Consider the following 144,179-nt stretch of genomic DNA (forward strand, 5'->3'; position numbering starts at 1 on the left):
CACATGGTCGTTTTAATTTTCCTCCATCCGTGCCAAAAGCCACAACAAAAACCTGTGTAGAGAAATCGGACCTCTTTCTAGCAGCATTTTTATTAACTAGGCTTTAGTTAAGATCTCAGCAACAGCTCAAACAAGCCCAAGTTTCCAGCCAGTTTTTGAATGAATAATGATGCCATTTTATGTACAATCTTGTATTATTACCATTTTGATGAACTCAAGTTATTCTCATAGCGACAAAAAGATTATACCCAGTAAGTACTACCATTAACATCATGATGAATTGATAATTGTCTTACCAAAATAAAACTATGAATTTTATTATATGTGTTTGCTTTCCTTTGAAATGTAGAGATAATACACATTTCTTTGAACAATAAGCAATATATTTCTTTATAAAGTTGTTTAGATTCTGCTGATTTTTATTTGCCTGCCCTCGGGAAGAACTACAGTATCAGTATTCTACCTATCTTGGTGAATAACTAGTTATTCAACAGTTAATATAAGTAAAAATCAAGGGGATGTGACATCTTACTGGGAGGAAGAGTAAATTTTTTCAAAATATTAAATGCCATTGGGATTTTTCTTTCGCTCCTATAAATTTAAATTTACAACTCAGTGAACAATGAACTATTGCATTCCTATTTGGCATGTCAGTTAAAAACTGCAGTCCTAGACTTGTGTAATCCTTTCCATATGGGAGGAATAATAGGCATAAAGCAAAAAGTATTGCACAATGAAGTTCTATAATTTTTGAAGAGAAATTTTTGATTTTATGCTGGTGCAAAACATTTTAAAACACTCAATGTTACTTCACTCGAAATCTTACGGCAGAGTGGTTAATTGCTTGTCTGTTAAACTATAGTCAGAAGTTCACACCCACAGCCAACTTCTAGATCTAAAGATCGAGAAACCACAAGGAGAGTTCTACTCTGTCCTATAGGGTTACTGTGAGTCGGGATTGACTCATAATTAATGATCATAATGCTCTGATAATAAACCAAGAGTCATGAAAAGAATAACATTTCACATTATTAGAATAAAAGTTAGGACCTCCATAAAAGTAAGTAGGTTTCTACTGCAGATCCTTGTTTTGCTTGCTTTTATCATAGATATTTAACTCTTTGACAAGAATTTTTAGATTTTTAGTTATTTAAAATATTCAGGCTTCTAGACCATTTCAATATCAATTGTGATATTTTCTTTTTCACATAAAGAGAAATAAACCCCTTATACAATATGTCATCACTTTGTGTTGCGTCTAGGCACATTTTGATTTTTGATATTTCTATTCAGTGCCATTGCCAGCACCAAACCATGGCAGACCTTAAAACTATATGAAATACTTAATTTTCCCCCCTTTGTACCAATTTACTCAAATTAGTGGAAGAGTAAATAAATAGAAACTTTTGGAAATCATCTGGAAAGTCATGAATCTTTATTGAGTTCACTATTAAAATCCATCTATATCTCCATTTCTTCACAAATTTAGTTTGCCTACTATAAACACATATCACTCTCTTGTAAGTCTTCAATATATGGTGTAGTTTTGGGAGTTCTGGTTTACAAAATTTCTCTTGACCACTGATACTCTCATTAACTTAAGTTTAAGTATCAGTCTATTTTATGTATTTTATTCTGAAAATGTAAATTGAGCCAATGCTTGAGCACACTGCACACTAGAAAAGACAGTCCTTGGATTTCTAATGCATAATACAAAAAGCAGAGTTATTATAAGGGTATGTATTTCATTTTTAAATTATTGATAACAGAAAATAAGAGAGTAAAAGAAATTTTCAGTCTAGTGAGTTAATTTAATATGATATTATGCCACAATTTATTGTATGCAAGGTCAAGCTAAAATCATTGTACATGAGAAACATATTGATACAGAAGTATAATTACCTTTATTGCTAACCTACAAAAATAGGAAAATATAATAATTACCATGAACGTAACTTATCAAAAAATTCTCTCATGCAAGATGGACATTGACTTTGTAATACCTAAGATGAATCAATGCATTAAAATGAAGGTGCTGGCAAAAAATATTGAAAGTACCGTGGACTGCCAAAAGGGTCCCCAAATCTGTGTTGGAAGAACAGTCAGAATTCTCCTTAAAGGCAAGGGTGGAGGAACTTCCTCATGGACTTTGGATACGTTATCAGAAGAAGTCAGTCTCTGGAGAAGGCCATCATGCAGGGAAAGTGGAGGGCAGCCTAGGGAGGAAAACTCTGAACAAGCTGAATTGACACAGTGGTTATAACAATGGGCTCACAGGGCCAGGCTGTTTCATTGCGTTGTACAAGGATTGCCATGAGAAACCGACTCCCAGCTCCTAACAACAACACATAAATAATTTAGGAAATATATGCAATTAGGTGTGCTTGACTGATTTTTATTTGTTCAATTGGAATAGTACTTTTGTCATATATGGGTTTGGTGGCAGAATGGATAAATTCTTCATTCCTAACTCAAAATGCAACAATTTGAACCTGCCAGCTGCTCAGTGAGAGGCAGATGCAGCAATCTGCTTTCGCTTTTCTGGAGATTGTGGGCTTGGAAAGCCTGTGGATCAGCTCCATGCTGCTGTGGAGGTTAGCTCTCTCCCAAACAAACTTCTACCATCAAATGATTCAGACTCATAGTGACCTTGTAGGACACGGTAGAACTGCCTCTGTGAATTTCCAAGACTAACTTATTTTTTTTGATAGCAGCTTATTTTATTGGTTACAAAACCTAAACCCATATGCAAAATTAGGAACACATTAAATGACTCTTGAAAGAACATTTTAGTCTTTTAAACTGTTTTTAATGTTATTTTAAACACTGTTTTGAAAACTTAAAATTGCAACAATATACTTAAGTTTCCTTTATCTATGAAATGGTAAATTTTCAGTTCAAAACCCAATACGGTCACAACAAATTGAATTAAGAAACTTTTTATGGTGGTACAGAGCCCTGCCTTTGATGAAGGAACTGGTAGTTTTCAACCGTTGACCTTGTGCTTAGCAGCTTAAGGAAACAGCTATCCCAGCAGCAGGACTCCTTACAGGGCAGCTAGGAGTTAGAATTGACTCTGTAGAAATGGATGTTTCTCCTGCCTTGGGCTGCATTTTCTAGTTTTCTTCATTAAACATGCACTAATTTAGCAAATAAAATAAAACAATTAACATTGGAATGGAACTGATTACTATAATTGAATCTACTGCTTATTCTCTAATATCTTTATTTGATTAAATATTTCTAAATACAACATAAGCTAAGAACATGTAAACTCAAAGATAATAAGAAGATTCACTTTTGACAAAACGTTTACTGGGTTGAAGACTTTTATGCTTTCTGGTGGAGAGGATAAGACCTATAACATTTTGGCAAATGTATCTGCTAATCCGATGAAGAGGAGTATGATGGCTGAGCTGATGTTGTAATTCAGCTCCTTGTATGATGAGACTCTGGATTTGGTTTTCAGCAATGTTAGCTCTATTACTAGAGGAGAGAAGACTCTCCTTTGTAGCACATGCAGAAGCTTGTAGGTCTGTTATTCAGCACTTGAGACGTGCTTCTTGACGTTCTGAGATTATCCCTTTCCTTGATCACATTTTCTATTGTAAGGAGGACCAGCCAACCAGCTTCCCTAACCTTCTCATCTGGAACAAAACTGTTGGAAAATATCAAACACATGATCACCCAGAGCCTCTCCTCTCCTCCCACTAGCACTTCATCTGTTGGTGGTGATATTGTGGATATTAACTTTGCCTTTTCACACCATGGATTGACACCGACCTTTAGTAACAATGGCAGCTTTATCAATGTTTTAGGGGTTTATCAATGTTTTAGGGGTTTATCAATGTTTTTAGCATTCCCATTACTCTTAGACCTAATAAGGCTGGAGAACCAATTCAGGAAACCCATATTTATGATCTTGTTTCTCTAGAACAACTCCTGGTACCAATTGTATTAGGCAGGATTCTCTATGGAAACAAAACTAGGGCACACACATATATATAGATGATAGATAGATCTATATAGTGAGAAGGAATGTAACAGCTAATTAGTCCACATAGTAGGGGTCAGTCCACATAGTAGGGGTCAGTCCACATAGTAGGGTCAGTCCACATAGTAGGGGTCGGTCCACATAGTAGGGGTCAGTCCACATAGTAGGGGTCAGTCCACATAGTAGGGGTCAGTCCACATAGTAGGGGTCAGTTCAAGTCACTTTTGTGGAACAGTTGAGTCTTCCCTCAGGCAAAACAGGCAGAGTCTAATTGAAGGCATCAGACAGCTTGATAGTTCAAAAACAATCAGGAGCTAGGGAGTTAGCAAAGAAAGACCAATGTGATCTTGAACTCAAGCACTCCATGGTGACAGGATTCACTAGCCTCAAGATCAAGCAATGTACACACCAGCTGCATGGTGAAGCAGGTCCCCAAGAGCCTCAAGCTCTAGTGACACACTATCCATGGGTTGGCTTGGCCCACAGGTAATTAAGCACACAGGTTAAGGCAGAGAACTAGCTAAAGCACCAGCATGCTGATCCAATCACCAGAGAGCAAAAGAGATATGGGATTCAGGCCATTTTCATTTATCTCAGTCACCCTCCAATCAAGCTGTGACCTGATCAAACCTGCCCACATGTGCCTATTGGCCTAGATGGCACAATAATCCTAAATATCACAGTACCATATAGTTGGAATATGTCATCCTATCAGAGTTTGCCTCACCTCCAGTTGCCTTGGCAAACTTTCCCAAGGCATTCTCCATCTAAATAGTCTTTAAGCATGATAAAGACAAATTCTAGAAAACTCGGAATAGCCTCTCTATCCAGAGTCCCCATGAGTTGGCTAAAGCAATTTTTATATTCTGAACAGCTCTGTTTCTCTTATTGTTCAAAGCAGTTTTACTTCTCCACCTTCTCAAACCCTTGATCTCAAGGATAATTCCAATTAACAAGCCTGCATGTAAAAGCACTACCATGGTGTCTGTGTTTAGGGTGAGCCACACTGGGTAAAATAAAACAATATCAAATACATAAAAAGATTCTGATCCTGGGAAAACATCAATCTATTTTATTTTAATATAATAGTATGTTTGTTCCTGTACTTTTTGGAAATATTGTTCTCAAAATAAAATTAACAATTGCCAACCTCTATTTAAAGACTCCTACTCAATTTGATAATTGTTTTAAAAATAAAAAGTTAATAAGAGAGACTTATAATACTTAATCATTTGAATAAATAGCATAATTTCTTCATCTCCTTAAGATATTTATTGTTTTAAGCTTTATTTAATTCTGCCAATGGGGCTGCACATTTTTAAGGATACTATACACAATTTTAGTGTTTTCATTGATATTGTGAACAAAATGTTCTATTATATAAGTGAGTTTCTTATATAAGATGAATTTTAGAAAATTACTGGAAAATATAATTAAAATATCATGGAATTCCTTCAAGACTTTTCGAAGTTCCCCCATTTTCAGTTTCCACTTGTCTATTTTAGTTAAATTTTCAGTTGATGTATTTTTAAGTTGTACGGCCAGCCTATCTCCAAATACTGACAGCTTTCATGTGTGTGTGCATATACATAAAATGTGAGGGATATGGATCCTTGAAAGCAAAGGGGATCGAACTTATGGAATATAACTGGGCCTGCTCAATGTTTAACAGAGAGATACTCATCCACTCATGGTTAGGACAACAGCTAGACTTGCAACTATTTGTGTGGGTTCTCGTTTTTATTATCTCTTTCTTGGTGTCTCTTTATATAAGATAGGCAGGAAAAGTAATCCCAAGGATACAGCAACAGGATTGACAGTTCTGGGGTGGTATGGGCATGGAGCAGGCTGGAGGAGGGGCGCTATAAGCAAATAGTGACAGAGACAAGGGAATAGTAAAGAATCTGAAATTGGTTGTGAGGAGGGTATAGTGTTTATAGTCATGTTTGTGCAATTGTATCACAGAGGAATTACTGAGAGATAATTGATGGGTAAACATGACAATGGAACAGAAGGGAAGAATAAAAAAAGAGAAGAAAGAAGCAAGTAAAATTATATATAGGTATAAATATAGATATGTACATATGTAAAGATATAAAGATAGGTGTGTTTGTATATATTTGTGTATATTTGTATGTGTGTACACACACTAACACACATAAATACAATAAGGAAGCAGATGGACTTTGGGCCTCTACTTAACTCTTAACTCAGTACAAGAATGGTTGTTCTAATAATGTGCTAAGGTGTGATACTCACCTTTTCTACATGATTGCTGAAGACAAAATGGGTGCTTAAACAAATGTGGTGAAAAAGCTGATGATGCCTGGCTATTAAAAAATATAGTGTCTTGGGTCTTAAAGGATTGAAGTTAAACAACCAGCCATGTAGAAGGGAAACAATAAAGCCCACATGGAAGAGCACACCAGCCTGTGTGATCATGAGATGTCGACGAGAATAAGTATCAGAAATTCAAAAGACGAGAATGAAAATGATGAGAAGAAGTATAGACAAAGTAGAGACCCAAAATCCACCTGTAAGATTACGGGACAGTCCCTCATAGAAGGACCAAATGGGAGAGATGATAGATCCAGGGCACAGTATAGCACTCATGAGGCACATAACTACCTTCTAGTTGTTATTTTTAAATATTTCCTCTTCTTACTATTAAGGTCTTAACTTTTCCTCATTGATCTTGTGAGAAATGTGTATGCTCATTGGTATAATTAAGATCATTTAATGCATGAAATTCAAGATAAATAAACCCTTCAGAAAGAGTAATGGGAGTAATGATTCTCAAAGGAACAAATAACAGAATTGTAGGTGAATAGACACATAGATGGTGTATGATATGGCAAAATAATAATAATGATCATAATATTTTTATTATTATTTTAAGGGTTCCAGAAGGTAGGGTGTGGGAGGGAGGAAAGGGATAAAAGGGAACTGATATCAAATAGTTAAAGAAGAAAGAAAATATTTGAAACTCATGGTGGCAGCAATTGCACAATTATACTTGATCTAATTGAATTATGAATTGTTATAATATCTCCCAATAAAATTATTTAGGAAAAAAGAGAATCTTTACTTGAAGGTTTAGTAGAATTTGTGCCAGGAACAAAACTCTAGGACTGTTTGTCATTGTTTTAGCCAAAGAAAGGGAATAAGTTGATTCAAGAAACTAAGTTTATTTCTGAAACAACCAAATAAAAGGAAACTGGGTTGTTGTTTTTTAATGATCACAGGACAAAATTAGCAGATTTTGCAATGATTACAGGACCCCAAACTGAGAGAAGAACTAGGTTTCATGGGAAATAATTGTAATCTACATTTGTCCAGGGAGTTTTCGGACTGAAATTGATATCTACATTTCTCCAGCGGTTACCAGACTAACATCCCCTGAGGCTTCATATACTATAGTTTACCTAAATCGCCTTGTTTGCCTTCTTCCCGAGATAGAGGATCTCTACTTATTAAATGTAAAAGGATATATTTTGGCCTTTTAATAAACTAAATATTGAATGATGAAAAATTTCTAGTATTTGTTTTAACTACTGGCCAACACTTTCATAACTCTCTACCATAATTAATAATATTCTAAAGATGTTTGACCATTTTTGTTATTGTTTTTATTGTTAGGTGATATCTAGACAGCTCCAACCAGTAGTGACCCTATAGAGAACAGAAAGAAGCACTGCACAGTCCTGGGACATTCTCACAATTATTATGATATCTGAGACCATTGACATTGTCACGGTGTCAATCAATCTCACCAAGCGCCTTCCTCTTTTCCACTGCCCCTCCACTCTACCAAACATGATGCTATTCTCCAGGGACTTGTCTCTCCTTAGAACATATCTAAAGCATGTAAGAAAAAATCTTGCCATCCTTGCCTCTAAAGAGCACTCTGGCCTTACTTCTGCCACACAGATGTTTTCCTTTTAGCAGCCCATGGTATTTTCAGTGTTCTTTTACAGACCCACAATTCAAATGCATCTAGTCTTCATTGGTCTTACATATAAATATTCAATTTTCACATGCATTGGAGAGCTATGACTTGGGTTAAGCACACCTATGCCCTCAAACATCCTTGTTCTTCAACCGTCTACAGTGGTCTTGTGCAGTGGATTGACCTAATGCAATACATCTTTGGATATCTTGACTGCTGCTTCCGTGAGCATTGTCCTAATAAGACAAAATCTTTGACAATTTCAACCTTTTCTCCATTTATTGTGATTGTACCTGTTGTCCAGTTGTGAGGACTTGGGTCTTTTTTACATTGAGTTATCTGCACTGACGGTTATGATCCTTGATCTTCATCAGCAAGTGCTTCAATTCCTCCTTGCTTTCCCCAAGCAAGTCTGTCATCTCCCACCACAGGTCGTTCGTAAGCCTTCCCTCAATGCTGATGGTGCGTTCTCCTTCACATAATACAGCGCCTTGATGATTTCCTTGGCATCCAGATTGCAGAAAGATGGTGAGGATACGACTCTGACACACACCTTTCCTGATTCAAACCATGCCACCTTCCTTTGTTCTATTAGCACAACTGCCTTTGACCCACGTGCACATTCTGAAGGAGCACAAGCAAGGTTCTGGAATTCCATTCCGCTTAATGTTATTCACAGTTTATTATCGTCCACATAGGGAACTGCCTTTGGACACTCGATGAAACACAAGTAATCATGCTTCTGGTATTCTCTGCTTTCATCCAGGTTCCATCTGACTACAGCAATGGTATCCCTTGTTCCATGTCCTCTTCTGATTCCAACACAAACTTCTGGCAGTTCACTAACAATGTCCTGCAGCAACCATTGTTGGATGATCTTATGCAAAATTTTACTGGCATGTGATATCACTGATACCATTCTATAGTTTACACATTCTGTTGTGTCACCTTTCTTTGGAATGGGTACAAAGGTGCATCTCTTCTCGTCAGTGGGCCTGGTAGGTGTCTCCCAAATTTCCTGGCACAGATGAATGAGTGCTTCCAGGGTTTCTTCGGCCTGCTGCCACATTTCAATGGGTATTCCATCAGTTCCTGCAGCCTCATTTTTGGCGAATGCATTCAGTGATGTTTGGATTTATTCCTTCAGCACCACTGGTTCTCACTCATGTGCTACCTCCTGAAATGGTGAGATGATGTTGACTAGTCCTTTTGGGAAGAGTGTCTGTGCATTCTCTCCATCATCTCTCGATGCTTGTGGCATCACTCAATAATGCTGCTATTGGTTGCTGTCAAATAGTTCCTCCACATGGTGGACCCTCAAGAACATAGTGTGCCCTTCAAGAAACTCTGCCTAGCCGTGCACCATCCTCCCTCCTGCTCCTATGCTTGAGTGCACTGTAGCAGCCTCTGTATCAATCCAGCTTGTCACAGGCCCACCATTTTGTCTTGCCCTCTGCCTTACAAAGTGTGTCGTCTTTCTCCTGGACTGCTCTCCTAGTAACCTGTCCAAAGTATATGAGGTGGCATCGTGCTGTCCTTTATTCCAAGAAGCATCCTGGCTGTATGTCTTCCAGGATAGATTTGTTTGTTCTTTTGGCAGTCCCTGGTCCTTTCAATGTTTTTTGTTTGTGAATTTATTTATACACTAACCATTTATAATGTATTTCATCAACATTTCCTCTGGCTTTCCATAAGAATTTCATACACTATCTTAATCACGTTTTTATGCTGTATTTTCCCTCTCAATTCTAAAGCTTGTTTGCATAGTCTCTAATTTGGGGGCCTGATTTGCCCCATGACTATTTTAAAGAGTAATGTAATTTTGAGTTGCAGTGGCTGAGTGAATCACACTTTTGGATTCTAACCACAGGATCAGAAGTTTGAAATCATCAGCTTCACAAGCAGGAAAAAAATGATTCTTTCTCTTCCCTTAAAGATTTACAGCTTTACATGTTTTATTAGGTTATGTGAGTATAAGTTGACTAGATGACAGTGGATGGTGGTTCTAGTACTATTTCAATATATTTTGTGTTAATTTTATTACTTTTCTAAAATATGGTATTATAGATTACTTCATTCTGCTTCTATTCATATTTCCTGATTCAAAATTATATACTTTCCTCTTAGTATAACTTTAGACGAATTATATAAACATTGTCACATGTCATATATTACATGCTTTAATTCTCATTCTAAAAACAGTTTACACATGAAATTAAACATATTACTTCACTAAAGACATGTTTAGAAAATTGGCTTAAAGTTTCTATGTGGAATGATTTATTAGGGGAGCGTGAGAAATACTTTCTTTTGCTGTGAAATCCAGGATTTATTTCTGTATAATCAGAGGTTGTTACAATGTGAGAGTATTGGCATTTGTGGACTTAAAAAATTATTCTGGGTAATGTATTTTATTACTTTTCTATGACTATCTGATAATTTATATTTTCACTGCTGATTTATTACCTCTATTTATCTACTATAGAGTATGCCTAACAATAGTGTTAGCAAATTTTCCATATCCTTACTAAATTTGTGAACTTAAGGGAGAGTGGATAAACTGGATTTTAAATTTCTCATTCTTTTAAAAATATATTTTTCTGTTTTATATATGTAAAGGTTCCCTGGTGATATAGTGGTTAAGAGCTTAGTTGGTAACCGATATATCAGGGGTTTCATTTACTCAATGGCTCCACATGAGAAAGATATGACAGTGCCATTTCAGAAATATTTATAGCCTTGAAAACCCCACTCAGGATGCTCAGTTCCATTTGGAAGCATTAAGCAACAGTCAATGACATTTGAATTGTTTTTTGCTATATCAATCAAAGCCTGATTTTTTGAAACAAACATGTGTATTAACTAGTTTTATTGGCATATACTTCACATACATACAAGTTGTTCTATCATATTAAGAAGGTTCTACAATCACCACCACAATTAATTTCAGAATATTTTCTGTTCATACTCATTGTTGTTCGCTCTATTTTCTCCCATCCTTTACTGACATTACCCTATTGAGTTACCATCTCTATAAATCTACCTTTATAAATATACCTATCCTAAATTTTATATACAGAAAATTATTCATCTCATTTTACCCTAACTACATCTGCCATAATCTACTTTGAAAAGCAAGATATTACTTTGGGAACTAAAGTTTACCTGACCCCAGCCATGATATTTTTAATATCCTCATTAGCATGTGAAAATTGGACCCTAAATAAGACAGAATGAAGAAGAGTTAATGCATTGTGGTGCTGTTGTAGAATATGGAAAGCACCAGGGAGTAATAAAAAGACACATTATTAACGTTTTATGAAAGAAAACATTGTAAATCATCCCCCTCCGCTAATATCATTTATTTAGCTAATGACAGAATTTAAAATACTGCTGTTGTAGTTACATAATAACATGTCAACTTGAAGATATATAAAAGTGTAGGGGTGGAGTCTAGCCTGTCAAACAGGTCAAAGCCTGATGGTACATCCTTGGAGGGGTGACCTAATAAAGAAGGCCCTGGGGACTTCTCCCTCTCTCTCAGTCTCACCTTCCTTCTGGCTGACTCTGGCGGTGGCCAGAACCCTGGAGATGCATCCATTGCATCCACAAGACTGTGCAGCCACCAGCCTTTTCCATCATTTCTGGTGACTTCATGAGTCTAAAGAGTGACTTATGGGCTAGTATCGACATACGGACTTGAGTTGGACTAGCCTGAATAGTTCCCTGATATATAAAACTTCTTGATATGAAGTTCTTTGATACACATGTATAAGTGCCACTGGATTTGTTTCTCTAGTTAACCTGGCCAAACACAACTGCTAAGAATAGGAAATTATTCTAGTATAGGCTGGCTTCTAACTGAATTACAAGAATTGTTGATGTACAGATTATACTCTTAAAGGACTGGAAACTATTTACATAAACAGGGAGTATTGGTTATTTGACAAAGCTTGCAATAGCACCCATTCACAAAGGCAGAACAATCCCTCTTAAATTAATGTATGTCATAAAAAGCAATGAAGAAGCACACAAAATGATGGTCCAATGAGGAGATTGTAATAAATGAGATGAAAAAACATACATGCGTGTACCCCCCCAAGCCTCCCCAAACGGATTCTTTTCCCAAAAATTTGTATTTTTTTTTCCAAAACAACCTGTCACCTCAAAGTATGCTCCATTACACTCAATACATTTGTCAAATCTGCAACTCCATTCTTGGAAACATTTTTCAAACTCATCTGGATGACTGACAGCATCTCCCATGTTTTTTCCTTTTTGTTTGTTTGTTTTTGCCTCTTCTTTGTCATCAATGTGCTGTCCATTCATGTCCCTCATCATTTTTGGAAACAAAAAGAAGTCACACAGAGAAAGGTCAGGTGAGTAAGGTGCATGGGGGAAGAAAGGCATGCTGGATTTTTTTGTCCATAACTGGCACATTGAGATGGCTACATGAGCAGGTGCATTGTTATGGTGGCAAACCCAGTTCCCAGGTGCCACAAATCAGGCCTGTTTTCTGTTGCACACAGTTACACAATCTTTTCAGAACTGAATAGAAAGTGTGATTAACAGTCTGGCCTGGTGGAATGAATTCCTCATGCACTATGCCCTTCATATCAAAAAGATCGATCAAATGCATTGTTTTGATTTTTCATTTCACTTGGTGAGCTCTAATTTTTGGTGATGTGACTATGGCATCATTCACTAGATTGACTGATGTATGGTTTTTGGGGTCAGAAGAATAGCGCCATGTCTTCTAAACTATAATGACTTTGGGGGGGGAAAGTTGGGGTCACTTCACAGCTGTTCCTTCAGGAGATGGCAGGTTCCCACTCAACGCTCTTTTCCCTGGTCAGTCAGAACCTGAGGCACCAGTTTTGCAGGGACCCCTATGATTTCCATTAAAATGTGCTGAGCCAAGGCCAAAGATAGTTGAGATGACTTCCCTACCATTTTAATGATCTCTTGTCAGTCTGTAAGCACAAGTGCACAGATTTTGTCAACATTTTTTCTGTTGAGGAAGTTGACGGATGTACAGAATGAGGTTTGTCATTAATCGACATTTCACCTTTTTTGAAATGAGAAAACCACTCCTACATTTGAGTTTTCCCCATCATGCGGTCCTTTGAAGATGTGTCCAACATCACAACAATATCAGCAGCATTTTTCCCAAAGTAGGAAACAAAATTTCATAGGCATACTCTGTTCTCTTAAGTCAGCCATCACACACACAAAAACTAGGTTTTATTGAAATTGCATTCACAAAAAACTTAACTGTGACCCTTTCCAGGTGATGTCACCATCTCAGTTGTTCAATGCTCACTGAGGGGTGGGGTGCGGGGTAGTGCGTACTTTGAAAGCTCCCATTGGGACTGAACCCACTTTTGTGTTTTGTCTCATTTTATTACAAATGGACATCTGATTCTCCCAACATTATTAGTTAAGAGATAGTATCTTCCCCATTTAAAATGCAGTGGACCTTTATCAAAGATCAACTTCATGTGTGGAGGGGTTTATTTCTGGGTTCCCAATTATATTTCAGTGATGTACATGTCTCTCATTATTCCAATGCCAGATATTTAGACTACCATTTGCGTGTAGCATGTATTGAGAATAAGAAATGAAAAACTCTATTTTGCTAGTCTTTAATAACATTTGTCATTTTGCAATTTCCCTTTTATTTATATTTTGATTATTTTTAAAGGGGAATAGAGGTTGCATTTTATCAAATGCTTTTTCTGAGTGGATCAATGTAGCCATGTTGTTGTCCTTTCTTACTTTATATGATGGGTTATATCAATTGGAATATCCTTGTATACCTGGCATGAACCCCATTTGGGTCATTGCTGAAAATGTATTATTGTTTTGATATATTGTTGGATTCAATTGGTGATAGTTTTATTGAGAAATTTTGCATCTATATTCATGGGGGGTATTGTTCTATAAGTTTATTTCTTAATAATGTCTGTGCCTGTTTGGCTATCAGAATTATGCTCACTTCATAAAATGATTTGGGAGTTTTCCATCATTTTCTGTACACTAGCAAAGTTAGGCTAAAGCTGCTATCAGTCCATCTCTAAACTTGGCAGAAATCACAAAGGAAGCTGTATGGGACAGACCATTTTGGTACGAGGTTATAAATGATCTGATGAACTTTTCCTATGGTCTGTTAAATTTGGTATGATTCTAGAAATTTGACCATTTTTCCTAGGTTTTCTAGTTGGTTGTAATATAGTTCTTCATAAAATTCTGTTACTATTGATCTTAGGTTTGGCTCTCTAGGAAGCAAAAGCAGTGAATATTTTATGTATATAGTGGAAAAATATATATAGAGAGAGGAGGCCATTCCAAATCTATGCATCAGATATCAGGCCAGAGGCATCTCCTGACTCATGTAGCTACTGGGATTGATAAACCCAAATTGGGTAGGTTGCACAATAGGCTTATAGCACAGAGGTGAATGAATTTGAGGTGAGCAGTAAGATGGCAGGCGGCTGGAAACTCCCACAATATGGAACTGTGATAACATGCTAGGGGCTCAAGCCCAAGAATAGGAAGCTGACTGATCATATGCAGGATGCAGGTCCACAAAGAAAAGTAAAGTAGCTTTTCCACCGTGTCCAATTATACTTAAAGAAGGCTACATCCTCAAGGAAATCTCCTCATTGGAATTACTCTTAATTGCCAAACAGGGGCAACTATACTCTGTCTTATAGGATCTCAATGAGACAATCAGTCAGAATTGACTCAATAGCAGCAAGTTATGTTTGTTTGTTTTGAGTTTGGCAATTCCCAAACATTTTGATCTTTACTTTCTTTCTTGTCTGTTTAACGGATGTAAGAGGAGACTCTGAAACTTGCTCTCAATAGTAGAGAAACCAAATGCAAGAAATTATAAAGTCAAAGGGCAGGTCCACAAGACAAAGCCAAATATTATAATGAAATGCGAAAAGACTAGAGTTAGAAAACAATAAAGTGTATGCTCAGCATATCGTACACTGAAAGAATTTAGGAAAACAGTTCAACCTTCAAGTTGCAATGGTGAAAGATTCTATGGGTGAAATACTGAATGTTGCAGGAAATATTAAGAAAAGACAGAAAGAAAACACATTCACACTCTAACAACAACAACAAAACCCATTTGACATTCAACCATTTCAGGAGGTAGTCAATAGCAAGAACAATGATACTGAAAGAAAACGTTCAAACTGCCCCTAAGCATTAGCCAAGAATGAGGCTCCGGGAATTGATGGAATGCCAATTGAAATGTTTCAACAACCTGATGAAGTATGTACCCATTTGTGGCAGGAAATTTGGAAGACAGTTAATTGACCAATTGTCTTAAAGAGATACATATTTGTACCCAGTCCAAAGAAAGGCTAACCAACAGAATGCTCAAAAAACAAAATATTGATTTCACAAACAAGTAAAAGTTTGTTAAAGATCATCCAACAATGGTTTCAGCAGTACTTTGACAGTGAACTACCAGAAATTCAGGCCAGATTCAGAAATGTGGAAAAAATGCTACCATTGGCGATGTCAGATGGACTTTGGCAGAAAGCAGAGAAGATCAGGGAGGTGTTTACTTGTGTTTCATCGACTGTGCAAAGGCATTTGTCTGTGCGGATAGATGATAACAGACCTATGGACAGCCTTGAGCACACGGGAATTCAGAACACTTCACAGTGTTCATGTGAAGCTTGTACATGGATCAAGAGGCAGTTATGAGACCACAACATGGGGATACTGCATGCTTTAAATTCAAGTAAAATGTGTGTCAGTGTTTGGTCATCGCATCATACGTATTCAATCTGTATCATGAGATAATAATCAGATAATCAGAAAAGCTGGATTATATGAAGAAGAGCATGGTATCAACGTTGGAGGAAGTCATATTAACAACCTGGAATATGCAGGTGACACACCCTGCTGACTGAGAGGGAGGAAGACTTGGGCAACTTGCTGATAAAGGTCAAGGGTTGCAGTCTTCAGTATGAACTATAATTCAACATAAAGAAGTAAAAATTCTTACAACTGGGTCAATAGGTAATGTTATGATAAATGGAGAAAAGATTGAAGTTGTCCAGGGTTTTGTCTTGCTTGCATCCAAAATCATTACTCATGAAAGTAGCAGTCTAGAAATTACAAGATGTATTGTATTGGATAAATTACTCCAGGAGACCTGTTTAGATTATTGAAAAGCAAGCATGTTACTTTGAAGACTACGGTGTGCCTGAACCACCATGCCATTTTCATTTGCCTCATATTGATTTTCAAGGTGGACATTGAATAAAGAAGAAAGAAGAATAATAGACACATCAGATTTGTGGTACTGTTGAGGAACATTGAAAGTGTCATTGAATTCTTTCTTAAAGGACAAACAAATCTGTCTTGGAAGAAGTTTTGGGAACTTAGGGGAAAGGATGACAAGACTTTGTCTTAAATACTTTGCCATGCTTTCAAGAGCTATCAGTCCCTGGAGAAGGACGTCATGCTTGATAGAATAGAGGAGTAAATAGGAAGGTCCCCAAGGAGATGGATTGATGCAGTGTTTAACTATTGGGCTCCACCACTGTTAGGAAGGGGCTGGCCAGTCAATGTTTTATTCTGTTGTAAAAGATTTCTGTGGCTCAGAATCAACTTGATGGGACCTAACCACAACAATATGCCTTAAAGTGGGAGTCCTGATTCCCTTTTGACTCTTCACATGGATTCAGTCTCTATTGAGTTCTTTTTGACCACTGACTGATAATGTAAGAAGCTTTGTCCTCAGGCACAGGGTCTTTGCTGAGATTCTCTTGGCTGATCCAGGAAGGACAGTCTCACCCTGAAGAACTTGTCTAGAATACCTCTGAAGGAAATTAGGGTTCTACATCCCCATGATGATGAGTCATACCCCAATCTAATCTTATACTTTTCTGATCAGCAATAGTGAATGTATCCAATGTCCCTTTCTAAATTCGGAGTCCCCACTGATGACTGTGGTGAATTGATGTGACACTACTCATGGTTTAGGGAAAAGGTCATGCTTTTACATATCCTACTTAAGTAGTTATGTGGTTGTCAACTCTTGTACACAATCAGGCCCTCATTCTACTGGTCTTCCTCATGGAATGATTTCCGTTTGTTTGTGTAAGACAATAGAGGGCTCTCTGTAATAGATTTTTATTGGGGATCTCTATCGTTTACAACACTAGAGATCCACTTATTTTTTCTCTTGATTTCAACTTTCACATTCTAATAGCCAATAGTTATCAATGCATTTTGATAGCATCTTTGATCAACTTCAGACTGAAGAAATTGGTCTTAAAAATTTGTTGCCATGAAGTTGATTCTGACCCTTAGTGACCTCATGAGACAGATTCAGACTGCCCCTGTGGATTTCTCACGTCATAATTAGTTCCGGCAACCAGAAATCCCTTTCTCCCGTGCAGCCGATTGTGGTCTTGAACTGCTGACGTAATCAGTCGGTCACAATCTTGGAGGTATCACAATGTCTGAGCACAGGGTGCTTGGATTAAGAGAATGTGAGCTAATTGGAGTCTTCCCCTGATCTGGCACTGTGTGGTCACGGTTAGCAGGCACTTACTGCAATCCTCCCCTGTTCTGCACTGTGCGACTGTGGGCAACTAGAGTATATGTCATTTTTGAGGTCTTGGTAGACCAGGTGTGTCCTCCCTCTGACAAGGCTTCCCATTGTCCTTGCTCCTAGAAGTTGACTCTGGGCATTCCTGGTGCTCTCCCACTCTGGCATGAAGTCAGCACCTGGGAGCCCCTCTTGCTAGGAGCTACTCTGCCCTGTGTGTCTCCATCACCACTGGCTGCAGACAGAATAGAAGCCCTTTGACCATGCTCACATTACATGTGCTTTCTGTGCACAGCACGGTGAATGCTTCCTGTCTCTGCCTGTACCTGCCCCCTGGCCCAGCCTAACGATTGGTTGGGTTAGAAGTCCTGCTGGAGCCAGAACCCTGGTGCTCCTGTAGGAGCCTGTCACAGAGCCACTCTGCTGTCTCCAGTGCCATTGATTCTAGGATACTCTGGTATCCATGTGGACCTGCAGAGAAAGTGGTTTTCATTCCTTAGGCTGACTCCTGACTTCTGGGATTCCAGAATGTTGACCTTGACCAAGATCCTGCTGGTGGAAGAGCACGGTGCAGTAATCGTGCAGCCGGTCTGTCTCCTACTGCGTCTGCACCATGGGCTCTGCACATGCAGGCCAGCAGGGCAGAGCTTTCACGTGGTCTGCAGAAGCTTTGACCGCAGGACATCTGCTTTAGGGTAATGAGGTCATTTTGTGAAGCTTCTTGGTGTTGTAAGAAGTGAACTGAAGGACAGATGTGGTGTCAAGTTCCACGCACCACAATTGATGACTTCAGTGACCACGGGCAAGTGACTCAAGCTCTTCCTGAAGCAACTGCTAAAGTATAACTAAGGCGTGAAGCTAATGGAACATTGCACTGGATCATTAGCCGGGGACACAAAGTCACTGTGAGCAGCAGCAATATTGCTGAACTTTTACTGTGACTCAACGATGGTCCAGCTCTCCTTAATGCCGGCTCATCTTACACTCCTGGGCAGGGTGGGGGTGGGGGCTCCATTGTGCACTCTGTAGAAAAAGTATTGTGGTAACTGACCTGGGGGTCATGTGTCCTTCTCACCCTGAGGATCTCAAAGGGGTGTCACAGCACTTTGGCCTGAGGGCTAGCTGGACACCACGTATGGAGGCACCTTTCTAAGCAGTCTTCTATGCTGTCTAAGAGTGGTCTGGGGTTCGCCTCCAGGCAGTCTGACTCCAAAACCTGTGTTTCTCAGTATTATCCAGACCATGTGACAGGGACTTGAGCAATATTAGAAATGGTAACATGTGGACAAATACCAAGAGACAAGCCTGGCACCTTATTGGGCCAGAGCTAGTCATCAAGGCTAGACATTGAAGCCACCCCTTCATACTTCTTCTGGGTAGATTGGTGAAGAAAGTGGATTTTCATTTGAAAACATGAGGATTCTGTCTGAATGCAGGAGGATATAAAGCATAGTAGATTCACCTTTACACCAAAAGTCAGAAAGTCCCACATGGATGGTTTTACCTTTGCATGGATTTCAGAACCATGATCTCTGGCTCAATGATGATGAATCTAACTTAAAAAAAAACAAACAGTGTTTGCATTTTATAGTTGAGCCTGGGATTGGGGTTTCAGTGGTGCCTGCAGTGAGCTAGGCACTATGGAAGATAGTGTCCAACAGAATTAAGATGTAGTGGACAGCGTTGGATGTGTAGTTAGGAGACAAGACTGAGATTTCTTCCCGTGATATTTCACTCAGGTCCTTACACTGCTGCTGAGTAGGATATACTGGGAGGAGATGCCCAGAGGCAGATAGCCCAGGTCTGTGGTTTCTGGTCACCTATCCTCCCTGCCTACAAGAAAACAGATTGCTTGCTAAGTTGATCAACCCCTTAGACTAATTGCACAAGTTAGTCTTAAGAAAATTCTATGACCTTGTTTGCTAGCTGTACAGGTAAAGATTACTTGTGAATGTGAAGCACATGAATATACATTCATCAATGCCTAGTTTATTGCAGTCAATCAAGTTTCTTCTGCCATTGCAAACCTTTATACTGTTTTGTTTTTTCTGAAAAGCACCAATGGGATAGAGAAATTGCCTGCAAAATGGAAACATGATGTACTTTTCTATCTTTCTTTTACTAGGAAATTTAAAAACCACAATGGTGTATTTTTCTTTTCTAGTTTGTCTTCAGTTTCCAAGCATCAGACCTCAGCTTCTGGATCTAAGTATTCCCTGGTGCTCAAATGCCCAGCAACAGCTTTTGGGAGGTAATGGCATATGCTGCTTTCCCGGGAGAACAGACCCTGGGCTCAGGTAAGGAGCAGTTCTTTGCTTTTGCTGTCAGGGAGGCAGATATGAGAGGCCTTTGTGTCAGACCTTGTTTGCAGCAGGGAGGCTGAAGACATGTGTTTTCAGTCTCATCCAGAGTTGCTGGTGAACTTCAGTGCCAGAGAATTTTGATCCTTACAGAAGCTGGGTGTGTTAATTAAAAGTCTAGTCCAGCAAACCATGTAGTCTCTTCCTTTTTATGTCTAGACATTGTGTGACTGAAAGTAATTGAAACAAGGGGTGATGGCCATGACCTAAGAGGCAGCTTTGTTGGGGGCTTAGAAAAGAAAGACATAACATGTGGCATGTGGGCAGAGCAGAAGAGGAGTCAGGGGCTTCTGCGTGCTGGAGCATCTTCATGCCAGTCTATGTCCAGGAGGATATGCCTTCCCCTTGATGGGTGTTGGATGATGCTCTGCCCAAGTCCCATACTCCCTTCTCCTCTGGATGGTCAGAAGAAAATCCCCTCCTGAACTAGTGACTGTTCTGCTACGGACTAGCTTCTCCAGGCACTGGCTTCGGGGAAACTCAGGGGCTTGAAGAGGAGCAATTGACTTTTCCCCCAGCTGTGACTTTCCCAGCCCTGATGTTGGGCTGTTTGTAAGGGGGATAACTTGAAGTGGATATGAATGTAGCCCCTTGTGAGGCTGAAATGGTGTGGGTGGGTGGGTGGCGTGGTCAGTAGCGGACAGTCAAGGTGGTTTGTAAATTTCATCTACTTTACTGCTTAATTTTGTTCTAAATCCAATAACTGCTGGTATTGCAACCCCTTAGACAGCAGTGAGGACACACCCACCCTATCACCAATGACAAGTGCACAGGGGTCAGAAAAAGTCCCACCAGCTACCTGTGTGGATACAAATTAACCTTGGGGAACCTCACACTTATAGCCCTGCCAGCAGTCACCCACACACACCAGCAACACGTACACACATACTTACCAGGAGTACTCTACCACCACACACACAAAACACATGCACACAACCCACCAGAAAGACTGCTACCAGGAAGACCCACAGACACATGCACACACACATGCATTCATACACATAGGTGCATGCTCACACTTGTACCCATGAGGAAGAATCCCACGAGTGCCCCACACACATACGTACCCACTCAGACTGCTACAAGGCACATATGCTCATTCATCAGATTGACTGTCACCAGACACACATGAACACACCTGAACATACACAAATGCATCCACCAGGACTGCCAACACATATGTGTTCACACACATATGCCACAGACAATATTGTCTATTAGCAACACACACACACACACATACCCAACATAAGGTCTCTCATCAAATACACACACACCAGGAAGACTACCAGCACACATACACACGGACACTTGTACCCACTGAAAGGCAGACGATGATGCACACATACACACACACACAAAAGAAAGCACGGAAAGGACTGCCACCAGGTCCTAACACACCTATCCACCAGGAATTAGGCAATCACACACTCATAACACATGTATGCACACTCATGCACACATAGAACCCACCAGGAGAACCTCCATTAGTGCACACACACACAGACTGCCAACAGCCACACACACTTACATGAACATACATGCACATATACACGCGTACCCACCAGGACAGCCAATCACACACACTCACCTACCCACCAAGAAGAAGGCCATCACGAGCATTCACACCAGCCACAAACAAGAAACCACCAGGAGGACTGCCACAAATCGCCAAAACAAACCCAGCAGCGAGCCGGCACCAGTCACACAAACACACAAGGACACCAGGAGAACTCCTGTGTGCCCTTTCTTCCCCATGCACACACCAAAAGGACTGCAACCAGCCACACACACAAAGGAGGATTGTCACCAGCCACACATGTTCACTCATCGGGAAGCATGCTTGCGCGCGCGCGCACACACACACACACACACACACACCAAAGGGTGGTGTCAGTTTTCCTAGTGGGCATGTTTGCTATGTGTATGGATGCTGACTTGTTTCCTGGTGGGTAAGTATGTGTGCCATGGTAGTCTTCGTGTGTGTGTGTGTGTGTGTGTGTGTGTGTGTGTTTGTGTCTGTGTGTTGTTAGCATCAATCCTCCTGGATGGGAATGTGTGTACATGGTGGAGTGTGGGGCTGAGGGCAGTGCTCCTAGTGTCATCTGTGTGCATATGTGTGTGATGAGGGAGTGGTGCCAAGACTGCTTGTGGGTATGTGTATGTGTAGTGTCAGTCTTCATGGTGGGCATATATGTGTCTGTGGCTGCTAATATTCCTCTTGGTGGGAACATGTGTGTGCATGCATGTGATGAGTGGATTGGTGGCAGTGTTGGAGTGTACATGTGGTACATGCATGTCCATATGTTCTTGTGTGTGTGCTGTGCCTGTGGTACTGATGGAAGTCCTTTGGCTGTGTGTGTGCATGTGTGTGTACATGTGTGCATATGTGTGTGTGTGGTTGGTAGTAATCTTCCTAGTGAATACATATGTACATATATTTGTGTGTGTACCTGGAGGAGTCCCTCTGGTCGGTATGTATGTGTGCGTGTGCATGTGTGTGTCTAGTGGCAGAGCTGTAACTAAGAAGTCCCTCAAGAGTCATACTACATCCATGTCTTACAGCTAGGGGAAGGTCCTGAGATCTCGGGTGCAATGACCATATCACCTTGTCTGGGTGCACTTGACGTAGCTTAGTTTTGAAGCTGATGGGAGGTTCTGTGGCTCCTTGATGAACTTGGTTGGATTATCTTTGCCTCACAGCTGGTGGGAGGCATGCGGCTGCTGCATCTGGTTCTTCCTCATTGTTTTAACAAATTGGTAGAGTTCTGGAGCTTCTTGATGTATTTGATGTATGGTTGTCTTTACATAAGGTACAATTTTTATTGTGTGTTGACAGGTCTTTTCTTTATGGCTCGTGGAAGATTCTGTGGCTTCTTTTTTGTTGTTCTATAGCTTCTTCATATAGATGACATATACGGCCTGTCTTTACATCTGGTGGAAAAATCTGTGGCGTCTGTGTGCATTTGACTTATCCTAGTCTGGACTGCTGGTGAAAGATTCTAGCATGTTGTTTATTTCTTTGTTATACCATTGACACATCATCACCTTTGTTTATGGCTGCTTTAAGGTTCTGTGGCTTCTTTACAATTGGTGGAGAATTAGGTTTCGTCATTGTATCCTATGCAACTGGAAAAAGATCTGGTGGTTTCTTGATAGAGTGGACATATCCTTGTCTCCATCTTTTGGAAAGTTCTGTGGCCTCAGGGTGCCTTTTCTTTTTTTTACTGCTGGTGGACAGTTTTTTGCGTCTTGATTTCCTTGACTGTACAACTGGTGGAAAGTTCTGCAGAATATAGGTGTACTGGGTGTGTATTTTTCTGTAAAGCTGGTGGAAGGTTCTGTGGTGTTTGGGGGCATTTAACAAGTTGCTATGTTTGCAGCTGGTGGAAGATTCTGTAACTTCTTTGGTTCTGTAGTTTCTTGATGTCTTTGACTTATCCTTATCTTTATAGCTAGTGGAACTTCCGGTGGCCTCTGGGTGCACTTGATATATCTTGGTTTTCATAATTAGTGGAAGGTTCTATGCCCTCTTTTTCTCATTCTAGCGCAAGGTTCTGTGGCTTTTTGTTGTAGTTTCTCTGTGGCTTCTTGATGTTCTTGATGTAACTGTGTCTTTATAGTCCGTAGATGATTCTAGGGTGTGGTAGTGACATAATCTTTTGTCAGTTTGGACTATTAAGAAAGAAGGGGTGGAATTTAGCCTGTCAATTAGGTCGCAGCATGATGACCTCATTTGGAGGCACTGAGAAAGGCTAGGCACATGGAGCTATGCTAGAGCCCTGACGCTGAAGGAGCCATGTGGAGACCTCTGCCAGTGCTGAGATGCTCCCACTGCCTGTGGAGCCACAAGATTTTCCACCCCTGGCCTGTGGTCTTCCTGCATTTGGCAATCATTGCATTTGTTGTGTGAGTCTGAAGAGGCATTTATAGATTGGTATCGGACACATGGGCTAATATCGAACTTATGAACTTGATCCAGACTGGGCTAGGGTATTTTTTAATGTACAATTACTCTTTTATATAAAACTTTCTCTTATACACATATGAGTCTCCCTGGATTTGCTTCTCTAGTCTACGCTGGACTAACACGTATGATTCCCCCCAACTCCCATTTTTGCTTTTTTCTTCTGGAAGGTCCTGTAACTTTTTTATTTTGCCTCAGTGCCTTCTTGATGGTTTTTTCCTAGTTTTTACAGTTGCTGGAAGTTCTGCTGTATCTTAGTGTTCTTGTTTTACACCTGACTTTACGGTTCCTGGAAGGTTTTGTGGCATGTAGGTGGACTGGATGTAGCTTTAGCTTCACAGCTTTGGGGACGTGTTGTGATTTTCTTCATTTATTTATTTTTGTGTCTGTGGCTTGTTTTTGTCCTTTATTTGTCTTGCAGTTTGGAAGGTACTAGGACCTCTGAGTGCGTTTCATTCGGTGCATAGTTTAACGTGTGAGAAGACGTTAAAAACCAGAAGTAATCTTACAAAAGAAGACATTCCAGGCCCATCCAACTTAAGTCCATAGATCGCTGCAAACCAGAGAACTCTTCAGACTCAGGAGCTGCAGGTCTCTGGTGCAGAAAGGTGGAGTGAGATAGAAAATGCTCACAGGCAATCTCCCAGGTCGCAGGATTCCAATGGTCCCCCTGCTTAGGTGGCCCACAGGGGCTGCCCTACAGGTAGACACAGAGTGCCAGTGAAGTTCCAGTGGGGAGAGGAAGGTGAAGGGTCAGAAAGAGGAAGGAAGCATCCCAGCATCTCTTTTATAAAAAGGCCACACCTTTCAGGAGGTATCATCAGGCTGTGACTGAAGGACAGTGTGGGCCCCACCCCTGCACAAGTGCAACCATCTCACTTCACACCAGGAGCGGGAAAGGAAGACAGAAAGGAACGCAGAGAGAGTCGCTATGCAGCTGCACTTGAAATAATTACAAACACTCTCTTTGTAACTTGCTTTCGGACCTGCCCACCCTTGACGCCCACGGGCCTGTGTCATTACTTCTCGAGTTGATGTGGTTTTGCTGTTACAGCTAGTGGATTATTCTATGACTTCCTTTTTATTTATTTTTTTTGAGCGGGGGTAGGGTGAGGGATTGGCAGGTTCTGGTGGAAGTTTCTGTGGCTTTGTTTTTCTCTTCTATGATGTCTTGATGTAGTTGATAGAGCCTTATCTGTACAGCTGGCAGAAGGTTCTGTAGCTTTTTGGGGTACTTTTTGCTGTTGTTGTGTGGCATTGTTGATGTACTTGGACTACCCTGGCCTTACAGCTCTTGTAAGATCCAGTGACCTGGGACGTACGTGACATATCCTCATCTTACTGCAGACGGACAACTTTGCCGTGTCTTGGTGTGCTTACTTTACCCTTGGTTTTACAGTTGGTGAAGGTTCTGTGGCCTCTGAATGCTCTTCACATATCTTTATATTCTTACTGGTGGACAGTTCTGTGGTGTCTTGGTACACTTGAAGGATCTTTTTTGGGGGGAGGTATTCGGGAAGATTCTGTGGCCTCTATTTTATTTTTGGTTGTCGTTTCTCCATGACTTCTTGATGTACTTGGCAGGCCCTTGTCATATCTGGTGGAAGGTTCTTCCATGTCTTGGTGTCCTGGTTGTCCCCTGCTTTTATAGCCCGTGGCTTTGTGGCATTTAGCTATTTGATGTATCTTTGTCTTTGCAGCTCTTGGAAGATGCTTTGGCATCTTTGTTTCTTTAAATTTTTGATTCTGTGGCTTCTTCTTCTCTTTTCATGTGTAATACAATAGTTTTTATTCCTTTCCACTACAAATGGGGTCAGTTTTTGGTCTCAAACCTGAATAAAATACAGGTTAATAATCTAAATCCAATCAAGACAATAAACTACTTTCCATTTTTCCCGTTTGATAGTAATATATATTTATGTTAAAAAATTCTTTATCTTCATTTTTTATTTTCTAAAAAAACACTGTACGAAAAGGGTACATAGAACATGAGACATGGAAACAACAGTTGGTCCAATAGATCACTTGGTAGTATACAATGCTCTGACATGTCAATCCAGTTCAAAAATTGCTTACACATTTTCAACCATGTTCCATCAAAATGATATTCAAATGTTATTTTAAATACTATGCCTATATATATACACAGATATATATGTAAGTAATATGTATATCTATAATTACTTAAATATAGTTATATTTGTTTATAAATGTATTAAATGCAAATGCAACAAGGAAGCAGATGGACTTTGGGCCTCTACTTAAATCTAACTCAGTGCAAAAATGGTTTGTTCCAATAATGTGGCCTTGCATGAGACTCACCTACTTTACACAATCACTGAAGACAACATGGGTGCATAAGCTAATGTGGTGAAGAAAGTTGTTGTGCCCAGCAATTAAAGGATATATTGTCTGGGATCTTATAGGCTTGTAGTTAAATAAGTGGTCACCTAGCAGGAAAGCTACAATACCCACATAAAACAACAAAGCCCACCAGCCTATGTGATCATGAGGTGTTAACTGGAAAAGGTATCAAAATTTAAAAATCAAGCAACCACATCAATGTGAAGGGATGGAGACCCAAAAGCCACTTGCAAGTTAATTAAGCAACCCCTCTCAAAAGGGCCGCATGGAAGGGAGGATAAATCCAAGGTGTGACATAGCACTGACGAAGCACATAACTATCCTCTAGTTCTGTAATATTTCCTCCTCTTACTAGTATGACTTTTATTTGTTTGACCTCATAAATCATGTTAAACTGGAGTATGCTCATTTGTATAATTAAGATCATTCAATACATGAAAGACAAGTAAGATAAGCCTTCAGAAACAATAACAGGAGTAATGGTTCCCTGAGGGAACAGGAAGCGAAGGGCAGGGAGAAGGGAGCAGCTAATAACATTGATGACTGTTTAACCCAGGCAAGAGGATTAAAGAACAGAATTGTACATGGATATTGGGATGGTGGAATATGTGTAAAAAAATAAAAATAAGGGTTCCTGAAGGGTGGGGGGAGGAAGTACATAAAGGAGAGCTGATATCAAGGAGTTCAAGAAGACAGAAAATGTTTTGAAACTGACCGTGGTATCAATTGTGCAATATTACTTGATGCAATTGAACTATTGAATGTAAGAGCTACCAATAAAATGATTTTTAGAAAAAATACTATGCCTAATATATCTATCAGAAAAAAATGCTATCATTTTGCAATTTCTATCATTTTCAGTATATCCTATATCCATCAACACCACCTCCTCCATAAGGATTTACAGAACCTCTTCTGCTCAGTCCACCATAATCTCCCCTAACTTGGAAAGCCCCTCCTCTGCTGCCACCTACACCTCCTCCTCTCCACCCTCCTCCACCTCCTTCTTCTTCACCACTAACTCCCCAAACTCCTCCACCACCCCAAGCACCCCCTCCTCTTCTTCCACCACTGCCTCCACCAATCCGACCACCCACTTGTCTCCTTTCTCATGGAGACATTGCAGGGGTGGGAGATCAAGTTCACTCAGCCTTCTTCCCCCGTTGGGCAGGCAGTCATTCTATCTCCATCATATTAATGGCACACATGTGCTGTTTCCTCCTGACAGATGCCACTACTTATTCTTATTATCTTATATAGATCTTCATGAGCAGCAAATAAACACGGCAATGTAATTGTTGTCTTGGTAACAGAGCGTACTGTGGAAGTTGATAAATTTTTGCTCTGCGGTTTGTTTTTGCCTTTGCTTTATCAGACCACCCAAAGGACTGCACTGTCACATCTGAATCTTTCCTTCGCACATGCCAGTGGCATCCTAGTCACTGGAAAGTGCATTATTGATTCTTTCTGGCTGTCCACTTTTTCATGATTTACATTTACAGCAGTGGTTTTTCTGAAATGATTTTCTTGACTTTTGATTCCACTTTTGATTCCACTTGGCTTAGCATAAACAGACTGTCCGAAGTTGTTCTCTTGGGTACAACAAAGTATCACAGGTTGCCTGAAATACTGGATATATTTCACTATTTTTTCTAGTTGAAAACTTAAGTTTCTTGGTATGTAATATCCGTAAATCTTGAAGCTCAGTACTTAAACATAACAGAACTTTCAAACAGTCATCCTTCTTTTTGAAAATAGTTTTTGATATCTCCTGATATGTTAAGCCAGGCTGATAGGAAAACAAATTTCAGTGACACGCATGTATGTGTGAGAGAGCTTCATATCAAGAAATAATTATATATCCAGTAACCATTCCAGCCCATTCCAGATCAAGTCCATAAGTCCGACACTAGTCCATAGGTCTGATACTAATCAAGTCCCTCTTCAGACTTAACGGAGCCACAAGCATCGGTGCCGAATGCAGGAATATCACTGGTTGGTAGGTGCAAAGGCTTGTAGATTCTATGGTGGTGGATGCATCTCCAGGGCTTGTGCATGTCCCCATGTGGCTCCTCAACAGGAAGGTGAATACAGAGAGAGAAGACTGCCTCCAGAGAGTAAGTTATCTTGCTGTTACCTCCAAATGATGTCATCAAGTTGAGACTTGATTGACCAGCTAAACACCACCCATATCTTTCTGTGCATTCCTTGTTGGCACAAAAATGTAACTGTCACACCTGATATGAATGCAGAATATGGGTATGCCATTTTTTACAAAAATTTTTATCTCATGAAAACTTTCTAGATCATCTCTGCCCACTCAAATGATATTCTTCCTTCCAAATTGCATAATGACTTTTGAAAGCACCTAACCAGATACAAAGCTCTGAAAACATAGGCAACTCTGCTGTTTGTATACGGCCTGGCTTGTCCAACATGGTCCCTTATACGTCAGCGCCTCTACAGTGTCCTGTGCATCTCCCTCTATTGTAGGTCCCAGAGCTGGTTCTATCCCTTCTAATGGCCCTTGTTCTGTGACTTCCTGATGTATTTGACTTATGCTGGCTTTATAGCTCTTGGAAGGTGTTGTGCACTCTGGTGTCTTTCACTGGATGTTTCAGTGTTGTTATAGCTAGTAGAATATTCTATGGCTTCTTTTTTATTGTTCTGGTAGAAGGTTCTGTGACTTGATTTTATTTTCTTCTTCTCTGGCTTCTTGGTGTAGTTGATAGATTCTTGTCCTTATAGGTGATGGGAAATTCTGTCATGTTTTGATGTTCGTGTTGTATTGTTATTTTGTAGATGGTGGAAGGTTCTGTGGTTTCTTCTACTTGTTCTTTGTTCTGTGGCATCTTGATGTACTTGGACTATCTGCACCTTAAAGCTCTTGGAAGATTCTGTGACCTTGTATGCAGTTGGCAAATCTTTGTTTATACAGATGGTGGTTGTTTTTTTCATATGCTAGTGTCTTTTATGTATCCTTTTCTTTACAACTGGTTCTTTGGTGTTCCTGTGCGTTTGACTTACATATGTGTTTTTCGATGATGGAAGGTTGTGTAGCTTCTCCTTCTTTTTGTTCTGTGACTTCTTTATATCTTTAACATACCATAGTCTTTATAGATCTGGAAGATTCTGTTGCCACTAGGTGGATTTAACAATATTTTTGCCTTTACTGTTGTGGACGGTCCTACTGTGCCTTGGTTTCCATATTGTTCCTTGACTTTAAAACTGGGAGAGGTTCTTTGGCCTCTAGGTGCACAGAATACATCTTTGTTGTTGAAGGGAGTGGAAGGTGCTCTGCCTTCATATTTTATTGTGGTGGAAAATTCTGTTACTTTTTCTTCTTTGTTGGATTTTTGATACACTTGCCATATCCTTGTCTGTAAAGCTGCTCAAAATTTGTTGTATTTTAGTGTCCCAGTTGTATCATTTCCTTCACAGCTGGTGGAAAGTTTCATGGCGTTTGGGTGAACCTGGTAGGTCTGTCTTTGCGCCTGGTGGAAGGTTCTGGGGAAGTGGTGGCAGTGGCGGCAGTGGCTTCTTCTCCTTTCAGTCTTTGGCTTTTGGATGTTCTCGACTTGTGCTTGTCTTGCAGCTTTGGGAAGGCTCCGTGGCCTCTCGGTGCACATGCTACACATTTGCCTTTAAAGTTCAAACATTCTAAGCATTCTAAAATGGCTTTGGTTCTGGTGGAAGTTTCTGTGACTTGCTGTTGTTGTTCTGCAGCTTCTTGATGTACTTGACTTCTCCTTGTGTAGCAGCTAGTGGAGAGATATAGGCCTCTGGGTGCATTGGAAGGATGCTTGTCTTTCTTGCTGCTGGGAGATTCTGTTATGTCTTGGTGTCCCTGTGAAATCCTTGTCTTAACAGCTGATGAACATTTCTGTGAGCTTTAGTTCCATTGGAAGTATCCTTGTATTACAGTTCTGCGAAGGTTCTGTGGCCTCTGGTGCTGTTGAAGGTTCTATGTTTTTGTTTTGTTTTTTGGTGAAAGTTTCTGTATTTTCTTTTCTCCCTCTCATTGTGTAGCTTCTTGATCTTGATGTAACTTTTGTCTTATAGCTGTTGGAAGATTCTGTGAATTTTTAAATTTTTTTTACCGATGGAATGGTATGTGACTTTTTGTTTCCCTCCAGAGGCTTCTAAATATACTCGAGTTTTTCTTGTTTATAAAGCTTGTTTAAAGTCCTTTGTGTCTTAATGTCCTTGATTTTTCTTGCCTTTATGACTGATGGAAGGTTCAGGAGCATCTAAGTGTATTTGGTATATTTTTTTCTATGTAGCTGGCGGAAGGCTCTATAGCTTCTCTGTTCTCAGTTTCTCGTTCTCCATCTGTTTCTGCTCTGTAGTTGAATGAAGTAATTGGCTGACCCTTGTCTCTACAACGTGGGGGGATGTTTCTGTGATTGCGTGCCCTTGACATATTCTAGTTTACCACTTCTGGAAGGTTCTGTGGTATCTGGGTACAGTTAATATCTTTTGTATTACAACGGGTGAAAAATTCTATGCTTTTTCATTCTAGTGGACATTTCTGTGACTTCTTTGTTGTTATTATGTGACTTCTTTTTTTTAAAAAATTTTTTTATTATGTGACTTCTTGATGTCCTTTACCAAACGATGTTTTGCAGCTAATGGAAGGTTCTATGGATTTCTCTTTTTCACTCTCTCTAGTGGAAGGGTCGGGGACTTTCATTCTCTTTTGCTGCTGTGGCTTCCTGGTGTATTGGACCTCTCCTTGTCTTTACAGCTGGCTGAAAGTCCTTAGTGTATCGGTGTCCTTGTTCCTTGCCCTTTTAGCTGGTGAAGGTTCTGTTGCATATAAGTTAATGGATTTTTTTTTTACCTTTATAGATAGCAAAAGAATCTGTGGCAGAGCTCTCACAGATGAACAATGCACTCTGGGCTTCCCTTCCTGTTAACAGTTCACTGTACAGATTTGAACTAACTGGCTGATCTATTGGTACCCTCCTATAACTAAAAAGAAAGTAATCTACTAGCGCCACACTGTTTGGCTAATGCATGTAAACACTTTATGGTTCTAAATAAATTCAATTTAAGAGATTCACTCCCTATTAGTGTTTTATAAGCTAAAGATTTTATAATTTTATGTCTAATTTTATTTTGAGAGCTTTCTCGGGGTATGTTTATGTTTTGTATCTAGTTACACTCCATGGCTATTTTTAAACAGAGCAATCTAAAAATCTCAGTTCTTTTTCTCTGAGAAGAAAGAACTCTTATTGTGCCTAGTTCAAAATCTAAATTTTTAATGCTTACTCCAAAAAACTCTAGTAGAAGACTTTAGTTGATTATTCAAGGATTTGAAGAACACTGGCCTACACACATTTTAGTGTCTCAAAGGTTAGACTCTTTCCCGGGTGGACTGGACCAGCTCATTTCAAAAGTGGCACCAGTTTGTCTCCCTAGCAGCTTTAGGTTTTGAGACACAGAGCATATGTCATATACTAGTCTTCACTCCACTTACAAAAAAAAAAACCAGGTTGTTTTAAAGTAGTGTTAGCTATCATGAGATAGAGGCAGTGCACCCCGGTTTTATTTTTTGTATTAATATTTAGGTCAAGTTGTACTTTACATAGTGTCCTTTGATCCAATGTGTTAGCTTAAAAAGGAGCCATAAGTAAGAATCCCTGTCCAATGAATAAGGACCCTGATGCCATGATGGGTTGTGTCAGTTTGGGTACTTTAGAGAAACAAATCCACAGAAATGCATGTACAAGAGAGAGTTTTATATAAAGGGTAAGTGTGCATCAAGAAAACATCCCAACCCAGTGCTGCCCAAGCCCACAAGTCCAACATTAACCCATATGTTTGACACCAATCTATAAAGTCATCCTCTATCTCACAAAACAGATGCAATGATGCTGACTGCAGGAGGAAAGCTCAGTCAGTGAATGTGTAAACATCTCAGCATTGACAGGGGTCTCCACACTGGTGCTCCAGCACCCAGAGCTACCTCAGGGTAGGTCCATGTGGCTTCTACTCTGGGATGTCTTGCAGGAAGTGAGCCTTGCCAGCTGAAGCAGGGAACTGGCTGATGCAGCTGCACCCTGGTCCGACCATCACAAAGAAAGAGACTTGAGAACTCAAAAGGGAGGCTCACTGAGCCATATATCCCTCCACCCTTCAATTAAACCCATGTGTTTATCACTCAGGTTGGCATAGTGATAGATAGGATTGAACCATTCATTTTTTGATTGGTAGCTCATTGTAAAACCAGTTAGCCACCTTATGCCCATATACAGCTTTTTTAAAGAGTCCTTTAATACCAAATAATATATTTAAAATTTATTAATTTTTTGTCTTATACTGTCTTTATAGGTCATGAATTTTGATAAGAGTTGTAAGAGTCCCAAATAAAATTATTTAAAAAGAGAAATAGAAATTGAAAAGAATTTAGATGCAAATTATAGAGGGAGCTGTTATAAGAGCTATGAGAGCCCCAATATAATGATCTTTTAATAATATTTTTAAAAAGATACAGTCATTGCTCCCCAGAAACATCTCTCCTCAGTCCGAAGGCATGCTTCAATCTAGTCCTCAGCTTTTTAGCCACATTGTTCCTTGGCCTCGGTCTTCCTGGACCAGGAATCCAGCCTGTCGCTCTCTCACAGGTTCAGCATTCCAGCTCTGTTTCTTTTCCCTCCTGGCGTGGTCTTCTGGCCACAGCTTCTGATGCCTTTTGTCTTGGCCTCCATCACTTCAGATAGGTATCTGGAGCGTGCTTTTCCAAAGGTCCTGGGCTTTTTCTCCCTGCTGCTGCCTCAAGGCAGTGACAAGGAAAATTAACCAATCCCCTCTCCTAGTGTTATTCACGTCCTGTTTGCGTATTTCCACTCAATGGTGGGAGTTGTAGAGACTTGGGTAATTCAAGTCTTGAGAGAAACCTGGGGAAAGTTGAGACCTTCTCCTCCCGTAGAGTTCCTGCCTGGAAAACCACAGGACTGTCCCGCCCTCTCCTACAGAGCGTCCGTGAGCATAAAGGGATGCCAGAGCAGTAAGTTGAGTTGAGTATGGGTCTTGTTGAGTGTGAGTAACTCATTGTTACCCAAACTCGAATCTCAGTGCCGACATATCACAACCCTATAGGACGGGTTGAATGCCCCTGTAGAACTGTTTCTGAGACGCTAACTCTGAACGGGAGCAGAGAGCTCAGTCCTTCTTCCACAGAGAAACTGGCGGTTTCTAACTAGCATGTGGCAACCTAACACTTAACCACTAGACCCCAGGCCTCCAAGACTAGTATAGACAGAACATTATTAAGAAAATATTCTTCGCTACACATTTCATGACAGAAAGTATAAAGAATAACCACAGAGAAAATAGTCTAAGAAACATTACAAGAGCATTCCCTTAACATTATGACAGGGGAAAAAAATAAACCATCCAAGAAACTGAAAAACAAACAAACAAAGCCAAACCAAACTTGCTGCCACTGCCATGGAGTCAGTGCAGACTCATCGCAACCTTCCCTCGTTTCTGAGACTGACATGATTTCCAGGAGAGAGAGCCCAGTCTTAGTGCAGCGGAGAGGCTGGTGGATGCACCATGGGGCTGCCACCTATGCGGCGCAATCTGTAGCCACTACAACCCCAAGGCTTTCACTCCAACCCCAAAAGTCAACCTGGACAGCATCAAAGGAAATGAAAGTGTCCTGGGATGAACACACAGAAAAGAAGACTCACCTCTAGAGGTGAATCCATGATTATAGGCTCATTCCTTTATTGAAACCTCAGATACAAGAACACAATGGAAATATATGTAAACAATTTGGGGGACAGGGAGAATCTCCAAAAGCTACCAATCAAGCGTCCTATATCTAGCAAGACCGACCCTCAAATAAGAAAGGGAAATAATTACATTTTCAGACAAGGGAAACTAAAGGAATTTGTAAAACTTGGAGCAGCCTTACCAAAAATACTAAAGAGATTTATTTGGACAGAGAATCAACAACAGAAAAAACCTACCACTAACATACATGACACCAGTACTTAGAAATCATTCTACTTAAGTAATGCACAAAATGTAACACAGCGCAACATTCAAAATGGAGGCCCAGGGATAATATTGGGCAATGGAGACAGCAATACAATAATAAAGGGAATAAAGAAGATATATAACAATTGTACAAAAAAGAAATCTAGTAGTTTTCTGGAGACAAAAACAAAGAAGCAAACAAAACCACCTGAAACACAGAAAGAAAATGAAAACAAACTAATCTCAGAGAAAATAATGACATTTCAACTGAACCAGGTGGAGCAAAGCCATAAAAACCTACTGAAAGTCGCATAAAACCAAAAAACAAAGAACAAAAGAAACGCCACACAATGAAGTCAGGACAGAAAATTACAATGAAGAAATCAACACCATAAAAACACCAACGATTCACCGTAAATCCCTACCTAGGTGACAATTAAAAATCCATTAGCACATCAACAGAATTGTTAGGAAAGTAAAACGTATAAACAGGTAAGGATTAATCTCTCCAATGAAGAGACAAAGAATAAGAAAACACAACTCCGTATGATGCTACTTACAAGTAAAACACCTCAGACACAGAGAACATAAAGAAAAACAGAGTTAAACTCAGAGGAGGCAAACATAAATCGAGCTATTTATAGGAAAATAAAAGTAGGAGTAGCAGTACTAATTTCTGAGGAAAGGTTCTAAAATAAAACCTACTATGAGAAAGAGTGTACTATATAATGATGAAAGCCACAATTGAATGAGAAAACACACCTGCAAACATCTGTGCACCCAATGCAATCCCTCAAAATATGTTACTGGCAGTTTGAGTTGAATAGACAAATACAAAGATATAATAATGGTAAGATACTTTAATATTCTCCTAGCAAGGGAAGACTGACGAATTCGAAAGAAGGTGAAAAAAATCAGGCTTCCTTTGCATATTAAATGCTATAAAATTATAAATCATAAGATCAATAGTATACAAACAAAATAAAAGTTTACAAACAAAAGGAAAAATATCTCCAATAACATTTTTTAAAAAGGGAGGGGTGAAAACTTTCTGTCATGGAACCAGCAAGAGATACTTGCAATTAGAACCATTCACGTCACATGTATAAGCTGGTCAGCTGGCCAAATGTCCAGTTAGATCCACCCAAAGCAAGAGTTCAATGATCAAAAGTAATTTGCAAAGGTTTCTGCCTGATCGTCAGGCTGTTCAGGACTCTTTCCTGTGGCTACAGCGGATCAGCTAGAGACTCAGTCTGACTAGATGCTTTGCAGATGGGTTTGGGGCACTGGCCGTCCCCAGTAGCGCTCTACAAACTAGGTGTTCATAATTTTAGCCTTAATGCTTCTCTCCTCACCATATTCATATTTTGTAATTATCATATTTGGATCACACAAGCTGGTGTGTTTCTTCTGTGTGAACTTAAGTTGACGCCTCGCTTAGATGGCTGCTTGTTTGATCACAATATTTTAAGACACCATACACTATTCCAATTGATAATTGGGCACCAGCTGACTTCTTCACCTCACTTTGCTATAGCACCCTTATCTCCAGTGATTATTTCATGAAGGTATCGATCAGGTCCTGATATAAGAACTGATTGCTCTTAAATTGGGGTTAGAATTCAGTTCAAGCACAAAACTCATTCCTGGATAATGTCTTTTTTTAATTATTAAATTAGTTTGCTATAAGTTGGGAGCCAATAAACAGATCATATCATTCCATAGTCGCCAGTGGTGACGCACCTGTGAGATACAATCTAATGTAAATGAGCATGAGCTGAGTGTAACAGAATGGCCATCACAGGGTTGCTGGGATAACACATTTCTTAATACAGCACACTGGGTGTTGATGCACCAAGACTTTGTCTATTCACCCGCCAACAGTACACTGCTCTTCACACAGCTGTCTTCTTCTACCGCAGACCCTGTGTGTTTCCCAGCTTAAGTTCACAGGTCACAGGTGTGGCTGGGGTAGAGTCCAGCTCACCCAGTGGAATTCCATTTGGGATTGCAGCCTCGTTAGGGTATATAATCACCAAAAAGAGTGCTAGATCACGAGGTATTGTACTTGCACTTGTTTGAAGAGGGTGGGGTTTTGCTCACAACTTTTAGACTAGCAGTTAAGTGCTGAGGTGCTTAACTGCATGTGCTACAAGGGGCTTTAGTCTAATGAGATATTCCCATAAACTACGTGGAATGATCCAGCCAAAAACCCAGGCAATCCACAGGGCTCATGGAAACGCAAAATGGTGCAACTCCTTGGGATGACAGCTTCAGAGTTTCTTACAAAGTTAAAAGGCCACACAGAGACATATTGCTACATATTCATTGCCTCTATTTTTGTAATTGACCCAACTGGGAAACAACTCAAATGTCCTTCTCCAGGATGCATAAAGAACCCTACTTAGCAATGAAATGGAATGAACAAACCAAGCTAAGGGCAAGCTGGAGCGGTATCGGCAGCATGGTGGCAAGTTACAGAAGGCAGCCTCTTGCACAAGGTTCAACTTGTGAGCTAGTCTGAGAACATTGCTACAAAATCCTACGCCTGCTTTCTAACGCAACGTAGCAAATATTAAGCTATTGCTTCTCAACGTCCTTCATTTCCTGAAGGTGGTGTCTGCATCGTCCCATCCCTGAACCATTCCATTCTCTTGGCTTCTTCAAGGGACTCAGCTAGTGTTCCTTAGCAATGATCTTTGTGTTTGAGGAGCAACAATAAGTCAAGGGGAAAGAGCTGGGCTGTCACCGGATTGTGGTAAGGCTTCCCAGTGAACTTTCCCTAGGGCAGCCTTCAATTGAACCTGGACATGGGAGTAGAATTGTTGAAGGATAAGATACGTTCAGCCATGCAATGATTAAATGAGATTTAAAGCATACCCAAACTAATAAACGTGTTAGCCACCACCTATCTGTCAGTTTTTAGTACAATTTGGATTGTGCTTTAATAAGATGAGAAAAACTATCCCCTTTTATAGACATGCAGGGTCAAGTTGATGAGCTTCAAGTGAGCATTCATACAGAGATCAAGAAGACAGGCTAAAGGCTAATTTCTGAAAATCCATTAATGAGAACACTGAACACACCAGAATGATAGCTAAGGAATTGCTGAAAGAGGAAGCCCTTGCGTTGGGAGGCACAATGCAATGACCACACAATAAACACACATGGCAAGAGTCATGACGGACTATATTCCATTACGCTCTACAGAGTCATGGTGTTTGAGATAACGCCATGGCAGCTAACAACGACTTACACAAGCAAGAGGCAGAGCTCATGAACACTCATCTATGTAAAAGGAACTTTTGACTTTTTTTTTCTTTCAAAACACCCAACTCTTTTTTTAAAAAAGTGAATGCAACTGCATAAGTAATATAGGTTGACCTATAAGTAGGTAGGGTGGTAATTATTAAATTTTCCATTATGATCTGTGATCAGTGAACCAGAATCAAGATTTTGCAAACTATATTGCATGTTCCTTGCTGACTGTGTAGGTGGAATTAGTTGTTATAGGCTAACCATGGAAACCCTTGTGGCGTAGTGGTTGCGCATTGAGCTGTGATCCACACAGTCACCAGTTTGAATCCACCAGCCGCTCTGCTGGAGAAAGCCAGACCTTTCTACTCCCCTTGAACAGTCAGAGTCCTGGAAGCTCACAGGGGCAGCTCCATCCTGTGTTAGGGGGTTGCTATGAGTCAGCATTGGCTCAATGTCAGTGAGAGTTTAGAGGCCAAATATAAAACCTGAAAGTGGGAATATTAATATGTAAAATTAATTTTAGATAGCTAGGAACTTTGCAAAAAATACTGTATTCTTCTTCTATGTTCAAGACCAAGGAGAGCATTTAATCCCAAGCACAAAAGCTTGCGCTTCTGAGGGTTTATCTGTGAGCATTAAGTTTGGTTTTAAAGCCATGACACGGACTTGGCGTCTACAAATTGATTTTACAGCTTTAATCTGTATCCCTTGACTGGGGAGGATTTGAAGGAAACATAAAACATGAGGATGTCTTTTATTAGCTACGTGGGAAATCTTAAAAACAAGTCTCGCTGGGGTTGTTGTTTTTTTTAATGATTCTAGAATGTGTACACAGAGCACAAAAGACAAGGTTTATCTACAATAGTGCACACACATGATACTATTTTGAAAGGGACATGAAGTCACAAAACTGTACGATAATTAAATATATGATTATACATTATGATTATATTTTCATAATAAAATTAATGTGTATAGTCATACATTTTTCTAAGTCAACTTTTGCCCCAAGGATGTCAACTCATGGGACTCTTCTGAAGACGTTTTCCATGTTTCCAGAGTCTTTTGTTGACAAGGAATTTGGCGCTTCAGTCATGGTAAAGTAGCCCTAGAGGCCTTTTAGAGACATGGATTTGAGAGTTCCTTTGGCATTAGATACATAACAGGTGGCAATGTCTGGCAGACTAAGTAGCAGCTTCTCAACCATCCACTCAGTCTATTGACTGAGGTGGGCAGGGTGTCTGACTCTGCCTTTGTACATGAGACTCTGTTTTCTGGACTGGAAGACCAGTTCCCTGTTGGAGCTAAATAGGAAAACCTTCTCTGCTTCTTTTCAACTGATTCCTTAATCCTCATGCTGACTGTTTTTACATGGGCATTGCTAGAAGTACCAAAAACAAACCTTAACTAACAAACACTTCCCTCTGAATCAATCTGACTCACAGAGTGGAAGGAAACTGCTGACCCGGGTTCTGAGGCTGCGTCTTTGGTGGAGCAGAAAGTCTGGTCTTTCTCGGCAGGAAGCAGCTGATGGGCTGACCGCTCTGACTTTGCACTTGCAGCCACTGTTTCACGAGGCTCCCTAAACAGAGGCACCGGCTTTTCTCAGACTTACTGCTTGCTTACATATCTGATGCCATCAGTAAAATCACATTAGCCCTAGAGTCAATCAGAAGGAGTCATGACCCAATTTTTAAAATGTCATGAGGATTCTGTTGCTTTGCAAAGCTACCAGAGTAACAGTTTCAGTATACTTTATATATAGTTTCCATATATTTATGTCTCTTGGAAGGCATGGCCAAATATTGGATTACTCTATATACTCAAATATAAGCTGACCCAAATGTCAGCTGAGGCACCTAATTTTACCACAAAAACTGCATTAAAAATGTGCTGAAAAGCTCAGCTTATACACAAGTATGTACGATACGTAGCAAACATTAAAAGAGGATGCAAAACATACAGAGAATCCCTCTATCAAAAAAGAACTCGTTGACATTGCACCTTCCTCAGTGGCAGCACATGGTACTGAAGGAAGAAGTCCAAGCTCCACCGAAAGCATTAGTGAAAAGCAAAGCTATAGGAATTGACTGAATACCAATCAAACTATTTCCACGTGCTTCTGAAGCACTGGAAGCACTCACTTGTCTATGCCAAGAAATTTGGAAGACAGCTATATGACCAATGCATGATCCTTATACTCTTCTATTTAACCAAGCATGATGTCCTTACTTGTTCCCATTCCAAAGAAAGGTGGCCATCCAGAGTGCAGAAATTATAGAACAATATCATTAATATCACATGCAAATAACAGTTTGTTGAAGATCATTCAACAAAGGCTACAGTTGTACATTGAAAGGGAGCTGCCAGAATTTCAAGCCAAATTCAGAAGAAGACACAGAAAAAGGAGGATCGTTGCTGATATCAGAAGGATCTTGGCTTAAAGGAAGTGTGTTAGGTTGAATTCTCTATAAAACCAACCAACTTCAAATTCTAGAGAAACAAAATCAGTGACAGTTGTATGTGTTGCATATGTTGAAGAAATTTATATCAAGAAGGCTTTCACAGTGGTATAAATGGTTAAATAAAATCTGGTTCAAATTGTCAGTTCACTAATGGCTCCTGGGATTAGTGGGTGACACAATAGGAGATCAAAGAACCAGACTAGGATAACAAAGCATAGACAACAAGGGGTATTGGCAGGTGTTGGATGCAGAGATCTGAAGTTGGTTAAATGAATCCACCCTTGGTAGTAAACTTAAAATTTCTGGGATCAGCAGGCAACACAATAGGTTGAGGAATCAGTTACCAAAGATCCAGCTTTGGGAGAAGGAGACAGTCCAAGGAGGAGTTACCTCTCCTAGATCTCTGTCTTATACAAAAAGGCTTGTGATGTCAAGGAGGGGTCATCAAGCTGCAATACAATTAAGAGAGTTGTTTTGCTCCTACCCTTACCCAGAAGTCTCTAGTTGACATAATTCCTAGCCATCACAGCAAAGAATGCCAGAAATATCTATATTTGTGTATTATTGACTATGCAAAGTCATTCAATTGTATGGATCATAGTCATCAATGGGTAGCATTAAGAAAAATGGGACTTCCAGAACAATCAATCGTGCTCATGCAGAACCTGTACATGGATGAAGAAGCAGTTGTAGGAACAGAATAAAGGAAGTCTACATGGTGTGTGGGATGGTGGCATTCTCTCGTCATACTAATTCAATCAGTAGGCTAAGCAAACAGTCAGAGACGTTGGACTGTATGAATAAGAAATCAGCCTCAGGTTGGGAGGATGGATGAGTAAAAACCTCCCGTCTGCAGAAAACACAACTTTCACTTGTTAATAATGAGAAATATTTGATGCACTTACTGATGATGAGCAAGGATTCAGCCACCAATATGGATTGCAATTCAGTGTAAAGAAAACAAAACTATCTACAACTGGCCCAATAGGTAACATCATAATTAACTATGCAAATATTGAAAATTTCAATTTTTTATCTTGCTTGGACCCACAAACATTGCTAATAGAAGTACCAGTTAAGAAACCACATGCTATATTGTGTTTGGTAAATCTGGTACACAAGTTTTTTGAAAAGCATTGAAGTGGCAGAGCAAGAATGTCACTTTGAGAACTAAGGTAAGCCTTATTCAGCCATGGTATTGCCCCTTGTCTCACGTGCATGTGAAAGTTGGACATTGACTAAGGAAGACAAAAGACGAATTGAGGCATTTGAGTCATGGTGTTGATGAACAATGAAAGGACCTTAGACTGCCACAGGAACAAACACATCTCTCCTGGAAGAAATACAGCCAGAATGTTCCTTAGAAGGGAGGATGGTGAGATTTCATCTCATATACTTTGGATATATGTTATCAGGCAAGATCAGTCCCTGGAAAATAACATCATTCTGAAACAGTAGAAGGACTGAAGGAAAGAAAAGGACCCTTGATGAAATGGACTGGCACAGTGGCTGCTACATGGGCTAAAGCGCGGTTCTCCACCTGTGCGTCGCAACCCCTTTAGGAGTTGAACAACACTTTCACAGGGACCGCCTGATTCATAACAGTAGCAAAATTCCAGTTATGAAGTGGCAACAAAAATAATTTTATGGTTGGGGGGGGGGGGTCACCACAACATAAGGAACTGTATTATAGGGCTGCGGCATTCAGAATGTTGCAAACCACTGGGCTGAAGCAAAGCAACAATTGTGAGAATAGTGCAGGATCAGGTGGTATTTTATTCTGATACATAGGATTGTTTGAAATGTAATGGCCTCAATGGCACCCAACCACAACCTCTCTATCTCTACAACTAATCATCCCTGGATGCCGCAAGGAGTTTGCTTCTGATTACTAATCAAAGGCTTTGTTTTTCAGTCCAACAAGCAGCACTGTCAAACAAAGGTTGAACAATGCACTTCTACAAGATTCTTGTCATTGAAAAACCTGTTGAGTATGGCCTACGCGTGTATGGGTCACTTGAGTGTAAACCATTTTGATAGCAGTAGGTTTGGTAGATATCTATATATCTCTATTCATTCCTAACATTTTATTACAATTCAAACACAATTGCTGCCTGTCTCCAAATTTAAGATGAGTAAAATTAAATATGATTTCTGACTCATTTGATTTGTATTTTAGATTTTTATGCTTCTCTGAACAAGGCCCATTAACCCACCATCCTCGTGATCAAAAGAATCAGACAACACTCCTGCTGCTCCCTGAGTAGTGGGTTTCTGTTCCCTACCAACCTGAGGAAATAGTTACACAGACACATTATCTTGGAGAAACTAGTGTCCCCCCTGCAAGAACTACTCTCACAGTCATTAGTTTTCAGTTTTTTCCTGGAGCATCCCCCAAGACTCTGCATGACATGCTGTGTCCCCTTTCCTAGACTGTGAATAATGAACTGCTATCAATCTCATCAACCCACTCACAGGTGTGGTGTTTAGGACCATTCCCGTAACCCTATGGTAGATATGTCTTCCTCATTAATGGGGTACATAAGGGGCTAAGAAAACACTCTTGAATTTTTTAGCTGCTTATCCTAATGTCCAATTCTGTCCTTTCCTCTTAAAAGAAATCTTGCCCCACATACATCGATATAATCATATGCCTTTTCAAATCCCAAATTAAGCTCTCAGCGTCTAATTCCAAGTCTGGAGAACACACCATTTCTCTTCTTATAAGATAGCATTTTATGCCCTTATTGCAGTGAGCCTGTAACATCTTTGGGAGTTTATCACTGAGTTCCTGACTTCTTTGTTCGGCAGAGTCCTTTAAATTGAGCATTTAGTAAGCAATTGTAGCACAAATTGATTGGGGATAATAAAAGCAGTTGGTTTATTTCTTTCCCTGTGCCTCATCTTAACTTCTTAAAAAAAACCAAAACTTTGCATTTGGATCATGATTAGAAGTGATTATATTCCCCATGACTTCTAGAATAAAGACATGCCTGAACCAGGTGTATTATTGTTGAACATAAGGGAAAAATTGTGTGAATGTAGTGACAGACATAAGGGTAGAATAGCTACTTATAGTGACCTCATAGCGAATTTGCAAGTCTACTAATTTTTACTGGGGCAAATAATCCATAAATCTTCTGTGCAGTGACTGGTGGGTTTGAACTACTGATGTTGCTGTTAGCATTCCAATGCTTAGCAGGTAGTAAGCAGGTATAAATCACATAAGCAATGTTTAATATAATACATGAGTGTTACATATATTAATGCTATACTTATTAATATATTAATATTAGTTTCATTATATATGAATATTAATTTCATTCTTAATTCTCTTCAAACTTTAATTTTCCCTCTTACTGATCTGGGTTGTCATTCCTTAATAAATGCAAACACTAAATTGAGTTCCTGAGCTTCGGCTACTTGTCCCCTAAATTTCCTTAGCTGAAGGGATCTTGTATTCCATCGCAATTGTTATAGGATACCCAATCTCTTACCTGAGTTCTATTCACATATAAATATTTTTCTGCAAAGATTTGTGCGTGGGCATAATTCTTCATTCTGAAATTTAATTCATATTTTCTTTCATCTAGTTTTTCTCTTAATTTCTATACTTTAACTAAAAACAACCACTCTGTTATTTGCTATTAAAAATGAACTTCAACTCATTTTTATTATTATTTTCAGTCTTTTAAAAATCATTACGGTGAACTGAACTGTGTCATTTTAAAAGATAGACTTAAATTAAGTTGTAACCTCTGTCCTTGTGAATGAGACCTTCTTGGAAACTGGTCTTGGCAGATGCTCTCCGTTAGGTTAATAGGAGGTCCTACTGGGTTAAAGTGAGTTCTATTCTTAATGCTAACAGCCCTTGGCGGCACAGGTTATGTGTTAAACTAGTTACCTACAAGTCCGCCAGGAGATCAGAAGCATCAGCTGCTCTGTGAGAGAAAGACAAGGCTGTCTAATCCCACAGAGCACCACGGTCTTGGACAGCCACAAGGACCTTTCTATCCTGCTGCATCGGGTCGCTATGAATGTGAATCCACTTTATGGCAGTGAGTTTGAGTGTGTTTAATCCTATTGCCAATCTTAAAATGATTGGTGTTATAATAAGTTGTAGAATACATGGAGACTCCAGGAAGTCAGAGGAAGGATTTGCAAGCTGGGAACATCGGGAACTACGAGAAACTGACGAGAGAAAAATAGGGAGTGCCTTTTCCTGCAAAGATCCAGAAGAACCAACATCGCTCACTCCTTCATTTTTTAACTCACAATATCTGGAACTATAGAAACAATAAACTCTTCTTGTTAAATGGAGCCCGTATTGTATTTGGGTTTAGGCAGCTTGGAGAAACCACTTACTAGTAGCTTTTCTTGTAGTAACTATTGGGCAGCACAATAGTCAATTCATAGCACGTAGTTCTCTGTAAGAGTCTCATTCTACAATAGTTTGTAGCTATGATTAATAACATAGGAGAACTTACCATTTTTGGTCTCATTGGAATTTGTCTCTGAAGTAGTTTATTCAAATGTCCAAATTATTTCATTTTTATTAGCATTGATTTATCTAAACTTAATCTTCATAGAAGAATGCATTTTAACAGTTTTATCAACAAAACAGAAAAAAATCAACATAGAATTATGTATATTTTCTTAGCCATACTAAGAAACGATCAGGAAAAAAAATTCCTCATGCAATCATTTTTGGTATCCTTTGTCTTTTTTATTTGCTCTTGGAAGCTAGCTGTCAACTGGAAGCACAGGTAGAATATGGACAAATTAAAAACTGCACAATGTCATATCTATAAAACTCAATTTAAAGTGTGAAATCATTTCAGCAGCTTGTCTTCTCCACAGGGAAAAGTAATGCACAGACCCAAATATGCTGAGAGCATAGACTTTCTTTATGAAATGATGGCAAAACTCATAAATAACCCATAGATATAATTCAAAAGCGAGCCAATGATTTTAGCAGGATCTGAAAGAAATATATTTGTAGTAAAGGTACCATCTATCAAGTGTGAGATGTATTCTCTGCGGTAATACTGAACACTGTCTGCACAATATGAAGTATTTTAGAAACTTTGTTTTGATCTGAGGTTTAAACATAAAGTTGAACGCAAGAAATTAATTGAGTGTGTTTTAAAAGGTGCATATAATATGGATCTCTACATGTGAAAATCATTAAGGACAGTCGCTTTTTACGATCACTTGAAAATAATTAGCAGTTAGAGTTAAATGTTTGAAGTTGTCATTCAGGTTTAGCTTTATTCATGACCTGACTGAGTTTGGATTTGATAACACTCTGTAAAGAAATAGGACTATTTAGAATAGCAGCATCAGTAGAAAAAAACTGAGGATATCAAAACTCATGAATACAATCACAAATTAATTAAAATAGCACATTTTAAGTGATTAATTATTAAATAATTGCTTTTTAAGAAAATAACCTTTAATTTTAATATTGAATATAAAATCGCATTTACTAGTTACATTTTTGTTTACTATCATAACTCTCCCATGGTTTCTGTGACAGACTTCAGTTGTAGACTAAGACGACAGATGGTCCAGTCTTATAAATGAGTTTTCCTTTTCATTAGTCATAACTCTGAAGGATCTCTTTTAATGCTTTCTCCAGAGTTTTAACAATAGGGCGCTATGGCTGGGTGGTTGGGCCTGTGTCCAAACCTTAGACAAAGAGAAGGAGAGGCGGAATGAAGCATTCGCACACTTTCTGAAGTAAGTGAGCCAGTCGATTCTTCATTTCCCCTCTCGGGATGTCTCCTAAGAATGATCTCCGTAAGAGTTTTAACTGTTTGACTATCAGCGCTAAAAGCAAACTGGATCAGCAGGGAAGGAGTATCACATTAGTTCCCTAAGGTGCCATAAAAACGAGGTGGCTTCAAACCAAAGGAATACGTTCTCTCACCATTCTGGAGACTCGAAGATGCTGGCCGGTCACGATTCCTCTGAAGACTCTGGACAAGGATCTTCCTTTGATAGGCTAGCGGCTGGTAGGCACAAATGTCCTTTCGTCAATCTCTGCATCCATCTTCACCAGCCATTTCCCCTTATATGTGTTCTCCTCTGCTTGTCAGGAAACCAATCCTATTGGATCAGGGTCCACCTCACTCAAGTAATAGCCTGGTGACCCAAACTGTCTGCAAGTGGCCTCTAGGGAAAAGCTTGCTGAAATCCCTGTGGAGTGGGTCTAGTCTGTAACACAGGAGGTGGCCAGCAATCAGTGAGGACTCAACAGCAGTTAAAAACAGCTACTTGACTATGACCTCGTGTCTACTAATTACATCTGTAAAGTGCCGGTTTCCAGTCACTATCTTAGCTGTCCAATGCTATTGTACTAGAAATATCAGAAATACACAAACACAAACTTTATTTTCTCGTGGTGTGGTAGTCTTGAACTTCAAATCAGACTCTTGGTCATGTTGAATCCTTTCCATAACCCTGGGTATGCCTTCATTGCTTGTGTTTTTTTCACTTAAGTTATAAATGATCTACACAGACCTTTCCAGATACCAGGGTTTAGAATTTCAACATATTCTCTTGGGAGACACAATCCAAACCACATGAAAAACCCAAACAAACCTGCCACCAAGTGGATTCTGATCCACAGGAACTCAAAGAGCAAAGTAGAATGGCCTCTTTGGGATTCCCAGGCTGCACATCTTACTGGAGCAGAGAACTTGGTCTTTCTCTCACAGGAGAGCTTACAGGGTGAGTTGGACTGCTGATCTTGTTGTTAGTCACACAACGCATTGCCTGCTACACCGCCAGGACCCCAAACGCACACTAGGCACTTACAATTGTTTTCCAGTAAAGATCATATTTCTATAAATATATGCCGAATCAGAATTTCTTAAATTCTTGAGATAATTTCAAGGGTTGAATCAATTTTATACAAATTGGCTATGCATTCCAGTATTAGGGTGTACTAATCCTTTCAATGATATAAGTAATTTTAATGGAACATATCATAAAATGAAGATCAGAACAAGAGAACAAGACATAATTGTACTGTTATTGACTTGACAGGAAAAAAATGAAGATGAAGTAACAAGCCTTTTCAAATTCTTTAGTTGAAAATGGAAATTAGTACAAGATTTGCGAGTGTAAATTTGGTGTGTTTTTTAATGTTAGCATACGCAAAATTTTTGACACAAAATAAGTGATATATAGTAATCCAAATAATTACTATATGTTCCTTTGAACACAGGAGCATACATACAAATACTTTGACCAACATAAGAGCAGAAACATAGAAAACAAATATATTTTAATTTATTAGCTTAATTTGAATGAATGGCATTCAGAGGGAGAGTTCTTTCACATACACTAATATGAAAATATATATATACACAAAGGGGAGATAGATGTATATATGTAACTATATTAGTTTAATTTTTAAATATTACTATATCATGTAAATAAAATAATACAATAAATTATGTATTTTCATGTTATAATGAAAGTTGTTTATGTATACCAATGAAATGAACCAAACCCATGGCTAGCAAGTGTATTCTGACGCACAGTGACCCTTCACAGGGTTTCTGAAACTGGGATTCCTTAAATGAGCAGAAAGCCTCATCTTCCTCAGAGTGACAGTGGATTTGAATTCCCAGCCTGCTGATAGCAGTCCAGTATCTATCCACAGTGCCACTCTATAAATATATAAAGTCTCAAGAAGCCTAAACTAGAAATAAAGAGATCTGGTGGTGTAGGGGTTATTCACTGGGCTACAAACATCAAGGGCAGGGATGAAAGCTACCAATTACACTGTTGGAATAAAGAGGCTTTCTAATCCCAACAAGAATTAAAGTCTCAGAATCCCAGAGATGCAGTCCTTTTCTGTCCTATAGACTCACGATGAGTCAGAATTGACTAGATGGCAATAAGTTGAGGCCTAGAAATAGTTCATTCACTTATGAGGAAAAATAATGGAGAATAGTTGTGTGGAAGCCAGCTGAATAAAGAAGGGTCACTATGACATTCTATTATCTCAATATTTGACATGTTTATTAATACATTACATTATTATAACAGAAAGAATTATAAAATACACAGGTTGATATTTGTAGAAGCAGGCAGTACACTCAGGTTGGTAAATGTTCTTTGCTTGTTTAGAATGATTAGCAAGTGTCTCTCTTTAGTGACACTCTTCTTATGGTAAGCATTTTGATACAAATACTGAAAATTCACGAATATAAAGATAGAATGATTTTAGCTGTTTAAAGTCCATAACTACAAAATCAGTGGTTGAGAGCTTGGAGTTTGAAGGAGAAACAGACTGCAATTTAGTCCAGGATAAGCTCACATCACCCTCAAACCTGGCAGCACGCACATCTCAGAGAGTTTCTGTCTCACATATGCATCAACTATGCAGGGAAAGAAATGTGTCTGGGATATTTTGGCTTTATTTTTCTGGTTATAATGACAATGATTATTCCATCCACACATACTTAGAACTGCTGCGGCATTGTCAGATGCTCAGATCGGGAGTTCCCTGGAAAAAAGCGTTCCAATATGAACAACATCTTTATAACCCAGCTGGTCTCGTCTTAGACACAAGTCTGCATACATCACTGAGGACATATGCAAGAAGATGCAGCTGGGCTCAGCTGAGGCAATGGCTCCGATCTAACAGATGTAATATAATTCTTCAAGTTGGTAATGGTCTGGGTCAAATTTTAAAAGGTAAAAACATAATTAAAATGATTTTTAGAAGCTGACAGTTTGACATACTGTGATAGCTTGCATAATGCGGTGTGCTGGAAGCTTGGCATTTCACATACCAGCAGATTACCCACAGTGGACAATTTTTAGCAGATCTTAAGAATAAGAACAGACTACTTAGCAAGAATCTAGTGTACACTTCTGAGGAATTCACCACTGGAAATCTTACGTATAACATCAGAACACTGGCAGATGAAAGCTTCTTGACTAACAGTGGGACATTGGCAAATATAATGCTGGAAGATGAGCCTGACAAGCTGTAAGGCACTCACAACACGACTGAAGAAGCGCTAACTTCATAGTCTACCCTAACAGATGTGTATGGCTAGAGCTTTCTGGCCCTTCACTGGGTGATTGGGCAGGGCTCAAAATAGAAGAAACAAAAACAGAGACAGTCCTATATGTACGAGAGAGTGTTTTATATTAGTGGGTAATTGTATATCAATAAAACATCTCAGCAAAATCCAGATCAAGTCCATAAGTCCGATACTAGTACATGAATCTCTATTCAGACTCACACAAGCGCACGCAATGATGCAGAATGCAGAAAGATCACAGGTCGGTGGATGAAAAATCTTCTGGACCCAATGGCAGTGGAAGCATCACAGAGCTGGCACGGGTCCCCACTGAATGGTCTCTCAGGTCTCAGCATGGCTCACAGAGAGAGTGTGTGGCCCACCTCCAAGAAGAGAGGAAGTTCTAGAATCCTCAAGAATAAGCCATGCCCACAAAGACATCATCAGGCTATAACTTGATTTAGAGGCTTGACCCCCCCCCCTCTACGCTTATTTATCAAGTTGAAATGAAATTATATAACTACCATAGAATGTGAGTGTTGGAAATAAAGAGGATGGAATAGAAGTTGGAAAATATAGCTGTTATAGTAGAAAGGAAGTTGTAGATCATGTGATAAAATTTTGCAAGAAAAACAATTTCTTCGTAACAAATATATTTTTTATCCCCACAAACACAAACAGAAACTATGTACATGGACTTCTCTAGATGGATAACACACAAATCAAAGTAAGTGTACTCTGGGAAGACATGATGGAGAAGCACAATATGAATCCAGGACCAGAATATGGAAAAGACCAACAATTGCTTACATGTGGCTTGAAGCTGAAGAAAATTAAAATAAGCCCATGAGATCCAACATATTAGATTGAACACTGATGACATAATACTTGAGTAACTGTGGGATGTCAAGAACATCATACAAGGAAAAAACAAAATTTAATTTAAAAAGACAGGGATGAAAGAAAACAATCAAAATGGTTATCAGTAGAGACTCTGAAACTTATGATTCAATACTCACTGCTGTTGTGTCAATTGTGATTCATGGTGACCTACAGGACATGCTAGACTGTATCTGTGCGTTTCTGAGTCTAACTCCTTATGGAAGGAGAAAGCCCAATCTTTCTTCAGAATTGCTGAACCTAGAGGAGCTTTAGAAAAGGTTTTTAGTGAAATAAATGAAAAGGAAGTCAATTGAAAATTCCAAAAGTCAGTCCCAAATGACAAAATATGAGACCACAGGTGGGTGGGTGGGTGGGGGGTGCCTGAGGGGGTGTTAAAGACTCTCGTAGCAAAAGGAACAGGTTTTAGAGTTTGCCAAGCGGGTTGGAGACCAGGGAAAGAAGTTACAGCAATGGACTTCACCATTGATAGGCATTTGCACCAGCAAGCCTTCAGGTCCTTCTCACTTCCAACACCAACGTTGTTTCATCTCTATGTTGCAGATGGTTAATAAGCTTTTCTCCAATCCAGCTGCCACAGTCTTCTTCATAGACTTCAGCTTCTCACCTTATTTGCTCTGCAGGCAGACTGAATAAGTTTAATTAGAGCATACAACCCTGACACTCACATCTTCTGATGGTAAACCATGCAGCGTTCCCTTGTTCTGTGCTCACAAAGGCACTTGATTTAGGCCTCCTGATATCTGTTTCAGGGTCCACTTGAGCACAAGGAAATATTCTGGAATTGTCATTCTTCTCAAGAATATCTATAGTTTGTTAGGATCCACATAGTTGAATACGTTTACACAGTCGATAAAACACAAATGAGCATATTTCTGGTATTCTCTGCTCTCATCTATCATTGGCAATGATATCCTTCATTTCACACATTTCAAATGCACTTGGATATCTAATTTGGATTTATGGCAACTCTATTGATACATTCCTGCACCTACAACGCTGTTAGAAATGTATCATTGCAATTTTGCTGATATGTGATATTAATGATCTTCTTCAATCATTTCTGCATTCTGAAGAGTTGCCTTTCTTTAGAATGTGTACAAATATGGTTCTATTCCACTGGGTTGGCCAGGGATCTAACTGGCTTCCACATGGTTTGACATAGATGAGGTAGTGTATATAGAGCTTCCTCACCTTGTTAAAACATTTACACTGTTATGTCAATTCTTGGAGCCTTGTTTTTCTCTAATGCCTTCAGTACAGATTGGACTTCTTCATTCACTACCGTTGAGTTTTGTTTTATCCTTTGCAATCTCTTGCAATAGTTGAATATCCACAGGCTTTTTTTTTTTTTTTGAGAATGTGATACTGTGTAGTCCTTCCATCCTCTTTTTAATGCTCCAGGTATTGTTCAGGATTGTGTCCATATTACAATTGAAATCTTGAATTTTTTCTTCAGTTCTTTTAGTATAAAATATGCTAAGCACATTCTTCCTTTTCTGTTTTCGAACTCCATGTCTGCACATTTCATTATAATTCTTCACTTTGTCTTTTCTTCCCCCTTTTTGTTGTAAATTAGGTGGAGGCTTACGTTTCAGTTCATTAACTGTGTATTTTGTCGTTTAGCCCACTCAGCAAAGCCTATAACTTACTCGTCACACGCTCTCTAACGTCTTCCATCTAAGGGACTGCTGTCTTCCACTCCTTCCAATGCATCCTTGGATTTGATTTCATGACCACTGTTCCTGGGTATCACTGAGGAACCCAAGCGAGATGAAACCTTTGACAATTCCAATCTTTTCTGAAACTACCATGATGGCCCAGTTAGAGGATCACTGTGTTTTGTACATTGAATTGTAGTCCATACTGAAGGCTGCAATCCTTGATCTTCACCTTGATCTTCACCAGCAAGTGCTTCAAATTTTCCTCACATTCAGGAAGCAACATCGGGTCATCTGCATATCTATACACAAGCAATAGTAGTCCTTCCATTACAACAATCCTCCCAAAATGTGTGCCTGGGACCTCCATCTTAATTCATTAATTCACTTTGCCCATTTCAACCGATGGCTTGCATTTTTCTTTGTGTTAATGCCATGTTGCCTACCTGATAGGGAAATAAAATGTTCCACTGATTTATTGATGTATGGAAAGTATTTTGCTGTGAATTCTATGTGCTCATTTTATTCATTGCTATAGTTAGAGTTTATTTTCAATAACTTGTGGATGGTAGGATTTATACAGGTGTGTAGGTTTTAGTATATGTTCCTTAATCAACTCAAAAGGCCAAATTGCTTACGTTGCACAATTTTATAGATATATGTTGAAGATAATCATAGCCTATGAAGATAATCATAAATTATAAGATTAAAGGCAATGCATAAGACTATGAGAAGACAGGTATTATATTTTTTGGACTTGGACTTATAAATTGTCAAAAGTCTGAGGCAACACAAGCAACTTCCACATCCTATCTATGGTTATTTGTAAGAATGAAATCTAGCTTATTAGCCTCGTGTAATTTGGGGGTGGGAAATTATTGTTCAAGACATTGAATTTCTGTTACTTTAATTTTTTGCTACAATATTCTTCTTTCTTTTTTATAATCAGTTTCTGATCATATACAACCTATTGAAATATTGAATGTTGAATAGTTTGTTTGGTTGTTGTGGTTTGTTTTTTGTTTTGCTAGTCTTTATGTATTCCTCCTAGTTACTTTTGGTGCTTCTCTTACATTTCATAATGTCTCCCAAAAGCTATGACTGTAATGGCAACATTGAAAAATATTTATATATTTTTTTCGTCTAATTTACTCTCTGAAACGCAATCTCTTAATGGAAATAGCAACAGGGTATTTTAATAAAGAATTTCTTCAGTGTTTTTTTTTTGTTTTGCTTTGGTTTAGTAATTATTATGTAGTAAGCACTTCAATAAAAGTATCCAATTTCATTTGGAAAATAAAATTGGAGTGATGCACAATATTGATAGCCATTTATCTTGGGAGAGCCGCCTCTTGTCTGTCATTTTGCTGCACTCCGAGGGCTTGTGTGCTGCTGTGACGGGGGAAGCTAGGCCAATTTACCACAAATGCCAACAGGGTCCGCCAACGTGAACAGGTTCCTTCTGAGCACATAGGCTAAGAATAGACTAGGAAGAAGGACGCTGCTTAAAACTTTAGAGGAGGTACCCACTAAAACTATGAAGACTCCAAACTGAGCATGCTCATATTCAAGCCCCCAGCCAGGAGAGAGGTACACCTGGGCACCAAAACTAGGCCCAGACTCATGACATCACACAGGTGGGCCTAACTGAGTCAATGGGTTAACCGATAACATCAACTGCACCTCCATAGCCAGAGGTTTGAACTATCTTGGCTGTGGGAAGACCTCACTCTCTCTTACTTGACTCCTGAGCAGAGGCAGGTGGAGGATGAGGGTCTCCCACACTTGTATGGGTACACATGTGTCTGCTCTGAGCCTACTCAGGACCCACAGCCCCTGGGCCCACATGATCTTAGCCTGTAGACTTCTTGAGCTTCTGGCAACCTGGGATCCCCTCACCCCAGGATCCACATGCATGGGTGCTATTTTCCACATGTGTCCACTTGTGAAACCCCTTGAGACTATAAAACCAGAATCTTATCTTGTCCTCCATAAAAACCCACTTGGGTCATGCATTGTACTTCAGCGTGAATTCTTTCAGCATGCGAAGCAAAGAACGTAGGCATTGCCCACTCCAGAAACCTAACAGATGTCAGAAGAGACTCTGAAACTTGCTCTTAAGTGTACGTTAGCCAATGAAGATGGAAGGAATTGTGAAGTCAATGAACTGAATAGAAAATTGCAAAGGGTAGCTGGAGAAGGCAATGGAAGCTATTACAATGAGATGTACAAAGACTTAGAGTTAGAAAAAAGAACAAAATAAGCATATTCTAATGTGAAATAAATAATAAAAAATCAGTCCTCAAGTGGCAACGGTGAAAAATTCTATGAAAAATATTGAATGACGCGGGAAGCATTCAAAGAAGATAGAAATAATACACATAGTTACTGTACCAAAAAGAAGTGGTAGGCTTTCAATCATTTCAGGATGTAGCATACAAACAAGAACAGCTAAAAGAGGAAGTTCCTGCCTCACTGAAATCATTAGTTGGGGCAGAGGTTGCGGGGCTGGGGGGACAAGGTAGAGAGAGAAGATCCGGGAACTTACGGAATAACAAATAAACTATTACAATAAACTCTCTTGTCTATGCCAGGAATTTGGGAAGCACTCTCTTGTCTATGCCAGGAATTTGGGAAAGAGCTACTGGACCTACTGGCTGAAAGAGATCCCCAGTTGTCCCCATTCAAAGAAAGATGGCCCACCAAATGCACACGATGTCATTGGTATCACATGCAAGTAAAATTTTCCTGAATATTATTCAACAATGGTTGCAGCAGTTCTTGATGGGGAACTGCTAGATGGCGAGGCTGGATTAATAAGAGGACATGGGACAAGGCACATTCTCGCTGATGCCTGGGATCAAAGCGAAGCGTACCAGAAATCTGTTTACTTGTGTTTTATTTACTATGCTAAGGAATTTGATTTTTTTGGATTATAACAAACTATGAATAACCTTAAGGAGAATGGAAATTCCAGAATATCTTGTTGTGCTTCTGCAGACGTTGTACATATATCAAGAGGTAGTTGTGAGAACAGAGCAGGGGGTACTGCATGGCCTAAAAAGCAGGAAAGATGTACATCAGGGTTGTATTCTTTCACCATACTTATTCAATCTCTATGTTGAGAATATAATCAGAGGATCTGGATGATATGAAGAAGAATGTGGCATAAAGATTGCAGGAAGCCTTATTAGCAACCTTCCATATACAGATGGCATAAACTTTCTTGGTGAAATTGAAGAGGATCTGAAGCACATGTTGCTGACAGTAAAGGATTGTAGCCTCCAGTATGGATGACATCTCAACATAAAGAAGACCATATTCCTCACAGCTGGGCCAATAGGCAATATCATGATAAGTGCAGAAAAGACTGGAGTTGTCAAAGGTTTTTGTCTTACATGGATCCAGAAACAATACTCAGGGAATCTGTAATCATACTTTGCATTAGATAGATCTGCAGCACAAAGTCTTTCCAAAGTATTGAAAAGTAAGGATTTCACTCTGATGACTTAGGTGCACCGTAACCAAGCCATTGTATTTTCAATTGTCTCACATACATTTGAAAGTTGGACATTAAATAAGGAAGTCGGAAAATAGATGACTTTGAATTGTGGTGCTGAAGAAAAATATTGAAAGTACCCTGAACTTCTAAAATGATAAACAGATCTTTTTTGTTGGTTTTCCCCAACAGTTTTATAGGCATTTAATTCACACGTCATACAATTCAATAGTTCAAACACTTCAAGAAGAGTTTTACAATCATTAACACCATCAGTTTCAGAATTTTCTTCATTCCTGTACTCATCATTATTAGCTCCCCATTCCCCCCAGAGTTTCCCTTCCATATCCACAAGGAACCTATGTACACCATAGATTTACTTATATACAGAAAAATATCAATATATGTTAATATATGGTACTTCACATATATGAACTAACCACAGTACCAATGTAGAATCAATAAAAAACCTCTATCAAAATGAAACCAGAAAATATTGAAAACTGGAACAAATTTAAATGCACAGTGAGATCAAATGTTCGTTTACTGAATTTTAACACTACTGTATTTGCAACAATCCACTCTCCAGTGAGTTAGGCTTGGTAGCCAGGTTATTCATACCCTGGGTCCATGGTGAAAAGAGATTCACCAAGGACTTACTTCTCATGTACTTGTTTCAGTTTCCCCATTAAAAAACAAACAAACAAAAAAACTGTGACAGCTTTAAAAATATGTCAAAAGGGAGAACAAATGATAAGATATATTTAGACCAAAGTGCGTCAGTTGTAACTGACTTTATAATGCTCTCTGCCTGAAGATAGGACTACTCACATCCCTCAAATTTAATCAGAGGGTATTCACTGGAGCCAGCTCAGCAGGGGAAGGATGAAATTTTCTATTTCTGTTAAGATTTGCATATTGAGGACACTAGACCCATCTGTAGGCAACTGGACATCCTCTTACAGAATGGTTTCAGGGAGGACACAAGCCAGTCAGGTTGCAGTGTAGCAATGATGAAACATACAACTTTCCTCTAGTTCCTACATGTTTCCTGCTCCCCACCTCCCCTACCTATCATGATCTGAATTCTAGCTTACAAACCTGACTGGACCAGAGGATGTACACTAGTGCAGATAGGAACTGGAAACACAAGGAATCCAGGACAGATGAAACCTTCAGGACCAGTGCCCACAGTGGTGATACCAGGAGGTATGAGGGAGGGTGGGTGCAAAGGTGGAATTGATTACAAGGATCTACATATAACCTCCTCCCTGGGGGACAGACAACAGTAAAGTGGGTGACGGGAGACATTGGGCAGTGTAAGATATGACAAAATAATAATTTATAAATTATCAGGGTTCGTGAGGAAGGGGGAAGTACGGAGGGGTGGGGAATTAGGAGCTGATGTCAAGGGCTTAAGTGGAGAGCAAATGCTTTGAGAATGAGGGCAACGAATGTACAAATGTGCCTTACACAATTGATATATGTATGGATTGTGATAAGATTTGTATGAGACCCTAATAAAATGATTTTTTAAATTTTGCAGATCTTACGGAAGAGACCATTAAAAAGGTAGTACGCTTTACAATAGGCAAGCACAAATTTGAAATTTAGTCAGGGATATACCTGACTAAAATACAAAAGATTTGTACGAGGAAAATTATAGAACACTATTACAAAAAACCAAGAGTGACCTCAACAAGGAAGAATATCCCACGCGCGTGAACTGGAAGACTCAATATAGTAAAGATGTCAGTTCTGCCCAAGACACTAAATAAGTTTAATGCTATCCCAATATGAATACCACCACCCTTCTTTAAGGAATTGTAAAAACTGATTATGGAGAGGGAAGAAGTCCAGAATTAGCAGAGAACTCCTCAAGAAGGAAGACAAAGTGAGAGTTCTTGCTGTACCTGACATTAGCATGTGTTATACGGCTAGAGTAGTCAAAACAGTGTGGTACTGGTATAAGGACAGCTATTCTGACCAATGGGAAAGAGTTGAAGACCCAGAAATAAAAACAACAGCATACAGGCAACTGATTTTTGATAAGGGCCCCAAAAATATCAAGTTGGAAGCAGATGCCCTCTCCAATATGTGGTGCTAGAAAAAATGGATACATATCTTTAGAAAAATGAAGCAAGACCCTTACCTCATTCCATGCACGAGAATAAACTCAAAGTGGATCACAGATTTTGGGGTAAAACCGCAAACAATTAGGGCCATTAATGAGGAAATTGGGATAAACCTTAAGAACCTTGGCATAGGGAATATATAGGCTATGAGAAATAAGGAAGGATACAAACACAGAGGAGTCACAATTTGATAAGTGGGATATAATGAAGATAAGTCACTTGTGTACCTCGAAAGAATACACCGAGAGTAATAAGACAACCCACCGACAGGGTAAACATCTTTAGCAATGACAGATCGACAAAGGCCTTATTACTAAAATTTACAAAAGATATAGCATCTGGAACCTTAAAGGTTTGAAGGCATACAAACAGCCATCTAGCCCAGAAGCAACAAAGCCCACAGAAAAGAAGCACATAAGCCTAAGTGAACATGAGGTATTGAAGGGATCAGGTAGCAGACACCTAAGAACAAAAATCATCATTATGTGATCACCTTCCCCACATAAATTCTGAAGGTAAATGTATGCATAAGTAAGTGTAGTGAAGAAGGCTGATGGTGCCCGGCTATCAAGAGATATAGAATCTGGGCACTTAAAGGCTTGAAAGTAAACAAGCAGCCATCTAGCCCAGAAGCAACAAAGCTCACATGGAAGCAACACATCAACATGTGTGATCATGAAGGGTCGAGGGGACCAGGTTTCAAGCAACAAAGGTGAAGGGCGGGGCGGGCAGGGTAATCATATCATCATGAATGAGGGGAGCGCATGATGGGGACCCAATGCCCATCTATAAACAACTGGATATCCCTTACAGAGGGATAGTGGGGAGGAGATATGTCACTCAGGGCTCAGTGTAGCAATAATGAAATTCACAATCTTCCTCTAGTTATTAAACGCTTCCTCCCCGCAACTATCATGATACCAATTCTACTTTGCAAACCTGGTTAGACCAGAGGATGCCCAGTGGTACAGATGGGATCTGGAAACACAGGGAATCTAGGACAGATGAACCCCTCTGGACCAAGGGTGAGAGTGGCGATACCAGGAGGGGAGCTGGGGATAGAAAAGGAAAACCAATCACGGGGATCTACATATAACCTCCTCTCTGGGGGGTGGGCAACAGAAAAGTGGGTGAAGGGAGATACCGGGCAGTGTAAGTTAAGATAAAATAATAATTTATAAATTATAAAGGGTTCATGAGGGAGGGAGCAGAGGGGAGGGAAGGGGAGGTAGAAAAGGAAAATGAGGCGCTGATTCCAGGAACCCAAGTAGAAGGCAAATTTTGAGAATGACGAGGGCAATGAATGTATAAGTGTGCTTTACACAATTGATGTATGTATGGATTGTGAAAGTTGTATTAGCCCCTAATAAAATGATTTAAAAAAAAGATTTACAGATAGGAGGCCAAAGGGGAAGGCTGAAAGTATATCTCATGTACTTGGGACGTGTAGAAGAGCATCATGCTTGGTAAAGTAGAGAAGAGAGAAAGCCCTCAAAGTGGATTGACACTGGCTGCAACAACTGGCTCAAGCATAGGAACAACTGAAGATTGTGCAGACCCTGCCAATATTTCAGTTTGTGTGTATAAGGCTGCGATGTGTAAGAACCAAAATGATGACACCTAACCTCAACACCGTGCAACAGTAGACAAATCTATTTATAAATTTAGTGGTGACACCAAAGCATGGGATTTATTGCCCCCAATTGTGACATAAATTACATGCTGAAAAGTCAGTGCCAAAAGGAAAATGAAAGGCTTTGATTAGGAATGTTTACTGTTGTCTGATTTATGTAGCATACATTACCTTACCTTAACTGATTTCAGGTTACCAATGATTTAGCAACTATTTAGCAAAATTTAAGGATGTCTCATGTGATAAGCTGGGTTCACTAGGGTCCAGTGACACTCATATATGTGTAAGAGAGTTGTTTTTTTTTTTATCAAGAAGTAGTTATGTATCAGGAAAACATCCCAGCCCAGTCCAGATCATGTCCATAAGTCCAATTATAGCCCATAAGTCTGAAACCAGTCCATAAATCCCTCTTCAGACTCATGAAGCCACATGCAATGATGCATAATGCAGGAAGATCACAGGCCTGTGAGCTCAAAGGCCTGTGGAGCCAATGGAGCAGTTCATCCCAGGGCTCTGCCAGGTCTCAGCCATGTAGCTCACAAACAAGAAGGTGAAGCCTGGAAAGAGAGGGGCTGGCCTCCAGTGAGTCACTTATCTCGGTCACACCTCCAAATGAGGTCATCAGGCTGTGACCTGGTTGGCAGGCTAAACTCAATCCCTACATTTTATTTATTAAGTTGACATGAAATTCAAATCTACCACATCCTGCAAACTGATAAGAAAGCTGCTTGCTTTTTCACAGTAGTGTCTGGTTCCTACATATTTTAAAACGGTCACAGAAGAATGTAAGACAAAATCTCAGAAGAGATTTGCATGGATTTTAGTGTAAGCATCAATCCCGATTTATCAGTCCTCCTTTATCAATTTCAGAGAGAGCATACAAGCCATATGAATATAAATAATCAGAAGAGAAAACAGCCCCCTTCTGGATTTCATCACAGATTATCTGGTTTTAAATGACTTTATCTTTGGTCCTTACTTGTTTAAATTTTCATGACAATTTCCAGAATTATCATGTACTTGTACTTATGCCCCATCTTAGAAAACAACATAGTGCGAAAGATATATTGTTTTTCTTTTGTACAAGAGAAATGAATTCAGTTGGGAAGAATAAGATAAAGAATATGAGGCATCTGTTTTATCTTAAGAAATTTTAGAATATATTTTATCTCTTTTCCTTTAGTTTTAATATCAATATACTGAAATTTTATGTTTCCTTATGTATACATATCTCATATTTTTATTAAAATTTTAATTTTTATAGAGGATTACAGAAAGTCCAAAAACATGGAGAATAAAGCACTGACAATAGTTGTTTTATTAAAATAGTGTCTAGATTGGCAAACTGCAACTGATGGGCTAAATCCAGTTCATTTATGGTTTTTGTAAACAAAGATTTACTCTAACACATCTACGTTCATTATAGATGTCATAATACTTATAGGTAAGTATTACCTATGTTTTTTGGCACTATGATTTCACAGTTGAATAATTGTGACAGAGAATGTATGGCTTACAAAGTTTAAAATATTAACTCCCGATGTTTGCACACTCCTAATCTAGATAGAAAATTATGCTAGATAATAATGCATTTAAATAATATATTTAATGTGTAAATCCTTATTTGCATGACAAATAGCAATCATGAAATAAAATTACAAGTAACCTTTGAGTATTTTAGCTGACCCATAGAAACTAAAGTGTTTACTACACAACATGTTCAGAGTTAGAAAATTAAAGCTAGTTTCATTATAATTAGACAGAGATTTTCCAGATTAATTGAATATGTTATAAATTAAACATGAATTAAAAGTGCTACCCCTTACCCCAAGTCTATGTTTGAGGTTGAACTGACATAACTTTGTATTATAAATTCCTCAAACAAATATATTTAAAATATTAATCTTTTTCATTTCTAATATTTTACATAATTTTCAATATCACCAAACTCTAAGGGAAATTTTAAAATAATCAATTGTTTGAACAATATTCTAATTTTAATGCACCTTCAAATTTTATGCTTTTTTTTTCTGGTTGAGAACTACTCAATCTATGGAACAAAGTAAGTATGAATCTAGCCTATAAAATATATTTATTATCTAAACCCTATTTGTTTATATAAGCAAGCACTTTTGGCTAAAATTACTTGTATGACAGAATGGTTCACCAATGCACAATATATTTTTAAAATGAGATTGTATATTCTCATTTTAAAAATATAGTTGAAATTGGCAACATATGAAGTAATTTAGTTGCTAAGCTTTGTTTTAATAATTGCCCTTCTTCCACTGTATTTATATCCATGCTATATGCTCTTGTTTTTATCATATACATCTCCTCTACATCATCATTGTAACATACTTTTAATATCAATCTGTCAAAACAACTAGCAAAATTATCTCCCTTCCATCCAGTCAGTGCTGACTTGGCAGCCTTATAGGTTGAGTAGGAGCTGTACTCGTGAGTTCCCAAGACCGTCAGTCTCTATGGGAGTAGACATCCCGACTGTCTCTCATGGAGTGGCTGGTGGTTTGCACTCAGTGCCCTGCCGATTAGCAGCCTGACTTATCAAAGCTACACCACCACCAGTGCTCCTAATATGTCAATAGAATTTTGAAATTAAGGCAAAATATTAATACTCGGGTTATTAAATATCACCAAACATTTACTTTGCTGTAGTTGTAGCCCCTTTAATTGTGCATGCCTCTCCTGGCTATGTACCTATGGATAAGTCATCCCAGCTTTCCACATTTAGCTTTCATATTGGTAAAATGAAGCATAATCTATATATATATATATCACACTTTATTTATCCATTTATCCATTGATAGACATTTATATTATTTCCACAATTTGACCATAAAGAGTAAGATTGACCTAAATATTCTGTATGTCTTTTCATTTTTCTTGGACAATACCTAGACCTTTGACAACTCTGTTGTCTATTTTGAGAGATGAACTACTTGATTTTCAAAAGGCTTGCCTAAATTTACCCTCCCAGTAGCTAATCATAAAGGTCATAATTTTTGCACATTTTCACTAACACTTTTTCTTATGTGACTCTTTTCTCCATTAGATATTCTATTGGATGTGAAGTGGTATCTCAAAGTGCTTTAGATGTCCAGAGTTATGGAAATTTTCTATCTTTCTTGGGGAAATATTTTTGCAAATTATTTGTCAATATTTTATTTGGGTTGCTTATCTTTTACTCAACAGCTGTAAAAAATTTTATTATCCTTTTGCTGGGTGGATTTTTTTAAGTCAGATATAAAAAAAAAAACCACAAAACTCTTTGCTCTTTGGTGGGATTCAACTGGTTCACACCAGTTCCACAAAACCTATATCTAATTTTTTGAGTTCCTTGAATCAGTGGCTAAAATGGCACTGGTGATCAGCACTTTCTCTAAGGTGGGCAAGTGTCCACTGTGCATGGAAAACAAACATTTTCATTCCTTACTCTTTTTTAACATTCATCTATGCAATGGTGTATTGTAAGGGTTCATAATTATGTTAATTACTTTATTGGCATAAAAATTAGGTGGAACTATTCTTGTAATCTTTTTATTAATTTCATAAACTTCATCATACTTTTGATGAATTGTTACATTTTTTATTCCTTTCTGTTTGTTGCTTCAGCAAACAAACATATAACACAAAGAGATAATGTGACAAACAACACCAAGGTGTCACACTCATTCGTTTCAAATTTGTGTTATGCCCCAAATTACTGTGATAATAATGTTCTTTTCAGCAGAAATGGAAAGGGGCTTTTCAAAGATGAACATCCTATTTTCAGAGAAGAGAAGTCACCTGTTGCTAATATATAAAAGCCATGACAATTTTCTAATGGGATCCTACTCCTACGGTGAAAATATGCTTAAGAATAAATTACAGAGTGGATGATGCTCTCTCGGATAAAAATGAAGGGAGGAGGGCAATCAAGAATCAATATGGAAATATCTTAAATGACACTGTGTTAATCTGGGTAGATGAGAGAAACAAATCCATGGACACACATGTATATAAGAAAGTGATTTATATACAAGAGCAATTGAACATTGAGAAAGCATCCCAGCCCAATCCAGATCAAGTCCATAAGTCTGATATTAGCCCATCTGTCCAATACTGATCTATAAAGTCCTCTTCAGACTCACAAAACACATGCAGTGAAACCGAATGCAGATGTCACAGGCCAGTGGGTCAAAGGTCTTTGGATTCAGTGGTATCTCATTTCTAGCAGGGGTCTCTGCATGGCTTCTCCAGCACCCAGGGCTGCACCAGGGTGGGTCCATGTGTCTTGTTAGCTGCTATGTCTCCCAGGGTGTCTGCAGAGAGTCTCCCACCTTCAAGGTGAAAGTACCAGAATTCACAGAATCCTTAGGGAAAGGCTATGCCCACACAGAAGCCTCATTGGCTATGACCTGAATGACAGGCTAGACTCCACGCCTACATGCTTAATCCTTAAATTGGCAATTATATATATATTACAAACACTTTTATTGTTTTTTCAGGTATTATTTAATATTTTGTCATTAATAGTATTCTACTAAATTGTTTCACTAATAGTTTATACTCTCTTACCTAGTTATGTGTATTTTTATTGCTCATATTTAAGTATTAATTGTAGGCAATAATAAATTACCTTTCTTAATGTTCTTCTTTTTTTAACTTAAAATAATCATTAGGATAGTGAGCTGGTTGTTGTATTATTTGAATCTCACTACTGTCTTTACTGTGAACTCGAATTCCAACTCATTAGATGGAAAGAATACTACAGGGGTTAATCCTGACTTAAACAGGAGCAGATGGGGCACAATAGAACTATCCCTGTGCCTTTAAGTTATCTGCTCAAAGCTTAACAGATCATGTCACCATAGCAACCCTGTAGTAAAGGGTGGGACCATGCCTGTTGGGTTACGAAACTGTAACTCTGTACAGGAGTAGTAAATCTCAACTTTCTCTAAGGGAGCAGCTGGTGTTTTGAACTCTGATCTTCTAATTAAGAACTTGAAAGATAATATTATTTCCCCCTTCTGTGAGATGTATTGCTACTTCATGTTGTCCTTTATATTGAGAAATTTTCAATTTCGACAAATTCCTGTTTTTCTTCTTTCCTTTCATTTTGCATTTGAAAGTGTACATCAAAATTCCTTGCCTGATTATTGAACATTATATAGTTAATACTGACATTGGGAAATATGAATGTCAATCTTTCAACTCTTCTTTTCAAGACTTTTTTTTGTTATATGGTGGTTTAATTTTCCATACACATATTAGATTCTATGTTTCAATTTCTACCCCTCACCCCCCATAAAAGGGTTGGGGTGGGGTGGGGGGTTACCAGAAACATTAATACAAATTATGTTGAAGTTTCGTTATTAAACTCTCAACTGTAATTCAAACTCACCTAGAAAAGCCTGGTGTTGGATCCCGTGGAACGCAGCGTAGAACATATTATGGGAAGTTTACTTTATCACATGGAGTCCTGACGAGTGCAGAGAGACTCAGAGTGCCCGACAACAAACGCAACAGTACTTCTCCTCTAAACATGCAATGTCTTCCTAGGTAAGTAGAGATCTTACTTTTTTTAAACAGATTCATAATTTCTAATATATAAGTTACCTTTTTGGTAAATGCATTCTTATATTTCTTACACTTACTGAAATAATTGAAAATTAAATTAGCTTGTTACTTTTCTTCATTGATAATAGATATAATGTATTAGACTTGGATTTTTTATCTTGAATTCTAGACCACTGATAAACTGAATTATTAGCTATAATTTTAGTTAGAATTTTCTATATTCAATCTCATGTAGTGCACAGATTGAAAAAGCCTTAATTCTTTTGTTTACAATCTGAATACACATCAGAGTGTGCACAAGTGGTATTTTATTGTGGCTCTGATTTGCGTTTTTCTATTGGCACTGAGAAATTTTAATATATATTTTTATTTTCAGAATGTTCATTCCAGTTGTTTGCTCATTTTTTGAATGCTCATAATTATTTACCTATTTTCTATGCTAAATTTATTATTTTCTAAAACCTTTATTAAATACAATTTTAACATAGATTATATGTATATAATATGTATATGTATGTATATATTTTTTTTCTCTATGAAGCAGATATTCAAATGCTGTCTCTCATTTGGAACACTTATATGATGGGGTACCCCCAAAACTGAATTTTTTCAAAGCTATGTATTTATATTTAAAAAAATCATTTTATTCGGAGCTCTTTCAGATATTATAATGACCCATAATTCCAGTGGATCATGCATCATTGTACAGTTGTTGCCACCATCATTTCCAAAACATTTACTTTCTTCTTTAACTCTTAGATATCAGCTCCCCTTTATCCTTTCCCTCCCCACCCAACCCCCCATGAGCCCTTGTTATGTTATGTCATGTTATGTTATGCTACATTATATTATATGTAATACAATATTATTTTATTTTATTACATATACATATATATAGCCATATCTTACACCATCCAATGTAACCATTCACGTACAATTCTGTTTTTTGTTCCCCTTGAGTGGGATTATACAGTAATAATTGCTATCCACATCTTTTCCCCACATCCCCCCACACCTCTTCCCATCCCCTCAGGGAATCATTACTCCAATTTCTCTTTCTGAAGGGCTTATCTATCTTGAATTGTATGCACTGAAAACTCCCAATTATGCAAATGAAATTTGCAGGTCTAACAAGATGAATGCGCTAAAACGAGGAAATATTAAAGAACTAGAGGATAGTTATGTGTTTAATCAGTACTATGCTGTACCCTGGATATGTCATCTGTGTGACCCTTCTGTGAGGGACTGTCCCATTACCTTACAGGTGGGTTTTGGGTCTCCACTTTGTCTACAGTCCTTCACATCAATTTGATTGCTTGTTTTTGTAGTTCTAACAACTCATGACCATACATGCTGGTGTGCTTCTTTCATGTGGGCTTTTGTTGCTTCCCTAATAATGGCCACTTGTTTAACTACAAGCTAAACACAATGTCTTTTCACCACATTTGCTATGTACCCTTTTTGTCTTCAGTGAATGTGTAAAAATCATGCATTGCCACATTATTAGAACAAACCATTCTTGTTCAGAAGTAAGATTTAAGTAGAGGCCCAAAGTCCATCTCCTTCATTATTGTATTGACATTATACACACACACACATACACATGCACACAAGCACACACGAATACACCTATATTCATATATTTATACCTATATATTTATACTTATATATATCTATCATTTTTACTTTCTTGTTCTAACCTCTTTTCCTTTTTCTTTCCTCTTGCCTCATTATCATTTTTACCCTTTGTTCACTTCTCAGTATTTCTTCTTGGATATATTTTAATTGATCAAACATGACCAGAAATGCTACATTCTCCTCACTGTCAACTTTAGATCTTGTTCCATTCCCCTGCCTCTTTCCCTCTTATTGGCTCAATGCTCCCCTCCCAACCTCCTTCTCTCCCATGCCTGACCAGAACCATTGGTCCCACTGTTGTCTCCTTGGGATTTCTTATCCTGCCTATCTTATATAGAAAGATATTAAAGGGAAAAAAAGGAGGGGGAGGGATATGGGAAGGGGGAAAAAAGAGAGAGAGAGATCATATAAATAGTTCCAAGTCTAACTGTTTTTCAAACCCCGAGTAGCCCTCTGTTAAACAGCAAGAAGGCCCTGATATAATCCATAGGTCCAATTCCCTTTTCTTGCAGGGATCCACATCCCTGGACCCGCTTACCTAACAGCACTCAGGCCCTTTAGTCCTCAGCAGTTGTGTCCATCTTCTACAAGACCCTATTGTTCAGCCTTCAGGCAGGGATGGAGAAGTCTAGAACCCTAGCCCCCACCCTGTTAAACCTTTAGACTTTCAGAGTGGCCTCCTTGTGTATATCCCCAACCAGTTCAGATGAGGTGCCAAGTGCTGCCCCCTGAGTCACAAGTCTACAATTGAGATTCCTCAGGGATTTCTTGGCTTTGCTCCCAATGCTGGTCTGTTACACTCCCCTTTTGGTTTGCCTCCTTGTGGGTGGGTGAGACCGGCCACACTCTCAGCACTGTATCTTCAGTGTCCTCCTCTGTAGTGCTGTTGTCTAGGGAGGGGATGGCATGTATCCATCTGCCCCACCCACACCCCCCAGTCTTCCCTGTAAAGAAGCTGCTCCCAGCAGGAATGTTGCCCTTAAGGCTTGGTGCCTTGGAATGAGGTCTACTCTATCTCTCCCTTTCCTGTGGAGAAATAAAGGATACCTTCCCATTGAGTAGATTAGTGCTCAGTTCCCCCAAGGCCACCCTTTTTCCCCCTCTACCCTCTGTGGACCAGAAAGTCATCAGAGGGGAAAAGGGGATGACGTCTTTCCACACAGTTGGTATCTGCAACATTTTTATTTTTCGATGATATATGCACCACTGTGCTTAGTCTGGCTCTTGGAAAAGTATGGGGTCCTTATCCTGGGAACTGGGCAATATGGACATCTTCCCCCATGCCTGTTCCGTTGTTTGAACTTACCTCATGACTCATGTTGTACTTGTCCTTTTATGCTTGACTAACTTCACTCAGGATAATATCTTCCATCTCTTTCCATGAGAGGAGGTGCTTTCTCATTTCATCACGGTTTTTTAGGGATGTATATCACTCCATTGTGTGTATACATGAGTAGCTTTTAGTAAATTCATATATAGATGGCAATTTAGGCTGTTTCCAAATCTTTGTGATTGTGAACTTCACCACGGTGAACATTGAAGCACAGATGACTGGTTGTAACCTGTGTCTTATTTCCTCTGGGTATATGCCCAATAATGGAACTGCTGAGTTGTAAAGTAACTCGATTTCCATCTGTTTTAGGTGTCGCCAAATTGTTTTCTTCGGTGGCTGTACGTATATAAAAGACTACCAGCAATGAGTGAAAGTTCCTATCTCATCAAACCTCCTCCAACATTTGTTTTTCTCTGTTTTTTTGAATTGAGGTGTTCTACTGGGTGTTAGGTGGTATCGCATGGTTGTTTTGATTTGCATTTCCTGGAAGACTAATGATTGAGAACATTTTCTCATCTGTTTATGAATCTCGCTTATGAATCTTCAAGTCTTGTTTCCACCTCTTCAGTTTTGTCATTATTGTTAGGTTGCAAGGTACTATTGAGTTCAGTTGTAAGACCTTTGTCTGATGTGTCATTGCTAAGTATCTTTTCCCAGTCTGTGGGGTCTCTCATTACTCTTTTGATGAACATGAATGTTTAACTTTATTTTATCCCACACATCTATTTTCTTTTTTTCTGGGTGTGTACACTTCATTATTGCTGATAGTCCATGTATTCCCTGTGCTATGCTTCTTAGCTTTGTCCAAATGTTTTCATTGATGATGCTGATAAGTTGGGTTTTCATTTAAGGTCTATGATCTAACTTGAATTTGTCCTTGTCTATGCGATTAGGTAAGGGTTTGGGTTCATTCTTCTGCAAGTTAATTTCCAGTTTTTCCAATACTTGCTTAAAGAGGGCATCTACTTTCCCTTGTATTTGTTTTTTTAGTGGGGTGGGGGCTTATCAAAGATCAGTTGTCTGTATTCTGTTGCTTTTATTTCTGGATTTTCTTTTCTTATTCATTGGTCTGAGTCTCTATCATTAGAGCAGTACCATGCAGCAGGTAATGCAAGGCCACCAGCTTAATTCTTCTTCTTGAGGAGTTCCTTGCTAATGCTGAGTTTCTTCCCTTTCCACATGAAGCTGATAGTCAGTGTTTTTCCATTACTTTGAAAAATGATGTTGGTATTTGTATCAGTATTTCATTGAGCCTATATAGTACCTTAGGTAGAATTGACATCTTTACAATATTGAGTTTACCAATCCACAATCATGGGGTAGTTTTCCATTTGTGAAGGTCCCTTTGGTTTCTTGGAATAATGTTCTATAGTTTTCCTCATACAGATATTTTGTTTCTAGGGGTGGATATATCCCTAGGTATTTCAACTTATGCTTGGCTATTGTGCAGGGTACTACTTTCTTGACCTCTTAATATGTAATCCCATCAGTTCTATATAGCAATCCAATTTACTTCTGCTTGTATCCTGCCACTCTTCCATAGTCCTCTATCACTTCCAGCACTCCTATTGTGGAGTTCTCAATATATAAAATCATGTCTTCTACAAATAACAATAATTTCACTTCTTATTTCCCCAGATACATACCTTTGATATCCTTCCATTGCCTTATATTCTTAGCCCACATCTCCATGATGATGTTGAATAAAAGTGGGGACAAGTGGCATCCCTATCTGGTTCTCTTTTTAAGTGGAAATGTTTTTGTACTTTCTCTATTGATTTTAACACTGTTGGATTTTCATATATAGCTTTAATTATTTTGAGGTAATTTCCTTCCAGTCCTATCTTCTTCAGTGTCTTAATAAGGAATGGGTGTTAATGTTGTCTACTGCTTTTCTGCATCTAATGATATTATCATGTGAGTCTTGTCCTTTTTCTTCTCAATATGATGGACAATGTTGGTGAATTTTTTAATATCGAGCCATCCCTGTATCCCTGGTATGAATCCCACTTGGTCATCACAAATAATTTTTATATAGTTTAATATTCCATTAGCAAAGGTTTGTTAAGGATTTTGGCACTTGTGTTCATTAGAGATATGGGCCTGTTGCTCTATTCTTGTCGGATCCTTGCCCAGTTTCAATATCAATGTTATACTGGCTTCGTAGAATGTGTTTGGGAGTTTACCGTCCTTTTCTATGTTCTGAAAGAGCTTGTGAAGAATTGGTGCCAGCTCCTCCCTGAATTCTTGGTAGAAATCTCCTGTGAAGCAATCTGGGCCAGGGCTGTTTTCAGTTGGTAGTTCCCTGGTAACATTATCTATTTCTTCTTTTCCTCTAGATCTGTTCAAGTTCTTAATGTCTTTATGGGATAATCTGTGGTAAGGTTTGTTTTTCCAGGCATCTGTTCATGTCTTCAAGTTGTTGTATTCCTCAGAATACAATTCTTCATAATGCTGTGTAAATGACCTTTTAATTTCATTCATTGTAACATCCTCTGTTTCATCCCTCAGCCTAGATAACCATGTCTGCTTCTCCCTATCCTTTGTTAGGTCAGCCAATGGTTTGTGGATTCTGTTAATCTTTTTGTAAAACCAACTTTTTACTGAGTTAACTTTCTCCACATAGCTTACTTTTGTTTCTCCCCTCATTTACCTCTGTCCTATTTTTTATAATTCCTTTTCTTTTGCTGTTAGAAGGCTTCTTCTATTGCCAACTGCTGAATGTTTTGTGAAGGGTATCGATCATAAGTCTTTCCTCTTTCTTAATATGAACATTTATTACCATCAAGCATCCTCCGATGACTGCCTTTGCTGTATCCCTTAGATTTTGGTATGTTGTGTTCTCTTTCCAATTGGTTTCTAGAAACTTCCTAATTTCATCTCCAATTTAGCTCAGTAACCCACTCATTTTGAAGAAATAAAATTTCAACCTCCTAGTATTTGCCCCTCCCCCTCTTTTTAAAATCTTTCTTGTGGTGATTTACAGTTTTATGTCAGAGTGGCCAGAGAAGGAAGTATGTGTGAGCTCTATATTCTTAAATTTGCTCATACTTAACTTGTGTTCCAACATGTAGTCTATTTCTGAATACATGCCATATGAGCATGAAAAGAATGTGAATGTTTCTGCTGTTGGGTGGAGACCTTTGAATATGTCTATCTGGTCAAGTTGTCTAATTGTAGAATTTAATTCTGTAGCCTCCTTGGTGAGCTTCTTTCCCTTCTGATCTATCCTTCTCAGAGAGCGGTGTATTGTAGTTTCCTATTATGATTATCAATCTTGTGACTTCTTTCCTCATCTTTTGAATATCTGATTGACATATTTCGTGGGCTTCTTGTTGGGTGCATATGTTTATTATACTCACTGCTTCGTTGTCCACTGATCCCCTAAGCATTATATAATGCCCATACTCATCTATTATTATGCCCTGCACCTTGAAATCAATTTCATCAGAGATTAGAATTGTGACTCCTGCCCTTTGTAGATTGCCATTACTCTGATTTATATTCCGCCAGCCTTTGATCCTCAACCTGCTTTGTCTGTAAGCTTGATATGTGTCTTTGTCTTTTGCTGGGGGGATTCGACCTTTAACCTTCAGAGTTATATTCATCTGTGGTTCTGTGCTGTCATCTTGTATCTTTTCTGATAGAAATATCGCTCCCTCCCTCCTTAGCAGTATATTACATATTTGTGGAGGGATTTATTCTTGCTTTCTTTTCACCATTGGGTCAAAGATGTCTTGGACATTCCTTTCAGTGCTCTGACTTCGGGATAGTGTTAAATTATATGGTGCTCTCACATTTGTGCTCTATGGATGTTGACCTTCTGACCAAAATTAGTTGGAAAGCAATTTTTTAAGTGTTGGGTTTTGTTGTTGCTATTGTTGTTTTGACGTATTCTCTAAATTTTTCCTGAGCTGGGAAAACTCTTACATCTCCATCTATTTTGGTGAAGAGTTCGGTAGGATAGCGGATTCTTGGGTTACTTTTATTCTCTTTAAACTTTTAGAAGATGCTTTTCTATTCTCGCCTCTTCATGGTTTCTGCTGATAAGTCTGAGCATATTTTTATCCGATACCCTTATATGTGACTGCACTCTTTTTCTCTAGCTGCTCTTACAGATTTTCTCCTTTTCTTCAGTGTTGGATAATTTTACCACTATACGCCTCGGTGTGTTCTTGGGATTCCATCTTCTTGGTGTCCTCTCTGCATCCTTGATGATTGTCTGATTCTCCTGCATTAAATTGGGGAAGTTTTCTTACAGGGTTTTTCTTATACCTTGGCTGTTGATTTCTCATTATGTTTTGCTCTGATAACACAATGATTTGAATGTTGTTTCTCTTCGTAGCACTGCTCACTGTTCTTGGGTTTTTTTCAGATGCATTGTTTATCTTGTTTGATTGTCTTTCACATTTGCTGAATTATAGTTGGGTATCTCTGAGGTCATTGATAATATTCCCCACCTCTTCCAGTGTGGTTGTAAGTTTTTTTTTTAATTTACTATTTGCTTTTCCTTAACACTTGTACCTCCAATTGGTTAGCAGATTCTATCCTCTGTATTTTTTCCTCCCCTTTTTAGTATTGATTGCTTCATATCCTGTATGACTCCATGCAGCATGCTGAAGATTTCTTTTTGTGGCGATTCAAAGTCTGCCTCTTCTATGCGCATTGCTAGGGGCAAGTCTCCCTCAGACATTGTGTCATTTTTCCTCTCGCTTTTTTTCTAGTGGTTACTGATGTAGGTTGTTCACTGTGTTGTGCTTTTTTGGAGTTTGGTGTCATTTTCCTGGGAGTCCAGGAGCCCTGTGAGTTCCATCTCAGAAGCCAGTAGGAATGATTCTAAAGACTATATATAGCCAGCTGCTCTGCAGGTTTGAGTGTGCCTCTATCTTCCTGGGACTGGGTCTCTCCCTAGTCAACCAGAGCTATCTGTTTGGAGGACGATGTGGTGGCTCTCTCAGGCAGGGTGGGCAAAGCAATTGTGGGCAGTAATGGTGGTTCTGGGCAGGCCTATCACACAGCATGGGCTGGAGTTCACGGCCTATAGTGGAGGAGGGAGCTACTCTACGGTCCTATGTATAGACTAGTTATAAGTTCTGATCACTAGCAGCAGTATCAGGTTTAGCAGTATCAGGTTTGTCATGACCAGCAAGGGTGGCACTGGGAAGACTAATCTCATGCAGGCTGACCCACCATTCACAGGGTCCTAGGTGGATAGGGTTAGAGTAGACACATATTAAATTGAGAAGTTGGTGGAAAATAGGTGTTGACGAGGTGCAGGAAGCAGGTTCTGGATGTTGTGGTCGTTGGGGTGTGTGGTGGCTATGTTAAGTCTACTAGAATCCTTTATCTCCCCTGTAACTTGTGAAAGGGAGAGTGCAGACCTGTAATTATTTGTGTGAATAACAGAAGGACCGTTTAAATTTATTGTTGCACCACTCTGAGTTCTACTCTCCTTATGTCCTATCCCCAAGGTGGTTAATAGGCTATTACAATGGGTGCCCTTTAGACGCAAGCCTTCTGTTCCAAAGGTGGCCACAGTAGGGTCAGTGGGAGCCCCTGTTCACTGGCTACCATGACAGCGGCATGGAAATTCACTGGTTAACCTTGGCAGGATGAGTGACAGTTCCTGTGATGGGGAATGAAGCCCTGTGTTTTATTTCGCAGAAGTTAATGTGAATAGGTCTAACAACTATGTGAAGTGCGCTATGTCATGTGTTCAAGTTGTATCTCTGTCTCCCTGGGACCTCTTGTCTTCCTAGAAAACTGAAATTTTACTTGGTTAAAGGATGTTATGTGTTATGTGTTACTTGGTTAAAGGATGTTATGCTAACGTGAAGGGAACAGATTCCAAAGGTTATTCTGGTTGGTAGTATAGTGAATCCACCACTGTTACTTGTTAATGCTACATATTATAGAGGAACAGTGTTTGGTGGTGATGTGTTACTGCCTTGGTGTTAATGGGTACCTGAGAGAGGGTGAGATTTAGGCTAGGCATTGCTTTGATGTCTGGTATGGCTTCAAGAGCTGTATCCTTGCGATTGAGTTCATTATCTTGAGCGATTGTATCTCTGGTGAATCAGGTTAGAGAGAATGGGGATGATAGAGGTGGTCAAGTGGGGGTGTAGGGATAGGGCCTATTCCTGTTGCCTACCTAAGTAGCCTGGGGGTGGAGTGGACTAAAGCAATGCCTTACTCTTCAGGTTGGTGTCTTATGTTGAAGGCTGATTTACTGTTGTGTAAAAAGATTTTTTGTCAAGCTCCAAACTGGTAAAACCTGGTTTTGACCAAAGCAGAGGACTTTTGCCCCTTGCGGCTCTTCCTGTTTTCTTATGTTGAAGCTTTGTTAATGAACCAGGCTTGTGGTGGCTTAGATTAAAGTTACAAAAAGGAATTCAGCCTCAGAATCAATGTGTTTTCTAAGCTTTTTATTTTACTTTTATAAGGGGCGTATAGGTGTCCTGCTATTGGGGCTGTGCCACACTGTCCCAGTGGAAAGGGGGATTCAATGGGCCAAGTGGGTTTAGGACTCGCTGGGTCTGTGTTCTGGCTGCCCTCCTGTGTCAGTCCTGGCTTACTCCTGCTCAGCTCCATAGGCTGTGCTTGGAGCTGGGAGATGGGAAAAGGAGGCGGTTGCTGTGGTCCTTCTTTTCCTGCATGTGATGGGGAGGTGAAAAGCCCATTAATGCATGAATGGAGAGGGGAGCAGAGAGGAAACCCTCCTGGCTCTCTCCCAGCTCTCAGGAGTTGTGCTCTGGGCATCAGTGTTCTGCTGAGGGTAAATAGCCCAGGATTTCTCCTGCTGCAGCAATTTAGGGTCTAAGTATCTATCATCGCCCATGCTGGCAGGCTTCCAGGACCTGGCGAGAAGGGGAAAGGGGTGGCTCCTTTGGTCGCTTTGTTCCTGTGTGGAGAGGGGAGGTAGGAAGCCTGAGAACACACAAGCGGAGAGCAGGGGTGAAGAGAGGAGTTAAGGAGTGCGGGCTTGTGCCTAGTTTTTGGAGGCTTTCTGAGGGCCTGGGATCAGGACCACCCTTAAAACACAGACTGGGAAAATAACTGCATTCTGGCCGGTCTCGGAGCTCAGGCACAGGAAGGGTGGCAGATGCCACTGGGCCTCATGGTGATTAGGAGAGTCAAGGGCAGCTTCAGTGAGTTCAGAACACTGCCGCGAGCCTCAGCTTGCTCCGCGTTTGAAAATCGTAAGAGGAGGTATGATCCATAGACCCTAGGACACCAGGATTCTGTTTTGAGCACCAAGCTTCCCAATATCGGACTCTTTACCTCTCAATTTCACAATCTAACACTGACGGCACTGGGCACAGGATTCTGCCTAGATGCCATCCTGACTCCTCCCCCTCCATTTTTCTTTTTTAAACAAAAAAACCTATCACCTTCAAAGTACTCTCCATTATACTTAACACATTTTCAAATCTGTGATTCCATTCCTGGAAACAATTTTCAAATGCATCTGTTTGGAGAGCTGACAGTGCCTCCCTCATTTTTGTTCTTCACCTCTTCTACCCCATCAGATCGTTGTCTTCTCAAGTCCCTCGGCGTTTATGCAAACAAAAACAAGTTTCATGAAGTGAGGGAAGTTGCATGGGGCAAGAAAGGCATGTTGTTTCTTGCCCAAAACTTGCACATTGAGATGGCTGCATGAGGAGGACCATTGTTGTGGTGGCAAAACTGGTCCCTTGTCTGCCACAAATCAGGCCTCTTGTCACACACCGCTATGCATCTTCTCAGAACCTCTAAATAGAGAGTTTGGTTCACAATCTGACCTGGTGGAAGGGGATTTTGGTCCTTTCAGAAAACTGGTGAACATCCAGAACGATGTTTGTGATCAATTGACATTTCACCTTTTTGAAATGAGAAAACCAATCAGACACTTGAGTTTTTTGCCATAGTGCTGTCCTTGTAAGTTGGGTTCAGTATCACAACAGTTTCTGGATCATTTTTTCTGATTAGGAAACAAAACATCACAGCCAAACACTGATCTCAAATTGGCCATCACAAAAAAAGAGGGTTGATGAAAACTGCTATTACACAAATTTCACTGTGACCTGAGAGAACCTTCCCAGGTGAAGTCACTGGGTGCATTAACTCAGAGGACGTTGCTGGATGCTCTCCTACTGGGAAAAATCCATATTATGCAGAAGCTCTGGCCAGTGTAGCTTTACCATTTTTTAACCTCTTCATATTAAGAGGAGTTTATTATAAATGAAAATATCCTAAGTGGGATGTGACAGAATCTATTTTGACAGAAGTTTTCCTCCATAAAAATGAAGACCCACAGTTTAGTTCAATTTAGTTATAGAGAATTAAAAACATTTTTACTTCGGCATTACCTTGAGGAATGATACCATGTGAACCACCTGACCCTGAGCACTGTGGACACCCTGTCATGTTTCCACTGACCTTGGGTCGGCATGACCCTGGACCTACCAGTGCGTGATTCCCCTGCTTCCTGCATCACTGGCCTGCAGCTATGTGAATCTGAAGATGCCCCTGGCTTGTTCAGGCGTGTATACTTACGTTGAACTGGACTGGGCTGCCTTCTTCTTGATATAATATTACTTGTCGATAATAAAGTTGCTTCTTATACATATATGAACGCCATGCGTTTGTTTCTCTAAACAAGCCGACATAATACATTATTAATTGTTAACTCTCCTCTACTTGTCCTTCAGGAATATGCACTCGCTGCTTCTTGTGGATTCACCACCCCAAGGTCACCTTCTACTTAAAACTAGAATAAACGTGAAAAGAGTAAAGCAGGCTCAGACTTGCCACTTTCCTAAAATAGTACTTATCTTTTTTGCTCACATTTCATTGGCTAGAACTGAGTCAAATAGACAACTTATCTGCAAAGAAGTCTGTGGAAACTATTTGCCCTGGAAGAAGAGAAAGCTAATTTGTGGTAAATAGCAAGGAGTTTCTCCCTCAGCATGCAACTATGCAGCTAATTTTTCAAGCCTAAGTCTCTGCACTTATTGATAACATTCTCTATGACAAATACCTCTTCCCCAGGTCCTTCTGAGACAGACAGAACAGAAATTGACAGCCACTTAATAAGTGTCAAAGCTTTTCTCTGCTGAAGTAAGCAATATTTATGGAGAAGTCTATGTGATATTTCCATTCCTCTAGGAAAGTGGCTTGAAACAGACATGATTTTACTCTCCCTAGAGGGAGAATTGGCAGTATTGGGGCCAATTTCCATAGTCACATGGGTTGGGGCGCATATTGCTAATGGCATCTAGTGAGATGAGGTCAGAAAAGCTGCTCTCTACCCTTTAATCCACAGGGCACACCCTTACAACAGACTCCTGCACTTACTAGATACCATAAGATCCTTACTCAGAGTGGAGAAATAGCATCAGGAAGATCCATAACCAGATTTTAACATAGTATACTAACAAGGTGTCTAAGAGCAGCTCTGGTGGTATAGTGGTTCACATTGGGCTGCTAACTGTAAGGTCAGCAGTTTGAAACCATTAGCTGTCCCTCAGGAGAAAGACGGAGCTTTCTACTCCTGTAAAGAGTTATAGTCTCAGAAACCCACATTCTAAGTGGGTATTCAATCAATGCAAGTAAGAGAACTTAAAATGTATTGTACAGAGTGTGGTAGACCAAACACTCTCTTTTATATTCTGATGCATTATATTTGCAAGATATCAAGCGATATCAAAAGAAATGATTCATTTCATCTTGATAACAAGGATGTGCATATGTGTGCTCATTCTCCAAGGCCTCATAACAGAAGTTTCTAACTAATAGTTTTAAAAATGAAACTTTCATTTCTTTTAAAATGTTAATAAATAATTTTATTGGGGGCTCTTACAGCTCTAATTAACAATCTGCCCATCTATTGTGTCAAGCACATTTGTACATATGTTGCCATCATACTTTTCAAAGCATTTTCTTTCCACTTGAACCCTTGATATCAGCTCCTCGTCCCCGCCCCCGCCTCACCCAGTCCCCAGGAACCCTTGATAAATTATAATGGAAATTGTTGAAATTGATCTTATTTCATCATTTTCCTTAACTATTGGAAACTTTTGAATCAGTTAAGTGGCTAAATCTAGAATAAGAATTGTGATGCTTGGGAATTATGTCAACCAGGCCCTCTTGGACATGGAGCAGTTTACAGCTCAGTATAGCAAATGCACTGCAATTGACAACATCTCCTTGGTATCATGGCCTTTTTTGTATAGAGTGAGAGACTGAGCACAGTCAAATCCTCTTTGGCCCCTCACCATCTTCAGTAACTGGATCTTGCGCATGGCTTTTCCTCTTGCTGATCCCATGAGCTGTCCCTCGTTATTGACAGTGGGTTCATTTGGCTGAATTCAGACTTCTGCATCCTGTGTCTTCCCCCCCACATATATTGTGCGTGTTTATTTATGTGTATATATGAATGAATATGTATGTGTATAATAATCATATTCCTAAATTAATGTCGCTTTCTAAATTTTTTAACTCTAAACAGAATTTCTTAAGTATACTTTACCAGGCATTTAAAAATGTGTGTTATGAACAATCATTTCTAAAAATAGAGTAGCGTTAAATATATAAGAAAATGAATTAAACAGCGATGGAATGACTTGTCCGATTTTTAAAGCAGTCACTTTCATAGGCGTTGCAAACTTACAGCCAAATAAACGTGTTGCCTTTTATAATGCCATATATACTAATGTCAGGGGATGATAAGTAGTAGACACAATCAAAGCATGATTTTATTTTGGACAAAGAAAAATGACCAAAGTTGAATTTAGAAATACTCATTTGGCTGTGCTGGCCTAGCGTCACTAGTTCTGTGGAATTTGGCACCATATGTTGTGGGGTAGGGGGCACCACAATCACAGCTATGCTGCTTCCAAGTAATCATTTTCCGCTTTTGCTAAATGATACATGAAAATTTTAAGACAGTATTTTGTATCATCACTCTATATACCTGTTACTCTTTAGAAATTATTAAATTGGATTGAATAATTTTGTTCTGACACTGTTATATTATCATAATCATCGTGTGCAGTCTCAATATTCAGCGGAATGCTTGGCTTTCAGATCTCTCCTGCAAAACCACACAGCTTTATATTACCTAATAAATTACTAAATACATATATAGCTAGACAAATCCAAATATTTTAAGCTCTTCCAGATTTGATATACAATTTAAATCCGACTGCTCTTTGCAGAACGTCCTAGGTTTTATTTTAAAAGCACAAGCTGTCTTTTGAGGTATTTATATGGACTTCTAGCTAAATTCACACACTGACAATTTATTGCTGTGGCCTTCCTGGTACTTTAATGTCTACATATTTTGTAATATTACTTGGCAACTTATAAAATTAGGAGTATTCCTGGCAGGATGACGAAATATTATAGGTACCTTATTTAAAGATGATGCCATTTATCCCAGCACAAAATGTGCAAACAAAAAGTAAGGAAAGTTGGAAAATATGACAGTGACAGAAACAAAATCAGAGATCGAGTGATGGAATTTTGCAAGACCAATGACTTCTTCATAGCAAATACCTCTTTATTTAACAACATAAATGGCAACTATACACGCAGACTTCTCCAGATGGAATGCACAGACATTAAAGTAAAGGGAAAAGACAATTTTGTTGTTGTCAGGTGCCAGTCATTAGGTTCTGACTCATAGGCACTAGATGCACAACAGAAAGAACCCTGCCTAGGCCTGTCTATTGTTGCAGCCACTTTGTCAGTCCAACTAATTCAGGGGCTTCCCCTTTTTCATGCCCCTCTGCTTTAATGAGCATGATGTCCTTCTCCAGGGACCACTCTCTCCCAACAATATAATATATTGTTATATTATATATATATAGATAGATGATGAATTCTTGCCATTCTTGTTTGTAAGGAATGCTCTGAAGAGAATTAGAACACATTTACAGGAGCCAAATATGACCATGAGTATATCCATTATGAATTGTGAGAACATTTTCAAATAGATTTTACTCATTTAACACTAGTTTCAAAAGGCTTGTGCTGTGGGATTTTATTAAAAACATCATCCATGAAGTAAGCAATGGGTGATTAAAAAGATAGGAAAGAAAGGATAGGTCAAAGTGGATGTCAGAAGAGATTCTAAAACTTGCTCTTGACCTTGGATTAGGTAAAGCACATGGATAAAATAAAAGTTCTGAACAGAACATCTCAAAGGACAGTTTGAGATGAAGAAGTGAATATTATAATGAAATGTGCATCAATATGAAGTCAGAAAAACAAAAAAGAACACGCTCAACTCAGAGTAGATCGAGCTGAGAGAACCAAATACAAATTTCAAACCTCAAGTTGCAATGTTGGAAGATTTGATGGGCCAACTTTAGAATGATGCAGGAAGCAATAGAAGCAAACAGAACTTGAAGCAGTTGCTGTTGAGGATGGAGAAGGAAGTGCTACAGCATCACTGGACCAAATAAGGCAGTTGACATTTGTGGCACTTCCACTTTATGTTAACTTGACTGGGCCAATGCTCTCAACACTTTGGCCGTACAGCTCCATGGTGTGATCTAGCACAACATAATCAACCCTGTGAGCAGCTAGCCATTTGTAGCGGAGGGCAGCACTCTTGATCAGGTGACTGCTTTAATGCAGTTTTCATTGTATGAATCCTCAGAATTAAGGTTGAAATTTTTTAATTCTGTTGTAAAGGTGTCCCCTTCTGCTGAGTCTGGGTCTAAATCTGGTTAGTTGACTTCCCGCCATATTGTTTGTCAATCCCAAGTGCCATCAGCCGACTACTAACCATGCATTTATTCATTGCATTCACCAGCCTGTGGTCTTTAAGCTTCTTCTTTCTGCTTGTATTGTTGCTGTAGACTGTAGATTGTTGCTAGGTGCCTTAGTGAATCGATTCTGACTCAGAGTAACCGAATCTCTATACACCACAAGGTAGCATGGGCTGGTCCTGTGCCATCCTCACAATATTGTTATGTCAGAGCCCATTCGTGCAGTCACTGTGTCAAATTTTCATCTAGAGTCATCTATTTTTTTTACTATTATGCTTTATCAAGCATGATGTCTTTTTCTAGGTACTGGTTTTTCCTGGTAACACGTCAAAGTACAGAAGACAAAGCCTCTCCATTCTTGTTTCTGAGGAGCATTCTTGCTCTACTTTGTGAAGGACAAATTTAGCTGCCCTTTTGGTAGTCCATCTTCCCTGCCATCAAGTCAATGCTGACTCCTCGCAGCCCCTCTGCGTTTCTGAGACCCTAACTGATTACAGGAGTAGAAGGCTCAGCCTTCCCCCTCGTTAGTAGTCCATGGCACTTTCACAATTCTGCACCGACACCATAATCAGAATGCATTGATTCTTCTTCCATCTTCCTTACTCATTGCCCAAGTTTCACATGCATATGAGGTGATTCAAAGTACCAAGGCTTGGGTGTGGCACACCTTATCTCAAAGTGACATCCTTACTTTTCAACACTCTTAAGAGGTTTTGTGCAGCATATTTACAATGCAATCCATCCTTTGATATATTGCATGTTACTTCTGTCAATATTGATTATAAATCCAAGCAAGACAAAATCCTGACTACAGTATAAGATGATGTCACTAACTGGTCCAGTTTTGAGGATTTTAGTTTTCTTTATGTTGATTTTTAATCCATACTGACATTTGCAATCCTTGATCTTTATCTGTGTTTCAAGTCCTCCTCACTTTTAACAAGCAAGGTTGTGTCATCTGCATATAATCCTCACTGTCATTGAGTCAATTCTTATGCAAGGTTGTGTCAAACTGATGAAGTACAGGAAACACTTATTCATCTATACCAATAAATTTGTAAGAGAGTTACTTGGCCAACTGACTGGAAGATGTACAAATTTGAACCCAACGGAATTCTCAAAGTACAGAAAAGAATTATTGATATCACATGCAAGTATAATTTTTGTTGAAGATCATACAATGATATCAGCAGTGCAAGGACAGGGAACTTCCAGAGGGCTAGGCCAGATTCAAAAGAGGTCATGGAACAAGGATATCATTATTGATGGCAGATGGATGTTGGCAGAAAACTTAGTATAACTGAAAATTGTTTACTTGTGTGTTATTGAAACGGGAAGGCATTCAACTGATTGTATTATAACAAGCTATGAATAGCTTTGAGAAAATAGGATTCTCCAAATTCTATATTATGAATATATGGAAACTGTACACAGATGGTTTAAAAGCCAAGGAAGATGTGTCGGGTTTTTATCCCCTCTCCATACCGAATCAATCTTTGTGCAGAAGAAATCATCAGAGAAGCTAGGTTATATGAAGAAGAACATAGTACAAGGCTCATAGGAGCTCATATTAAAACCTGCAATATGCAGTTGAAACAAAGCTTGTTTGTTGAAAGTAAGAATAACTTGAAACAGTGGCTGTTGAAGATCATGGACAATTCAATGTAATGAAAACCCAAAGCTCATGCCTAGACTAATAACATCATGGTAAATAGGGAAGATATTGAGGTTGTCAAGGGTTTCTGTGTGCTTGGACCCACAATCCATGCTCACAGAAACAGCAGTTAAGTGTTCAAATGACATATTTCACTAGGTAAACATGCTGTACAGAAGTTCTTTAAAGTGTTAAAAAGTAAGGATGTTATGCTGAAGACTAAAGTGCACCTGACCCAGGCCATGGTACTTGGACAATGAGTAAGGAAGATAAAAGAAAAATGATACACATGCATCATGATGCTGGCAAGGAATATGGAAACTACCATGGACCACCCACAGAACAAACACGTCTATGTTGGAAGAAGTTTGGCTTGATTACTTCTTAGAGGACAGGGTGGCTAGCTTTCATTCCATGTACTTTGGTCATGTTGTCAGGGGATACCAGTTCCTGGAGAAGGACATCATTCTGAAAGAATGCAGCAGCAAAAACGATGAAGGATGTCAAGGACATGGATTGACACAGTGGCTGCATGGAACAGGCTGAAACATGAGAACAATCATGAGGCTGGAACTGGACTGAGCAATGTTTGTTTCTGGGGTGCAGGTTGATATGGATTAGAACCTATTAGCACCGAAACACTCCTACAACAACTTTGACTTTCCTGCCCATTTAATAACCACATCCAACCTGTCTCACTGATCAAGTGCTGCACTTGGTCCCTACCATCAAGAAGCCCCATTAGCCCTGTTGCAAGCAAGTGTTTTCATTCACTTAAGGCAGTTCCCATTTTCAAGTCTGGCATGAACTAGCAGACAGGAGTCTTCAGAGATGCTGGGGCTCCTTTAAAATCTTTGTTTCTTGCTGCTCTGTTCAAATGTATGTCCTGAGGCAGCGTCCTCCCCTTTGTGGGCTTATCCTGATAAATCCATTGTAACATTTCGATTTCCCTAACCCTTTGAATACCTTCTTGTATTGTATATCAAAGTAAGTCCGGTACTTCACCTTGATATAATGTAGGCCATATATATCATAACCCATGCTTCGGTGGGCCAACCAAATAAATTATTAGATACTCGCCTAACCATTGAGCTGAAACATTACATAAAGAAAGTGTGCTTAGTGGACCTATATCAACAAACTCACAGTGATCCAGTATTAATCCATACACTTAATAGTCATTGTCTCCATATTCCTGTGTCTGCATGCTAGACAATTCTAGCATTCTTCAGAAGTACAGTGCACACCTTTCTCAGTCACCCTCTGGACCTCACCTCTGAGGACTTTCTGTGATATAACTTTAGTTGTATGTCTAGAAAGAGTAATGGGTGGAGAGGGTGATTACTGAAAATCTGAAGCAGTATTTTGTATGGCATCTACCTCAGGTGCTCTATCAGCTTGCACAGTTGGGGCAATCATTCACTGCCAGTGTGAGTGGAAGGGACAATGGTTTTACTGATAGTGGATGAATCTCTTCAGATGGAAATGGTGGTGCTGCTACCTGGAATGGCTCATGGTAAACTAGGGGCTCAATGTCACCACCTTCCTGGTTCTCAGCCTCTCTATCTTTAGTCTAAGTTTCAGGGTCCCATTTCTTCCTGATCATGCCTTCACTTTAACATCAGACAGTTGTAGGTTGAGATTCCACTGACGTTGTAATTCTGATATTCATATGATAAGACTCTGGGTTTGATCTTCAGCAATATCAGTTCTCTTATTAGAAGAGATAAGGCTTTCCTTCATTTCACAAGTGGCTTCTGATGCCTAAGATTGCCAAAGGGAAAAAGATTGATTTGAAAGAAGTACAGCTAAAGTATTCCTCAAAAGTAAGGGTGATGTAGCTGTTTCGTGTACATTAACATATTATCATGAAACATCAATCCCTGCAACAGAGCATCATGTTTGGTAAAGTAGAAGTCAGTGAAATAGTAGAAGATCATCAAGGAGATAGACTGACACGTTGATTGGAACAATGGGCCCAAGCATAACGATTGTAAGGATAACACAGGTCCCCCCAGTGTTTTGTTTCATTGAACGCATAGTAGCAATGACTAGAAACTGACTTGACTTCATGTAACAACAACAACCCTGTCTGTTATTATTGTTTGTTGTTTTCCTCACAGGCTTCATAGGCAATAACTTTTATATTCTGTTTTTTTAAGAATAATGTTCACTGTGGATTAGAATTTTGAGGAGATACTGCCCCCCCCAAAAAAAACCCAGAATTGTTTGCAAAGCTCTGCATTTGTTTGTTCGTATTTTACAAAACAACTATATCATCTTCCAAGTACTCTCCATTATACTTTATACACTTGTCAAACTGCGATTCTGTTCTTGGAAACCTTTTCCATCTGTTTGGATGGCTGACAGCACTGCCCCTGTTTTTGTTCTTCACCTCTTCTATGCCATCAAGTAATCACTGTCCTGGCATGTCCTCCTCATTGAAAGAAACAAAAAGAAGTCACACAGAGAAAGGTCAGGTGAGTAAGGTGCCTAGAGAAAAAGGCATTGTGGGTGTTTTGTTTTTTTTTATCAAAAACTGGTGCCCTGAGATGGCTGTGAGCAGGTGCATTGTCATAGTGGCAAAACCAGGCCCCTGTCTGCCACAAATTAGGCCTTTTTGTCGCACATTGTTACACAAACCTCTAAAATTTAGAAGTTCTGAAAAGATTGTATAACAATGTGCGACAAAATTTAGAGTCTGAATAGAAAGCTTGGTTAACAGTCTGACCTGGTGGAATGAGCTCCAAATGCACTGTGAGTTGACCTTTTCCTCTGTTCAGGAAGTTGTCAGATATCCAGAATGAGATTTGTCATCAATTGTTGTTTCACCTTTTATGAAACCAGAAACCCACTCTCACAATAGTGCTATCCTTACAAGCTGTATTCAACATCACACCAGTTTCTGCAGCCTTTTTCCCTAGCAGAAAACAAAATTTCACAGCTGCAAGCTACTCTTTTAAATTGGCTATCACAAACAACAACAACAACAAAACGAGGTTTGAGTGAAATCGTTTTAACAAAGAAATTCACTGTGACCCCAGAGAACTTTCACAGTGCTCCCCTGGGTGCACTGACTCAGAGCAAGTTGCTCAGTGCTCTTCTAGCAGAAAAATGCGTATGATGAAAGAAAGCTCCACTCTGCCCAGAACAATGCTGGCTTCTTTGGGGGGCCCCCCTGGTAAGTGGTGGAACCATTCCCTCCCCTCAATTCTGTGCAATATAAAAATAAATAACTTTGCAGAAATATCTTGTCTAAAAACATCAAAGCAATTATAGATTGCATACCCCTCAAATTATGTGTCACTTATATATTTCAATCTGACAAAAGGTTATTTTTTTACTGTGATGCATTGCAAAAAACTTTTGAGGAATAAGTTTCTTCATGAATCTCGGTAAATTTTCAGTGGCTTCCAAGTTTAAATCTGAAAACAAGCAAATGAACTATATTCAAATTTCAAGTGAAGATTTAATACTCAAATTGTTTCTTATTGCAGATTTAGTCATGTACACTAACAGGATAATAACGAGAAGGCAAGGAGATAACTCCCACCAGGAGCAAGTATGTCCTCGTGCAGACTTTATTAGATTCAATTTCCTTGAACATTTCTTAAAATAACAATATAAAATGAAAGGGTAAATTTGAAGCTTTATGTTTTATATATATATATATATATATATATGTATATGTATACATGAGTGATTAGTTCTGAAACAAATGTCTTTTTCAAGTAATTTTACATTTTTTGAATGTTAACTTCCTAGTTCTTTTTGAAGTTATTTTTTTGGTTTACACAGCGAATTAGTTTCCCTTTCTACAAATTAGTTTCCCATTTTACAATTCTATACCCATGCACAAATACTCACGACATTGAGTGCTTAGTATCAGTCATGGGGAAACAATGATTATGAGTTGAACTGCTACTCTCAATATCAGCAGTTCAAAGCCACCAGCCAGTCCCCATAAGAAGGAAGAAGTTTTCTACTTTCTACACCCATGAAGAGCTACAGTTTCAGAAAACCCTGGGAACAGTTCCACCCTATCCAATAGGGTCTCTATGAATGGACTTCAAGCTAGTGAGTTGTTACCATTTCCGTCCCCAATTTCCTATCCCTAATATTTGACACAATGTCCACACCATCCTAATAGTTGATTGCATTAAGGAGTGCCTTCAACATGGATGTTATTATTTTATTTTATAATACACAGTATTTTTTGATTGAAAGTCTGAGAGTCACTTTAGTTCCAGATGAAAAGGGTGGCTTAAAGGAATAGTCCCAGGAGTTTCTTCAATTTCTATTAGTTCCCCTTAACACTGGCCTTTTTTATTTTTCAAAGGCCTTCCTCCTTTTTTTAACCACCTTATTGGGAGCTCATACAGCTCTTATCACAATCCAAACATACATCCATTGTGTCAAGCACATTTGTTGCCATCATCATTTTAAAAACATTTTCTTTCTACTTGAACCCTTGGTATCAGCTCCTCATCTTTTCCCTCCGTCCCCTACCCTCCTTCCTTCTTGAACCCTTGATAGTTTGTAAATAATAATTATTTTTCATGTCTTACACTGACCAATGTCTTCCTTCACCCTCTTTTCTGTCTTCTGTCCCACTCAAAGGGGGCCACATGTAGATCATGTATTTTGTCTCTCCCCTCACCTTCCCCTTACCTTCTTGGGATCACTACTCTCATTGTTGGCCCTGAGGGATTTACCTGCCCTGGATTCCCTGTGTTTTCAGCTCTTAGCTATACCCGTGTGCATGCTCTGGGCTAGCCAGATTTGCAAGGCATAAGTGGAGTCATAATAGTCGGGGTGTGGGGATCATGAAAGAACTAGAGGAAAGTTGCATGTTTCATTGGTGCTATACTGCACCCTGACTGGCTTGTCTCTTCCTTGTGACTCTTCTGTTAGGGGATGTCCAATTGTCTACAGATGGGCTTGAGTCTCCACTCTGCACGCCCTCCCCTCCATTCACACTGATAGGATTTTTTGTTTTGGGTCTTTGATGCCTGATACCTGATCCCATCGACACCTGATGATCACACAGGTTGGTGTGCTTCTTCCATGTGGGCTTTGTTGCCTCTGAGCTAGATGGCCACTTGTTTTCCTTCAAGCCTTTAAGACACCAGATACTATATCATTTGATAGCCCGGCACCATCAGCTTTCTTCACCACATTTGCTTATGCATCCATTGTGCCTTCACTGATCATTTCAGGAAGGTAAGCATCACTAATTACTAGGTTATTAGAGCAAAGTGTTCTTGCATTGAGGGAGTGCTTGAGTAGAATCCTAATGTCCATCTACTACCTTAATACTTAACATATAAATACATGTACAAGGGTCGTTTTCCCATATATTTTTTTTACATATGCACATGCTTGTATTTAGACCTCTATAAATGCCCTTTGTCTCCTAGTTCTTTCCTCTATTTCCTTTTACTTTCCTCTTGTCCCACTATCAATTCGGCCTTTATTCAGGTTTCAGTAATTCTTCTTGGTTACATTGCTCTTGATCAAGCCCTGCCAGGCATCCTTGGACTGGCCATTTTTAAGGTTTTTGTTGTTGTTGTTCTGCATTTTCTCCACTTCTATGCCCGACCTTTCACTGTATTCCCGGTTAGAGTGTTGGCAGTGTTAACCAGGCTTTCACACTGTTAGCGAGTTGACGCTGACCCATAACAGCCCTATGGGACAGGGTAGAACTCTCCTGTGATTTTCTGAGACTGTAACTCTTTAAGGGAGTAGAAAGCCCATTCTTATTGCAAGGAGCATCTGGTTATTTTGAGCTGCTAACCTTGGAGATCAGAGCCCAATGTGTGACCACCGTGCCACATCATCTATTTTTGTGGTCTCAGGTTAAAGGATGCTATGGTTCATGCAGGCGGTCGTACTAAAGGCTAATCACTTCCGAAGGCTTTGATTTCTGTGACAGGTTTTGTGTTAACTTGTTTACTACCTCTTGGAGAGTTGGGACTCAGTCTAATGCCATAACTTTGGTAGTCTGGCTTATTTTTAATACAACCTGTGGAGTGCTTGCCTCTCTCGCTCTTCTTTCTGCTGAATTGCCTCCTGTGCCTGACATCTGTGCCCGACACCCCTGTGATCTGCCACCCCTGGGAACTGTTGGCAGTCTGCCATGTTCTTGCCCCTCTTGGATCCATAGCAATCTGTGGATCCCATTTCACCTTATTTCATATGTTGGCAGTTGTGTGAGTCTGGAGGAATCTCCAGGTAGTACCTGATCAATGGACTTGAGTTGGACTGGGCTGGACTGCTGCCTTGATATGAATTTCTTTATTAATATAAAGTTCTTTGCTGTCCACATATGGGTATCACTGGTTTTATTTCTCTAGAAAACAAGATTTAGGATCTAGTTTCTTTCTTCTTGTTAGAGATGAGAAGAAACTGATACGTATTTTTAGATGGCCACTCAAAAACTTTGAAGACCCTAGATTCTATTCACTAACCGATATATAGAGTATTATCTTTGTGGATCACATTATACTAGCTCACCTGGATATCCACTAAGATATGAACCTTAATCTTCAAACCCAGTAAACGGTCCACATGGAAAGGAGATATGTGTAATATGTTTTTTATAATGATACCTGTTTTGTACTTTATTATGCAGATATATGAATGAAACTCAGCAAATACAAATATGCATAGACAAATGGCCACAACTATCTATTTATCATCCATTTATCTATCTATCTATATTCCCTTGAATACTCCAACACCTATATAAGATACATATCTAAAAGCATAACATATTTTGTGGTTATTACATCATTTTACAATTCTATGTGTTACATACACTTTCCCACAGTTTTCCTTTATCCTTGTGTCCCGCGAAATATCTTATTCTTGGTGGTGATATCCTGGCTTCTCCCAAATGCGTATGGCTATTTCTGACACCAGAAGCATTATATATTTGTAATGTGTGCATAAGCAAATATAGTGAAGTAAGCTGATGGAGACCGGCTATGAAAAGATATAGCATCTGGGGTCTTAAAGGCTTGAAGGTAAACATGCAGCCATCTAGTTCAAAAGCAACAAAGCCCACATGGAAGAAGCACACCAGCCTGTGTGACCACTAGGTGTCCAAGGGAATCAGTTATCAGGCATCATCAGAACAAAAAAAAAGTCATATAATTGTGAATGATGGGGAGCGCAGCTTGGGGATTCAAAGCACTATTGTAGGCAACTGGACATCCCCTTACGGAAGGGTCGCAGGGAGGAGACAAGCCAGTCAGAGTTCAGTGTAGCAACAATGAAACATACAACTTTCCTCTAGCTCTTAAATGCTTAATTCCCCATACTATCATAATCCTAATCCTACCTTACAAATTCAGCAGACCAGAGGATATACAGTGGTGCAGATAGGAACTGGAAACACAAGGGAATCCAGGACAGATGTTCCCTTCAGGACCGATGGTGAGAGTGGCGATACCAGGAGGGTGGAGGGTGGGTGGGATAGAAAGGGGGAATTGATTACAAGGATCTACATATAACCACCACCGGGAAGGATGGTCAACAGAAACATAGGTGAAGGGAGACATCAGACAGTGTAAGATATGACAAAATAATAATAATAATTTACAAGACAAGTCCCTGCAGCCTGAGCAGTGTGTACTTGGCGCACCCAGTGTTGCCTCCTCCCTGAGACTCTGAACGTCTTCAACTCAAAGCAAGCTCTCTCTAGATGACCCAGCAGCCGGACTATGACCTGGAGAAAACTGAGAACAAAGAAGGACCTACCCTAGTCAAGCTTCCCAATTACCTCTCATCCCTGCAAGCTTTCAAGAAGGCCTGATCATACAGGTGCAAGAGCAGGCCAGCAAACAAAAATCAGCAGCAAGAAATAGCCCCACTGATGACTGCAAATAAACTTGAAAATCATGGAAGTGTCCAACAAACTTTTTGAAGACCCCTTGTATATCAATCACACAACTTTTGCCTGTTGATCATTTAGAGGTTTTAGCCTTATTGACAGCAATTACAAGAATCTGTTTGCAAGCGTACCATTCCATGATCCATGTAGTTTTTCCAACACCCCATCCTCCACCCCCCACTTTCTCTATCCTGACCCTAGTAACTATTAATAAATTTTTATATTTATAAAAAATAATTTACAAATTAGCAAGGGTTCATGAAGGTGGGAGAAAAATGAGGAGCTGATACCAAGGGCTCAAGCAGAAAGCAAATGTCTGGGAATTATAAGGACAACAAATGTACAAATGTGCTTTGCACACAATGGATGGATGGACGGATTGTGATAAGAGTTGTATGAGCCCCTAACAAAATGGTTTTTAAAAAAAGAACAGAAACCTGTTCTCATGTGATTATGATTCCCTCTTCATCCATCCCTGTTTGCCACCAAAGAACATTGCTTTTATGTGTGAGTAAATCTATTCTGATGTTATATTAAACTGGTATCATATAATAGCTGTCTTTTGGGGATTGACTTATTACACCAGTATAACATCCTGAACATTCATTTATAGTGTAAGGCATTTCCCAGATTCATTGCCATTTTTCATCATTGTGTAATATTACAGTGTATGTTGGTACCACACTTTGATCATCCATTCATCCCTGCATGGGCACCTAGGCTGTTTTCATGCTTTCTATTGTGAATAATGCTGCAGTAAATATTGGTGTGCATATACCTATTAATGTTGCTGCTCTTATTTCTCTTGGGTATATATCTAGGAATAGGATTGCTAGATCACATGAAATTTCTACTTATATATATTTAAAACGTCACTTCTGATCATGGTTGTACACTTTACAATCACTCCAGCAGTGTCTAACCATCCCAAACTCCTCATAATATTGGCACCTTGGCTATTTTCTGATTTTCTTTATCGGGGCAATTTTTGCAAGTGTTATTGGTATCTCTGTAGTTTGAGTGTGCACATAGCTTTTGGCTAATGATTGCAAGCATTACTTCAGGATTCGTTAGCAGCATGAATGTCTTCTTTGGTGAAATATCTCTTCGTGCCCTCTGCCATGTCAAATGTTATTGGCTGGATTGTTTATAGTTTGTTGTTGAGATGGTGATTATTTCTTTTATATTTTATAGCTTAGACTTTTGTGAGCTACGAGGTTGCAAAAAATTTCCCCAGTCTGTAGGTTCATTTTTCTCTCTTTGTCATTCTTTTGATGAGCATAAGCATTGAATTTTTAGGAGAGCCTAGTTCTCTGGTTTATCTTCTGTTTTCCATGCATTTTCAGTTCTATTCATTAGTGTATTTATTCAATAAAGTATAACTGTTTTGTTTTTGTGTTATCTTCCAAGAACTAATAGTTATAGCATAAATATTTGGTGTGGGTTTCTGTTTTAATGCATTTTGAGTTTTTTTGTATTGACTTAAAAAAAAGATTAACAAGAAGCATCTTTTAAGTTCTGATAGGGAAAAAAACACTTTTCTCAACATTTAAGAAAAACTGAATTGTTCTTATAAAGCAGTGAATGTCCTCTGGGATATAAAATGCTGGTTTTAAAAGAAACTTGAGCATCGGAAGTGTTTCATATATTTTATGGAGGAGATAAGACTGTTAAGAACAATAAAAATAATGGCATAAGTCATTCCAACAAGGAAAAGTTATTTCCTAATGCATTGTGCATTTAAGTGATATTGAACAATTTGCAGGATATAAACACAATCAGTGTGATCCATAGGTAGACTCAGTTTAGTTATTCTTCATTTATAAAGTTAAAAATCTTTGTAATCAGAAAAACAGCAATGTTTCTGAATTCCATAAACTTGTACCAAATCATCACACAGCAAAATGTGTCATTCAATTTATTGTTTCTTAGCTGCATGAGCACTTCATAGTGTTGTCTGTGCACAAAAATACTTCTGAGATGCTCAAGGAGAAAGTGTGCAATAATCGTGTCAAGTACTGGGAGAGGTATGCTAAAAGTATTCTTGGAGTGAATAAGAAGAGTGATGTGAAAATGATCAAAGAGTCCTAGACATCTTCACAGAGAATGCAATATTTGAGTCACTCTTTAGGATGAAGAAAGCAAGGGTTTTTAGTTAAGTAGAGGAAGTGATATTCTCTTAGGTCAAGTCTTATTCAGTCTATTCTGCCCACCAGGCTACAGACAGTGAGTACAATGTTATTTTTGATGTCTACTATTAATTATCTTTATATAAATAACTAATAATGGCATACATGTAACACATTAAAATATTTTATACAAATTGCCTACATTCATACATGGTTACATATATGTTTTGGGATATTTTTACTTATGTGATTAAAATTAAATAAAGTTCTGATACGATAATCTAGCTTGATGAATGTGTGTTTTTACATTGAATTTTGTATTATATAATTTTAATCAATTACACAATATGGTTCATATTGTACGTTTCCCCCCAAGAACTGATAAAATTAATAGCCAAATATTTTTAAATGTCATTGTGTTCCATTTAAGTGTTTCATTATTTTTGAGTTTTTTCTTTAATTTTCTTTGCAGTTTTATACATAAATCAATTTTGTTAAGCACAGAATCTAATTAAAATTTAAAATTGTCATTAAAATGTACATAATACCATAAAAGCTCACTCAACACTCTCTGTACCTATAGTTGTTCAACACTGACTTCATAATTGAAGAAGTCAATTATTATTGCTCTCTTTGTCCAAATGACTCTGCTACCATTAACATACAATCAAGGTCCTTTTATGCAAAAATGCCCCCTCTCTTCCTGCCAACTCTGGGGACCATATTTTCTTATTTTACATAAGTGAAATCATACAGTATTAGCCCCTTTGTGACTGAAGTTTTCACTCAGTTGGACAATTTCAGGATTCATTTATGCAGAATCATGCATTATTTCTTTTTATGGCTGAAGAGTATTCTATTGTATATATAATATACCATATTTTATTTATCCATTGATTTTTTATTGGTTAAATCATATTGGTTTTTATCTAAAAGTTCAACGTGTTTCCTTTTCTTACCCAACACTAAAAAGTAGCAACATTGTATAACATTACTATATTATGTTCCTGATCTTTTAAATAAACATTTTTATTAACTTCTCCAAAACTTCATCTCAAAGATAAGATCATCCCTTATGTTTTTGATGGCTAATTAAAATTTCCAAACTTCATTTCGTCATTCTACACAGACCTAGATGGAAGTCCCTTATAACAAGTTCATCCCATCTATGGGCCTTTAATCTTGACTCACTTTTCCTGTTAGTCAATATCATGTCACTGCAGTTCTCATGTCTGCAGAGAAGAAACACTGCCTCACCATAGGTTTTAAGGTCGTTATTTATATTTTGGTTAAAATAATTAAATACATTTTGCCCACTTTTCCATTTAAAAAAATGTTATCTTGGCATGGGGCAAAGTGAGAGCAGGAAGAAAGTTAAGTTTAATCTTACAGAGAAACCCGTACCTGTGTACATGAATTCTAATCTATATGACTAGCAGTATACGTGTTTCTTTCTTCCCAAGGCCTGGATCCCACCGCTTTGGAGGTTTAAACTTGAAAATAGATGTCTCTTTTTAAAGTGATATTTACTGAGAACTTTGTTTCTTCCAAGTTCTTCCATTTCTCTCAATGCCTTCTCATCTATTATTTAGGGCTGGTTTGCGGTTTTGTTTGGGCTCTATCACGCACTGACCAAGTAATGAATGATGATTTTGAACGGGATAGTAAAATGAAATCACTTGGGATGGCTCTTCATGAGCAGCTCTGGGGCGGTCGTGGTTTTGATATTGGACATCTAACCTCACAAATGCACCAACCACGGTAGGAGAAAGATAGGGCTTTCTGTTCCCATAAAGATTTGTCGTCTCTGAGATCCTGGTGAGTAGTCCTACTCTCTTCTATGGATTTTCTCCGGGTTCGGATTGACTGGGTGGCTGCTAGCGCTTGTTTATTTTGCCCCTTCTGTCCACTATGTTTGTAATTCCTCATCAAACCTTGGCTCAAACTCAAAAACAACCAACTCCTTCCCCTTCCTCATATTTGGCAGCACTCCGAGTAACCCCATTGGAGAGAGTGGAACTGCCTCTGGGTTCGTAAGGCTGCAAAGCTTTGCTGGAGTATAAAGGCTCCTCTTTCTCCTGCCGACCCACTGGTGCTGTGGAAGTGCTGACCTTTTGTATCACCAGCCCAATGTGCCACCTACTGGGCCACCAGGGCTCCTGATGATTGGGTAGGATCATTCAAACTCTATTAGAGAGTTAATTGGTCAGATGTGTCATTTTATATGGGTAAACTGAGTCATTTCAGAAATGGAAAGAATCTTACCATCAGCAAGAAGGGACAACCAGGAGTCAAGTGCATCTGAGTTCCGCACATTGACAGCCTACGTAGGAGCAATGAAGACTGACACAAGGAACCACAGCGGGAGAGGCCAGGGCCTTGAAGCAGTGGCAGGCTTCCCAGCCCTGAAACAAGAAATCTGCATGCTTTGGGTAGAAGGTGCTTTACCAAGGGAAGTGACGTTTGGGCACTTTTTCAAAGCAAAGTTGTTTTGTGACTTGCCTGAACAGGTCAGCGGTGAAGGAACCTCTTGGCTCAGAGGCCGAAGTATCAGGCACCTGCCTGTGTGTTACAAAACCCCACATCCTTAACATTTTGCAACTTGTTAGCCTCCTTAATAGAGCCTCAAACTATGAGCATTTTCTGAGTTCTTTGTGGCCATTGCAATGGATTGCGGAAGCCAGCAGAGAATTAGATTGCCACAAGAGGGGTAGTCAGTGTCAGACAGGCTGAAAAAAAAATAGGTGGAATAAAGGCATGTCTAATTTATGCCTTCCAGGAATCAGCATTATGCTGGAGTGAGGGAAAGTCTCCTCCCTTCCATAGCCAGAGGAAGTTCAAGATGGTTTCTATAGCTTTGCTTCTAACAACTAGCATGTAAACTCATTTTTTTTGCCGTTTGCCTCACATTTTTGTTTTTACTACAAAACACCTTTATATAAATGATAATTGTATAGTTTCTGATGCTAATAATTCAGAGTGAATTTTATAAATAAAAAAATTTTCAAAGCAGATGGTGTGAACTCTGGAGCATTAGAATATAATAACATATCCTTTGTATCTCATAATAATTTAGATATTTTTAATGTGTTAATGGAAATTTTCATCTCTGTAATTGAGAGGTCTTCAAAAAGTTTGTGGGAAAATAGAATGAAACGATAACGGAATATTTTCATAAACTTTTGAAGCGCCTCTTGTAAAACATATAAGACCCCCGGATTTTTGCATACTGTTTACAACAGGTATGCTAGTTTAAAACAAACATTAACAAAGTTCAGAAACAAGGGTCTTGACATTAGATATGGTGAGACAGTAAGACCACATAATTTGTTTTAAACCCAAGCGTTAAATGATTGCACAGAAAGAAACAAGCCAAAAAGTTAGTTCCCTGCTCATCAATAACGAGTTTGCTATGAAGCTGCTGCTGCTGGTGTTTTCGTCAGGGCTGGCTTTACTTTCCAACAGTTTTGTCTGAGAGTCTCGTGGAACCTTTTAAAAACCCACGCTAGCCTCTCTCTTTTTCTTTCTTTGTGTGTGTCGATGTGACTGCCCACTACTCTGCTCCTTCACTACATTGCCGCTGCGGAAAATCCCACTTCTTGTCAGTTAGAGAAAGTGTTTCCAAAGCAAAGTGGCCAGACTGGGAGCTATTCTGGGCAATGTGACAGGTACAGTGTTTGAGTGATCGAGAATATAATTCTAAAGGGGAATGAAAAACAATAACCAAGTTAATTAGAGAAAGCTCTAATAAACCGAGAGTCTGAAGAGAGCAATGATTCTCTAGATAACTTTTTAGTAATAACAGAATATTACATTCTAAAACATGTTTGAGAATATTGCTATTGTACAGAATATGGATACTTGTCTTGACAGAAATATGTCTTTATAACTCAGTTCCAGGACACATTGTAATTTCATACTCAGTCAGAATGCCTCCTTTGTAACCCTGTAGCCAACTAAGGATGTTATATAATAAGATATATGTATATCACTATACTTCATAGGTCAGTATGGTAAACACTAATTAATGTATTCATTGAATCCAGGCTTTCTACTAGTCAATCATATTTTAGTCATTGAAATTATACATTCCCATACTTCAAGGAGGTTTTTTTTTAAATGAAAGAATAACATATAAAAATTATCATAATATTTCAAATAAATTGCTCTTATTATTTTTCATGTTTTCTGATCCCTTTTGTATAGTCTACAGTTCCCTTTCTTCAGTTTCCAAGAAATAGCATCAGGCTCCCCTAAATAATACAGTGATATGTTCATGGAGATATAATAATATTTGGACTGGGAGAAATGAGTCCCAGAGTGACTGAAACAAGGCAAACAGCTTGGAGCTCTGTGAATGCTTACAGAAGCAGAAGCTTAAAAGGCTCGAACCTAGAATTCTGCTGTAGTATTTTTTGTAAGCAATAAGAATAAAATCAGAGGCTTAGGAAACAGAAGTCAAGATGAGTAATGCACAAGCTGAAATTAATATTTGTCAAAGTTCTATCACAAGAAGTCTAACCTTTGCAGTAAAATTAAAAAGATGAATTTCATTATCAGTTTACTGTCTCATTCACTGTGTTATTTGTGCATCCTGTATATTTTCCACATCTATAATTGTAAATTTAATATTCCTTGGAATTAACTCCCCTCTTAAGCATGCAAACAGACTGATCAAAATGCCAGGTTCACTCTTATTGGTAGCCTAAAATAGACTGGTCTTAATTGATGGTAACCATTTAAATGATTATTTTCATTTGTGTGAATCTACCAGAGAACCATTTAATTCATAGCTACACATATATTCTCACCCATCTCATCACTCTACTCTTTACCTAGTTTTGCAGGCTGAAATCCTAATTCCATGGGTCGATTGATGGCAAAAATGAAGAGTGGAGAGAGAATTTTAACAAGACACCTGTTTATAGTCATAAAGCAGACCATGCACTAATAACCCCCCACTTTAAAGTGACTGATCATTTTATCTTATGAAAAACTTCATATTGCACTGTATTTGATTTCACGCTGAAGCAGCAATTAGTTTAATGTTTGCCCAAACCACTAGACACCATCGCTTAACCAAGCTAACGCATTAAAGTAACTCTTGCCTCTGAAAAGTCTCTTGAAAGAGACACAAATAGAGGCGGGCAGGTCAAAAGTAACTTCTGGTCTCAATTACACCCACATCTCTATGCATCTTCATTTATGTCAAATAAAACAGAAGACAAATTGTGCTAATTTAATGTAAAGATCTATACTACACCTTCATCTATTCACCCTTTTAATTTCCCTTGGACTTAAGGGGGCAAGTCTCCATCTTCCATTCTTTGTTCCAATTCCCTGAGATTTACAGATGAGTGTAAGCTCTACAGCTAGCCAAAAGATTGGTGGTCTCAGTTCACTGAGAGGATCCAAGAAGAACGGCTGGTCAAATGCTGCAGAATCCTATGGATCTTGGGCATCCGTGGGGTCACAATGCATCGGAATCAGCTCAAACACACCCCACCACTAAACATCCACTGCATAAAGCAACAAAACAAACTTATCTAACAAAATCCAACAGCCCAACGAAAGGAACCAGCTTTAAAACCTGGTTGTTTAGTTCCAGTGCTGTGCTCTGGGTCACTGTTCTGTAGAGGCTTATTCGGTTGATGAAAGGCAAGACTTAGTTGAGATAATGACGTCCTTGGTCTCTTCTGCATGTGGCGCAGGATCTTGAAACTGCAAGCTTGACGAACATCTGTTGTGTGGTGTTGAAAACCTTCCAAATGATTAGGGTTTTAACTCTGAATTGAACTGACTAAAAATACCCTTTAAACGCTAAATAATAATTTTATGCACTTCAAAATAATCAAATATTTAAGGTCTTACAACTTGGATGTCTAGTAAGAACTTTATAGAATATATGGTTCGTATCTTCTATATGAACCAGGTTAGACTGCTGACTGATACACCGGATGTATGCCCACCACCTTTTGTCCCTGTTGACTTGGACGTTCTCTGATATTCTACAGGTTACATCAGTACTTCAAAATCAATTCAGACTAGGAAGAAATGCCTTAATATGATAACATTATTTAGAAGATGATTTCTCATTCCAACCTTAATTGTAAGATCCTTTCAACGTGCATCTCTTCCTTAACATTTGGAATTCATCACCCACACCTCCCCAAGGCTAGTATATACCCCAAGTCAATCAGTTAGAGGTCCTTAACTCACAACAGCAACAGTGAGAGCCTAAAAATAATTTAGCAAAGGAGTCCATACACAAACCAAACCAAATTTCAACAACTGCTTTTAAAAGTGTAGCATTTTAACAGTGCCCCCCCTTCCACTGGTAAAGCAAATTATGAAAACTTTAATATGTTCTTCAATGTAGATCTTGGTGAAGCAGGGCATTCGGGACTCACTGACATTTTAAAAAATAATAAAATGAAATATCAAATTGCTCCTGTAATTCCATTTTGTATGTTATCCAAACAGTAATATGATTCTTACGGAAATTGACTTTTAAGTAAAAGTAATTCACTTTTTCGCTAACAATTTTTGTACGGAGCACACATGACCTGCAAACTTAGGCTCAGCAAGCAAATGTTAAAGAGGAGAAATTTCATGAAGAAAGACAGTGAACAATCAAAAGATTTAAAACTTTATTTTAAAAACTGGACTTTGCCCACATACCCCAAATATCAACTTCTGGAACATTATTAAACTACACATGAAAAGTACAATAATTAAGGGAAAAGTGAACATAAGGGTAAAGTCTACTAAGTATAGTCACTGAAACTCTCTAGTCCCACTGCCATCGACCAACCCTGCAGGACAGAGCGCGACTGCTCGGGAGCTTTCCGAGACTGTAGATCTCTGTGAGTGCAGAATGCCTCACTTTTGCCCCTGGAAAGTGTTGGTAGCTTTGAACAGCTGCTGTTGCGATTAGCAGCACAACTCACACCCAGCGCACCAGGGCTCCTTCTAGTAAGTAACACTCTATTAAAATGACAGCTTTGCATTTATCAAACAGGAACTCTGACAGTGGGTCATCATGAGTCAGAATAATTGTTTGAATTTATTGTTTTAAAAAGATTCCATAAACAGAGTAAAACTACTGCCAGAAAGATGAGGTTTTTTAGTCTCAAAAATAAATGGGAGAAGATATTTGGATATATAAATAAAACCTAGTTTAGATACAAATAGCTAATATACTCTCATTGTTCAATCAGAATATGGAAGAAAGTCCCTTGGGAGCATAGGAAAATTCTTCGATAAGTATTTTTAGAGGATAATGTTTAATGGGAAATATTAGTAAACAAGGAAATACGTATTAAATATTAGTCACCAAGTCAATTGAAATCTGGCCAAAAATTAATTAGTGTACATATTAGAAAATATGAGCAACACTAAATATTGTTGAGAATATAGAGAATCTGGGAGTGTTATATCTAGTTTGTGAGAGTAGAAAATGGTACCATCTCTTGGCAAATGTTGGAAGTGAATTTGAAGCAGAATACACATGCATATGTAATGAAATTCTATTTCTAGATGTATTTTCCAATAAAGTGTGTAAAATGGCCTCCAAAAGACAAGTTCAATAATGTATATAACAACATTATTCATAATATTTCTAATTTGAAATCAACCCAAAAGTTCATCAACAAGAGGATAAGCCAGTTATTATTATAAACAAAAGCATAAATGGATCTCTGAAATAAAATGTCCAGTAAACAAAACAAAACTAAAAACAGAATCAAAGTAAAGTATATTGCATGAATTTATACGTATATAATTAAAAATAGACAAATTAATCTAGAGTGTTATGTGTCAATGTGATGGTGGAAGTGTATGTGGCTGTTAGAGGGGTATTCTTCATTTGTCCTAATTTATTAAGCTGTACACTTGTGATTTGTTTACTTTCTTGAATTTATTGCACCTTGGTAAGAAGTTTAAATGCTGATGATCATTATCTTCTTAATAATAGTGATTTTCAATTGTAATTGTATTGAATAACACATTAAGTAAGTAGACTGTGATGAAAATCATAAAGGCCATCAACATAACCTAATAAAAGATATACAATTATTTTTAAAGAACATGTTAGGTGATATAAATACTTTATAAGGTACCTTAATGCAGGAAACAGCATAGGGCTGCCCTCTAGCTGACCGCTTCTGGCATCCTCATTGCCGTGAAGCAGAATCAGACAAGCCTCCACTGCTCTTCTCTATTTACCCTTGTCTGACACCACTTGTTCTTCGATCATTTTTACTGGGTTCAATAATTTTTATTGAAATGGCTCCACAAAACTCACAGACAGTATTCCTGGTTAAGAGGGTTAATTAGAGGATTAAAAAGTTGACACAAATCAGGATTAGTAAAAAAGTAAGAGATCATGCAATCATGGGCCCAAACAATACCTCCCTGCAGCCAGGTCAGCTCCCTTTCTGGTCCTGAGCCTCTGAGCCATCTAGTTCCTTGACGCTTGCTCCATAGACCAAGACTCACACCTGTTGCTTTTCCACCTAGTCGCATAGTCTCGGCCAGATAAGAAGAAAGCACCTCGAAGCATCAACACTGGTTCTCTGAGTCTTGGCCACAGTGTCTCACGACCCTGGCCTCGGCCTCCACCACTTCGCAGAAGAGACCGGGACAAGGTCCCCCGCTGGTCCTGGGGTATTTTTAGGTCTGAGGTGGCTCTTACACAGAGAGGAATGGCTTTGACAGCAGTGCACTTTATCGTTTAGAAGACCATGTGTGCAAAGAGACAGAGGGCGATTTGATTCGCCTTCTCTGCTTAATTCAGGACTCAATCCCACCTAATCCAATCCATTAATATAACACAGAATTCCCTCCAAAATGAGTTTAAAACTCATTTTGTTTGCATAGTCACACCCACTCCTTAAGGAGCCCTGTGACTTAGTGGCCATTGAGCTGCCAACCCCTGGGTCAGGGGTTTAAATCTACCAGTCCCTCAGGGGAAGAAAAGGGCAGTTCTATTCTGTCCTGTAGAGCCACGGAGCCACCTCGTGAACCCGAGTCAATGTGATGGCAGTGACATTTGTTTGGATTTCTCTTACCTAGTCATTTTGTGGAAGTTACAAAGAAAAGCCATATCAGGGAATTTCACTTTACAATAGTGATTCTGTGAAATAACAGAAAACGCAAAATGTAAAGAACAGAAAATGGCAGACATAAATTTCTACATATGTACATGCCTTGGGTAGGTTGTATGTTTATGCATTTTCCTAAATTCAGCCAAAATGTTTGCACGTTTAAATTTTTTTTACCTTCTTCATACTTAACTGATAGTGATACTTTTAAAGTGACATTTACTTAAGACTTTCTATAATATGAAAGTATTTCTGCAACTTTGCTTTTATCTCTATTTCCTATAAATGAAAACTGAGGGAAATTTGCATGCCTTAACTTTCTCACCATTTCAAATAGCAAGGGATGGAGTCAGTTTGAAGGCAGATGGAGACTACCAAGCTGAACTGTCTCGAATCTCTCATGCTGATACTGAATTCCCATTCTCTAGATGTCTTCTCTTATAAGGGCGGAGCTTTTTATCTGTGCATGTCTCTACACTTTTCACCTTCTTTCATAAAATATTAATTTAAAACTCCATGCCATTTCATTTCTAAACTCTAAGCTCATTAGAGCAGAAATAATATATACATATATTATTTATATCTAATAATATATGATGTATTACAAAGTAGGTATTACTAAAGTGAATAATCTAAAAAATTAAACATGGTTGAATAGTTGATGCTGACCCATTGTAGACAGAGTAGACGTGTGGCACAGGAGTTCGAAGGCTAACGTGATTTACAGACGTGGATTGTCATATCTTTCTCTGGCTCGCAGGTCTGCGCTCTAGACCTTTGGCTTGTCAATGGAACATTTTAACTACTGGGCTACCAGGGCTCCTTTTGGATCAATCAAGGACATATTTAACAAGTGTTTATTAAAACATAAACTCATTATTACTCCTCCTCAGAGTGGAAAACTTAATCAAAATATCTTCCAAAATCTAAATGGTAACACAAGTTTGTCTTTAGACAGAATTACCTTTATAGTTTGAGAACCTATTTTCAATGAGATTTTTGAGTGGATATTTTTTTCAATTATCTACATTTTTTTCAATTGCATGGTTTTTAGGATTTGCTTTAGTTGTGATAATTAATAATTAGTTTAGCATAAAACAAAAGTCTAAGTCTAGTAAAGACAGTAACAATAATAATTGAAATGACAACAAACTTTGGAAGGATTTGAATTTTTGCTTGATGTATATTTTGTTACAGTCTCTGTAAATGCTCTGCTTAGTTTGATTTCAGATAGTCTTGCCTACTTGAATTGCAGCATGTGTTTTTTATTTGATTGTTTTATATTCTCACAATTAGAACATATTCCCTAGATAAGTATGAATGTTGGCAGGATATCACGAAATAAGGTCTTGACATAAAAGAAGATCATGGAAATCAAGTGATCAAGAGAATATGTCATTTCACTTGTTCTATAAAGGTAAGCGTGGAAGTCAAATGGACGGGCACTTTGTCTGTAAGTGTTAGAAATCATTCATAGCAGTGCCACTTCTGATGTGTCCTTTTGTAACATTGACCTGCCATAATCATTGGCAAATAAAGAATTCTCTAGTGAATTACTGCAGAGTTCCCTCTGCAGTTCAAAAACAAAGCAAAATAACAATTAAAAAAGCAACAAACCACACAAATTACCCTTGGAGAACAGAATGAAGAAACAGCTGCGTACTCAGCTCACTTTTAAATCAAGCTAAGTTTACAGATGTGTTTACTTTTGAAATATAGACTTTGTTTTCACCTCCATCCTAAAAGTTCAAATGACACTGAAAAGCAGGCCATGATTCTAGAGAACTATCCACAAGCGCCTTTGGAGGTCCTTTACCCTCATTTTATTCGAAAAATCTAGACAGTATGGAATGTTTGTCAAGTTTATCTAGTGCATATTTGTCAAACATTTTTATGTATGTTTGATTTAAGCTGGAGATGGAAAAAATATATATTCTTTAGCATATTTTCCTTCAGATAGAAATACTATTGGCATATAGTTCTCAAAGGATGGCTCAGAATTAAAATAATAAAAGATTAAGATCTATAAATATTTGAAAAAAATAAGATTAATTTTCCAAAATCACTTGGTAGGTAGGTAGACACATTAGTATAAAACAATGGAAAAGGGTTCTTGTAAGTGGCACAAAATCGGCAGGGAAAATGAGTACAGGTAATGACATCACAGAAGCACAGGGCCTACATACACCTCAACCCCTTCTTACTGAGAACCCGGTTTGTACGCCAATGAGCTCCTGACTCAGCTTTTGAAGAGCCTTGCGCCCTATAGTTAGTCTAGTCAGTAAGATGTCTCTGTCTAGCTCACCTTGGCTTCACTCAGGTAACTAAGTAAGAAGTGGAAAAAAAGAAGACTCTTGGCGAGGTTGACGCATTGGCCACAACCATGGGCTCGGACATGGAAACGGTTTTGAGGACGGTGCGGGAGTCCGCAGCTTGTTGTTCTAGTGTACTCTTCAAGGTCGTTGGCAGTTAGAGTTAATCATTCCGTCTACCTTGACTTAGGAATGGTCCCTGGTGGCATATTTGGTTTTGCAATGAGCTGCAGTAGGATGAACCCTCGCTACTCCCCTGGAGAATAATAGGACAGTCAGCTCTCATAAATATTTACAATATTGGAAAACATTCAGAACAATTCTACTCCATCCTATTTTTGTTTTGTTCTCTCTCTCAATCCTCTGACCTCTCCCTCTTTCTTTCACTGAATCCACACCGTCCATATCCAAGACCCCTTCAGTCATGTTTATACTCTTAAATTGATATGCAAGGCATTTGAGAACTTAATGACTACAATTTGGGGACATTATTTGAACAGAAGAGACAGAGACAGCAGCTGTAAATAATTGAGTGCTCCTGTAGTTTCATTCAGTCCTTTATGGAATGAAATAGGTTTTCATACGTTCATCCCAGAGCTGGTTGAGTAATGTGCACCTCAACACACACCTTCTTTGAAGAGGAAGACCTCTCCAGCTTTTTTCTCACCATGATTGGCATTATGGTAGGTGTTAATATATTTGCGTTAAGGGTTCCCAGCTTGAACAATTTATTTTCCACACCTTTCTTCATATTCATCAATTGCAGTAATCAAGCATCTTGCTCTTGCCGTAATGTCAAGAATGATGGACAGAGAATTGGTTGGCACATATGTATATGCTTTCCTCGGTAGTTTATATTCAATGATTATAGTAGGACCACTGATAAATCTAGTGGCAAAAATGAAATGTAAATATTCATTATTAAAAATGCTTTTGACAAAAAAATCATAATGTAAATGAGGAAGGGCAAGAGGTGTGTGTCGTAGTGCGGAGTGGAGTCAAGCTGTAAACAATTGGACAACCCCTTACAGATGGGTCGTGGAGAGAAGATGGACCAGTCAGTGTGTAGTATAGCACCGATGAAGCATATAGCATTTCTCTGGTTTTTAATGCTTCTCCCCCCCACCACACTATCATGACCCTAATTCTACCTTACAAATCTGGCTAAACTAGAACATGTACATGGGTACAGAGAAGAGCTGGAAATGCAGGGAAAACAGGACAGATAAACTCCTCGGTACCAATGTTAAGTGTAGTCATAAAAGCAGGGTAAGGGGAAGGTGGTGGGGAGAAAGGGGAAACTGATCACAACGACCTACCTATAACTCCCTCCCAAGGGGATGGACAACAGACAAGTGAGTAAAGTGAGACATCTGACAGTCCAAGACATGAAAATAATAATAATTTATAAATTATCAAGAGTTTATGAAGGAGGGAGGGAGGGAGGGAAGAAGAGGGAGGAGAAAAATGAGGAGCTGATACCAAGGGCCCAATAGAAAGAAAATGCTTTGAGAATGATGAGGGCTGCAGATGTACAATGTGCTTGAGACCATGGATGTGTGTACGGATTGTGATAAGAGTTGTACGAGTCCCCAATAACATGATTTTTAAAAAATAAAAATGCTTTTGACTAAGAGACTCTACAATTAGTTAGAGTGAAAACTATCTTTGGTCCTAAGAAATTTTTAATTTATATTAAGCTTAAAATCTCATAAAATTAGCATGAAAATTGAGAGAATTTCATTATATTGTGATATATTGATTTCTTAATAGGTAATTTGATTAAGTAGTCAATTTATACAGTGGGAGCAGTATTTTGACTTGTCGAGGGAAACTAATTTGTTACACTATCACATAGTATTCCCCAATAAAGCAGGGGGTATGGGATTATTCCAACTATCAATGCAGTCCCTTTGATTTGTTCACAAGAGAATTGAATGAAACCTTTCACTTCCGAAAAATGTGTATTCTTCTTTTAAAATCTTGAATTAAGTAGCAAACCATGTATCCCACTGCCACCTACTGCCATCCCCAATCTCCCACATCATTTCCTGAATGTGTCACTCATCAATCAATCTGAAAGACCTAAAACCTAAGCAGTTCCCTTTTAACCAAGAACAACACAAGGGTAGATAATATAAGCCATCCCGACCTTTCGGTTTGACCCTATCCTTTTTGATTAAACACATGTTAATGGAACCTCAAGGCAAACCTACTGCCATAGCTAGATTTCTGTTCATGGTGACTTGGTACAGGATTTCTGAAGATTTACACATTTATAGGTTGTACACAGTGGAGCACTGGTTTCAGAGTGGATTAGGTGTTGGGCTGCTAAAAGCCACATGCTCCTGGGGAGAATGTCGAGGCTTGCAACTGCTATAAATGAGTTGCAATTTTAGAGAGCCACGGGGACAAGGCTACACTATCCGAAAGGGTTGCTATCAGTCAGAATAAACTTGATAGCAACGAAGGAGAGACCGTAAGTGTTCAGCGTAGCAGACAGTCTCAACGGGTGATTGAATGACCATCTTGTGGTTGGCAGAAGGATGGATCGGCAGACAGGGCCACCAGGGCTTCTTAAGCATCCTCGAACAGGGCCCGTGAAATAACTGATCAAAGCGAGGAGGGGATGTCTAAGGAAGATAAGAAACACTCAGGATAATGACTGAATTCAAATCTTTTCAGCTGTTGTTCTGAATGTCCCACTAAGAAAAGGCCTCCGGGCATGAGCTCTGCATGAACGGGAGCTTCAATCAACAGAACCTGGGCCTACAGATCCATTTAATCCGAAGATGTCCTCATTCTAAGAGCTCCATCTAAATTCGAGTCCTTCAATTCTAACAAGGAGTATTCTATAAAGTGTCATCCGCTGCTCTCCAGACGATTTCTGACTCCTGGTTTCTAAGAGAGTAAACATTTACAGGAGCAGATAGCCGATGCTTAACTTGTGACGCAGCTGAGGGGCTTGAGCCACGAACTTCGCAGTTACCAGCCCCGCGCCTAACCCACAGAGTCACCGTGGGGTCTTCCATTGGATTACAGTTATTCCTAACCTTTAATTAGAGAAGGTGCTTGGCAGATTTTCTTTTCTGACTGGAGGGAGTGTTGTCACTTGAATGATGGTTGGAGAGACTTTAGAAGACTGAGTAAGGCCTTTGGCTGATGGCGGGTGATGTCCCTGAACATTCACACTTCATATGTTGACTGGGGTGGCCAACTAACATCTTGTGATCACACACGCACTCACTCTGGCCAAAGAGTTATGACCTGTCTCATAACAGGCTGTCGGATAGCCATATAGCAAAGTATCGATGAAAAGTTCCTATGCCCTCTTTAAAAGGGTATTCATGTTTTAAAGACATAACAGATAGCAACAGGGCTTCTTGCCCATTAGGGAATGGTGTTGCTAGCTTTTAGCATGAAATGGATTTTTATAAACATGGACGATTTCCAGAGTTTTATTTCCTTACTAATAGTTGTAGCAATTATTATTTTCCTGGGTTCACAGCTCTAGAATTCTGGCATCACCATCTGATAAGCTTTGAACTTCTCAAAATGAATTCAGAAAGCAAACAGTATGGATGGATGCTGAGACAACCAGTAGATTGTCTCAGTGCTAGTCACTTCTCGTTGGGTACAAGTGATAGAACTACAACCCAAATGGCCTGAATGCACAACAGAAAGAAACCCAAAAGGATGAACTCAGCAGTTGGGAAAAGCTGCTGGAAGGAGCAGCTTATAGAAGAAAAAACAAATTTTAAAAACTTAAACCAAGGGCTCAGAGACTGACTGTGGGATTCCAAGCTTTGAAGACGAGCTCTCTTCTGCTCCCACTTAGCTCTCCATTGCTGGTAGTGTTTCTACTAGATTTTTAAATCTGTTTGATATTTCCAAAGACATGTCTTCCAGGTAAAACAATACTTTTAGATATTTTGCTGCCTCATGCCTCCTTCACCTAACTCATCTTGTCCTGTTTTTTTGCTTGTTTTTAAGAAAAAGGGAAGCAATATACTGGAGCCCATATGGGAAACCCTAGAGGGGCCAGCATACCCTACTGTGTAGGCATGCCCACAAAGGGTCACAGCATTCACTGTACCCCCTTGTCCCAGAGGAACTCCCCTTGAGCCAAGCCCCAAAGCCCCAGGACTGGCTGGGGGTGGGGACATATTCTGTCCTGTTTTATTAACATCATAGAGTTTAGGGTTAATAACACATAGAGTATCGACATCAAATCACAACATTGAGAATGATTATAGAACAATGAGAATCACAGCCAGCCAAGGTGACACATATTTTGAAGAGACAATTCAATCTTTTACAATTATATTTCATTCTTGCATAAGAGATGTCTGGGATGACCTCTGGCAGCTTTATAATCTTTTATTTTGGGTAGAAGAAAATGAGAATCCTTAATTACTTTTTAATTAAAAAAGTAACTGTGATCTATAAGAATATTCATGAATAGACACAGAAGCTGAATTAGTTTAGGAGAGAGAGTACGACTTTGCTCACGAATATATGACAGATGTTATTGTGTATTTACCTTTGCTGAAAGTATATTCATAACTGTGGTGAGCAAACAAGACTAAAGTTATGAAAACTTCTTAGACTTAAGCAAACAGCTTGAGGAAATGAGTCCCTGGGCCTGGAGTCACTAGGATCTTAAAAGCTCATTAGCACCTACACCTACATGAGGTCTAACTATTGGTCTCTCCCCTTCCAGCGGAAAGAAGAGTGATACAACGGAAATACAGCTGAAAGCAATTAGTTCAGTGGACATACATACACCAGTCTTTACAAACTTTAGACCAGAAGGACTAGACGTTACCTTAAAATCGGTACCAATTGCTCTGCAAAAGACCCCATTAGGCAGTCCCAGATGCACTCAGAGAAAAATGTGGAACAAAACCCCAAATTATAAAAGACCAGGGACACTGGTTTGATAGGGTCTGGTAGAACCCCTACACTTTGGCACTTAGCCCCCTGCTTCTGGTCAAGAATCAAATTCATTCCTGTGGCTCCATTTTTACCCAAACAGCGGGTCCATAAATAGAACAATAACATTAATGTACCACAAGAACCTTAGAATAATTAAAGAATAATTAATCTAACAATAGTTCATCTTAGAAACATTTAAGATGAAAAGGGCAGCAATGACCCAAAGTACAATACTCAGAAGGGAAGGAGAGAAGGCAGAACCCCACTTGCAAGGCAGGGAGGGAATGAGTGGCCATTGCATGCCGAGGGGAGTACAATGAAGGTGAGGGGGCAATCTGTACTGATTGAGGAGAGTAAATCTGGAGGTCTGCTCTGTAAGCCTGCAGCTGGTTCACAATAAAAAGTTTTTAGAAACTATGAGAAAAAGTCTGTTTGACAACACACTGCAGTGAGAGCAGTATTTTCTTCAGCAGTCTTTAATCTCTCAGGGAGAAAGATGGGGCTTTCTGCTCCTATAAAAAGTACAAAAAGTTAGTCTTGGAAGCTCATAGGGGAACTTCTCCTTTGCCCTATATTATTCAGATGAGTTGGTAGTGAGGGTTTTGTGGGTTTGTTTTATTTTTAAATCTCCGTGGGTTCTAATCTCTATCGCAATGACTACACAGACAAACGTATGATTAAAGAGTTTCTTAATGATGTTAAGAAGTCATAATTCCATTGAGAAATGCACAGAATAGTTGTTCATCAGGACATGTTACAAAATTATTTCCTGGCTGATAATAAATGTTCAAATGGGGCACACCATTCTGCTGGAAGCTTCAACTTGGGGGACTTCCTAGATTCAAACTTTGAACATCCAAACATCTGATTATTAACAGATTTTCACAGCGATTTCCCCTGACCTTGAGACATGCCCATGAGCAAATGAAGGTCTGAGAGGCTCCACGTCCATGGGCTTTCCCATCCATCTCAGCAGGCAGACTCCACTCTAGGAAAGCAGCTCCTCCTTGGCCTCATGTTGAAGGCCCTTGAAACCAGGGGCCCAGCCTCCTGCATAACCCGTGACAGTCTTCTGCTTCCATATATGAGGACTTCCTTAACTGACAAGGTCTCACACGTCTGCATATGGCTTTCAGAGGCGACTTCCTCAGCTGATCCCTTCTTCATTGACTGGCCTTGGTCTGGGAGCTGCACTGAAGCCAGCTCAGTTGGGTGACCCTGTGGCATTTGAAATACCAAGAGCAGAGCTTGCAGTATCACGGCAATACATAAGCCACCACGGAATGACAAACTGACAGACAATATAAGGAAATTGGCAATGACTTAGAGTTAAAAAAGCAAAAAGGAAGACCATGTTCAGCATATCTAATACTGAAAGAACTAAAAACAAAACAAAAACAAGCCTTTGGTTAAATATTGAAATATTCTATACTATTTAATGATGCAAAATGCCCCCAAAGAAGATGGAAAGCATACAGATTGACTGCAGCAAGAAGTAGTCAACACTCCACCACTTAGGAGGCAGCACATGAGCAAGAACCAATGGTGCTGAAAGAAGTTCAAACTATCAAGGAACAAAAAAATCATGTCATTGTAAATGTGGGTGAGTGCAGAGTGGAGACCCAAAGCCCATTGGCAGCCAACCAGACACCTGCTTACTGAAGGGTTGTGGGGAGGAGATGAGCCAGTCAGGATACATATAACTTTCCTCTAGTTCTTAAATACTTCCACCCCCCAACTATCATGATCCCAATTCTACCTTAAAATCTGGCTAGACCACAGAATGTACATTGGTACAGATAGCAACTGGAAACAGGGAATCCAGGAGATGACTCCTCCAGGACCAGTAGTGAGAGTGGTGATGCCTGGAGGGTGGAGGGAACGTGGGATAGAAAGGGGGAACTGATTACAAGAATCTACATATAGCCTCCTCCCTGGGGGATGGACAGCAGAGAGGAGGAGAGGGGGAGAAGTCGGACAGTGTAACATATGACAAAATAATAACAATTTATGAATTATGAAGGGTTCGTGAGGTAGGGGGAGTGGGGAGGGAGGGGGAAAACGAGCAGCTGATATTAAGGGCTCTAGTGGAAGGCAAATGTTTTAAGAATGATGATGGCAACAAATGTACATATGTTCTTGACACAATGGAGGGATGGATGGATAATGTTAAGAATTGTATGAGCCCCCAATAAAATGATTTTTTTAAAAATAAGTTCAAAACTACAATGAAAGCACTAGCCACCCCCCCCCAAAAAGCTCCAGGAATTGATATGATATCAATTAAAATATTTCAACAAGCTGATGAAACGATGGAAGTATTTACTTGCCTATCCTAGCAATTTGGAAGAGAGCTACTAGGCCAAGTGACTGGAAGAGAATCATTCCATAGAAAATGACCCCACAGAATGCTCAAATGATTGAACAATGTCGTTGCTATCACATGAATGTACAATTTTACTGAAAATCTGTAACATTAGTAGTGTATTGCTGTGAGCTTCCGGAGGTTTAGGCCAGGTTCAGAAGAGGACTTGGAACAAGTCATATCATTGCTGATGTCAGATGGATCTTGTCTGAAAGTAGAGAATACCAGAAAGATGTTTACTGGTGCTTTATTGGCTATACTTGGGCACCGGACTGTGTGAATCATAACAGAATATGAAAGGCTTGAGAACCCTTCACCGTGCTCATGTGTGCTAGCTGATTTGTATGTTTGCAAAGACTTAGTTGCATTTTTCTCCCAAATCTTTTAAAGACTAGTAATTAAAATTTAATAAGATCTTTCGTTAAGTATGAGGAGACCTAGAGTGCATTTTTTAAAGCTGCCAACCAAAGATTGGTAGTTCAAGCCCACTAGCCAGAGAACGATGCGGCAGTTGGGTTCTTCACAGAATGATGGCTTTGGAAACCCAGCATCGAGGATGGCGGGGCACCAGGTAGTATTGCATACCATTGTGCACAGGGTCTCCATGGGTCAGAATCGACTCCGTGGCTCATTATCTCTGCCTCATTGTTCGAATGAGTTAGAAAAAGCTATCTCTTCCTACATGCCCAGTGCCCAATCCATTTTTTCCCTCTCCATTTACTTGTTCTTATTTTTGTGTAGCAATCACATCAGTTTTCCATCCCCAAAGTGTGTATGTCAACTGCAGTACTACATTTCTAGTTTGCTTGTTTTTATTTTTATTGTAGTTGTTCTTTGTAGTTGATTACATTATTTCAAAATTTGCATGTGATTTTCTCATGGTATTCATTAAAGCCTCGCCTTGTGTTCCATTTGTTTCTGAAGAGTATTTTCAAAGATTTATTTCGTTTTCACCTAGGCAGTAAAACAATTTTAGAACTGAAGTCTTTTCTTTAAATTTTTTGAATGGAAGTATTTCTTGATACCTTGACTGCTATTACTGCTCTTTAATGTCCTATTTTAATGGGTTTTTATTTTGTTTTACACTGTATGCATATTTAGATGAAGTAAACAATATAAATAATTGGTGATTCTTGATACTTAAGAATAAATATCTCCAGCCTGGGACTTAGTGCTTCTCTGTATTTCTCCTTCATTGTTGCCAGTCAAATGTAGAATGTAGTTGATGGCCATAATTCCTAGTTAGGTCCTTTAGTCGACCAGGATCTCTTAATTGAGTATTCAATAGTGAAAGAATCTGGGTTCTTTTTGGCTTGCATTTTCTTTTTATTTTAAATTGAATTGATGTTTTTCTGCAATTAATTCGCGTAATGTCTTTCATGTAAAAACATTATTACACGGTGATCATTTTCTTTTAGAAGAACCAGTGCAATACCTGTCACAGGGGGGTGGAGGCTAAAGGTGTCCAGATGCACAACTTTCCCAGCTGCTCTGCCAAGACATCCCCAGAAGGTAACTACCCTCATCCCTCAGTAGCTGCCTTTAAGCATCTGGGTTCTGTAGTTCCCTCCAAAGTCTTGCAAAACCCCGAAAACATTAAGGAAACGGCGCATGTGGTTGTGGGTGCTGTTCAATCCCAAATCTAAAGTTCAGACATCTGTCTGGAGGATCCAACTCAACCCCAGGACCACAGAGGTTCATGAAATCAAGTCAGATGACAGATCAAAACTCAAGTGAGATGGAGGTGAGGCAGAGGCAGGGTGCAGAGCCGGACCACAGAAATGTCCCAAATCAATGCAGGCTTCCTTGCTTTACCCAATGATCAGTCAGGAAGATACAGTCAAAGAGAAATGGCTTTGATTGAAGTGTGGTTTTAATTCTTGAGCACTTTACCACCAAGGATTGCTGTCATGTACTTATTCTGTGACAGGCTAGAGGACAGCACCAAAACTCACCCAAATAGAGATTCTTCTTGAGCCTGCTATAATAACAACTTGCTTTGCACATGCCTTGGACATGTTTTCAGGAGGGACCAGACTAGGAGAAGGACAATATGCTTGCTAAGAGGTGGGGCAGTGAACAAAGTGGAAGACATTCAACAAGATGGCCTGACACGGTAGCTACAGCTTTGGGTTCAAACATAAGAACGGGGGTGGAGAGCCCCGGACCGGGCAGTGCCTTGTTCTGGCTCACACAGTGCATTTATGAGGCAGGACTGACAGGAGAGCACTCAACAGCAACAACAATGCAAATTAACTTTGGGAAGTGCCCTTCCAGGACGAATATGCTATGTAAGACTAAGCCACTGGGGCGGGGGGGGGGGGTGGTGGTGGAAGAGAGGCTAAGGGGAATAGAGCATCTCCCACAAAAACGGATACTCCCGTTGAACTGTTTCTATTATATCGCTCTCCACTTCCTTTGTGGCCTCCTTCCAAGCACGTCAGTCAGGTCTCTTTCTTGAGGGATTGCATGTGATGTTATCGATTGCGGAAACATACAGGTTTCCTTAGGGTTATCAGTTTTCTTATGTCTTACTTTAGGGCCCTAAAACCTCAGGCGTTTCTCAATTTCTTTAACACACTTGATGAAATAGTACATAATATTTGCATTTAAAATGGTTCTTTTGTAATGTAAATTCCATGGTTTTTTGCTTTCTTTTGTTTTTGCTATTGGAAAAAAGATAACCCTCATAACATAAACAGGTTCTTACATGATTTTTACAAATTATTTCATACATAATATCTATCTTTATAATATTTTAGTGTAGATGCTATTTTATCTAGAAATCTTGTGATAGTTAAATGCAAATTTTGTTACCAATTTATAAGTTAGTGCTTAGTTTACGAATGCATAAGTTAATGGCTTAAAATATATTATAACAATATCTTTCTTCTTTTTGAGAAAAGGAAGGTTTTAATTGTGATATTTGAAGAAAGTCAATGCAATCAATTTAGCATTGTTACACTAATTGGTATTAGCTGTGTCATTATGTCCTTCTGTCTTGTTTTTCAAAAGTTGGCGGATGCCCTAGCCTGTGTAGTAATATTCATAATGAAGAAAGCAGCAGTAGGTCAACTCTTTGTAAGATTAATTAATTGATCTTGTTTCTCTGGATTACAAGGTGCTAAGAAATTTTTTTTAAATCACCATTTTCTATTTAAAAGTGTAACAAATACTGAGATTTTTATAGAAATCTTGGAATTATTTATTAAAGCTTATAATAACCTTCTTTAAATATGCATACTCTGAAGAATAAACACATAATATAGAAAATAATCTGTCCATATTTAAGAGAGCAATATGGTCATAAAAATACACAGTACTCACACTGTTATTTTTACGTGTTGTTCATAAATTGCTTGATTAATCTACTTCAGGTAAGTTTCCAGTTTTCATTCCAGTAAATAGCAATCCTTGACAAATTATAAGAAAAAATGTTGTATTGGTTAAGCAAATTTTTTCTACCTTAGCACAATGGAAAGGCAAGTCTTAAAACACAAAATGTTACTTTCTTAAAATGACTAAATTTGACAAGTATGTTTTATAATTTCAATCAAATATAAGTAAGAACCACACATACATGAATTATCAGAATAGAAAAGTTTCAAATTATTTTTAAAAACAACTGATTTTTATGCAATTTGCTAGCATGCTGCTCTACAAAGTATTGGTAAATATTAATGGATCTAGGATCAAAAGATAAATACTGAGGAAAATGTTCTATTGCTCTTATCGTTGTTGTTGTGCGCAGGTGAGCCAGTTCTACCGCCTAGTGAGCCCGTGGCCAGTGGAAGGAAATGCTGTCCTGTCTCGTACCACCCTCACCAGGCTGCTGTTGGAGCACGTCCTTTCAGATTTTGTGTCCGTCTGCTTAATTGAGGAACTTCCTCTTTTTTACCGACCATGTGCTTTACCAAACATGATGTTCTTTTCCAGGGACTAGTCTTTCCTGGTAACACATCCAATGCAAGTGAGCCGAAGTCTGGGCAGCCTAGCTTCTAAGAGTCCTTGTGGATGAACTCACTCAAGACAGATGTGCATGTTAGTCTGTCAGATTACAGTACTTTCGGTGTTCTTTACCAACGTGATTCAAATGCAATAATCCTCCTCCAGTTGTCAGTATTCATAGTCCAATTTTCACCTGCATGTGAGGTGATTGAAAATACCAGGGGATGGCCCACTTTGAGCACTTCACAGAGGTCTCGTACAGCCGATGTGCCAAGTGCAATGTGACCTTTGATCTCTTTACTGCTGCTTTCATGAGCATTGATGTGGATCCAAGGAAAGTGGGATCCTGACATCAGGTTTTTCTCCATGTATCATGCTATCACCTACTGGCTGAGTTGTGAGGATTTGGGTTTTCTTTGTTCTGTGTTGTGATCCATACTCGAGGCTGCAGTCTCTTGATTTTCATCTTCAAGAGGGTCAAGTCTTCCTTTTGCACAGGAATTCTGGCTCTGACATCTGCATATCCCATATACATAATAAGCCTCCTTCCAATCAGGATCCCCTATTTTTCTTCATATAGTCCAGTTTCTCAATTTATTTGTTCAGCATGCAGATCAAAAAGAATCCCTTTCTTCTAGTCAAACCATTGCATCTTGATCTTTGTACAAGTTCTACATGAGAACAATTTCATTTTCTGGAATTGAAATTCTTTCATATATCATCTACAGTGTGATCCACAAAGTCGAATGCCTTTACACAGTCAAGAAAACAGAAGTAAACACCTTCCTGATGTTTTCTGCCTTTAGCCAAAAGCCATCTTGAGATGAACATTGCAAATCCTCTTGCCACACACTGCTCTGGACTGGGCTTGACACTCTGTCAGCTCCCTGGCATTACTGCTACCGTTATCCTGGGATTAGAATCGGCAAACCTTTACCTGCATATTGAAGTAGTGAAATTTTGTTGCTTGATGACCTAAATGCCCTACTTATTCAACAGTTCTTAAACTAGCACTGTTTTAAGTAAAGTAACTCAAATACCTAATTAGAAGAATAAAAGTTTGCAAAAGATCTTGAATTTTCTATTTGTCCTTGTTGAGGAAAATATATTTTTATGTTGGGTCCATTATGAATTCCCAATAGTTTGTTGCTTTATTATATCCTTGTTTAAATTAACACTCAACCCTTGTTCAGCTGTTATCATAGGATTTATTTCTATATTTCTGTCTAATTTACATTCTTATTATTTTCATTTTAAAATGTCAGAAATCTCTGAATATATTTTTAAAGTCTTTATTTTTGTCAGTATATTTGTTCATTTTGATTTTCTTCTTTCATTATACTAGATTTCTTCAGTCTAAAATGATCTGATAGTATACAGACTGTCACCTATGCAGGGCAGATAAAATAAAAGAAGCTGGACTATATGAAGAAGAATGGGACATCAGGATTGGAGGAAGGCTTATTAACAACTCGGGTGTAATATGTAGATGATACAACCTACCTGCTGAAGGTAAGAAGGAATCAAAACACCTGCTGATGAAGATCAAGGATTGTAGCCTCCAATATGGATTACAATTCAAGCTAAATAATACCAAATTCCTCACAATTGGACCAACATGTAGCATCATGATAAATGGTGTTTGATTGATTGATGTTGTCAAGGATTTTGTCTTACTTGTATCCACACTCAGTGGTCATGGAAGCAGCAGTCAAGGCATCAAAAGATACATTTTATTAGGTGAATCTGTTTCGCAGGATATCTTTAGAGACTTAAAAAAACAAGGATGTTACCTCAACTGCCTCAAGCCTTGCTAAATGCAATTAACTGACCATGCCACAAATAAAGGGGTTCATTTGAAAGGAGATCAGGCTTATGGGGGGATACCTACGCAGTGAAAGCCCAATGCTTACAAACATTTGGTTAAAGGACACGATGTCTGGGCAAGTGCAGATTAAAGTCGCTTTGGCATGTTCACTAGAGCCTAGCGACACTATATCACACACACTTACGCGCATCCACTAAAAATTCATCTATATCCACAACCACACCCTGCAAGTGGAGGTGGGCAGGGATAAAAGTAGAAGCAGGTCTCATTTCTTCTGATCTACTGTTCCTCCGACTATCCTTTCCAAGCATCTCCATGAAGTTCTCCCTCATCCCCAGAAGTGGTCCATTTTCAGTCAAGGCCTCTGGCATGGCTCCCTGCCAGGCCCCCAAAATGCTTCCCAGAAGTAGCAGTTATTGTCTGTGACTGTATTACCCAAAACTTAGATTTCAGTCGTAGAAGTTTACTTGGATTTACAATCATGCTTCTGCCACGTGAATTCTTGAAACTTAGAGAAGCAAGAGCTGAGGACAACATTCCCCAAACTGAACAGAGTGGTAAATAGAAATAGTGTTCATTCTTAAAGTCTAGTATTAAATAATGTAAACCAATTATGATATTAGATTACTTAAAATTCCTAAAATGATATGGTAAATTTTATAATTACCTCACTAGATGGTAATTATGATTGTGCTAAAATAGTGCCCATTTAGTCATTAAGTCATTACAATGCTTATCACATTGGAAAACATTAATAGACATTTTTAACGTGGAAAAGGTATCACGGTTTAAAATCAGGAAAGGTGTGCATTTGGTTTGTATTTTTTCATCACATTGATTCAATCCATATGCTGACAAATTAAGCCCAGTAACTAGTAGACTATGTGATGAACAACTGGGCATCAGGATAGTAGGGTGGCTCATGAGCAACCCTGAAGATGACACATGTAATTTTTTGGCAACAAAGAAGATGTGAAGCATTTACTGATGAAGATCAAAGAACCATTTTTCAGTTTGGCTGTTTTTGCAAGTGGACCATTAGACAATATCAGGCCGAGTGGAGAAAAGATTGAAACTGCTAGAGACGTCAGTTTACTTGAATCCACAATCAACTTTCATGGAAGCAGAGATCAGTAAGCCAAACAGTATATTTAATTTGACAAATCTGCTGTTGAAGATCTCTTCAAAGTTTTGAAAAGCAAAGGTATCATGTTCACTTCTAAGGAGTGGATGTTCACAGGCATACCAGAATCCATCATTCCCTATGCAGGGGAAAGCTGGACTCTCAATAAGGTGGCCAGCGGAGGGACTGATGCATTTGAATTATGGTGTTGGGGAAAAAGATGAAATTATCATGGGATTCCAGAAGAACAAACAACCCTATCTTGTCAGACATACAACTAGAAGATTCCTTGGAATTGAGGATAGCAAACCTTTATTTCATGCACTTTGGACATGTTAACAGAAGAGATATGTCCCTGGGAAATGGACATCATGCTTGGTAAGATATATGGCTTTAATAAAGGGTTCAAGCATAAAATTAATCCTGAGTGTGATACAGGCCTCTACATATTTTGTTCTGTTATCCTTAAGAAATGACTCAGTTCCACTTAACAAGAACAACACAATGAGCCTGGGGAGATGACTAGATTAGTAACTATCTTCAGCATTCTAGTTTGATAAGAAGACTCATTTATGAATATTAAACCCGTCAGATCCAAGTTAATAAAGCCTACCTGACATTGAGGTTTAATCATTTTTTAAAATGTGTTTGGAAAATAAAATCAGAACAGAGCATCCAAAATTTAAGACAGCATCGAATAATGTGACATATGCTTTATTGGAAAGGCAAAAGAGGAAGAGTAAGAACATTCAGTCAGAATCTTATTTGCTGAAATAATGGCTAACAAATTCTCAAAGCATATGCTAATCATCAAAACACTGATACAAGAATTTAAGAAAATTTCATGCTGAGAGAAAATTTAAAAAGAACAGAACTAGGCATATTATATTCTAACAGATGAAACTAAGAAACTCTTAAATGTAGCTAAAACCCAAAACTAAACTCACTGCCACCATCGGTTCTGGAGCATACAAGCCCTGTAGGGTGCAGTGGACTTGCTGCTATAGGTTTCCGAGATGGTGACTCTTTGTAAGAGTAGAAAGCCTCATCTTTCACTCTTGCAGCGGTCAAAATGCTGACTTTGTGATCGAAACCCATTTTGCCCCTTGAATATATTTGTAAGGTTTTTACATGAAATGTAAACTGTTGTACACTATATCAAACCTTATAAACCCAACACCCATTCTTTGAATTCATATTATAAAGGGGATCAAATGAAATCATAAGCAGAAAAATTTTCTACAATATTGTAAACAAATCTCCTTAATGCCCGTCAATAGGTAAATGACAAAGCAGAATTTAGTATAAGCAAGCAATTGCATCCCAGCAATCATACTGAACAAAATATTGATCTATGCAATCGCATGGATTAGTTCTATGTGTTGGTTTCAATGATGAAACTAGTATCCTGCCTGGTGCTGTGGAGTTAGCGCTGAACTTCAAATACTTCGTATGTTTGTGAAAATCCATACAAATGTACATCCCACAGTTTAGTTTTGAATGTATGCTTAATTAAAAACAAATCAAAATGATATAAATGAAACCCAGGATTTAGTGCAGACTGTTACCCAGGAGTTTATTTATGTACCCAATGAATTAGGCAGCCTTACGGAGAGGCTAGGGGAAAAGGAGATGTACAAAAAACTGGGTAAAAGGCTTGGTTTCACTACTCTAAAGCTAACTGCATAGATTACTCTGCAGACACATTGTCCTGTAACTGGAATATTTGTTTTACACAAGGGTCCAGTTAGCGATTTGAAATCTATTTTACATGCACATTAGGATTGAACAAATAAGCAAATAAATTGTAGATAATGGGAGTCATGTTTCTCACTGTCAGAGAACAAAAAAAGCACAGGCAATCTATGGGGCTGGTTTAGTATCAAATTATTAGTAAGCATTAATTAATTTCTCATTCTATATTTATTGGTGACTCTAGGATGTATAACATGATTACTCTAAGATGGAACTGACATGAAAGTGCCTAACCACAAGAACAGAAATGTTAGCATGTGTCTTCATTGGTTATTGATCATACTTATATTTCCTAGCTCTCTTCTCTGAAAGGGCCTAGAAGCAATAGCTACTTAGAAATTGGAGCTAATTAGAAAAAAAATGTCTGATTTGAGGAACAGAGACAATGCAAGGTAAAGCTGCCACACTCTGTAGTGTCAGAAGGTAAAAACGAACAAAAATAAGCAAACAATGTCAAGAGGGAACATTTTAGAAATCGCCTCCAGTGGGCCAAAGCGTTAAACTCAATTACAACTCATCATACCACGCAGGCCCGAGCAGCACCGTCCCGTGGGGTTTCTAAGGCGATACGCTGCGCAGAAGCAGACAGCCATCTCTCTCCCATGGAGTGGCTGGTGTGTTTGAACCGCTAACCTTAGGTTGGAAGCTGAGTGCTTGATCATTGTGCCACTAGAATTCCTTAGCCCAATGGTAAGAGCTTGGAAAACTTGAAGAAATAAATATTGCTTTATAAACAAAGAACCAAATAATTATCCATGAAAACATACTAATATAAGTGATGAAATAATAAGTAAAGGAGGAACACTCTAGATCATGCATGAAGAGAAATACAGTAAATAGAAAATAAGCATGGTGCACCATAATAAAAACCATTGCAGGCAATGCTGTGGCCCGAAGGTCAAGCGTAACAAGAATGGACGTTTAGACGGTTTCAAAGTAACTAACAAGTCATTTAATTACCAGGGTGTTCATTCAGGTCCTCAAATCCTTAACTTCCCTTCCAGGATGTAAAGTTTCATTCTCCTGCCCTTGAATATAGGTTAGGTTACTCAGCACATCTAACAGAGTCCGAAAAGGGCAAACAGTCACTGTAAGAACAGCAGCACGTACAAGGAAGCAGTCTGGCCCGTGTGGTTCAAGGGTTGTAAATAGCAATGCGATCCAGCCCTGGAGCACAGGGTGGTGGCAGAGTTTAGCTTTGGAACACCCAGTTCGTAGAAGCCTATGGATTACAGAGCCCATCCGGATTAGTTTACCACAGCTTTGGACACTCTCGCTGTATTCATTCAAATAATTAGAGAACCAGGCATATATGTGAAGAATGTGAAATTGTGATCATTTAGATTTGCATAAAAACTACTCCGCCCAAACACATTGCTGCATATTAAATTTTCTTGTAGTTTAGAAATATTGTCATTACATTTTTAATAAATGTTAAAGCAATTTTGTCAATTAATATATATCAATAAAATGCAACTTTTCTAAATGTATAGTTGAATACATTGTTCCAGATGTACTAAACTGTCTAACCATCATCCCAGTTAAGATATACCGCACGTTCATAAAGGAAGTTCCTTCTACTCTTTTGTGTTAAATTCACAAGTCAGCCATCACTTCATCCCGTATAAGTGTTGCTGTGATTTCTGTAGTAATTGATTAGTTTTACCCTGTTGTAGAATTTTATATAAATCACATAATAGAAATGTATGCTTTTGTGGCTGGTGCCTTTTGTGATATGTCATCGTGGTTTGAATTTTTATTTTTCTATGACTAATTATGTTGAACAAGTATTTGTTGTTTCACATGTTTTATAAACTATTATATATTGGATAGTTTTTAATGTGTTCTCTACATTCTTATTGATTTGTCAAAATTTTTCATTTCTGCATCTTTTCTTGTATACAGTTAGATACTTTCTATATTTTCTGAAGATAAAGATATTTTCCTTCAGTTTGTCATTCCCTTTCATTCTCTTAACATGTTAAATGTTATAATACATATTTCACTTTTCTATATATGTGACACTTTGTGAAATTAAAATGATTTTCCCTTGTATAATTACCTAAATAGAAGCATTGCCTTGTTGAAAATTTCATCTTCTTTGGGTCAGAATGTTATAATTTAAGACAGACTATATTTGGCCCACTACCACCGCAGTATAAATAATTTATGTTGGCGCTGAAAATTTTACTACAAAGGGCAACTAAAAGTGCATATGTGGAGCTCTAGAGTCAGGACTTCAGCTTATTCAAGACTCACACAATCGCTATGAAAAATCATGGCTATTCAGTTCCAATGTCTTTCTCCCTTAGGGGAAGACAACGGAATTAAGTTTGTGTAGAGATCAAGGTGGCTGCATGTGATTACTATGCAACCAAATCCATCTTTCCTTGTTTCCAAGTGTTTTATTGTACCAAACTGCTAGTTATAGTGAATTTGATGCATGCTCTCTATTTGATTTTCTAAGCTTTCTTTGTCATATTAACCTTTTCATGACCCGTGGGATACATAATACCCACCTCTGGGGCTTATTGGGCAGCTGGTTTTCTGCTGACAGTGCAAGACATACAGCCATCTGGAGGGAGCCTGTGCAGCTGCGTAGAAGGGAATAAAGAGGCATATGCCAAACATTGCTTTTATTGTCCCCCTCGGGGTTTATATGAGGGGATGCAGCCTGGTGGCATGTCTTCCCAAACTTTTGGCTCTTGTGGTTTTTTCCTTTTTTACTAGCAGTTAAGACATTTTTTCAGATTTACTCTTCTCACAATTATGTTCATATAAAATCGTACATTTTTAGGAACCCTAAATCATAGACATGGCCAAGGATGTAAAAGGTGCTGTGAACTAAGGGTCCTGAGTATTTTAGCCCCTCCCCTGGAGTCCACAGGAACAAGTGTGTCTCACATAATCTCTCCCCAATGTTGAGAAGGGCCTAAGTGCCCCCACATAATCCTGCATTGGTAGTACAAATTCTGGATATATTTGTATCAAAATTCATATTTCAAAGCAAGACTGAAATACTCCCTGGTTTAACATGCCTTCCACTAATACATGTGGTATCAATAAAAATTCAAAGCAGAATCTAAATGTTAGGAGAATTTAAGAAAGGAAGTGCCTGGAGAGTAAGTGAGATTTAAGCCTCTAATCCATAGGTCACATTGCTTTCCTTTAGGAGTTTGTCTTAACACTTTCCCAGATCTGTGTGGGTGTCTGAATGAGCACAGCAGGCAAGGTGGTGGGACTATTCAAGACGCTCTACACTTGCCAAATAGCTTTTTCCCTAAATATCTTCCTAATCAACTGTCATAAATTGTTTCAAGGTGATATTTCTGGGAAGTTAGATAAATATTATAAAATGTGTTAATTAAATATCAGAATATGAATCAATATTATAATCTAAATTAAGAAAGTTCAAAATAATAAAATAAACTTTCAATTATTTTCCTAAAGTTAAAAATAAATACCATTTAATCATCATGACTTATGACTATGCTTTATTTATATAGATATATATCTATGGTTAACACACGTGGGGTGATTCAAAACGCTAATGGAAATGTAATTGAAAGTTACTAAAAGCCTCTATGAATTTTTTGAAGTCCGTGTGTATGTGTGTGTGCATGCGCAGAGAGACTCCTTTAGTTAAATTTGAAGAGCAATTCTAAACAGAACAGTGAGAAGCTTTCGTAATGACTGCTTCCTTTTTCTGCACCCCTATATTATAAATGCTCTGTGCCGATGTAGGCTCCAACATGAATCATAATTTATGAAATGTAAGAGCTATTTGCTTGTTGGATTATTTCCCCGAATATCCGCCGGGGTCTGTCACTCATACATGTAGATGATAAGGTGATCATGACTACTCCATTCGCCGGCCTTATTTATTCCTTCTGGATCCTTTTCCTCGTCCACTCTCTAGGAAAGATGCAGATCTTAGTTGAGACTTGTTTGAGCAATAGCTAACTTAAGAAGAAGCATAAGCTATTTGAAATAAATTAGTTATTAACAAAAGACAAGGTAACAAGGCCAGAAAAGAAGCCTGGTGGCACCGAGGGTTCGAGTCTGTCTACTGTCTAACTGTGCAGCAGTCTGAAGCCACCCACGGCTCCACAGGGAAAGATGGGGCTATTAAGTCTCCCAGAAAAGGTTGCAGTCTGGGAAAATCACAGAAACAGACCCACCCTAGGGCCACTGGGAGTTGGCGTGGATTTGATGGCCAGGAGATTGTTTGCATATTGAGAAAACAGTTGTGTTAGGTGTTATTGATTTATTGAATAAAAAAAAGTGTGCCCCAAATCACAGGAGAAATCCCGAGTCGTCTGATTTTCATGATGATACAAATGGAGTTGGGAATTATATCCTTTTGCCATTCCCTACCGACCTAAAGCACGGTGTCCACAGGTCAAATCAGCAGTAGACGGAGCCTTCTGTTGCCCCAAAGAGCTACCTTCTTGGAAACTCACAAAAATTCACAGACGTAGTTCTGTCTTATCCTATTGGGTCATAATGAGTTGGTATTGACTGGATGATAGTTCGTTTTGGGGGGTTATTTTTGTTTTTACCTACCCAAATCGTTTTCTTATTATGCCGAGTTTATATTTCTTTCCAGTTTCATCTATTTTTATCCATATATTATTTGATGCTCAAATATTTCTGAAATTAGATTATATTTATAGACCCACATTTTCTAACATGATGCTTTATTAAACCAAGCTGTATTTTGGAAAAGAAAATAGAAATAGATGTGTTTAAAGACATAGAGTAGAACATGTCATTGTTACTGTGTATTACTCATATCTATTCCTACCCGCCTCCAGTTTGTTTTCTCCATTTACTGTTGGTCTAACCCAATTTTATAAAGGACGAGCTCTTTGCGTCTCTATTGCTGTCTTCGCATCCCACCAAACCAGTGACCGTGTCTACAGCAGCTGTTGTTAGTTGCCATGAGGTTGATTCCAACTCTTGGGGCGCTGACACATAGCGTGGAGAAGAATTGCTCGATCCCCGCCCCTCTTGATGGTCCTCTCTGTGTAGGAGCCCACTGTTGTGGTCCTTGTGTCCATTGAAATCACTGAGTGCTTCCCTGATCGTATCTGTTCTACCACCTTTCATGAAGACACACTCAAAGTAACGTATTTACTCGTGTATAAGCCAAGTTTTTCAGCACATTTTAAGGACACTTTTTGTGGTAAATTTAGGTGTCCTGGCTGATATTCGGGTTGGCTTATAATTGAGTCTATAGGTAAGGAAACCAAATCCTCGCTCTTCTCTATAGTAAAGAACATTCCTGTTGTATATCTTTAAATATCTGTAGTTTTGTGTACTCTTGTCTCTTCCAGCACATATACCCTGTTTTCTGAATCTTGTAACCAAGCCCACAGTCTCCTGGAAGCTCTGTGTGTTCTTCAATGTCAAAATCAGATGTTAAGAAGGAGATTAACAGTTAAGCACAAACAAGGGCCTTTAGTCTTGGGTGGAGAAAAGCAGGTTTCACGACTCGGCTTGAAGTTTGTCCCAGAAGAACCAAGAGAGGAGGGGATTCCCGTGGAGAAAACTCTGTGCACATGAAAGCGTGAAAAGATCCATTTAGCTTTCCCTCCATTTCGATTGAGGCCATTAACTAAATGCCATGTCTACATTTTCCTGACTCTCTGGTTGCAGTTTCAGAACACATATAATACTTCTTCTTAATCATGTGTTTTAATGTGTAACTTAATACTGTAGTTGAAGCATAATGGAAATACGTCTAATATACAATCAATATCAAACACACAATATATTTTATTAACAAAGCTTTATAATTAGTATCCTCCTAAAGAAGCTATAATAGTGACAGACACATGACTGATTTCATAAAAATGATCAGTCATTTGATGAATATATTTTTTTCTCCATTTTTCCTTCCATATATTTTTTATTTCTTCATATTTCCTTTATGTTTGTAAGATTATAGCTATAGGGTTGCCACATCATTAGTAGACAGACAACATATTTTGAAAACAAAAAGCACAGCCTGGATAAAGTATATTACCATGGATAATAAGAACTTCAACATTAATATTTTCTTTAAAAATTCAAAACAAAGCATATATTAATATATATATATATATATATATATCTGCAGGATTAGTCATTTAGATAAGGAGTATAATGAGCAAGTAATTCCTCATTTAATGGTTTCAGTATTTGCATTTGTTAAAAATAATTTCAGAGTTGATAGAATATATTGATATCAACTGATATTATTTTGCTTTATTTTATTTTAATAAATCATTTTATTGAGAGCTCTTACATGTCTTATAACAACCCATACATCAATTGTATCAAGCACATGTGTACAAAAAATACATGTTGCCATCATCATTTCCATTTTCCTTGGTATCAATTCTTTTGTCCCCACCCTCATTAACCCTTGATGATTTATAAATTATTTTTACTTTCATATTTCACACCTTCGGTTGTCTCCCTTCACCCACATTTCTGTTGTTTGTCCTCCTGAGGGGGCTTGTACACTGATCATTGTGATCCATTCCCTGTTTCTCCCCCCTTCCCCGCTCACAGCGCCCCTACCCTTGAGGTATGCTACTCTCATTATTGGTCCTGAGGGGTTTATTTGTCTTAGATTCTGTGTGTTGAGAGCTCATATCTGTACCGATGTTCATGTTCTGGTATAGCCAGATTTGTAAGACAGAACTGACGTCACGATAGTCGGGGCGAGGCAGCATTAAAGAAGCAGGGGAATGTTACATGTTTCGTCGGTGCTAGATGACACCCTGGCTGGCTCATTCCTTCCTTGTGACTCTTCTGTGGAAAGATATCCAATTGTCTATTAGTTTGCTTTTAGATTGTTGTGTTCCTTCTCCTATTTATGTGTGAGAAAAACAACAGTAAACAATTGAAACAAAGTGATCCAAATTATTCATAATATTAATCATCAAGCATTAGAATATCCAAAAGATGAATATTATTTACTTTTCATTTATCAATGTTATAGGTTAAAGATATTTAATGAAACCTATTTTTAATCATTTGATTGGGGGCTCGTACAACTCATCACAATCCATACATACATCCATTGTCAAGCACATTTGTACATTTGCTGCCATCATCATTCTCAAAACTTTTGCTTTCTACTTGAGCCCTTGGTATCAGCTCCTCATTTTTTCCCCTCTCTCCCCACTCCTCCCTCCCCCATGAACCCTTAATAATTTATAAATTGTTATTATTTTTGTCACATCTTATACCATCCAATGTCACCCCTCACCCACTTCTCAGTGTCTGTTCCCAGGGAGGAGGTTATATGTAGATACTTGTAATTTGTTCCCCCAGTGAGGGAGAAATCCATTTTTATGTTGTCCAGAAATATTGGATCATTTTATAAGAAAAATAACCAAAAGATGTGGTATTTATAATTATTATAATTTAAATTTCTTGGTTGTAAATGTAAAGAGTTTGAAAACAAGTTTTAACAATTTCTGTTTTGACCTTAGTCTGAAACTACATAATTTTGTGTATACATATGTGTGTGTGCATGCATGCATAAACCCATGTGTTGAGAGGTTGTTATACTCTTTGTTTTCAGGAAAATTAATGAGGTAAACAAATCCAGATGAGATGAAAGATTGATTCTACTAGTACGTTTTTTTGTTGGTTCTAAACTTTGATAATTATGTATGAGCTCACATTTTTGCCAATTAACCTTTGATTTTCTGCACTTAAAATCAGAACTGACTTTAATAACTGGAAGTATTGAAGAAAAATATTTCAAATTACAACTACAATGATGGTCGTGTGGGCTATAGAATGTTGCTTAATTTTAACAGCCCTACCCCCCAAAAAAGTGTAATAAATGGAACAAAGCTGAAAGTAAAAGGAAAAAATGAAATAAAAGAAAAAAATAGGAAAAAATTCCATTTACTACTTCTTCATAGGGAAAGAGAAAAATGTATCTTAAGCTTTATCTTATGTAAGAATATATATATATATATATATATATTTTCAGATCCGAGTTCCTCTTCTTGCATCCTAACAGAAGTAGTCCTTTGGATGTAATTAGCTGGACTGGATGAGAAAATAGCCAGTAAATGAAATCCAGGCAGGTCCTTCTAACATCAAAATTGTTAGGAAAAATAGAATTAAGCAACCTCAACAATGTCCCTGAAAACTAAGCCTTGTTTTAAGGTAGAAGAGTATAGGGGTGGGGGATTTGGCCACTATTATTTCTGGTTACTGAAGCTGCTGCTTTTACTCGTGTCCTTCTGTTTCATTTTTTTAAATTATAAACATTGATCCCAAGATTGTAATTTCATGAAGTACTTAGCTCTGCTGACTCATTCTCTTTGTTGTTCGAGGTCATCAACAGAGTGAAACATGGCCCCGGGTTGGCACCATCCTCACATTTGTTCCTCTCCAGGAGCCTATTAACTAGTTAATATTAACAAAAAAATTTGGCAGAGGGACACTTCCATTTTTGAGTATTGTTTTTACTTCCATAATTTTGTAGGCTGTCATCAAATTAATATAATACAGGAAGTGGCTACTCACCTAGAGCATTCTGGACATAAACCAGTATATTTATTTAAGATTATTTTTATTCCAAGATATTTTTAGCAAGACGAGCACATTCTATCATTTGAATGTTAGGAAGGGTTCTCTGACTTAAGCTCCCTTTTGGTGCTCAGATTCTAAAGATGGTCATGTTTTCAATGAGTATTTAAAATGTCAATTAGTTGCTATGATATGTTTCGTACAAGGGTAAAGAAAGTAAAGGGTCTCTGGGGGTGCCATGGTTCAGTGCTCAGTCGCTCACCCCAAAGTCAGCCAGGGGAACCCCGCAGGGGCCCCATGGAAGAAACACCTGACTATCTCTTCCTCTGAAGACGATCACCTAGGGAACCCAATGGGTGTGCTCTACTCTGCCACAGATTCACGCTAGGTTGGAAACAACTCACTGGCTCACAACTCTGTAAAATATGTGTGAGGTATGTTTAATATGTAGTCTTTTGTCTGTTAAGTATTATTGCCTTCAAGTGCCATTAGACATTACAAATTTTACGTTCCCTGATATCCTCTGTGTAAGACTTCTAAATGGAAATCAGACTTCCCGTTACTAGCCATGAATCAGCAGAAGGGCTTCCTGAACCACAACACATCATTAGCATGTAGTAAAATAGACAGATAACAGTGTGCTACTTTGTAATGGCAATGACAGAACATCCATCTACATGTCAGGTTTACAAGAAATAAAAGGAACCTAAAGTTCTTGGTATTTACATAGTAAGATCGGGGACTATGACATGATGCAAGGCACAGTCCTGTTGTATGATCCCCACAATCCATCATTTGAAAAGATTTTCTTATAACCAGAAAAGATTTGCATATACTGATGCTAGAATCAAATGGCTGAACGTATGCAGTAAGGACAATATTCTTTTTTTAAATCATTTTACTGGGGGCTCATACAACTCCTATCACAATCCATATATACATCAATTGTATAAAGTACTTTTGTACATTCATTGCCCTCATTATTCTCAAAACATTTGCTCTCCATGTAAGCCCCTGGCATCGGCTACTCATTTTTCACCCTCCCTCCTTCCTCCACCCTGCCTCATGAACATTTGATAATTTATAAATTATTATTTTGTCATATCTTACACTGTCTGACATCTCCTTTCACCCACTTTTCTGTTGAAGGACAATATTCTAATGTGACTATACACATATTAAATTTATGTCACGTAATGTTTGTACAATATTTCTAAAACACATTACATGTGATATTTTGTACAACTTAATGAACTTATGAACAATATCCAAAAATGATAGATATAGACTTTGACAGAGATACAGATAAATAAATAGATGTAGATCAGTTCATAGACAGGTAGCTCTCCTTATAAATGCTATGTAATTATGCATACATACTGGATTGCATAAACAATTAGTATTTACATGATTTTAAAATTGAAATTTTGTTATCATTAACGTTTTTTGTATGTAAAAAATCAGGTGATCTATTCAGGTTATGATCTAAAGAATAAAAATCATGTTTTATTTAGTTAATTTAAAACCAACTTGTATGTCACAACACAATCCAATTTTGTTTTCAGTTTTACTTTTCCTTCTTTTTTAGCCACTAAAATCCATGTGTAGGTCTGATGAATAAGGAATTTGAAGGCATTTTAAGGCTGTAGCCCTTCCCTCTCTCTAATTTTAAGTTTATATATTGTATGTTTTTATTTTCCCCTCTGTTTGTGGAATATAACACTTACAAAGAAAAGCTAATTCTATATACTTGCATAGCTCAATTCAGGAAACCAACTCAGTAACAATATCCTTTTTTTCTTTCCCAACACTCATCCCTCCACACATTCCTGTACCTTTCCTCTCTCCATGATCCCACTCCCCACCCCACCCTGGTCTCCTCACAGTCCATAAGATCTTATCCTTTGTTGTGAAACAATTATTTCGTTTTCCATTATGATCATTGTGTCAGGAAATGTTTATTTCTATGAGATTGGCTAATTTTCCTGAGTGCAGTGTTCTGTAGTTTTGTCCATGTCCTACGATGTTGTGGAGACTCGCCATTGTTCTCTAAGGATGCACAGTAGTCCATGAACGAATGTCCCATTCCTCTATAGTCATGCTTTATTTTTGTTTCCTTCTTTTTGCTAACATAGAAATTGCTGTCTTAAACATAGGTGTGCTTAGATCTGTTCATGTTTTGTTCTTTGTTTCTTTAGGGTATAGAGAAGCTGGAGAAATTGCAGGATCACCAGGTAGTTGCTGGACATTTGCTTGTGGAGGTTCCTTGTTAACGTCCAGAGTGGTTGCAGATCTCCAATTGCATCAGCAGTGCATGATGTTACAACCTCTCCAGCCTCTCCAGCACTCGGTGTCTGTAGGAACTTGGTTCTAACTCTGGGTTCTTAGTTCTAGTCTGTTGGTCTTGATGTCTATCATATCAGTACCAAGATGTTTTGATTACTATAGTTATATAATGTGTTTAAAGATCTGGAATTGAAAGGGCTCTTATTTTGTTTTTCATCTTGCTTTGACTCACAATCAATGCTCATGGAAGCAGCAATCAAGAGATCAAAAGATGCATTTCATGGGGTAAATCTGCTCCACAGAACATCCTCCGGGTATTGAAAAGCAAATATGTTCCTGTGAGGACCCAACACATGGTCTTTGCAATCACCTCATATGTTTGTGCATTTGAGAATTGAATAAGGAAGATTGAAAAAAATCTATGCATTTGAATTATGGTGTTGGACAAAGAATACTGAATTTATCCTTGACTGCCAAAAGAATAAACTTAACTGTCTTGGAATAAGTATTGTCAAAATGTTCCTCAGTGGCAAGAATAGTGATAAATCATTGCACTTACATTGGACATGTTTTCAGGGAGACCAGTCCTTGGAAAAGGAGATTATATTTGGTAAAGAGGAGGAATATTAAAAGAGAAGAGGCTTCTCTGGGATTGACTTAATGGCTATTATGCTGCACATGAATATAAGAACAATCGTGAGGATGGCACTGGACTGAATTTGTTGCACATAAGTTAGTTAGCTGAACTGCAACTGACTTGATGGTACCCAAGCACACAAAATATCTGAAGGCTTGTTTTGTTGCCCCTGTTCCAATTTTTGTACTTGTTATGTTAAGATATTTATTGTCATTCATTTTCATCGTTATTAATTTTATAAATTAGTATTAATACATATATAAAATCACTCCATAGTTTAGTCATGTCCAGCAGAATTGTACATTTGCTTCCAAAATGAATTTCCAAACATTCTTTTTCTCTATGGACTCCTGGGTGTCATCACCCCTTCACCTGCCACTTCCTTTGAGCCCCCCTTCCCACAAAATATTTATTCTTTGTGCTGACTCTGTAGGTTCAGCAGTCCTGGTTTACATTCACTGAAAAATGAAAACGTAAAACCATACCACAACTTCAAGAGGCTCACCCCCCAAATAACACTCCTGGGATACGCCCCAATATGCTCAACCAAAATCCAAATAAAACAATGCAACCTCCACATATGTAAGAATTTGGGAATTAAATGAGGTCCGGTGTGCATCATAAGGGGAATCTGCTGACATGGTTTAATTGTTCAATTCAGGCTTATGCCTTTCACCTTCTAAACTCCACTCACCAAGGCACTCCTGTGAGTGACCACTTTCTTCCTAGCCCTCAGTTGTGAGCAGGGGAGTTCACTGGAGGTTTATTTCCTCTATACTTCCACCAAGTCCTCGCCTCCCATCGCCATCCACAGCCTCCTGCAAGTGAGATTCTCACACTCTTGACTCTGATACTCTTCCCGCCCTTCAATTTCAGATTATATGCTTCACAGTCCTTCAGTGGCTGATGACGGTGGGCTTCTTCCATGTGGACTAGATGACATCACACTTAGATGACTGTTTGTTTGATATTTGGTAGCCAGGCACCATCTAATATCTTAACCACATTTTGTTATAGCACCTGTCTCCTTTGTGTTCTCTTCCTAGAAGTGAGTATCAAGCAGAGCCATGATATAAGAACTAATTGTTCTTAAATTGGAGCTGGGATTTGGTGTGAGCCCCAAACCATTTCTGAATCTATGCTGGTTTGTTTGGATGGTTATTTGGTCTTTCACTTTATTCTTACTTGGGAATTAATCCAAACGCCGTGTCATTGCATCATTTAATCTCGTCAAGCAGAATCGTACCGTTGTTTTTATAATCAGTTCCCAAACATTCTATTTCTTCCTGGGTGCCTTGATATCATCTCTCTTTTATTGCTCCCTCTCCTGCACCCCTTCTCTGTCACCCTTGTCTTACATGCTATCCCTATAGGTTCATTAATCCTGCATTTCATTTACTGAAAAATGGAAAAAGTTCTCTCACAACTTCGGTAGGTCAGTCCCCCACTCCATAGCACCTCTGAGATATACCCTGACATGAACAAACAAAAACCAGATAAATCAGAATGATAGTCACAGGTTTGCCAGAACATACCTTAATACAACATATAGGGAATTGATGTAGAAAACCTTATTTGCCCACCTACCAATAGCTCTTCGGAATTGGTACAGCTGTATTTGCTTCCTCATATACCTTGTATTTTCTGGCTTAAGTCCTCAAGTTGTAGGTGCATCTGAGGTCAAGACCAATCCACCCAATAGAATTCCTGCGTGGAACTCATTGGTTCAGACTCTGGATAATGCTGTGTACCTTGAAGAATCAGGATTCAGTGTCCCAACATACCACGACACTGGCCTGTGTCCGCACATGCAATCTGAATCCAAATCAATATGGTCCATTCACCGCATGCCCCCGAAGGCACTTCCCCTCTGGTATCCCCAAAAGCCTTTTCAAAATTTCTTCCCCAGACCTGGAAGTCAGGCTCCCCTCTTTTCCTACCAACAGATATGCCATTGTGTCCCCAGACATTTCTCCTTTTATTGTTATAAACTATCATCTGACTACTGCTTTAGTCTTATCCCAAATATTTATTTATTTTATTATATGATATGTTTGTTTTCATTTGTTACAAGGAATTTTTTATTAGCTTCTTCATTTCTTCAATTACCCGACAGTATCCCAAGAAAATGATATAAAGTCTATCCATATTTCCTACTAAGTAGCACGTCTGGCTATTTTTCTACCAAAATAGATCTCTTTGATTTTATGAAAATCATCATAATTTCTATATCATTGCCAATGCTATAATTCAAAGAACCAGTTCTTCAGAGACTTGATCAGAATGCTATCTTGTCTCCATTTCTCATGTCTCTTGTCCCCTCAATTCCCACTCCCTCCTCCAGGGTCCGTGTTGAAGTTCCTGCGGGACGGGACATTCTGGCACCCAACGTGGGAGGCCAGCTAGTAAAAGTGAAAGAAAAATCCTTGGACGCCATGGGAACCTGTCGAGCTGAGACTGAAGGTGAGTAAAAGCGCCTGAAAATGGGATAAGAATTAAACCAGCATCAGAATTATGTTAAACAATTGAAAGAGGCTTTAAGGACATGAGGAGTAAAGGTTAAAAGTAGTGATTTATTTAAATTTTATTAACTAGCTTGAGAGGAATTGGGCAAGGTAGTGATCCCAAGCAAAGTTCCAAGCACATCACCTGGAAGGACAAGGAGAATAATTCAGGCCTCATTGAGCCATTTATCATACCTCAATTTCCTGTTAACCTTTGGGGCAGGGATTTACTCTTTCAAATGAAAGTTATAATGTGCAGCCCTAATGATATAGTCACTGCACAAATGCTAGCTCAGGGCTATAGCCCTGGAAAAGGATTGGGGAGAGGAGAAGATGGTATCCGACGACCAATCCCAACCTTGGGACAATTGACAAGCCCTTATTGCAGATTTTTCAGCTTTTCCTAATCAGGCACTCAATATTTTCCCTTACCCAATATTCCAAACTGTCTAGGCAATTGATTTCGGATGTGCAGGCTTTGTCGAGTACCATACAAGATTTTCAAGATCAAGTAGACTATTAAGCAGAAGTAGTGTTACAAAATAGAAGAGGTTTAGACTTTCTCACAGCAGAACAGGGAGGTATCTGTTTGGCTTTACAGGAAAAATGCTGTTTCTACGGCAATAAGTCCAGGGTTGTGAGAGACAAGATCAGACAACTACAAGAAGACCTGGAGAAGCGAAGAAGAGAGTTGTCTGCCAACCCACTTTGGACCTGGCTGAACGGGCTTTTGCCTTATCTCTTACCACTTTTGGGCCCCTTGGTTAGCCTATTACTCTTGCTCTCACTGGGATCTGTGGCGTTTAACAAGCTCATGGCATTTATCAAGCAACAGATTGAGGCCATCCAGGCAAAGCCTATACAGGTCCATTACCACTGCCTTGAGATGTACTAACAGGGTGGCTCATACAAGTAGTTATGATAAGACCCCCTGCCCTTGTGTGCTGAACTGGACAGTCAATGACGGGTAAGATTGGCACAAGACATACCAACCTAAGACAGCCATTGGTTTGCTCTTATTTTATGAAAGCATTCCATTGATCAATGATGGGTAAGGATGACTCTTGATGCCTGACAACCTAAGACAGACGCAGTTCCTGAAGGGATCTCTCTTGGCTTTACAAAATAAAAAAGTGGGACCTGTCCGGAGCCATGAGGCCCGGCCATAACCTTGTCTGTCCGGAGCCATGAGACCCGGCCATTATCTTGATCTTTATTGCCTGAGCTCTGTAACTTTCCACAGGAACTATTTTTTTTTTCCTGTGGTCATTGTTCTCAGGGAAACACCTTCTTCAACTTGTTTCCCTTTCCCTGGCCTATATAAGCTGGAGCCTTTTACTCAATAAACGAGACTTGGTCAGAAAAAAAAGAACTAGTTGTTCTGAAGTGTTCCTTATTTATAGGTCATTTTTCATAATTAGATGAGATGACTAATGTACCGTTTCATGGGGCAGAAGCATCCTAGTCCTGCTCGACACTTTAAATACAGGTCTTTTGCAGCTGTTTTCCCAAAGCAACACCTTTTCATTGCTTGACTGCTGCCTTTTGGGGCATTGACCCCAAATAAGATGAAATTCTTGTTCCCTCACACTTTATCCCATTGGATGCTTCCTGAATGGTTCAAGATTTTGACCACAGAGTCCTTTGGTAATAGAACCAGAAGCTTTAAATTTCATCTCAATTTTTTCAAATGGAGAAATGCTCATTTGGTCTTCTAACTCGGTAACTCCGCACATTTCATTGCGTCAGTTATGATCATTATGCATCCACTAATCCTGTGCTTCACATCTATTAAAGTGTATTGTGCCAACCTGGCTGATAAACACATGTGGGGTTAATTGAAGGGCAGAGAGATAAATGGCTCAGGGAGCCTCACCTTTCAAGTTCTCGGGTCTCTTGCTTTCTGATGGTCGGACCAAGGTGAAGCTGCCTTAGCCAGTTCCCTACTTCTGCTGGTAAGGCTCACTTCCTGCAAGACATCCCAGAGGAAAAGCCACATGGACCTACCCAGATGCAGCCCTGGGTACTGGAATAACCGGGTGGAGAATCCTGCCAGTGCTGAGATGCTTACAAATTCACTGGTACCATTTTCTTCCTGAAGTTGGATTCATTGGGTGTGTTTTGTGAGACGGAGGAGGACTTTGTGGATTGGTGTCGGACATATGGGCTAATGTTGGACATGAAAACTTGGGCACTACTGAGTTGGAATGTTTTCTTGATATGTACTTAACCTTTATATAAAATTGTCTCTTAGAGATGAGTTTCTGTGCATTTGTTTCTCTAATATACTCAGACGAACACAATACCAAACAGAAAACAATAAAATCACACTTAGGTGGTAAATATAAGATCATATTAGTATAAAGACAAAAATACAAATAATGAGTAAGGTAAAGAAGAACCCGTGGACATTCAAAAAGCCAAGGAAGCAATGTCTGCCATGGAAAAACTAAGATACACTTGCACCCAGTTTAAATTAAGGTCAAATCTGTAAGAAGGTCAACTGGCCAAGTATCCAGTTCAATAAAGCATAATCTCATTACCAGGGTCTTTGCCTGATTGTAAGGCTATTCGGGACTCTTGCATTTGGCTAGAACGAATCTGCCAGCGGCTCAATCTGACTAAAGACTCTGAAGATGGGTCTTGGGCTCTGTCCTCCAGAACCATCTACAAATTACATTGTGTGGTGAGGAGAGTCCCCAACAAATCATCACAGGTCCGGTAGGCACAATTGTACAACGATAATAAGTAGGGATTATAGTAAAGTCATAGAGAGCATGAGAGGTAGAGGAGAGATTAGAATAATGGAGTCAGACACAATTCATAGCAGCATGCTCACCTCAGCCCCACTTGGTGGTCCTCGTTGGGGAATCCCGGCCATGAGAGCAGGAGAGAGCCTCAGGAGTGAGAGCAGCAGAACCTCAACTTTTTTGCTAACCAAGGGTTCTATGTCCTTAGGGGGACATGATTACAGGTAACCACATGTCACAGGAAGGGGCTGTGCAGTAGGCATATACACCATAGGAAGGGGATGTATGACAGGCATAAGCATGAAAGGAAGGGGCTGAGCTAGGGGTGTGCCCTAGGAATGGGAGGGACTAGGAGTATACATGTAACAAGATGGGCAGACCCTAGATTCATGATGGCAGCCTAACCTTGGTCAGCCTTGGGTGGGTTTGACCTCTCTGGGGTCTCCTACAAGGAAACAGACAACTATTATCCTTATCAGAAGTGAGTGGGCCCTACTTGTTGTGGGATAGACAGTGGTGACTGCTTGCTCTAGATGGATGATAGTTCTTAGGGAGAATGACCCTGACCTACTTCTGATCACCTCCAAGTGTATAGTCATTTGCAAGCAGCTAAGTTTGGCCTATATTTGGGGGAGACCACTTGGGAGAAATCCCTGTTTCCCACATTAGATATTCATTATTTTAGCTCTGCTACTTTTATTTCACCATATTCAAATTTTGTAATTGTAATTTTTGGATCACACAAGCCGATAAGGCTCTTCTCTGTGGACCTAATTGACTTGTCGCTTAAATAGCTACTTGTTTGAGCACAAGTCTTTAAGATCCAAGACACTATTCTCATTGGTAACCAGGCACTACCTGCGTTCTTCACACTTTGCTTTAGCACCCTTCTCTTCAGTGACCACTTCATGAAGGTGATCATTGAGCAGGGCCATGACGTAAGAACTGTTTTTAAGTTGGAGGTAGGATTCAGTGCCAGCCCAGAACTCATTTCTAGATCTAAGTTTATTTTTGTGTTTTTTTGTTTTGTTTTGATTTGGTTTGGGTTTTTTTTTTGCTGTGACTTAGAAGTTAATATATGTGTCATATCTTTGCATTGTTCAATCATATCAAATATAATTGTACAATTGCTCACCTAAGCAGTGTCCAAACATATTTTTTCCTTCCTGGGATTTTTGACATAATCTCCTCTTACCACCCCCACACCTCGATATTGTCCCTCCCCAAAAACCCTTGTTATATTTTCTTTCCCTGTAGGCTCAATGTCCCTAGGTTTCTTTAACCAAAAGACAGAAAAATAACAAAACTTAGAGGATGACCACAAATGGCAGCTCACCTCTGATATTTACCCTAATATACACAAGCATAAGCAAAATATTAAAAAATGACCATCAATGGATTGCTGAGATAAATACAGTCTTTATATGGCCCAAAGGGCATTGACATATCAAGACCTCATTTGTCCTCCATCCCCCAGTACCTGACTCTCAGCACAGTTGTCTCTTTCTTCCCCAGACACCTTGTGAGTTCTGGCTTCATTAGGTTACAAGTGTGTCTGAGGTAGAGTCCATTTCACCTAGTGCGGTTCTCTTACTGATGCTGCCTCTGGAGTAAGCCATGTGCCTGAACCTCCAGGATTCACTCTCCCAGTGTTCCCCGACACATGGTCTGAATTGCCGGGATAACTCTAGGTGCCGTATGTCAATACTGCCCACCTGCTGCGTGCCACTAAAGGCCCTTCCTACCTAATGGTACTAATAGTATCCTCTGTCTCTCTTCCCCTCACTTGGAGTTCAGCCCTCCCTCCTCTCCCCTCAGCAGACATGTCCCCCTCCCCCAAACCTGACTGTTCCTTCTCTGGGTTCCTGCCTTGTCCGTCTCATCAGTAAGCTTCACCCCTATGCCATCCAATTAATTGTCTGGTCTTAGTCATTTATGTTCAATATATCATTCTCTTCTAGAAATTCTCTAGATATAGATAGGATGGACCTATGGTCAAGCTATGGCTCTCATGGATATATTTTATTGAGCCTCAAATTTAACTTGCATATGAACAGTTGATAGTTTTTGGCTGCTGTCATTTTTGATTGATGTTACTGGATTATCTCTTTGATGTTCCATATTATCTCTTTCTAAATATGTAACTGATTTGATTCCTGACATTCCATCCAGTCAACAAAGGTATTCCGTGTTCATGTAGTTGAAAAAGACAGCAATTTCAATGAATAAATTGTTGTTGTTAGGTGCATCCAAGCTGGTTCTTATTCGTGTGACATTTGGCACAACAGAATGAAGCATGCCTGGTCCTTCCATATCCTCACAATTGTCCTTATGGTTGAGCCCATTGTTGTAGCCACGTGGTCAATCCAGTCCACTAAAGGCCTTCCTCTTTTTCATTGATCCCCTACTATACCAAGCATGATATCCTTCTCCAGGGACTAGTCTCTCCTGATTATATGTCCGAAGCACATGACAACATGTCCAAACTATGCAAGATGATGTCTTGCCCTCCTTACCTCTAAAGAGCACTCTGGCCAGACTTCTTCAAGTACGTACGTGTTTGTCCTTTTGGCAGTCCATAGTACTTTCAATATTTTTCATCAGCACCACAATCCAAACGCATTGATTCTTGTTCCAGTTTTCTTTTTTAATGTCCAATGTTCACATGCATATGATGTGCTTGAAAATATCATCTCTTTTGTCAGCTGCATCTTAGTACTCAAATTCATGTCCTTGCCTTTCAACAATCTAGAGAGGTCTTGTGCAACAGATTTATCTAACACAGTATGTAGTTTGAGCTTTTGATTACTGCATCCATGAGCTTTAGTTATGGATCCAAAAAAACTCCACTTATCGTGATGTTGTGTCTTGGTACAGTTTTGAGGATTCCAATTTTCTTTATATTGAATCCAATCCATATTGAATGAAGCAATCCGTGAACTTCATCAGCATAAACTTCAAGTCCTCTTTACTTTCAGAAAGCAAGCTTATATGATCTTCAAATCACAGGCTGTTAATAAGCTTTCTCTGGCATCACATTCTTCATATAATCCAGCTTCTCTGATTATTTGCTCGGAAAATAAATTGCATAAGTATAGTGAAAGAATATAATTTTGGTGCATATCTTTCCTAATTTTAAATCAAGAAATCACACAGAGCCCCCTTGTTCTGTTCCAACAATTGCCTTGTGATCCATGTACAGGTTCATCATGAGCACCATGATGTGTTCTGGGATTCCTGTAGTTCTGAAGCAATTAATTGTTCATAATGATTCACACAAAGGTCTTGGTAAAGTAAATAAAACACAAGTAAACATTTTTCTGTTATTCTCTGCTTCCAACCAACCAAGATCCACCTGACTTTAGGAAATATATCCCTTGTTCCATGTCCTCTTCTGAATATTGCTTGTACCTCTGGAAGCTCCCTGTCAAAGTACTGCCTCAACCATATTTGGTGATCTTCAGCAAAATGTTGTTTACATATAATATCAATGATATTTTTTCTAGAATTTGCTTATTCTGGTGGGTGAACTTTCTTAGGAAAGGGTACAAATAAGCATTTATTCTAATCAGTTGATCAGATAGCTGTTTGTCAATTCCCTGGTCTGGAAGAATTAGTGCCTCCAGTGCTTCATCAGCTAGTTGAAACATTTCAGTTGGTGCTTCATCAATCCCTGGATCCTTGTTTTGGACTAGTGCTTTCAGTGGTGCTTGAAATTTTTTATTCGGCATCATTGGCTCTTGCTCATTTGCTAACCCCTGAAACTTTGGAATGTTGACCAGTTGTTTTTAATGCTGTGTCTCTTGCGTGTTCTTTCCCTCTACTTTTGATGCTTCTTGCATCGTTTTCCCTGTGTTCGGACAGGTTGACTAGAGAAACAAATGCAGAGAGATTCATATGTGTGGAAGAGAGCTTCATATCAAAGAGAAATTGTCTATTGAGGAAACATCCCATTCCATTCAGATCAAGTCCATAAATCTGATATTAATCCATATGCCTGATAGTAGTCCTTGAACTCCTCTTCAGACTCAGGCAGCACATGCAATGATGCTGCATGCAGGAAGATAACAGGCTGGATCCTGTGGATCCAGTGTCAGTGGAGGCAACTCCAAGCCTCTGGCTGCCATCAGTGTGACTCCATGTGGCTTGTCAACAGGAAGGTGAAGATGAGAGAAAGTGTGTGGTCCACCTCCAGGGAGAAAGAGAGGAAGTTTCCAGAATGCTTATGAGAAGGCCATGCCCACCAGGAGGCATCTTTAGGTTGTGACTTGATTGACAAGCTATACTTTACCCCTAAATTAATTTTCCAGGTTGATATGAAATTATGTAACTACCACATTCTCCTAGAAAAATTTAATATTGCAACTGAGAGCTTTAATTTTTTCTTGAGTTCTTTTAGTTTAATATAGTTTGATCATGTTCTTCTAGTCTGGTACACCTTAAATGATAACATTTCACTTTGTCTTTCAGAGCTGCCCTTTGAAGCTGTCTGTTGATCTCTCTGGCTTCATCCTTTCCTCTATGTTCCTTAACTGCTCTAAGTTTGAGAGCAAGTCTCAGAGCCTCTTCTGACATTCACTTTGCCCTTGTATTTCTTTTCTCTTTTTTTTATTTATTTTTTTATTTTTTGTTTTATTGGCATATGCTTCATGTATCAGAAAATTCAATAGTTCAATCATATTAAGAATTGTACAATCATCATCACAATTTTAGAAAATTTTCTTCTTTCTTATACTCATTGCTATTAGCTCCCCATTTCCCCCAACCCCATTTGTCATACCCCCAAGAAACCATTAATCCAGTTACTCTCTATATAGATTTCCATATCCTGTATTTCCTATACAGAAAATCACTTCTTTATGAATTGGGATTAATACATAAATCAAATCATTCCATAATTCAATCGCATCCAACAGAATTGTATGTTTGCTACCACAATCAGTTTCCAAACATTCTTTTTCCTTTTAAAAATCATTTTATTGGGGACTTGTACAGCTTTTATAATAATTCATACATCCATCCATGTGTCCAGTACATTTGTACATGTGTTACCGACATCATTTTATTTAAAAAAATAATTTTATTGGGTCTCATACAACTCTTACCACAATCCATCCAGCCAGCCATTGGGTAAAGCAGTGATCCTTAGTTTTCTTCCTGAATGATGGCTATGCTATCCTCCCACAGCTCATCAGATCTTCCATTATGAACACTCAATGACAGCATCTTGTTTTGTGGTCTCAAAATTCAGGTGACCTCTACTCAAGGTCATATCATAGTTCTTGTAAACATTCTTTTACTTCTTTCACCTTCAATCTGAACTTCTAGATGAGCAATTGATAGTCTGTTGAACATCCAATACCTAACTTGACTTTAGCTGTTAATAATATTGAACCTCTCTGTGTTCTCTTCACACAGATGTAGTCATTGTTATTTCTTTGTGTTCCATCTGGAGAAATCCATATGTAAACTCACCATTTGTGATGTTGGGGGAAAAAGCATTGGCTCTGAGTATGTAATTGGTCTTGCAAAATTCTATCATTTCAAAGGAGAAATCCTGGAATTATTGTTTTGTTGTTGCCATAATCATTCAATTTTCTATGCCTAATGTATTAGAATGGGTGGTCTACAAAAGCAAAATCTGTGAAGTTTGCATGTGTTTGTACATAAAAGATTTATTACTTTTGTACATAAAAGATTATTAAGGAATGGCTTAAAAAGATGTAGAATAAGTTGCTGGTCTTGCGTAATTCTATAATGTCATTTCCATCTTCATCACTATCATCGAGCCCATATTTCTCAGGCTTGGAGCATCTGCATCTTCAATTTTTGGTTTTATTTACCAGTAATTATCAATACATGATAATCTGTTTAATCAATTTTAGACAGCAAAAGCTGTAATAGTCTTCAATATTTTCAACTTTGCCAAAATGGTCGGTACATGAACTTTAATAATAACCATATTGGTAGGTGTCCTTTTTTAAATGCATCAATATTTTTCCATAACTGAAAATCTTGCACACAGAGAAGACCCTGGACTATTATTTTTGTTGATGACTGCCCCATCATTCCTCTTCACTCTTCTCTTCCCATGTTGCTTGCATGTATTTGCATATAGAAAGATATTTCATTAAGAAATGGTTTCCAAAGATGTAGAAGTATGAAATTCTAGTTTGGTTCATATCAGGCTTCTCCTAACTCTTGGAAGCTGATGAAGAGGAAGCAGGATATCAAACAGGGGCATCAGGAGTAATAGGCTGCTTGAAGTTAACCAAGAGAATCCATCACCTGTAGTCTGATGATGGCACCTGAAATCAGCAGGAGATTCAACAGGAGCTCAAGGAAACAGATGTGATATCCATCTCTAGAAAAAGCTAAGAGTGGAAGAGAATTAGACTTTAATTGGTCTCTCACTTATACAAAAAGCCACAGCTTTGAGGAGGTTTCAACACCCTGCAACCAGATAGGTTGGGCTCCACCAGTATGCTTACCCATGAGTGTCCAGTTGACATAATCCCTGATCAATTCACCTAGAATAATAGGCTATTTTATTGTCAGATTCAGAGTGGTCAATACCAATATGTTTCAGGTTATTAATCCATAGCATATCTGTCTTTAGTTGATTCAAAGAACTTATCATGACTTTTAAATTTTAGCTTCATATTTTGTGCCCTGTACATTCTGCTATTGATGGATATTTGCAGCTTTTTCTTCTCATTTTGAGTCACACCCCATCAGTAGATGAATTTCCTGAAATATTTTCTCCATCCACATTGTTAAGTTTAACTCCATTTTGAGGAGACAGCTCTCCATCTTACATCTTTTGATTACTTCCTAAACTGAGAGATTCATTGTCTGACACTATATCACATAATATTCTGCTGTTATTTATTTATAAGAGTTTCACTCATCATTTTCTTTCCAGAAGTAGATATTAAGCTCTGTGGTAGTACATAATCGGGTGCCAATCTGAGATTATTAAGAGTGAAGGGGTGGAGGTTAGCCTGTCAATCAAGTCTCTGATGGGTGATCTCATTTGGAGGCTTTAAGAGATAAATAGCTCTCTGGAGCGGGACACACTCACTCTCTGCAAGATAATCCTGTTGACAAACCAGATGAATCTACGCTGATACAGCAAGAGCCCTGGAGTTGGAGGAGCCACGTTGTGTTATTCCAGGTAGACTAGAGAAACAAATCAATAGAAATGAGTATGTGTGTAAAAGAGTTTTATATAGAGGGTAATTGTACATTAAAAACCTGTCCCAGCCCAGTTCAGATCAAGCCCATAAGGTCAATATTAGCCCCTATGTCAGATACCAATCTATAAAGTCCTCTTCTGACTCATGAAACAATTGCAATGATGCCGAATGCAGGACAATCACAGGGCAATGGGTAGAAAGTCTTTGGATGCAGTGGCCCAGTAGGCATCTCAGCGTTGGCAGGGGTCCCATGTGCCTCCTTGAGTTCCCAGGGCTGCTTCAGAGTAGGTCCTTGCTGCTTCTTCTCAGAGATGGCTCACAGGAAGTAAGCAGAGAGAGTATTGTTTCCCACCTCCAAGGAGGAAATGTCAGAATGTCCCAGAATTATCAGAAGGCCATACCCACACAGAGGCCTCATTGGCTATACAATGACTGACAGGTTAGACTCCACCCCTTCACTCCCAATCCTCAAATTGACACCAGATCATATAACTACCACTAATGTGGAGACCCAGGCCAGCACTGAGATGTTTCAACTGCCACTTGATTCAGAAGACTTTCCATCCACTGAATAAATCTAAAGAGGAATCTATGGGCTAGTATAAACATATGGGTTAACACTGAATTTATGGACTTGATGTGGACTAGATTGGGATGTTTTGTTAATGTTCAATTGCTCTACTATACACAATAAATGCACAGAATATTAAGGTATCAGATATTTAACTATTGCTATAATTGTGAACTGTTGTATATTGAGATAGGTTGTAAGTAATAAATAAGGGTACTATTCTTTGGTGAACAAAGTTATCACTTCTAATGGGTCATGTTAAAAAATTGAATGTATTGTTGTTGTTCATTTTGCCTTAAGACCAGGTCACTCTTTATAAAATAAAATATTTAGAAATTCTTTATTGAAAAATAGTTCTTTTAGATAGAAAATATTACATTTAAATATTTCCTGACAAATTAAAGAAAAGACAATTTCAGAACAAATAGGCTTTTTCACTTTTTAGGCATTAACCACTGAGCATCGTGGGAATAGAAGTGAAACATTGTCAGACACTGAAAGCCTCAT

The 144,179-nt window shown here is 38.8% G+C and overlaps 1 pseudogene; it reads right to left on the minus strand.

Moving 5' to 3' along the window:
* Positions 1-27,077: 27,077 nt before the first annotated feature.
* On the minus strand, positions 27,078-116,671 carry LOC142440085 (protein FAM98B-like; annotated as a pseudogene).
* Positions 116,672-144,179: the final 27,508 nt, after the last annotated feature.

Source organism: Tenrec ecaudatus, chromosome 2 (genome assembly GCF_050624435.1).
Source record: "Tenrec ecaudatus isolate mTenEca1 chromosome 2, mTenEca1.hap1, whole genome shotgun sequence".
Taxonomy (NCBI): Eukaryota; Metazoa; Chordata; class Mammalia; order Afrosoricida; family Tenrecidae; genus Tenrec; species Tenrec ecaudatus.